The sequence below is a fragment of the Vipera ursinii genome, assembly GCF_947247035.1.
Source record: "Vipera ursinii genome assembly, chromosome: 2".
Taxonomy (NCBI): domain Eukaryota; kingdom Metazoa; phylum Chordata; class Lepidosauria; order Squamata; family Viperidae; genus Vipera; species Vipera ursinii.
In genome coordinates, this window is record NC_139513.1 from 82,992,350 (window position 1) to 83,094,870 (window position 102,521).

Below are 102,521 nucleotides of genomic sequence, written 5' to 3' on the forward strand. Positions count from 1 at the left end.
GCTTTGGCAGTGGGGAGGGAAAAACAGCAGGTCAGACACAGGACAACATGTGGTAACCATAATGGCAATCATGTCACTGCAGGACACTAAAAGTCGTAAATGTAAGTTATTTTTCCCCAGCACCATTGTAACTGAACAGTCACTGAACAAGGCAGTCAGCAGGCAAGGTCTATCTATAGCAGCATCTGTCTAGAGTGCACCCCCCAGATTTCTGAAACCTGTCACACCACTGCCCATTCTGCCCACTGCCACTTTTTCTTCTGTCTCATTTCTTCTCTCCCACATCAAGGAGGAAGCAACCAAGAGTTTAGATTACTGTACCTGTATTTTTATACTACCCCTAGTCTTGTGGCACTGTCACTATAAAATATCAAAGTCCTGAACTTTGAAGTTAGTTCTTTGCTCTTTCTGCTACCCTAATCACTTTCAGCCCTGTAGTTTAAGCCAATGGAGGAAAAACAAGAGGAGGCAAATTAGGGAAGGAAAAAGTAAGAGCACCCTGGCTGGATAACACTGCCAGAACCTAGGGCCTATAATTGGGAGAGAATAAAAAAGAGAAATAGGAGAAGAAAAGATGGAGTGAGCGAAATAGACAGTAGCAGGTTTGATAGATCTTCAAAATACAGGGCTTGCAATAACCAAAAGAATCAGTATGTGAATAGAACACGTGACTGACTTGTTCAGGTACAGCAAGAACATGGTATCCAGCTTCAGCTTTCTCTGTGCAAATCCTCCAAAGTGAACCTTCCAAAATTAATCACAACACACAATTTGAAACTCTTGAATTAAAGGCTTTATGAAGTGCGGTTGACGAGATCCCTCTCCTCCTGTCCTGTGACAGAGTTGGATATCTGATCTCAAGAAATTGGCTATTGATATTCAAATTATCTGGAATAGAATTTCTAAGATGCAAAAATAAAACCTAATGTAAGTTAATGATTTGTAGAAAAAAGTAAGTGTTTTGCAATATAACATATATTTTGGCACTTGGATCATAGAAAGAATTTGACTAAGGTTCAAATTGCATACTGCTTATATATAAATATCTCAGAACAGCTGCTTGGAAATAGTAACCATCTTGTTTGTTATACATTTTAAACTTAAAAGAGGCAGCTAAGACATTTTAAAGAAACAGGCAAAATGATTAAGCCTCATGAGTGCTTATGTGATGGTCTTGGATTATATCATTGTTAAAGAAAATGAAACAAATTTCCCTTACTAAGCTATTTAGTATATTTTGTTAATTGAAGTTGCTGTGAGGAGGTCAAATCCCAGATTAGGATGATAGTTTAAGATAATAAGCATATTTATAGCAGCAATAAATGGGTTCCTATAAGATTTAATGAAAACATTTTTCATGCTGCCCTACATAAGTAGGATTATAATCCATCAGAAGTACCAGGAAACAGCTTTGGCTAGGGTGCAGTTTTGCCCATAATGGTTCTTTCTTGGCAGTGAAAAATGATTCTCTGAAATTAGTTCAGGCAATCTGAGATTTGACTGCAGCAAAAATTTGTTTTCTCCAGCTTTGCCTATAATTGAATAAAAAGCTTTTTTAGGGGCAAAGTAAAATACTGAGAGTATGGGGCAATATTTTAAAGGACTAATGCTACATCAAGAAGCAGATGCAATGACCTAAAGACTAAGGGGTCACAGGTCATGGTTTATTTAAATAATATACAGAGGAAAAATATAAATGAAATGGAGAAATGTGTGGCATAGAAAGCAAATTGAAAGAGGATCCAATGAAAACATCTCTGATCGATGCCTCCCCAGTCAATGCATCCAGTGACAATAACAATCTCTAGCTGGATTGTTGAATTATTCAAATGGAATCTGCCACCTATTCTTTTGTGTCAAGCCCTATCGGATGATAGAGAGTAGGCACTGAATACCTTCTTTGTGACAGTATGTAAAAAATGTTAAGCACTATCATCTTCTTCAGATTTTGGAAGAATTAAGCCTTCAAAATTTATTCATTCATCCTCCATGATTTCTCGAAGTTCATGGGGGGAAAAAATCAGGAATGAAAACTCAACTTTCTTTGCAGAAGTCAACAGGATAAATGGCTGTTTGGTTTATCTGTTACATTAGCAAATTATATACTGTCAGTGCAAGAGAATAAGAGAATTTTCCAGGAAAGTGGTTGATGTGTCATTTGAACCAAGTGAACAGATCCAAGATCGGTTGTACAGTACATCCAAACTCATGTTAAGTTTAACAATTCACTTCAAATTAGAATTGAAGTATGGCACTATAAATCTTCATTTTTAATATCAAAAGGGCTAGTGATTTAACTTGCTCTGTAATGAGGATTGCACAAATGATTTTGGAGCGTATTATTTTAGTTCTATATAGACAGAATAAATAAGTAAATAAATGCATTCATCCTTTTATTCATTTTCCCCCAGATTGTGGGGTCTGATTTTTTTAGTTCTATACAGACAATATAAATTCATCCATCCATTCACTTTTCATAGATTCCTTTTTCCACTTAAAAATATAAGCCTTTAATTGCTTGTAGGAAGCATAATACTGAAGCAAAACCAAAGACTGAAATGTTTAGCTTAAGCATGAGAAAATATTCATGGTAACCTTATCACTGCAATCTAATCTGTTTGTCCTTTTTCAAAGATCTTCGATAATATAAAAGTCTTTTTATCAAAACCAGAAGAGGGCACCATCCTTTTTTTCTCAGAATAGGTCCCCAGTTCCATTCTGAAAACTTAAAGAGCTTGCATAGCAACTGAATCCTGGAAAGTCTTCAAGTCTGCCCAAATTAATTAAAGCTAATGCTGACTGGTGGCTCCTTTTCTGGCTGCCGTCCTTACTTAGATTAATAAAACCAGATCAATACCAGACAATTGGTATATAAAGCAAGATTATTTTTCTCATTCATAAGGAAGGAAATAAATTTGATCCCTCCAATTATAAACCTCTTGTCAGTTGGCAGCAAGTGGTATGCCAGGAAGCAATCTTCATAATGAGTGTTTGAAATAAATTGAAGATGATAATAGTGGGGGCTAAACTTGAGGGGAATACCTGGGGGGAGGTATTGGCAAGATTAAGAACAGGATCTATATGGTAGATTATGGCTAAACCAAGTAGGTAAGTACTCCCATTTCAACATTTGAACAAATAGATATGAATACTTAGATATATAATTGTTTTTCATTTGGTAGGGGATCTCAAGGAAAATTCACTATTAAGTATGCAAGTAAATCTAGGGAAACTATCCTGGGACTCAACTTTCCATCCAGAAAGATGCTAAACCCAGGAGATCATTAATATTAGTAAATAAAAATTGAAGAACACTTGAAGTTCCCAAAAGGAATAGCTTCAACCAGAATCTGAGATGATAAAATTTCAGATAAGCCCAGAACAGATGAAGCCCAGTTCTAGCCATATGAGAGGACTAAGAGTTGAAAAAAGGATGTGTTAACTTTTAGGAATTTTGATTGGATGGCTTCTAGAGGCATATCTGAGTACTGTACCATATCATATCACATACAGAACTTTACTTTTAAATAGTTTAATTGCTGTGACTGAGTTAATACCATATGTGCATTTAATAATAATATTGCTGTTTGAACTCTTAGATTAAACTCATTCTCTTGAGTAGTATAATAGGCAGAAGATTTAAGAAAAAAACACCTAAGTATTTAAAGTTTTTGACCTGCTTAATAAATCTCTGGGTAAATTTACAAGCAATTAAATCCTTAAAATGCTTCTTTGAGACTACCAAAATCTTCCTTAGCGCAATTTTTCTTATAGTATGATTTGAAGGCTCCTGGGTGTTCCCCAACACTCTCTCAGGGGCTCCATGAAACCAAAATTACTTGCCTGATATTGAAGATATTTTCAAAAACTTCTCTCTTTTTTGTTAGAAAGTCAGGATTTTTTCATGAAAAATATATATTTTTTAATATCTAAGGGTTTTAACTTTGTTATTTTTACATTATCAATACATATTATATGAATGCATCATGTTTAGTTTTTAACATGGTAAATATTGATAAGTGTAATTCATTTAAACGAAAGGTACCACCTTAAAGCAATATAAGACAATAGAATTTTAACGTATTTACACACATGAGACAGAGATAGGATGGCCATATTGTCAGCATAAAGAATGACAAAATGGATCAATGGACAAAAGTTGAAAGATGGAATTCTGGCTTGGCAAAAATGCTCAACAATATTGTTAATACACAAATACGGTAATCAAGGGACAAGAATATATCCTTGATTAATATATCCTTGGTTTTGGGGGTAGAATTAAGTTCATTTCTACCAGCGTTGAGATTTCCCCTAATTTATGCCCTTACTATTGTGCAATGCTGTAATCAATTTAAGGAGACAACAGTTGATTGATGTAACATCTAGCTTCTCCCAGAGTCTGTCATATGGTGGTAAGTCAAATACCACCTTTATAAAGTTATAAAGTTAACCTATTTGTAGAGAAGAAGAAAAAAAGAAGGAGCTGGTGAATAAATGTTGTAACTACCGGTAAAATGGTGTTTTGAATTGTATGACTCCTTTATATACCATTGTTGGAAAAACATTATTTTAATTATCTCTTGAAGAATAGACATGAAGCAAATATTTTGATCTAACATTAATGTTTGTTAACGTATGTTGTGGTAGACTGGATAATACCGCCTTGATGTAAGAATTTTCTTATTCACCTTGATCAATCCAAAATGGTTTCTTATGATGTGATGAGCATATTTGTTTTTTAAAGATATTTAACTGACAATATTATAAGACTTCTTTATGTCTATCACTGTCTTATAAGCTGTATTTTCCAGTGTTTCCAGGTGAATATATCCAAATGTAGTTTGAATGTTTTCTGTTTTTCCACCAGTTCTTGTATCCAGTAATACTAAATACAGCATAATTCCAGGATGATTTTACACAGAATAAAAGCAAAACATTGCTAACACATTGTCAATCACATTCCTTTTTATTTCTCTCGTTTCTGACAGTTTTTATTATTGCTTCTTTTGTAGGTGGCCATTTTTTCCACCATAATTCTCTCTCCCCTCGGAGCCTGGTCTACGAGAATGATTTCTCTTCGATCGAGCCTGTCTTGGACATCTACGATGAGAACAAGACCTGAAAGGGAATCTGCATTCTTCTTGCTTTGCTCTGTTTCCCTTTCCCTTTTCCGTTTCTCATTCCTATTGTTGTGTACTCCTTCCATGGATGTCCTTTGTCTGAAGAAGAGCTGCCTTTTTCCAGAACTTGTGCCTGGCTGCCAGGCTGCAAAGGTGAAGCTCAGCTGAGGCAATATCTGAGGATGACGTCTCTGAACAGATGAAGTATGTGCACAAGGTCGGCTGTTGGAGGTTGCCGAGTTGACAGAATTACCATTAGCAGTGCCAACGTGATGGTGTCAGTATGCTAGAGATTTTGCCCTACTCCGTTTTAATTTTGTACAACGGTCCTGTCTCTTGAGTAGGCACGTGATAGTTCTCTTATTTTCCAAACCAATAAATTACCGTGTTTGCCAGCTTACTTGCCTGATGCAGGAGCTGATAGGCTAACTGCCCAAAGTACTCCAGTTACTTTTATTTTTGTCCTTAATCTCACATGAACACTTCCATTCCAAAGGGATCTACAATATATATTAGTAGTCGACGTTGCTGTTTAACAAAACAAACTAGCACTACAGCAGCATTGCAACCTATGACATTTTCCTGGATTTGGAGGATATATTTTTTTCACATCCTATTGTTTTGGCTAAACATGGCCAAAAGTTGCTTGGTGAGAAAGGAAAAACAGACACAGAAAGAGACATTTTTACAGCCTTTTACTGACTTTCAAAGATTCCGTTGAGATTTATAAACCCAATCTACATGGTTAAGACTTCTGAAGAAGAATCCAGGAATCAAAAATATATATTATGCTTGATTTTTAAGATATGTGTTCTTTTTTCACTCAGATTTTTAAGAAGCCAATGATGTTGGTGTTATATATTAAAAAAGAAATCTGGAAGCTTCCTTCCTACATGTTTTTACTTGAGATAACTGTATTCGCAAAGCAACACTTTTCTGAAGCTAATTCTGCTCCTGAGGAGATCACTATTATGAAGCAAGTGAGGAAGACAGGCAACTGGGGCATTAAATGCTGGAGGAAATCAGTTTTGATTAGAATGGTGAGACATGGTAAAAAAAAAAGCATTCTGATGCAAAAACAGACAGTTAAAAGGACAAAAACAGTCATGTTTTTAAAGCAGCCAAAATGCTGCTTCAGCAAAAAAAAAAAAAACCCAGATCTGAACTATGTTGTGGGGCTTCTTAGTTTTTCCTGCTGAAGCAGCTCTGTAAAACAAGTGACAAATATCATTTTTCCCCATTGCAAATTTGAGCTCTATAGGTATAAAAATGATATGTTATGTGAAAGCAAGCTTGATTCTATGTGAAGCTTGATTGATGGAAAAACCAGAAACTAATAGAAAGGTAAGATACGTTATGTGGTGACTTGTCACTTTAGACAGCTTAAGCTGTAAATGAAGAGACATTATTGGGTTTTTTTCCTACAAAGGTTGGGCTTTCAAAATAATCACTTCTGCCCTGGAATGTAGTCGTGCTGAAACTTCAATGCAAAAATGTGAAATTAGTTCTGGACTCTTTGCTTAGCCAGTGTTGTTAAGAGGACCATTGTATAGAGCTGATCATTCTTGACTGGTTGATTATATATAGAGATTTAAGGATTTAGCACTGGCAGTGTGGACGTATATGTACATGTATGTGCCAGGTAAGTTTCAATATACTCCATTAGCCATAAAAAAAACTCAGAACAAAATTCTTTTTGAAGCACAGTTTTGACATATTATGAACTAAAATTAAAATTGTTGGGGTGGAGGCTAATAGTATTGATGACAGGTGTAAGACCATTGTGATATTACTTGAATAGACAGACAGAAAATTCCTGCACTTTTTTTCTTTTCAGACTGCCAGTATCCTGTAGTTATATTTATCTATCAGTAAGAGACAGTGTTACCTTATGTGAAGTGCTCTCTTTTGGAAAAATGTGTAGTGCATAGCTGCAGCTGTTCAGCACCTTTCCTATTAATTATAAATCTACAATTATTGATTACCAACCATTGGCATATCTTATGTTTTAAACATAATTTAGCTAAACTTATTTTTAACCCAATGTTGACTATGTGGAGACCTGACCTGAATTATTATAATCAGAAGATTAAAATCTTAATAGTCATTGAGACTTTAGTAAGACTGGTGGGATAATTAAAATTTCTGTTATCTGAGTAGCTCCACACAGTTGACTCAGCCCTAAAACTACATATATATCTTTGGAAACAAACATAAGGAATTTTAAGGAAAAAGGAATCCATTTTTCCCCCATTTCAATTCCATTAAACTGAACCACTGAAAAGATTTAGGTATGACTAATATATTTTTGATTGGGATAAGGCAGCATTTTTTAAGAGGGGGAGGTCATTTCACTGTATGAATTGTAAATTCAAAAAATGTGTTATTAATAGATATGGAAATTTTCTATATGCCATATAGGATATAGGATTTAACTTTTATGCTAAAATCATTCTATATGGATAATTAGGGCAATTATACTTTGGGCTATTATCTAATCTCATGTTCCCCAATTGTGTATGTGTGCAGTTTACTCCCTAAATTGAACATTTACCTGAAGTATACCTGATACAGTAATACCAAAACACAGTCTCATCTCTATTTTAATTGGCAATAGCATGCTGGGATCTTGGAGCGCAAGTGTCTTTCCCAGGCTTAGATCTTAGATCTCCTGAAACTGAAAATATTAGGGACAGAGTTTGCATGCAAAGACCTTTGCTTCATCAGAAATTCTGCCTGGCTTCTCTTGCAGATAGGTAGGATATAGAGATCACCATGTGTTTTAGCTTGTTTTCCAATCACTAATACTTTAATTGCTGCCCAAGTCATTAAAAGCATCATTATCTGGAACTGAGAGTTCTAAAAATTAAGACATGAAATCTTCAATAACTCTAGTTGCCTGGCAATTCTTCTTGGTCAAGATTTATAATACAGATGTTTTCATATCGTTAGATTTATTTATTTATTTATTTGATTGATTGATTGATTGATTGATTGATTGGCCACCCATCTTACCACAGGGTAACTGATCAGCTTACAATATTAAATTTATAAAATTATATAAATAAAATGCTACGATAACACAGAAATACAAAATACAATACATAGCCCTAGGTAAAAAATAGTGCGGGAAGGAGTAGGATAAGCGGGAGAGAGGGGGGATCTATTATATGTGGCACATAAAGTGTTGTTTCCTGAAGAAGTTTTATCACTGTAACAAAAAGGCTGTTTTATGTGCTTTGTTTTACAGGCAGTACAATACACTTGTCTAATCAAGTGAACAAGAGTCCTTAGCCCAGCTTCAAAGATTGGGAAAGCATTTTATGGATATTTGGGCATAACCATTTTTTTACTCCTGTTAGACAATATGCTATTATGGTTACTATGTTGACTCTTTCAGAAAACATTGCAGTAAATGTAGTATTTAGTTATATTAGTATAATAGTCTGAATTTCACAATGTTCTCAAACTGCACAATTGTCAAGGGCAGCCCCAAGAAGACCCATTGCCTAAGCCAGGGGTAGGCAACCTCAGCTCTTTTGTGACTCATGGACTTCAACTCCCAGAATTCCTGAGTCAGCTCAGGAATTCTGGGAGTTGAAGTCCATGAGTCATAAAAGAGCGGAGGTTGCCTACCCCTGGCCTAAGGCCTACTCCTCTGCTCTCCACCATCCATCTGTGCTTTCCCTGGCAGTGTTAACACCATTCCTTATCCTCAATAGGTGTTGCTCAGAGGGCATTCCCAGAGTGGAATGCTTATTCTGAAGGACCACGCAAGTTAGGCCCCATGATACTGCTGCTTTGAGGGCAGGTAAATGGCAGCAGATGGAAGCCTGAACAACCTCTTCTCTCAGCCTGCTGCTTCCCTAACTGGAGTGCAGGGGTGGGGAGGAGATAGGCCTAGAAATGTTGTGGCACAGCAGAAGCATGCAACCTTTTTTTGGCCAAGGACTGAACCTGACTTTTGAATGGCATACTGGAACCTACCCTGCAGCAACTAGATGGCAGTTGGAGAATTTATATTTGAGTTAATATAATTTAAATGAATGAAGGGCAGGTATGTCATCACTCACAGCAATTCATAGATTTCCCCTTCTGACACATTAAGCATACAGTTTGGCATAAACGTTTGCAAGGTCAGCATCCCGAAGTCTGAGGCCTGCAGTTGAACATTCCTGATCTGTATGGTGTAGTGTTACAAATGGTGTTTCAATCCATAATAACTATGAAAGCATACGGCACAACTGCTGCTAGAGCAAGTTGTGGGTCTCATATTGACCAAGGCACACAGATTTCCCACCTACTCAACGTATGCAAGAGCTATTTTGGGCAGAGATAAGTTCACCCAACCTGCATCTCATGATTTTCCTGGAGCCTCTCTCGGAGGCTCCTTTTCCACTTTATATGTTTGGTCAAGAGGATATTCCTCTTGGATATTCCTAGCCTTCCACATAGCTGTTTTACAGTATCAGAAGGAGACTTCTATTAAGAAAGCTCATTTCATATGTTAATTTCCAGAAGGGTGATTCAAATAATTGTAATTTAATATCCTGAAGAGAATATCATCAATATAAAATGATGACAGCTTCTGGGGAATATAAAAAAAGAATGGTAACCACCCACACCAAATATTTATATAGAATAAAAATAGGTTAGGCATGTTGGATATTTGAATCTGGGATTCCTGTGACATCTTATTTGCCCTGTTAGCTGGTGCTGATGGATGTTGGAGCTGAACCATTTGAAGGGACATTAGGCCGTCTATCTTTAGCTGGAATTCTCCATGTGTCCCTCCTAATTGTATGGTAGAAAATTGAAATAGAGTAATATTGTTACATGATTAATTCATATTGAATAAATGCAATTATAGCATATCCTCCATAAATTGCTCCTAATTACAATTCTCAGAAATTTAGAGGAATCAATTTTTCTCTATTGAGAAATAGATTGTTGACCCCAAAAGCAAAGGAAAATGTTGAGATATAACAGGTACATCAGTTGTTCCAGCCACGTGTTTTACATAGCAAAATGAAAGGTTAAAGTTTCAAGCCAAGTGGCATAGCAAACCATAGCTATATCCACACTACAGAATATCTGCTTATGTTATTTTTATTGTCATGCTTTCCCCAAAAGTATTCTGAGAAATACTGTATAGCAAATGCTAAGAATTTAATTAGCAATCTCTATTGCTTTCCTAGTCATCAGCACTTAGCTTTATATCAAAAAGAGAATGGTGGTACAATCTAACTTTAACAAAGATGAATCATTATATAAGTCAGTCGATGTTGAAGATGTACAGTCTTAGGGCGCATAATCTAGCCACCTGAACTGTTTTATTTTTAATTGAAACCTTTAATAAATTTCCATGAGCTCATTTTTGATTAGTCACTTTACAATGTGTTCTGCTTATGGATTTTTCTAATTAATCCTGCTACTTAATTTTTCCCTGTCCCTTGAAACATGTTCCAATTTATACTATTCTCCCTTACCTTGGTGCCATGTGTATTAATACTGTTCCTTACAGTTGTCATTTATCATTCAGTTTCTATCCAAAGGATACAGAATTTGTGAGAGTGGGAGAAAGTGTAGGAACTAGAGTTTCCCAGGGCTGGCATGTTGAAAATGTCAATACAGCTTCCATCTTATTCTAAGCATGAGAAGCATAAAGCAGGATTTCCATTAAGTAATAGGAAGGGTGGGAGAAAATGTGTTGAAAGGAAGCCTAAGAGGGCAAAAAGGGCTGCAACTGCACTTGTCAGAAAGCAATAAATTGGAGTAGTTATAGTCTAAGCTGTGATCAAGCTTTCATATTAACTGTATTGTAATAAGTCTCTGGGAAAGCAGTCAACACAGCATTCGTTTAAATTTCTGGAGCTAGACAAAGGCATGAAGAAGCATCGTAATGTTCCATTATTCTCAGTTATTTACAGTGATCTCTAGCAGGGAAGGACAGGTCAACGTTGCTGTGTTCCAATTATTTCCCAGTGGTTTCCCAACCAGACAACGTACAGACAGCTACATTAGAATCCCCATCATATCAAGCTAATTCAACTGGAAGTTGGGGGAGGGGGGATACTTTTAACAGCTGCTCGTTTATTCTTATATATGGTTTAATTAACAAGCAAATCAGATTTATAGCATCTCAATAGAAAGTCTGTATCTTGACAGTGCAATGCTACTCTTACTCAATTGCATTATAGCTTTGTCTTTGTTTTGCCTTATCGCTTATTAACTTTTACTCTTGCTATTTCACTACATCAATCTATAGTATCCATGGTCTTGAAGAATTTTTTTATTAAGGACTATTATGCTAAAGGAAATTGCTACAGATATTGGTACAAAGCCTTATGTTTCCAGAAGGAAACTGTGTGGCTTTGTTGTCTATTTAGAAGCTGAACATTTGCAATGAAACATTAGCAATGTATATCTACTGTCCTGCTATTTCCAGGGATGAGTGGAAAGGATTTTGTGCATTCTTTCAATTCTTTTTATACTTAATTTGTATGGTCTTAAGTGTGCATTCTAGTTGCACTGAAGCAACCTAGCTGCAGAAATTACTGCTGCAGACTTGCACATGAAGTTAAAGTGAGCAAAAAGTGTCTCAGCGAGAACTATATTCACTTATGAGGGCTATTATGTCTGGGGCTAGGCAGGAAACCAAGGTAACAGTGGGAAAGACAAGGGAGAAGATATGCATTGATCAGTAAGTTTACATATCAGCATAGTTCAGGAGGACTTGCTGCTCTGAGGTCTATCCCCACATATGTTTGCATTATCCTCACTTTTAGAAGTTTGCATGCAAGACTGCAGATTGCAACCTTAATCATGCTGTTTGGTTATTTTAGTTCAATGTATTAATTTCAGTGTAATAGGTTTATCCAGATGCAATTATTGGAGAAAGCTGTCTTTCTTCTCTTAGAAAGATATTACTAGATAGGTTTGTTTATATTTCATCTTCAACTGCAGAGGAACTCAAAGTTTATCGGCAATAAGCCAGCAGTGTGTAAGCCCAGATATGGGCAGAAAATTAGCAAAATCCTCTCATGAGCTGCTCTAGGCATATTAATGGATTTGCTGGAAGAATTCTGGTTCACTTTTCCCACTGTCCAGCAAATTAAGGAAATAAACCCTAGGGTGTGACTTAACATACCCCGGGTTGGATCTAAACAGGAACTACTTTATTCCATCAATTGTTCTAAATTTGTATTCAGTGCTTTTATTTACTCATATGTAATATGATTATAATACCTACCTCACAAGAATTGTGTGAGACTTCATTCATATTTATGAAGACTGGCAAGCTTTTTGCATGGATGGTGCTACGTAAACGCTTGTATGTGTGACCGTTTTGAAGATGTTGGCTTGTTCACTCATGTTCTGATTGCCCTTTTTTTATTATAGATGTCAGGCATTCTGAGGTGCTGAATCATATTAATGAAAGCTTTGTGAAAATATTTTTGTATATTTACAGTACTTGAATTGTCTTCCTTTCTCTTGATTCTTTGTTTGTTCACCTATGCTTGATTAGTCTGCTTGTAGCTGTCGACTTTTGTGCATCCAAGTGACACAATTGAAGGGAATATAATTTCAAGAGGATGTTCTTAATGCAGTTAATTGATGTAGTCCTAATGTTTCCAGGATGCCTACATTAGTTTTAAGAGTTGAATGATTTATCCCTTGGAATTGCTGGTGTTATCCATAATTTAATTTTAGCAATGGCTAACTAATAAAAATGTGATCTTTCAAATAAATAGATTTCTAAAACTGCATGTTCTAATTGCATTGAAAACCAGTGCTTAAATTGTAGAGGGAGAGGTCAAGGGTCTGCATGAAATCTAAAACCCCAACTTTTGATTTCACTAATTTTATGGAATCAAGAGGTCTTCTCTGCACCTCTTCCCAAAATAGCAGATGAAATACAGTCCCCACTTCCCCCACTGTAATTTGAGCACTGCTGGTGGCTCCAGGGAGAGAGTGAAAAGACCTTAAAATTCTCAGCTATCACATTTGCTAACAAGTTAGTGAGGCTGATCTGCATCAACTAAAAGCACACATACAATAGCTGTCACTTAAGCAGTTCTGTAGCTTGGTGAAACGAGTGGCCATTTTTCTAGCAGTGAAGCAAATTGCACATTGAATGGCTTTGACTGTCCTATTTCCCTTTCCAAATAAAGTTGCTGTTTTACTTACAGCAAAGGACTGAAAAAAAAACGATTTTGCTATAGTTATGATGGTGGTAGTGCTGGTTAGCATAATGTTATTTGTTCCAGGAAGAATTAACCTCAGTCTGGTATTACCCAGGCACTATATATGAAGGTTTGCCAGCTTTTGTATCCGTCGGCTTTTGTGCCTTTATTAGTTTCACCTAGGCCTTGTAGTTCAATTGGTACCCTTTGTCCTGGTATAAATATGTGGTGATAAAAGAGAGTTGCAAAAATTGAATTCTTCCCTGTTGTTAATAACTGAAACCACACTGTGATTTGCCAGGAAAATGTGGAGATAAGCAGGCAATTTCTGTGTGGTTATGGAAAAATCAGCATTTGTGGGATTTTTTTTTTCAATGCAGCCATCAGAATGAAGCATTTGTTTCACTGCACACCTATTTTCTCTACATCTGTACATTTGTCACTGAAGTGATTAAAGTTTCACACTAAGCCTTATGTCAGGAAAAAAACATCTTTCAGAAGTGCACAAAAGCTAGAAGTATCTCAGTTACTGAGCAGCTTGCAGCAAAAGAAATGGTTTATCAGGAAGATGCCCTTTCTGTGCCATTTAAGGGCTATGCATTCAAATCCTTTTAAGATTTGTGGCTTTAAATAAGAAACGGGCATTCTGTTAAAAATATACAAAGGATTGGTTCAAAGTGTCAGACCCATTTCAGTGATTGCACTGAACCATGATTCGAGCTCATGTAACATCTTAAGTCCTAGCTTTTTTCCCAAACAAGATTCAGCAGATAGCTATGTACTTAAAGGTGTTATGTTTGCTCAGGATTTCCAAATACAGGTGAACATTAACTATGCACAAAAAAGTAAAAAAGAATGTTGAGAAGGAGATAAGAGTCTGTGGATTTGATAAGTGAAAGTTATTAAAATACCAAATGCTGAGTGTGTAAAATACAATGACAGGGCTTATGTAATTGAATTATTTATTGCCATATTGGGAATTATACTGATGGGGACAGTGAATAAGTTGAATGATCCAGAAAGCTACTAGAGGCTGGCAAAGTGAAAAGGACTATTTGCCTTGTGTTTAATCTTGGCATGTGCAAGCAGTATGCCACCCTCATGACAATCGGAAATTTCAGACTTGTGTGATAAGCTGTAGCCTGGCAGCCACAAAAATTCATAGTCTGCATATTTTGATGTCAGTACACTACTGTATTGTAGCTGTGTGGTATATGCTAAACCATTAATGGTGTATACCTTTATGTTAGAGTTTGCTAATGTAATACATTTCAATAAAAAGCTGTTTAAAGACACAGTGTTGTTCAATGGAAGCTGTGTTTGGGAGAACTGTATTGCTTGCTAAATCCCAATGCATAATCTGTAGGATTATCTTTGATTTCAGGGCCCAGCATGTCTGTGAGTTGCAAGCTGGCTGGTCACGTGTTTATGTCTTTTCTCTCTTTCACTTCTCCCCCCTCATCCCACTTGGGAATTCAAAATGACACACACACACACCCCAAAGTTAAGGCATCAAAAAGGGAGAATAGTTTAGGAGGTAGGAGTGGTAATCTTATGTCCCCAGGGAACCATTTTTAGAAAATCAGAGAGCTGTGCTCTAATACTGCATTTTGTTCATACTCATATTTTGCACTGTACAATAATCTGCCCCTCATTATAATAATCTTCCAGGAAAACGTATTAGATTTCCTAAGGGAAAGGAGTTAGATGGGAGAAAAGGGGGGGGGGGACACAGTGAATGTTGCTAGAGCCCAAGATCAAGATTTATGGCTTCTATTTACATAGAACACTGAGCATAAAAATGCAAAATGGATACAAGTGATCTGCAGCCATTAATAAGTTTTAGTACAAATTAAGAAGGCGAACTACAAAGGAAGTTGTCTTTTCCAAGATCTATGGATGCAAAATCTCCTGTCCCGAGAACTGGAAGATATAAAACCCACAACAACTTGATCTTGCTACGGTTGAACAAAGCCTGTACTTCCCCATCTAGACTCACATAACTCCTATCTGTTGGGATACAATTTTGATATCATCACTTGATTGAGGACAAATATGTATACCTAATTATCATCAATGGATGATTGATGCTGCACCCCATACCAATGGAAGACTTCGTGTAGGAGTTTATTTTCTCTCTTCCACTAACACCCACTGGAACCAGCCCTGGATCAAAGAAGAGAGCCACCATAACACCATGTTTCTCCCAACATAAGACAGTCCAGATGAATACCATCTGATTTCACTGATACTTGCCTTGAAGACCTGGCAACTGATTCCTGCAGCATGCATAAGGGTGGCGTTTGAAGATGATTTGGAAATTGTGGCTAATTCAAAAAGCAGTGGCTCAATGACAAGTGGCATTTCTTAAGGTGACCTATCACTCATTGTTTAATGGAAAGCTGCTGAAAGAATAGGTGCACTTACCCTGAGCCCACCAGAGATCATCAATAAGTGCAACTAATGCTCTCACAGTACTGCGCCTCAGTCTGAAACCAGATTAAAGAGTCCATATTTATTTGAAAAAGATGCAGAAAGCAACTGGCAACCAGTATCACTGAAGTATCACTGAAATCAGATGGCTGTTCTCCAAACAAGGGTGCAACTTATTTAAACGTTCCACCCATGGTTGGGAAGTTATCTAGCATCATTGTTGACTCCAGAGCTTAACTCTTTAAATGCAATCTTTTTTTAAAAAAAACAGGTTCATCCAGCAGCTTAAAATGGTTAGGGCGGCTTTATGAACGGCAAGGACACTCTGAGCTAAGGGAAGTCCCGAAGATCTTCCCGTGCAATTTGCGACCATTGCACAGCCCTAGAACCTAAACAGCAGCAGCTTCATCAGATAACCATGGTTAGGCAATCCACAGATTAGCGCGTTACGTGAACACAGCCTGAATCATCACAGCCCACCCTCCCCTCAGCAAAAGCCGGCCTGATTTTCCTTTTAGTTCGGTTCTAGGACGCTGAGCTTGTCGATCAGAAGATCGGCAGTTTGGTGGGTTGAATCCTGAGTGCCGCGTAGCAGAGTGAGCGCCTGTTACTCGTCCCAGCTTCTGCCAACCTAGCAGTTCGAAAGCACGTAAAAAATGCAAGTAGAAAAATAGGGACCGCTACGGTGGGAAGGTAACAGCGTTCCGTGCGCCTTTGGCGTCCGGTCATGCTGGCCACATGACCACGGAGACATCCTTGGACAAGCGCTGGCTCTTCGGCTTTGAAACGGAGATGAGCACCGGCCCCTAGAGTCGGAAACGACTAGCACGCATGTGCGTGGGGGGGAAACCTTTACCTTTTTTACTGCTAAGCAATTTCAAACGTGCGGGTTGCTCTCAACAAAAAATAAACGTCTAAGACAGAGGTCTTCAAACTTGGCCCTTTTATGATTTGTGGACTTCAACTCCCAGAATTCCTCAGCCAACATGCCTGGCTGAGGAATTCTGGGAGTTGAAGTCCACAAGTCATCAAAGGGCCAAGTTTGAAGACCCCTGGTCTAAGAAATATGCACAAGAGCAAGATCTAAAAACGTGGGCCGCAGGTCATTTCGCTCCCCACGGTTCTTCGGGGTAATTTTAAACGCCCGAGATGCCGGCGGCTGTTAGCCGAAAGGAACTGACCCGAGCGAAGGGGGGGGGGGGAAGAAGAAATGCCCGGCCTCCTAGGCTGCCCTGTGCCAGCCGCGCCGCTAGAGGGCGCCGCCGACAGACGCAGCCCAGCTTTCTCGCTCCGACGGTGGCGGAGGCAGCCCCGTGATCACCTGTGACTGCCGGCCCGAGGGCCGGTTCTGAGAGGGCGGCGGGGGCGGAGGCGGGTGGCGCGGCCGGGGCAGCCGCCGGAGCAGCAGCAACAACAGCAGCAGTAACGCCATCACCATGTGGCTGAGCCCCGAGGAGGTGCTGCTGGCCAACGCGCTCTGGATCACCGAGCGGGCCAACCCTTTCTTCCTCCAACAGCGGCGTCGGGGCCACGGCAAGGGGGGCGGCCTGACGGGTGAGTGGAGCCGGTCGGGCAGGGAGGAACTGGCCCCGAAAGGTCCGCCCCGCCTCGTAGAGAGACGCGAGGCGGCGGGGTGCGGATCGGCCCGGGCCTAGGTTCAAGGAAACGCCTCGCCGGGGGCTTTTGGCACCCTTCGAGTGGGGGTTGGCCCCGGTGTGTACGGAAGCCCAAGCGAGCCGAGGGGTTTACGCCTGACATGGACCAGCCTTGACGGGCCTCTTTTCCCTGAATGCTTTGATGGCGAGATCTCCCCCACCCTCCAGTCGGCTTTCTGGAGATGCTTCTGGCCTGAAATGGTTATGACTCGTGGACTTCAACTCCCAGAATTCCTGAGCCAGCATGGCTGGCTCAGGAATTCTGGGAGTTGAAGTCCACGAGTCATAAAAGAGCCAAGGTTGCCTACCCCTAGTATAGGGTTTCCTGCCTGAGCAGGGGGTTGGACTAGATGACCTCCAAGATCCCCTCCAACTTAGTTGTTGTTGTTGTTGTTATTATTGTTGTTGTTGTTGTTATTATTATTATTATTATTATTATTATTATTAATCCCATTTATATCCCGCCCTTCTCCGAAGACTCAGGGCGGCTTACAATTTTAAGCACAAACCAATGTGCTTAGCAATAGCCTTCATTCTATGTATATGCCTGCTTCTTCTTCTTCTTCTTCTTCTTCTTCTTCTTCTTCTTCTTCTTCTTCTTCTTCTTCTTCTTCTTATTATTATTATTATTATTATTATTATTATTATTATTATTATTATTATTATTATTATTATTATTATCCCGCAAACCTGAGAAGGACGAATGCTTCTGTTTTGTCTTTGACAGGCTTGAAGGATTCATTAGGTGCCATCAGGTCTTTACCGTAATTGGCATCTCTTCAGAATGTCTGCCAGGCCTTCCTTTGAAAGGCTGATATTGTATTCTGTTGAGGGAGTGCAGTTAGGTTACGTTGTACCCGGGCATCTACCCAAACAAAATATAGGGTAGATGTTCTGTGGGTTTACCTTTCGGGCTCCAGCAGTTCATGGAAAAGGCTGTTATTACATGTCACTTAGAAATTGGAACATCTGGGGTTACTGAAGATCTTAGTTTCAGAGAGAATAAGATGATGTTCAACTTAAAAGTTACGGTTTTCTTTTTAAAATGGAAGCTCTGAATTGCAGAAGTAATATTTAGATTTCTTATATCTGCCCACTTCCAAAGATTCTATTTTCATTACTTAAAGTGCTTCCGTATTGATGATTCCTACCACTGACACTCAACAATACTTATGCAGCTTTTTTTTACTTAAGTCTTTTAACTTTTCAAATGCATTTTGTTTGAGAGTGCGTGGTTGTAGGCGAAAAAGAAGAAGCAGTAGAAAAACACATGAAATTTCTGATTAGTACATAATGTCTATAGCTAAAATGAATGCCTTGACATGAGAAGTTCACAAATGTGATATAGATAATGAAGGATGGATGGACAGAAAGACAAACTATATAATAAAACATACAAACAAAAAAACTTGGACCACTAGGTCTTTTTCTGCCACCAGTTTTCTGTTTCTGTAACAATATATAAAAGTCAAGATACAATGTAGATAACTTTAAACAAGGTATTTTTTTTCTTCAGAAATCTAGTCCTCCCTCAACATGGAAACTCTGGGTCACTTTGCTGATCACTCTTTCTCAATTCAGCCTAACTCACAGGGTTGTTGTGGGGAGAAATAGGATGTGGAAAACTACACACACCAGCTTAAGCTTGGGTAGAAGAGGTGGGATATTAATAAAACAAACATATATGTCCACATTTTAAGTACAGATTCCATCTTTAGTAAATATATTTGTTATAGGCAGCAGCCAGTTAATTAACAAGTCTGATAGAGCTTGTAATTTTGTATTTTTAATTTTAATTTCAATTGTTATGTCAGCCCCTACAGCCATATACTTGACTCATATACAGTTCTTAAGTGGTAATAAGTGTTAAAATTGTATAAGAGTTAAAACAAAATTCCAGTAGCTTATGGATCAGGTGGGTGCAAACAATTTCATAATATTCAACTGGAGGCCCTACCCCATGTCTATGAAAATAGATAAATCCTTTGAAGGCAGACAAGGTCAGGATTGTGTAGCCCTGGGCAGTGTAGAATGTTGTTCACAGACCAGGAGCAGTCTTGCAAGTTTTATTGTCTTGAATACATTTCCAAGGTAGTTTAAAAAAATAACAAACACAGAAAAGGAGAATCGGTATGTCACTTACAGGTGAAACTCGCAAAATTAGAATATCGTGCAAAAGTTCATTTATTTCAGTAATGCAACTTAAAATGGGAAACTAATATATGAGATAGACTCATTACATGCAAAGCAAGATAGTTCAAGCCATGATTTGTCATAATTGTGATGACAAATTGTGATGTACAGCTCATGAAAACCCCGAATCCACAATTTCAGAAAATTAGAATATTACATGCAATCAATAAAACAAGGAGTGTACATAGAACAATATCGGACCTTTGAAAAGTATAAGCATGCATATGTACTCAGTACTTGGTTTGGGCCCCTTTTGCAGCAATTACTGCCTCAATGCGGCATGGCATGGAAGCTATCAGCCTGTGGCACTGCTGAGATGTTATGGAAGACCAGGATGCTTCAATAGCGGCCTTCAGCTCTTCTGCATTGTTCGGTCTCATGTCTCTCATCTTTCTCTTGGCAATGCCCCATAGATTCTCTATGGGGTTCAGGTCAGGCGAGTTTGCCGGCCAATCAAGCACAGTAATCCCATGGTCATTGAACCAGGTTTTGGTGCTTTTGGCAGTGTGGGCAGATGCCAAGTCCTGCTGGAAAATGAAGTCAGCATCCCCATAAAGCTCATCTGCGGAAGGAAGCATGAAGTGCTCCAAAATCTCCTGGTAGGCGGCTGCGTTGACCCTGGACTTAATGAAGCACAGTGGACCAACACCAGCAGATGACATGGCTCCCCAAACCAACACAGACTGTGGAAACTTTACACGACTTCAAGCATCTTGCAGTGTGTGCCTCTCTATTCTTCTTCCAGACTCTGGGTCCTTGGTTTCCAAATGAGATGCAAAAGTTGCTCTCATCAGAAAAGAGGACTTTGGACCACTGAGCAACAGACCAGGTCTGTTTTTCTTTAGCCCAGGTAAGACGCTTCTGACGTTGTTTGTTGTTCAGGAGCGGCTTGACAAGAGGAATAAGACATTTGAAGCCCATGTCCAGGATCCGTCTGTGTGTGGTGGCTCTTGATGCACGGACTCCAGCCTCCGTGCACTCCTTGTGAAAGTCCCCAACACTTTTGAATGGCCTTTTCCTGACAATCCTCTCCAGGCTGCAGTCATCCCTGCTGCTTGTGCACCTTTTTCTTCCACACTTTTCTCTTCCACATAACTTTCTATTAATGTGCTTTGATACAGCACTTTGGGAACATCCAACTTCTTTTGCAATTACCTTTTGAGGCTTTCCCTCCTTATGGAGGGTGTCAATGATGGTTTTCTGCACAACTGTCAGGTCAGCAGTCTTCCCCATGATTGTGATTCCTACTGAACCAGACTGAGAGACCATTTAAAGGCTCAGGAACCCTTTGCAGGTGTTATGGCTTAATTAGCTGATTATAGTGGGACACTTTGAGCCTAGAATATTGCACCTTTTCACAATAGTCTAATTTTCTGAGATTGTGGATTTGGGGTTTTCATGAGCTGTACGCCATAATCATCACAATTATGACAAATCACGGCTTGAACTATCTTGCTTTGCATGTAACGAGTCTATCTCATATATTAGTTTCCCCTTTTAAGTTGCATTACTGAAATAAATGAACTTTTGCACGATATTCTAATTTTTCGAGTTTCACCTGTATCTAATACCAAAATGTCACCCAGTTTGAGACAGTGGTTAAAACACCAGGCTAGAAACCCAGGCATTCTAGTCCTGCCTTTGGCACAAAACCAGTTGGATGATCAGGTGACTTTCTCATCCCTAGGAAGCAGGCAGTGGCAAACCGCTTCTGGGAAACTTTGCCAAAAAACCCTGCAGTGAATTGACCAGGCAGTCACCAGGAGTCCACACTGACTCAAAGGCGCGCGCGCGCGCACACACACACACACACACACACACACACACACACAAAACCCATCCAAACCCATGCAATTAAATTGCTTTTTAAATTGCTAATATGCTTTGCTACTATGACAGCCATTTAGAGGTGTATACTGGGATATTGCCATTTGTTAAATCATCCTGGGGTGACTCAAATTTAGACGAAGAGATCTTTGACTAATCTGATTTAATATACCATTGGAAAATGTTGTGGAAATATTCTGTTCCTAGGATGTACTGTTATGCAGTGTACACAAAAAGTGTTTCTAAAACTGTGTATTAATGTATACTAAATCATATTCGTACCCATGCCAGAATTGTAGTAAAATAGTTCTTTCTATGTGTGCTTAATTGAATTCATCCACTGAATTCCACAATCCACTGAATGTTTAAATTTTCTGTTATCACGCAATAAGTATTGTGGTTACAAGTCTCTTCATATAAACTGTTTCAAAAAATAATTGTGGAAATAGAAGCCAAGGCGGCAAATACTACGTAGTTTTGTAATGATTAGCAATCCAGAGAAACTTATGTGATGATAATGTATGTTAATTTTATGGTACCATAGGATGTTATTTTCAGGATATCTTACAGATTTTAGTGATTAATTGATTAAATCTCAATGTCATTTGAAAAACTCCAGATACAGTACAGTAATTGGATAGATTAATTGTACGGCTTGTTTACATATTCTTTATTTGTTTCACAACTGCTTTGTTTGACTATTTTGTAATTAGTTTACCAGTTTATTTGTTGTTAGCTGTGAAGTCGTGTCCGACCCATCGCGACCCTATGGACAATGTTCCTCCAGGCCTTCCTGTCCTCTACTATCTTCTGGAGTCCATTTAAGCTCATGCCTATGGACAGTACCAAAAGGCAAATGAGCCTACCATTGTATAAATGTTTTCAGCAGTTACTGGAAATGTCCTCTTCTCCAGTCTAATCTCAGAGACACCAGATGCCCTTCCTGATGCCTGTTCATAGTTCACAGCAGATATATTTTCTTTGTACCCTAGGAGAAAAACATGTGCTGCTACCTAGGATTGAACTCTCAGTCTTTTGAGTGGGAGGCAAGCGTCTTCTCCTCTGGGCCACCATGCTGCCTTCTGCACTAGGCCACCTAAATAGGGACCTTCCGGAAGATGCACAGCTACAGATTTCATGTATTTAAAAAGGGAAAAAAATCCATTTTGTCTTGGGAGATTGACTGCTGAGAATCCTCTCTGAGTGGGTTCATATACTAAGCTTTGGTTTAATGTGATGAGTAAATCCATCTTTTTTGGATTAAGCATACATTCAGTTTGTCATCACAGCTGACTGTAGAAATTGTATGTGGGCAAATAGAAAAAGGAGTTTCTTTGAATTCAAATTGGAGGTGGAGCTTTATTAACATACATTTAACTTATCATTAGGTATTATCTATGCAATAATTGTCTCCTAACCTCCTTGGTTACTCTCATTTATTAGAGGAGTGATATGTGTGTGTGTGTATTTATTAGAGGAGTGACGTGTGTGTGTGTGTGTGTGTGTGTGCACACACACACACTTTCAGACACGCAAGATTCTCTTAAAGTAGTTTTACAATTAGTTTATCTTATGTTTCCTATCTGGTAAGGATGACATTACTTTATGGGAATCATTGATCTGAATTATAAACCACAACTCCAGTCAACACCTCATATGGTATAGTGAGGAAGCTGTACTGCTACATTCAAACATTGTTCCCAATTATAAGCTTTAGAAAGGTTCTGGTTGAATATTTCGTAAAAATCAAATTGCTGTAAAAAGTAGAGGAGTTTCTTCCACCAGGCTTTACCAACATGCACAAACATTACTTGCTAGAAAATTGTCTTCATAGCAGTGCAAAATTTATTGTCAGCTATGTGAACATTTTCTCAGAATTTTGAATAATTATTCTTTAAAATTCAGTGTATCCCCAATATTTTTCCTTATATCATGGAATCAAAACATTGGAAAGGCCATTTAAGCTATTGAACCCAATCTCTTGCTCAATGCATGATTCCAAAGTTAAAAAAAACTTTGGCAGATGATTGTCTAGACCAGAGTTTTCAAGCTTTTATTTTATTTTATTTATTTTAATTCCATTTATATCCCGCCCTTCTCCGAAGACTCAGGGCGGCTTACAAGCTTAGCAGTAGCCTTTGAAAAGGGCGGACTTCAATTCCCAGAATTCCTCATTCTGCCCTCCCAATCCTGAGAGTTGAAGTCCATGCATCTTATTTTTTATTTTTATTTTTTATTTTAATTCCATTTATATCCCGCCCTTCTCCAAAGACTCAGGGCGGCTTACAAGCTTAGCAGTAGCCTTCATTCTATGTATATGCCTGCTTATTAGGGCTTTCACACACACCCCAAGCGGCATTATTACAAAGTCAGCTTAATTGCCCCCAACAATCTGGGTCCTCATTTTACCTACCTCGGAAGGATGGAAGGCTGAGTCAACCTTGAACCTGGTGGGATGCGAACCTGCACTAATTGCAGGCAGCTGGTGTTACTTAAGGAGTCATTAGCCCACTGCTCCACCAAGGCTTAAAGTTCCCAGGTTTAGTTTAGTTTGAACATATCAAAGGAAGTAGATTCCACCATCTTTCTTGGTCATGCCTGACGAAAGCAAATCATTTCCTTTATTTATTTAGCATATGATGGGAACATGACAGAAGAGAAGTAAACATATACACACAACCCATGTAATTTTATACAAAACGTCTGGTGGGGTACTGCAGTGGCCTCAGAACTGGATGTTCAATTCAGCTATCCAGGCAATCGCTTTTGGCTTTGCTTCATGTCTTCTAGGGAACCAAAGAACACACATCATGGTCAATCTTGCACAATATGTTTAATAGTTTGCATATCAGCACTACAATTGCAACAAGGGGAAATCTTTCCATCCCCACTGATAGTATTTCCTTTAAAAATGAAATATGTAAATTACCAACAATAGCGGTTTCAAGCTGGGTTTTTTCCCTCCCCATTGGATCATCCATTTAGAGTTGGGTACACATGTTCAAATTTATAATTTACTGTCTTAAATTTTTATGTTCAATATAAATGGTTACATTTCATTTTCTTTCAATTAGGTAACATTCATAACATTCTTCTCTGCATTTTCATTGTTTTAGGATTGCTCGTGGGAACTTTGGATGTAGTTTTGGATTCCAGTGCTAGAGTTGCTCCTTATAGGATCTTGCATCAAACACAGGATTGTCAGATATATTGGGCAGTGGCTTGTGGTAAGTACCGGTACATAACCTGGCAACCAAGAAGTTTTTAAACACAAACAGGTGTATATTTCCTGTTTTGCTTAATTTCAGACATACATACATACATTAGGGGCATGTGGCATGGATACTCAGTCCTTTAATTTAGGACTCTTTAATTAAATGAGTGACAAAACCTCCTGATCTGAATAGAAATTTAAAAGAAAATGACTTGAGAAATGACTGTCTAATATAAACATTTTCATCCTTTTATATATGTGTCATTTTTATTATAGGAAAGCTTTGTTTACATATTCTCTGTGATTGTTCTTAATCTCTGTCTAGGCTCATCTCGTCAGGAAATTACAGGCCATTGGGAATGGCTAGAGAATAATTTGCTCCAGACTCTTGCAATCTTTGACAGTGAAGAAGATATCACTACCTTTGTCAAGGGTAAAATACATGTAAGAACTGTTCTTCTTGCCCCATTCTTTGATAAATGAAAGACAAACTGTTGACAGCTATAGATTTTGAACCTCCATGTAAAACTCAGGGGGACGGATATTCATAATATACATTAAAAGGTAAAAGTAAAGGTTCCCCTGCACATGCGTGCTAGTCATTTCCAACTCTAGGGGCCGGTGCTCATCTTCGTTTCAAAGCCGAAGAGCCAGTGCTTGTCCGAGGACGTCTCCGTGGTCATGTGGCCAGCATGACTAGACGCCAAAGGCGCACGGAACGCTGTTACCTTCCCACCGCAGTGGTCCCTATTTTTCTAATTGCATTTTTACGTGCTTTCGAACTGCTAGGTTAGCAGAAGCTGGGATGAGTAACAGGTGCTCACTCTGTTACGCGGCACTCGGGATTCGACCCGCCAAACTGCCGACCTTTTGATCGACAAGCTCATCATCCTAACCCACTGAGCCACCACGCCTTCATATATACATTAAATAGGGATTTTTCAAGGAGCAGCCATAGCTACTGTATCAGTTTGCCTGAAGCTTCTAGTTGAACTGCTTTAATATTTCACTGTGTAATTAAACTGCTATAGTGTATGTCGACCAAAGTTCCATTAGGAGGGGAAAAAAACCTTTTGAGAATTTTGTTGATTCTTCCTTCTGTGTGTATTCTTACTCATTTTCACTTCTTTTTTTCTGCTATATATTCAGAATGGAACTGTGATTAATATACATACATACATATGTGTGTGTGTGTATATGTATATGTGTGTGCATGAATGTGTATGGATATGAGAGCAGGCATCAGAATTACATTTTTTTAATGTGTGCCAGTGTGTTCACAGAAAAAAGTGACAGTAAAGATTATCTTTTCTTCTTTTGTGCTCCCTTACTTCCTGTACTGCTTTCTTTATAGATAGAGAAGCATTTCAGATGTTTCTGTAAAATCTATGGGAACACATAATAGAAATAGGTGTAATTCATATATAATTCAGGCAGGTGAGTAAGTAGTCCGAAACTATAATAATCTTAGTAACAATCATCAATATGCTAACATAGTTTTTGGAGCATTGAATATGGAGTTTTGAACATTAGCATGCACACAAAGAAGTGGAATTTCCAGAGGAAATTAAATATATTTAATGGTTAACTAATGCAACAAACGAAAAAGCACTAATTTTTATTTGTCACCTTTTCCTTCAGGGTATTATTGCTGAAGAGAATAAGACTCAGCAGCCACAAGGAGAAGAAGATCCTGGCAAATTTAAGGAAGCAGAACTGAAGATGCGCAAGCAGTTTGGAATGCCTGAAGTGGAGAAACTTGTCAATTATTACTCTTGCAGTTATTGGAAAGGGCGCGTCCCGAGACAGGGCTGGCTGTATCTCACTGTTAATCACCTTTGTTTCTATTCCTTCCTTTTGGGCAAAGAAGGTAACTATCATTGAGGTGACTCTTATTGTTTAATACTTCAAACACTTATTACATCTGATAGCATTGCCTCTTTCAACCTGCTTTTTGATTAGGGTTAAAGAGGGAACTGCAATTAACACTCACACTGCTCCAACAGCAAATTGCACAATTCCCATACCTCTCCCATAGAGTGGAGTGGATTTGAAATCTACATCTTTTAATCTTATTGCTCTGTTAGAGTTCAGCAATGAGCAGTGCGCTGTTTCACACCAATGTTGCTCAAACATCTATAAATCATTTACAAATATTTCTCAGTAATTGATGAATTGGTTTTACTTGTTTCCATAGTGACTCTGATAGTCCAGTGGCTAGATGTAACCCAGCTAGAGAAGAATGCTACTCTTCTGTTTCCTGAGTGCATCAAAGTGAGTACCAGAGACAGCGAACTCTACTTTTCTATGTTTCTCAACATCAACGAGACCTTCAAATTAATGGAACAGTTGGCTAACATTGCCATGCGTCAGTTATTTGACAATAAAAGTTTCACGGAGGACATGCTGCTTCCCAAACCCAGCAAGCCTCTCAAGAATATCTCAGCACTTAAGAGGTAAGCGTGCATAAGTACCCATGTTTCTTTTGTCTTCCAAGATTTTAGGATACCTCCAGACAAGGTGTAGGCCGCTCCCTGATTGGCTTCAGTCCAAATAGAAACAGCCTCAAATGTTTCCATAACTGAGAACAAAAACAAACTATGTTTTCCCAAAAGAAAGAAACTAGTGTTTCCTCTGTACAGAGAGAATGCCTTTCGCCAACCTGGTGAATTGTAACTCTTTTTTTATAACTAAGTAACACGTCTTTTTCTGTAGCGTGAGAATGTTAAATTTTTTCCTGGCATTCCCTTTCTTACAGAGTGTGCTTTTGGGTTAGAGTGTATATGTACACAGATGCATATGTTCATACACACATAAAAAGTGTGGGCACATTTATTAAGGAAGAAAACATATCCAGAATTGATTTCTGCTGCGGTAGTTGATGCTAACTTGATAAGACTGGGAAGCTAGGCATTATGTAGTACTTGTATATGTGTTTGTCATTTGTTTTCTGCCTGATTTTCTATGGGATATTACCGGTATCTGTTTTGTGCTTTTTAGTATGACTTGCAAAAACAATCCATTTTTCCCCCCAATTTTCATGTTTACGGATGGGAAGAAAATTAAAATGTGCAACCAGATAATAATCCAAGGGGATTCTTTCTGATCTGCCCAATCATTTTAGGGCCATTCTTGATCTGAATTGCAGGAACACGAACCTGGCTGAAATCTCAGCTACAAACTAAGCTATGAACTTTCTGCATTTTCTTCCCAATGTCTTTCATAAACACGTGCTTGATATCTGTCCTTGTACTTTTCCTAGAGCTGTCAGAAAGAGTGGAGATAAGAAACTTGCAGGTGATACTTGAATTTGCGTTTTTCTTCTTCCCATGCAGCCTAATTATACCCCCCAAATTTATTCTTTATGCAATCCAAGAATCTTTAAAACTGGATTTTGTTGTCGATATGGAATTGATTTCCAGAACATAGGATTGTTCTTTCTGTTGTTCTGACTAAGTTTTGTTATATTTCTAATTATGGAATCATGGGTGGAAATCCCCATATGGAACCTCCATAATTAAGCCACTGTTTTTTTTCCTAGTTCTCTTTATTTAGATAATATATATATATAGCTGTCCATCTTAAGCAAGTAACTGGTCGGCAAACAGATAATGCAACAAACTAATATAAAGCTAATCTAAATTAAGCAAATACAATAGAATAATCATAATACAGTAATCAAGGCAACACAAAAATAGGTCAGAATACCAAAACACATATTTCAGGCTCCATGAATAATCCTGCACTGATGCCTGAGGGAAAAGCTAGGACTTCACAACTTTTAAGACACTGAGTCTCATGCACATGCCAAAACAATTAGAGGTTTTATGGATAATTTTTCGGTTTGTTTTTCTCTTGAGTGATTAAAAATATGAGATTTTCTATGGCCAGAGAAAGATTAATCTTTCGGGTATTTAGGTTGTATTACAACTTCTTGCTGCCGACTTGCAGAACTAGTTTTCTCTGGGTTCAGTCCTGGAAAAAGTAGCTATGTCTAATCATGCTACAGCTAATACATTTACCCCAGAGAAAGACAATTCATTCTGAAAGGGAAAATTGACAGAATAGGCTATATGCTCTTGAATTTATAAAGACAAACTCCATGGAAAACAAAAATGGTTGTCCTTCCAGATGAATACTCTCCCAGAATGCAGTGACGTCTGTTATAAGGCCCACCTGTACTCTACTTTCTTGAACCGGATTTCTGAACTATACTTTTGTTTTTCTATCACGTCTATATATTTACATTACCCTAAGCAGTGTCCTTTTTCTTCCTCTGACCAAATGTTCTGTAATATTTGCCAGCTCTTTCCATTGACATATTATCTTCACAGTGCTATTATTCTTTCTTTGGAATCACAGCAGCACTGCAAAGGATATTTTTATTATAATTCTATGCTTATACTGAACAGTATATATAGCTAGTCCTACACTTACAATCACAATAATGCCTGAAATCTTAGTCATTGAGCAAAGTGGTCATTAATTGAGATGCCATATGACCATTTCTCTCAATGATTGCAATTTTGGCTCTTCCAGTTACAGTCATTAAGCAACCACATGGGTTGTTAACTAGAACACCCTGGAGAAGGCTCCCAGGCATGGTGGGGCTGGGAGAGAAGATTGCAAATGGCAATCGTATGATTACAGGGCATTTGACATCCAGTCACAAATGCAAACAGGTTGCCAAGCATCCGAAATGTCCTGGGACTGGGGGAGTGTGGCGTGACATTTTGAAATGGCCAAAAAACACCTGTTCTGAGGCCATTGTGAGTGCAAGAGGTCATTAAACAACCAGTTGTAAACTGAGGACTGTCTGGATCTGTACTAGGGATTTTTGGCTATCAAATGGTCCAATATGACAATAACTTATATTTGGTGGAAATTCTTATTTGAAACTATATTGAAATAGGATTGTGCATGATTGAAAGGAAAGTCCAACCCATCTGAAGGACATGTTAAAGAAAGACTGCTGTAATGGATTTCTCAGTAATTACCCAATCGGCATGTGTGCATATATATTTCATTTTCTTCAGGGATCTGGATGCCAGAGTCAAAAATGAATGGTACCGTGCTACTTTTCGATTGCCGAAGGATGAACGGCTTGATGGGCACACAGACTGTACTTTGTGGACCCCATTCAATAAAATCCACATTCTCGGCCAGATGTTTGTTTCCAATAACTATATCTGTTTTGCTAGCAAGGCAGAAGAGGCATGTCATCTCATAATACCCCTTAGGGAGGTGAGAAGTTGTTTTTGATAATGGATTACCTTGAGAGGCCAGTAGTTAGTTATTGGGTTAAGTTTAAAGGATTTCCTTGAAGATAGTAGGATTTTGGTTTTGAGCCTCAGCATATTACTCCATGGGTTAAATAAGTAATTCTCTGGGGTGATGGAAACAAGATGCGTATCTTTATATACTCCATTTCTCCCTCTGCCGATGCTGTAGGTTACAATTGTTGAGAAAGCGGACAGCTCCAGTATTTTGCCTAGCCCACTGTCCATTAGCACTCGAAGCAAAATGACCTTCCTCTTTGCCAACCTGAAGGACCGAGACTTCCTAGTTCAGAGAATCTCTGACTTCCTGCAGAGGACTCCTTCAAAGCAAACAAGCTGCAGTGACATGGGGCAAAAGAAGAGCATTGGTGATCATGCCTCTGAGGTACGGTGCCAGCAATGAGCCTTGAAACGATCCTCTAAATATTGATATAATTCGGGCAGTTGACTGTGATTTCTGTTGTTGACAGGGCTTTCGAACTGATTAGATTGCACTGACAGCCTCAGTTCCCAGAGCAAGAAGGAAAACCACTGAGATCTCTAATAAAGTTCTTCAGCTAAAGTAACTGGGGGAGGGAAGTAGCTCGAGATAAGAGCATATGGAGTCATTCCATTCTGACTGACATTCCATTCCATTGTTCCCTTGAGACTGTATTTAGAAATGGCCTTAATTTTATCTGTGAATTTGTGAACAAAGGATCAGGCACCGATTGGCTGTTTAGAGAAAGAATTTCCAATCCTGTTTAGATCTGTTTGTCATGATAAGAAGTCATGGGCCCCTTTGTGTCTGGATTTCTTCTGCTGGGTCAAGTGGCTCCCCGAAAGGCCTTGCAAAACTTTTTCATTCATTTGCCATTTCATTTTTCCCAGCTTGCTCCGGCCCTTCTGTTCATCCTTCTTCTGCAGCCATGTTTTTTTTATCATTAGTGAGCTTCTCAGATTGTGGTACCAATCTGAAATTATCTTTTTAACGTTGAAAAGCCAATAATTCTTAATAAATAAACTTTGAATAATGAATAAAAAAAATATCTATGAAAGTGTGGATAGGGTACTTATTTATCTGCCTGGGTAGCCACATAAACCAGAGCAGAGGGACTCTAGTGCTAGTATGTCTCATTAAAACAGTGAGGGTGCAGGTGGGAATCTGTTAACTTGAGGCCCTTCAGTGTTACCTGACAGAATAAATAATATTTGTCAGGGAATTGCGCAGCTGGTGTCCAAATAAGGTCAGAGATGCTGACACGAACTTGTTGTTTTATACAAATAAATATATTTTACATCAATATGTACAACAAACTAGATAGGCAAACAGGAGCATTATGAGGTAAATCACAAAAGCACACTGAAGAAAAAGGTGGGGGGAAAGGAAAACTCCCCCTCCCCCACCACACCCACAGCAACCAATTACAGCATGGATTGCCTCATGCGGGAGCCAGCATCAACCACAACTGTGTGTTCTGACTCACTGCACAACCTCACTGCTCCGGCTACTAAATTTAAATATCTTAACAATATTGGATTGCTTGGATGAACGCATTAGTCTATTTGCACATAATAGTCTCATATAGGATGACCTGCCTGTGGGAGGAAAATGTTACTTGTACATCCTGCTACCTAAGTTGGTGGTTGCTACTCTCAGCTCACTTTTATTTGTCCAGAACCACAGAACACACTAAGTGCCTTGGACCTGTTCAGTGGGTTGTACAAAGCATTCAAAGAAATGACCACTTTGCTTTACCATGCATGCACTTATATGTGCAGATAACTAGTAGATAGCCGTGACGAGCCTTGAGGAGGAAAGACAGCCATATTTAGTGAAGTGCCCTTATTATCCAACATGTTTTGTTTTTCTCCAATAGAAGTGTTGCTGTGTATTGATTATGAAAAGAAAGCAAAGCATCTGTCAGCACCAGGGAAATCAGGAGATCCAGGCAGTTCAAATGTGCATAAAGCTTTATTGTAAGCTTAAGTTCTTTACAAGAATCTGAACTACTAACAGTCAAGGGAAATTAGCGTGAGTAAGAATAGAAAGGAATTCAAGGTGGGCTGGACTTAGATCTCTTGTGGGCGTGAAGGGACTCATAACTGATGATGCATTTGACTCCCTCCCTCAGGGTCAGCCTGGTCATCTCCTACAGCAGCAGACTTTTGCTAGCAGTAGAAAAGCTAGCTGAAATTTTGGATTAATTTTCTACTAATAGCAGTTTCTTAAATAATTATTTCCCAGGTGAAAGACTGGACTGATAATTCATTATGATTCCACATTAGAATGACAGTGACAGGGAATTAATAAGCCTGTCAGTTATTTTTCCCCACTTGTCATTAGATATTGATTTAAACCTTGCATTTGTAAGGTATACATATAATCACAAACAAATTGAAAATGTGAGCTTTATGTTACTATATTTTGGAGGAATGCCAGGACTAACCATAGCTTCCTAATGGGTACATATATCACGAATAAAGAATTGTTGCTCTGTAATACACATGATGATCCTATTTGATAATCTATGAATATCTTAGATGATTTAAATGAGGGCAAAGGCATTAATGGCAATGCCATCAATAATGTATTGTAGCATAATGGATGTCTTCCTAGAACATTATTGATTGTGCTAGAAGTCCAAATAGCCTTCAAATTGCTGTTGAACTTGCTTGTATTTCTGCATGTGCTAAGTTATACATTTCTTTTTAGGAAATGTCTCCTACTAGTCCTGCAGACAGTCCTGCTTCTCCTCTAAACAATCAGCTGGGAAACTTTTGCACAGATGAGGTACCCACAGCATCTCAAGGACTGTTGAAATTGTTTGGGACCAATTCGGAAGAATCCTCTGGAATAAAAAGGGTATATTACTGATTTGTTTTATCAATTCAGAAAATGTAGTGCTTATACTATATTTACACTATGATTAAAACCTTGATTATAACAACTCATAAGATTAAATTCTTACGGTATTAAGTGGGGAAATGTTTCAAATATATTCATCTAAATGTGAAGAACATAAATGAGTTAATGAAACCTACTTATTTTTCTAAAAAAATATATGTGTCTTGAAAATGTCTTCCTTTTTGGGTTGTTGGCTTTGAGAAGGCGGAATGGCATGTTTCCCTGGCTCCCACTGGCTGGCATTTCTAAAAGGAGCTTGCTGGAGCTATTTGGAAGGAAGCTTGCCGGAAGGTGCTTATTGCCAATCTGTCCTCTATAGGGAGCAATCCAGCTGTTGGTTAGTCTGATGTGGGCCGTGGCAGTAAGTTTGTTTTTGATGCCAGCACTGAAGTTGCTCAATAGAGGTTTGTCACATAGCCTAGTCGCAGCTTTGTGACATTGTTTGATGGTGATGTTACGTGGCTGGATGAATTTCCCTCCCTTGGGTGAGAACTATGAAGTGAATTGGGATGTATGGAATGGGGATAACCCTCTTCCAACTTAGTGGGAGTGGTTGGTGGGAGAGACCAGTGTTGGTGGATCATGTGAGGAGGAGAATATTGAGTCCCTCATAGCACTGGTGGTGATTAATTGTGAGAGGGGGTGGTTCCTTCTCTAAGGGAGGTTGTTCTGTCCCAGCCTGTGTGAGTCCTTGTTAACTCACAAGGACAAACACCTCTTTTAACAAGTAGGCTGGAAATGCCGAAAAAACAAACCCCTTTTATTATTATTTACAGACCTGGAAATGTCCCAAAAGCAAAGGCAAACAGAACACAATTCAAACGGAGAATTGTCCAAAGGCAAACAGAACACGGCTCAAACAGAAAATTGTTCACAGGCAAGGCAAACAGAACATGATTCCATGAAACTTGAGTCCTTTGCCTTCAGCACTGCCCACACTTTCCCTTTTTATTATGCAGCCCCAAGGCATGGCTTCTCAGGAGCCGCCCCATTGCCTCCCTTTGTCATACTCTTGTTGCCTGTCGGCATTTGCGAACGTCTGTGATGTCTTCCAGCTGTGAGTCCTCAGAGTCTGACTCAGCATCCTAGCACGGCTGGGTCTCAGCCTGAGCACAAGTGGAGGGGCCAGGCTCTTTCTCAGATTGTAAGTCCTGGATCTCATCAGAGCCTTCCTCCCACTCTGATGGCTCTCCAGTCCCCCCGCATCTGATTCCCCAGAGTCAGCTGCCGGGTCCACTGGCTGGCACGGAATCACAATAGAGGTGTTGCTTGCCCCTTTCTCAAGAACCCATTGCTGCATCCCACCATACTAGACAATTTTTGTCCAGTGTCTAACCTCCCTTTTTGAGGTAAGATTGTGGAGAAGGTGGTCATACAGCAGCTTCAGTGATCTGTATATGAAGTGGATTGTCTGAACCCTTTTCAGTTAGGCTTCAGATCTATATATGACAGAAATGGCATTGGCTACTCTTTTGGATGATCTTTGGCGGTGCGGGATAAGGATAGTGCACCCATCTTGATTATACTTGACCTCTCAGTGGCTTTCAGTACCATCAGGCATGGTATCCTGCTGAATTAGCTCTGGGGATTGGGAATGGGTGGCACAGTATTGTGCTAATTTTCTTCCTTCTTCAGGGGCCAACACTCTCAGTGCTGATCCAGAGTGAGAGATCCTGAGAGCCTGTACTATATACAATACCACAAGGTTTGATACTGTCTCTGCTCCTGTCAAACATGAAACTGCTATGGGAGATCATCCATCACCAGGGACTGATATATGATCAGTATGCTGATGATATTCAATTATATCTTTCCACCCCTGGTGACTTAGACAATGCTGTGAATGTCCTATCCCAATGCTTGAAGGCTATGAGATCTGAACAACAGATTGAATGGCTTTGGGTTTAGGGCCTTTCGGATTTGAGACTTTACCATCTTTGATACTAGATTGGATGGCACTGTCCCAGATATACCCGACTTGCAAACTAGGGGTCAAGGAGCAGATAGTCATTTCTAGGAAGCCCTTTGCACAACTTTGGGTTGTGCACCATTTATATTCATTCCTGGATCGTGAGTCTCTGCTCACAGTTACTCACATCATAGTCACTTCTCTTATGGATTATTCTAATGCATTCCACATGGAGCTGCCCTAAGATTATCTGGAAGCTTCAACCAGTGTAAAATGCGGCACAGGCAGTTATGTGTGCCCTAAAGAGGTCACGTTTTATATCTCTACATTGATTGCCAGGTTGCTTTCAGATCCGATTCATGTTGCCAGTTTTGACTTTTAAAGCCCTACATGTTATAGAGTCATGTTATTTGAGGAATTGCCCCTTTGTGATCTACCGTCACATAAGGTCTGGCAGGAGAGGCCTGCTGTGGGTCCGATCTGTGAGAGAATCACATGCAATGGGACCTAGAGGACAAGCATTTTCTGCCATTGCACCTACTCTCTGGAACATCATTCCTTATGAGATGAGGTTTATTGTCTTTTGGAAAGCCCATAAAACAAGTGTGTTTTTTTCAATAGGCCTATGGATTCCTTGGTGTTAGGAAGCTTGCATGACGGTGATATTCTTCTGCTGCTGCTTTTGTTTTTTCTATGTTTCCTGTTTTAATTGGTTTTGCAGAAAGTTTTAATAGTGGGTTGTATTGTGTGCACTTTGTGTGAGATGGTGGCCATACAAATTTGACAGATAAATAAATAATGAAGAAATCAGTAAGAAGAAACAAGGCTATATATTTGAATCCTAAGTTTGAACAAGATTAAATCTATTAACATTAACTGTTCATATAAAAAAATATGGAATTTTTGTTTAAAACCAGCCCATCAAATAGTGCAAAAGCTATAGTGAACAGTTAGTTCAATGTTTATTTTTAATCTAAGATTGTTTTGTATTACAAAAGAGTCCAGATGAATTAAATTCAGTTAATTGTGCTACATTGTATGTAATAATTCATTAGACTTATAAGCTGCTTTTTTTTGTACAGCTAAAGGTGGCATTCATCGTGCTTTTTTCTCATATTTTCCCTAACCCTGTGAAGTGAGTTGGGCTGAGAGAGAGTGACTGCCCAAGATCACTCCGCCAACTTGGAGACTAGGCCTGGAGACTAAAACATATGAAGAACGGCTACAGGACTTGGGTGTAGCTAGTTTAAAGAAAAGAAGAAATAGGGGAGACATGATAGCAGTATTTCAGTATTTGAAGGGGTCACGTTATTCTCCAAAGCACCAGAGGGCAGGACAAGAAACAATGCTTGGAAACTGATCAAAGAGAGAAGCAACCTAGAATTAAGGAAAAACTTCCTGACAGTGAAGACAATTAACCAGTGGAACAACCTGCCTCCAGAAATCGTGGGCGCTCCATCACAAGAGATTTTTTAAGAAAAGGCTAGATTTTTAAGAAAAGTCACTTGTCTGAGATGGTATAGGTCGGGGGTAGGCAACCTCGGCTCTTTTATGACTCATGGACTTCAACTCCCAGAGCTGACTCAGGAATTCTGGGAGTTGAAGTCCATGAGTCATAAAAGAGCCGAGGTTGCCTACCCCTGGTATAGGTTCTCCTACTTGAGCAGGGGACTGGACCAGAAGATCTCCAAGGTCCCTTCCGCCTCTAGTCTAGTCTAGTCTAGTCTAGTCTAGTCTAGTCTAGAGCTAAGGGAAGATTAAAACTCATACTCTCCTGGTTTATAACCTAGCACCTTAACCAAACTAGCTGTTAGTAATGTGTTCATTAAGACATGTTTGCAATCATGTTTTAAACATCTAAGAAAGTTAACTTCTGAGATGGAGTAAAGTGCTAATCTGTGTTCTGACACAGTTGTAGATTGAGATCAAATTCATTTTACGGTATGCCAATCTACATAATACAGTTCAAGAACCATGCTAGTATTTCCCACTCTAATTCCTTTTTAATCAATTCAGAGGAAAACCTTTTTATATCATATTTCATGTATTTCTGTTGCAATATCTTTCTAAGTTGCTATTAGAGATCAGTGTTTATAAATTACCAATAGAGTGAAAATGCTGCACTGGAGGAGAAGGAGAAAAATACTTGGAGCTGCTGAAGTTTCCAGTGGCTTGTGGTATCTGCAGCAAATCACAATGATGTCAGAATAACAACCTGCAAATGATGGCACCATCGTGCATATGCCACCATTATGTATTTGCACTGTTACAAAATTCTGGCATCGTTGTGATTATGTATTTGTGATGCAAATATGTAAGTCACAGAATTTCATGATGATCATCACACCCAAATTATCATACCTCTCCCCAACATTCCCCTCTGTGCTTTTTTCCTCTCCAGGCAAAGGAGACAATGAAAGAAGAATCTTGGAACATTCATTTTTTTGAATATGGGAGGGGCATGTGTATGTACCGGACGGCCAAGACCCGTGAGCTGGTGCAAAAAGGAATTCCAGAGAGTCTTCGTGGAGAACTGTGGCTCCTGTTTTCAGGTGACTTTCTTGCTAAATGTGCACAATTGATTACTGACTTAAGGAGAAAATATTTTCCCCTGCTAAACAATTGTATAGTATGACTGCCATTAAAATGAAATTGCTCCCCAAACTGCAGATGGCCTGAAAAGTCAGCAATTATTGTTCCCAGAGCTAGAATTTCTTAGTTCTAAGCCAGTTGCTTCAGACAATTGTGAGGGTTTTTTTTCTCAAAGTATTTTTCTTTAGGTTTGCTAAAATGGGATGCAAAATAAGTACTATTCTTTAAAATATCCTTTCTAAATATATCATTCTTATTAACATCATGCATTTAGTTCTCAGTGTGAGACGGCTGCAAAAGGCTTGATAATCTGCAGGAAAGGGACGCGGTGGCTCAGTGGGTTAGGACTCTGAGCTTGTCGATCAGAAGATCGGCAGTTTGGCAGGTCGAATCCCGAGTGCTGCATAACAGAGTGAGTGCCTGTTACTCGTCCCAGCTTCTGCCAACCTAGCAGTTCGAAAGCACTTAAAAATGCAAATAGAAAAATAGGGACCACTACAGTGGGAAGGTAACAGTGTTCCATGTGCCTTTGGCGTCTAGTCATGCTGGCCACATGACCACAGAGACGTCCTCGGACAAGCGCTGGCTCTTCGGCTTTGAAACAGAGATGAGCACCGGCCCCTAGAGTCGGAAACAACTAGCACGCATGAAATCTTTTATTTGTAGAAGCCTCAGCCTGAATCACATCTTGAGCGCAGTAGGAAAGAAAAATAATGTTTCTGTGTCGATATAGGGGCTTGGAATGAGATGGCCACTCACCCTGGGTATTACAGTGATTTGGTGAAACAGTCTATGGGAAAATATAACCTTGCCACTGAGGAAATTGAAAGAGACCTGCATCGTTCAATGCCGGAGCACCCTGCCTTTCAGAATGAACTAGGAATTGCTGCACTTAGAAGAGTACTAACCGCATACGCTTTTCGGAATCCTACAATTGGATACTGCCAGGTAAGAGCGATATTTCTGGGTTACTTAGTAGTTTGATGGCATTCCTTCTCACCACTTGGCCACAGTTTGAATTGGAAGGCAGTCTCTCCCTTCTTTCCTGGAAGGAGTATATTGCCTTCTTTTGAGCACTATTTGGGCACAGTTGAGCAATCTGTAGATTGTGTGGTTTTCCCCAGCCTCTGTTTTGTAGACTCCTTCCACCTTCATGCACTTCTTGAGAAAGAGGGATTCTACCCTGAAAGAGTTCTGGAGGAAGAGAGAGGAGGAAGAGAGAGGATTAGTGAGATCATATAAGGGCAGATGAGAATATCTCTCTTCCTCTTTCATTTTCCCAGTGACATTTCAGGAACAGGGACCTACACTCTCTCTCTCTCTCTCTCTCTCTCTCTCTCTCTCTCTCTCTCTCTCTCTCTCTCTCTCTCTCTCTCTCTCTCTCTGTTTATACTGTTTTATTATTATAATATATTGGATAATATTTGGGTACAGTGGTATTTATATAGTCTTGACTAAAGGTTATTAACAGATTGACGGGCGGGGCATTGACAAACTGCAAAATACATTAAAATGTTTATTATAGAACAAAGGTTTCTATCTTGTGCTTAATATTTAACACAAAGGTTTCCAGATGTACCTACTTTCTCCAAGTAGTTGCATAGAGCCAAGGACATGATTCTGAGCTATACAACATCCTCTTCATTTATAATTTATATCTGAGGCTCCGACAAATTGACAAGCTAACAAATACTTGCCTTTTTAAATATGCTTCCTACCCAATATAAACGGCTATGTATATGCATGTTTGTCTTCATATTTGTCAGGCCATGAACATAGTGACATCAGTCCTGCTTCTGTACTGTAACGAAGAAGAAGCTTTCTGGCTCCTTGTAGCCCTGTGTGAGAGAATGCTGCCAGATTACTATAACACTAGAGTGGTTGGTAAGTCACTTTGAAAGCTGAGATTTGTGCCGCAAAAGAATCTGAACAGTCAGAGCAAGAGAGCTTTAGTTGCAAGATAGTTGGAGAGTCGTCTTTAGGACAAGTCGATGAATGTTCAAAAGAGCCTTGGTGGAGCAGTGGGCTAATGCCTCCTTAAGTAACACCAGCTGCCTGCAATTAGCGCAGGTTCGCATCCCACCAGGCTCAAGGTTGACTCAGCCTTCCATCCTTCCGAGGTAGGTAAAATGAGGACCCAGATTGTCGGGGGCAATTAAGCTGACTTTGTAATAATGCCGCTTGGGCCCCCCCCTGAAAGCCCTAATAAGCAGGCATATACATAGAATGAAGGCTATTGCTAAGCACATTGATTTGTGCTTAGATCAGCGTTTCCCAACCTTAGGAACTTGAAGATGCGTGGACTTCAACTCCCAGAATTCCCCAGCCAGCATAGCTGGCTGGGGAATTCTGGGAGTTGAAGTCCACGCATCTTCAAGTTCCTAAGGTTGGGAAATGCTGGCTTAGATTGTAAGCCGCCCTGAGTCTTCGGAGAAGGGCGGGATATAAATGGGATTAAAATAAAAAAAATAAAAATAAAAGATTAGCTTGCCATCAGAAGATGTGCGTACTTGATCACTGGAGGTTTTTAAGAAGAGACTGGATAGTCACTTGTCTTAAATGGTATAAGGCCTCCTGCTTGAACAGGGGGTTAGGGTTAGAAGAACTTCAAGGTCCCTTCCAGCTCTCTTCTGATCGATTGAAGCTTCACTGATTGTTATATAATTAAAATACTGTTAGAACTGCACAGTTCAAATTAATCAAGTGAGCTGTCTTTTCATTTTCAAGTTTGGGTAAAACCATGTAACTGAATAACTATATCTTATTCAAACTCCTTAAAAATGTTGCAGTGTTGAAATCCTCAAATTTTCATAGCCAATCTATTTATTGAGTTTCTGTTGTGATTCTCTCAAATTGTATTTCTGTAGGTTTATATCAACCCCATTTAATAATACTGTTTTTAATTAAAATAATAGGTAAATATCTTCTTGAAATCCAATCAGATATTCCCAAGCTTTCAGTATATTTCCACACCCTTCTTAGCTCTACATGAACTGTTCTCATCCTTATATTCTTTTGAGCTGTACCATATTATTTTTTGCAGTATATCAGCCTTCCTGATAAGATTTTAATCAACACTGAGTTGAAAAGTATTGTTTCTTTCCAAGTCTGCAAAAGATACCATCCTTTCAAAATAATTAAGGAGCTAGAATGATTATAACCTGGGGTCAGGCAATCTTAAGAATCTAGCAAGAAATTGCAGAGAATGTCAATAAAATCAGAAGTAACATTATCAGTATTCAGCGGCAAGAAGTATAGTGATAGTTTAGAAATGAAACCTAAATATAAAATCCTAATAATTTTATGAGAAAGAAGTTACTTTATTGTGGACAAATTCAGTACAGAATCTGCCAATTCAGGTTTCATCTCGCTGTCAAATACGTGGCGATAAAGAAGCTTGAAAAATGTTCTAAATCAGAAATGGTGCATCCTTCTTAAAAACAGATTAATATTTATCACCCTGTGTTTCTATTTCAAGAGATAATTTCCACTTAGGGAAAAACTGCTGCAACTCAAACTTTGCGGTAGGATTTCATAACTGATGTTAATCACTTCCTTGAGGATAAGTAGCATACAGTGAAGCCAGTTTGCCAATCAAGTACTGACTATGCATATGTGGGCTCATTACAAAGTATTTATTTATTTAATTAATTAAATTTCTATACCGCCCTATTCCCGAAGGACCCCAGATTTTATTTGAAATGTGGTTTGGACAAATCAGCTCTTTGTTTGTAATGGAACCCTGTTTCACAATAACTCTCACAATACCATAGATAACACTTCTGTCTCTGTTGCCTATTCAGGTGCACTAGTAGACCAAGGCATCTTTGAAGAACTAACAAGAGATTGCCTTCCCCAGCTGTCTGAGAAGATGCAAGATTTAGGAGTCATTTCCAGCATATCGCTATCTTGGTTCCTCACACTTTTCCTTAGCGTCATGCCTTTTGAAAGCGCAGTGGTCATTGTTGACTGTTTCTTCTACGAAGGCATAAAGGTCATCTTGCAGGTATCCCTGGCCATCCTGGATGCCAACATGGACAAGCTGTTAAATTGCTGCGACGAAGGTGAAGCCATGACTGTCTTGGGCAGGTAGTTTTGTTTTTAATTTCAGAATTAAGCCGGGGTGGGGTGGGGGGACTTTCCATCTTCAAATGATAATCCTGTTTCAGCCAATTCTGCTGCATTGTGCAAAGTACCTGCCATTCAGATATTTCTGTATCATTACATATGTAAATAAGAAACCCATATAATACATAAATTGTGTTGTGCCCAATATCTCCTACTGCTCAAACCAAAATAGCCAGTAGAAAAAAGTACCAACTGGGGAATGTGCCATGTCTGCAGCAGCCAAAAATGGCTAACAGGAGTTGGACCGATTTCAGGCTTTGCTACGTCATCACTGCAGTCACCACCAAGGTGTCACAAATCATGCACAATTCTGCTTGTGTCCAGAAAAAATGATAACAGTATTTTATGGTTAGAGCAGATAAATACAACGTTAGATAGCCTCAGCTTCAGGCTGAGAATGAGAGCAGGGCCACATCAAAAAATATGTCCTGAAAAAATATAGTTTACAAGGGAACTTTGAGTTGCAGTTATGATATATACCAGTGATGGCGAACCTTTTAGAGACCGAGTGCCCAAACTGCAACCCAAAACCCACTTATGTATCGTCGGGTGCTGGGTGGGCATGGCCCATTGGGTGGGCGTGGCTGCGGTGGTAACGGCAGACTGGGTGGGACTAAAAAGTTCAATCAATCAATTCCAACTTTGCGAGATCTTTTTTCCCCCGCGCGAGTTGAAATTGATTGATTGATTGTACCTTTTTTTTTGCATACGGCGGTAGAGGCCTAAAGCAAAAATGTTTTATAAAACCCAGCTGAAGGCCCAGGAGTGGGGTGATGGCACGCGTGCCCACAGAGAGGGCTCTGCGTGCCACCTGTGGCACACGTGCCATAGGTTCGCCATCACAGATATATACTATAGGCTTATATATGATTATTACATTTTTCCTTTATTTATCAGAGACCAAAATGCTTCAATATATACAGTATATTAATTACACAATAATATAGCATTACATTGTTATTAATATATAATTTAATTAGAATATATGAATGAATCAAGTATCTTAAATCATAAATGTCATTTTAATTATTTTAATTTTAAAATCAGTTTCAGGTTATCATGAAAGATTTCTTAGACATGTATTTTATTAAATAAATTGTATAGACCCTCCTGACCATAATCTTCAGATTATGCACTAATTCAAAATTCTGTACTGATATTTTATTTTTTGTAGGTATCTGGACAATGTGGTTAATCGGCAGAGTATTTTCCCACCTATTCCTCACCTCCATGCTTTATTGACGAGTGGGGATGATCCACCAGTGGAAATTGATATATTTGAACTTATCAGAACAGCCTACGAGGTCAAAATATAACAAATCTTACATTTTATTTTGGTATTTTAAAATGAATTATATACTGGCTTTGTAATATCTGTTAATCAAAGATATGTCTTTAAGCATTCATAAATTCAAGGTATGGAGTCACCTGTTGTTTTATGAAGAATGCAATAGATAAATCATTTAGCTGTAATTTTTCCTTTCTTAAGCCATTTTTCTTTTAAAACATATTAGTTTTGGTTTTTGGCTCCCTAAAGCAGGGCTTTTCAACCAGTGGTACAGGTACCACCTGTGGTACATTGGCACCTGGCAAGTGGTACGCGACCATCCTAGAAAAGTAGTGGGGGAGGGGAATGAGCTGAACCGGTGGCAGCACTGCGCAAGCCTGAGTGAGAGATGGCTGGAGCTGCAGGGCTGTCAGGGCTCAGCAGCAGCGTCAGGATCAGTGCCAGTCTCCAGCTGGAGCTCGGCGCTGATCCTGGCGCTTCTGCTGAGCCCAGAAGCGCCATTCAGCGGGAATGTACGGTTACAGTGTCCCAGGGTCATGTGAAGTAACCAAAACCTGCTGCAACCACCCAGCAGAGGGGGGGAAATAAAAACCAAACACCCCCCTACCCCATCCCCGCTGCCAAGCCTCAACAGAAATGCTCACAACAATGAAAACCTCAGACAGGAGGAAGAGCGCCTCCGGGCGGGCAGCCAGGCAGGTGTCTTGGTCGGCTGTGGCTTGGGGAGCACTTTTTTCAGTGCCATTGTAACTTTGAACAGTCACTAAGCAAACTGTTGTAAGTCGAGGACTAACTGTACTTCATCACTTTTCCCCTTTTTTGCGGGGCTCATCAGGTTTTTGAAACCTTGCTAGGTGACTGGTGGTACTTGGATGTTGCCGTATCCTAAAAGTGGTACAATGGGTGAAAAGATTGAAAAGCCCTGCCCTAAAGCCAATCCTATGTTTTCAGGTGGCTTTTACTGCTGCTACCATTGGCTAATATACAGTATCTTTTCTCTCTTCGCTTTCCATTAGAACTTCCAAGTCTGACTTCCAGATGAGTGCAAAGGGGGAGCAAAGAGATATCGAAAGTTCTGCCTCTTTGTTACTCTCTAGTGCAGTGTCAAACTGCCGGCCCGCGGGCCGGTTTCATCATACCGAAGCCGCACACACACCCCCATTGCCGGCAATGCAAAAAGAGACGTGATACATCATGACACGTCACGTGATGTGGCGAGTTTGACACCTGTGCTCTAGTGGCTTGGCCTATTTTTGCAGTACAAATCAATTAGCTCCATTTCCCCCATGGCTTCCAAACATGGTTACTGAGCTATCACTTCTACAAGCATTGCTTCATCATCAATGAAATAATTGCTAAGTAAAAGTATTCCATCAAATGAGTGTATGTTTTTCCCCCAAAACGTGTGGTATTTTCTGTGGATTTAGTTATAAACCCCAGTTTTTATTTTCACTGCAGAAATTCAGCCACTTGAAAGCGGCTGACATTGAACAGATGCGTTTTAAACAAAGATTAAAGGTAATCCATTCTTTAGAAGACACTGCTAAGAGAAGTGTGGTAAGTCATATCCATATTGTTAAAATCATGTATTAAGTTAACTGATTTTGTATCTCCTATTTGGAATCTTTGAGGCTAGGTTAAGCTAAATAATATAAAGAAGTAAATTAGATAAATAACTACTTGCCATGTTATTCTTTATTTTCTACAGCAAGGTGTGTAGTGTGGTAATATACAGTAATAGTATGTCGTGGTATATTGCTAATTTGAATATTGATTAGAAGTATTATCAATCTCCCTTAAGACCAGTATTAAGCTGAAGATTTTACGGCCCCAGCATTTGGCATAATTCTATAATTTTTGTTCCTTTCTCTTGCATTCTCTGTTTTTCCTGCTACCAATCCTAATTAATTGTTCCAGAAAAATAGAAAGTTTTTTTCTTCTGGCATTTTAGTCGATTCTGATATAGGTACAAATAATACAAACGACACCCAGGGATAGGGCCTTCTCAGTGGGTGCGCCTGCCCTTTGGAACCAGCTGCCAGTGGAGCTGAGGACTGCCCCCGATCTCCGTTCATTCCGCCAGGGCCTGAAGACCTGGCTCTTCGAGCTCTCTGGCCCAGGCTGAGAATTCTAATTTTAGCTTTAATCTTAATTTTAACTGGGGTTTTATTTATGCAGAGACGAATATAATTTTTTAATCTGTTTTTTACTTTTGTATCTTTGTTTTTTAATCACCCTGTAAACCGCCCTGAGTCCTTCGGGAAAGGGCGGTATATAAATGTAATAAAATAAATAAATAAAATAAATAAATCCCCTACTTAAAGAGAGGCTATTCATAAGTCCATTTTGTTCTCAAATCCAATAAGTCTAAAAACATGCTTAGTGCAATTCTTGCCTTAGATGAGGGGCAGCATAATACTAAAACCTGACAGCTTCTATAACTCCAACTTAGAATATTCTGGAAATCAGGAGAAGGATTAGTTTCAAGCACACTGCAGATGTATTTCCATGTGTCACGTATGCATTCAGCATGCTGCATATGTATTCCAATGTGCTATAAACTCACTCTTTCCTGTGTTCTCCTGTCTTATGAGTGCAGGCAGATTTATTTGAATCGGCAAAAGTTCGCAATGCAATAATTTGTTAGTAAAGTTAATAAAGCCAAATGAGGGTTGTTTTTTTCCTCATAAGGAGCATTGTGATTTCTTTTTTTAATTTTTATCCCATAACCTGTTGGCTTGAAAACATTCCAGTCTTTTTTATGAAAGCACCTTGACAGATTTACCATATAGACTCATACTAGCTAATTTTCTGTCTTTATTTTCTCCTACTGAAAATGTAAGAGGAAATAGTGACCTTTCAATTCTCTGAATTGCTCTATCTGGGAATCTCAAGGGAAGAGTGGCTTTCACATTTTCTAGCTGCTGTTTTTGTCTCTTGTTTGTGGTATCCCTTCCCTCCAGATAGCATCAGATGTCAAGCAATTGTCTCTAATGCCCTTGTAGAAGTTTGACAGTGAGCACGTTAAGGATAAAAAAGCTGAGCGGAAGAAAAAATCGACCCATTTCCTGTTCCTGCTTCCAATTATAGTGCACTGAGTGCAGGAAATACATATAATACTGTTGACCACCTTTTTTGTGCTTATTGACTCAGTTCAAGAGAATAGAATTGTTCTTTTTATTTGTTATTCAGTTTTTAGTTTTTAGAATCTTCTGATCTTACAGATCACTACCTCACAAATACAGGCAACGTTCTGTTCAAAATCATCAGGTTTTGTTGTTTTTTTTACAAAAGTTACTTTGCCGTGCTTTTTAAAAATATAGATTCCTCCTTTAATTAAATCTATTTTTCCAAAGTCCCAGCTGACAGAACTAAGATATATTTGCTGCTGTGATTTCTGCAGGTCCGAGCTGTATCTGGAGACATTGGCTTTTCTATGCAAGAATTAGAAGATCTTTATGTAGTATTTAAGGTGGGAGACCCTGACAAAGCATTATCCTCTTTATTATTGCTGCAAGTAGAGATAAAGTATGCTTATGAAAACTTTAAATTACAGCAATGCCAGCGTCCAAGCTGGTGGTGTATTAAAAAGACTTTTATGTTCAGACAGTTTGGGTTTATTTTTGTAGTTGAGAAAACAGAGAAATTCAACAAAATTAAAAGGGATCTTATTTTGTTAGGCTGATTCAGCTTTTTGTTTAGTTTAGTTTGATTTTGTTTCATTACATCACATCCTGTGATGCTAAAAAATACGTAAGATTTATTTAGTTTTTCTTTGGGGAAAAGAGCAGTATTTCAACCAATCTCCAATCATAGATGCAACTTCTGAGGAGCTGGGGACAAAATACTTTGCCTTGACTTCTCTCTGCGTTTTGTTTAGAATTAGCAATGTCACATAATAGTCTTTCTTACTTAACAAACATGAATTCCTAATTTTCCAAATGCAGAGGTCGAAGACTGTTGTGCTTTCAGCCAAGGCCTTTCAAATTATTACGGTTAAAGAAAAGCAGTAGAGTAAAGCAGTAGAGTGTTCATTACGGTGTTAAAACAAACATTTCAAAGGCTGTAAAACTTCCAGAAAACCCTATTTTATTTCCAAACTGTCCTCCTCCATTATTGAACATTTTCTGCTTGGTTCTGTGTGCGAATTGATTGGATTCTTTATAATTATCATTTTCATTGTCTTGCATGTTTCAGAACTGATTAAAGGCCATATCTAAACCTTTAAGTTATATATTCAAGGCTTACAGATTAAAAGAAAAGTACCACTCACTCACTCTCAGCCCGACCTCGCTCACAGTGTTGTTTTGGGGAAAGAGGAAGAGGAAGCTTCTGTATGTTACTTTGAATTGTACATGATAAAGGCGGAATGCAGATCTAGTAAATAAATCATTCGTTTTGTTTGTAGGCAAAACACTTAATGAGCTGTTACTGGGGAAATCATGCTTCAGCTACTCAACAAGACCAAAGCCTACCCTACTTAGAGCAGTACCGCATCAACCTTGAACAGTTCAAAGACTTGTTTGCTTCCCTTACACCTTGGTCTTGTGGACTCCACACACCAGTGCTTGCAGAAAGAATGTTTCGACTTCTGGATGAAAACAAAGATTCTCTTATCAACTTTAAAGAGTTTGCAACAGGCATGAGTAAGTAGCTTTTCTGAAATAGTATCTAGTCTTATATGTTAAATCATTGTTGAAAAGTAACACAACACTAGAGTTGTGCAGCTGTTTGGATTTCAAGTGGAGGGGTCTTTGAGCTGGGATTGAGACTGAGGCTGTCCTTATCAGTGGCTGCAGTCTCTACAAATACAGAAAATTCTCGTTCTGTATTGCCACCCAGTGGTCATCTGGTTCAGGTATAGCAGCCCCAAACAAAACTGCAAAATTCAATGACAATTTCTTCCTCGCAGGGTAGATAAAAATAATAGTTTTTCTGACCATTTTGTCTTCTACTCAGAAATCAACCAAAGCTACGTACAGTTTTAAGCTATTTGTATAATACCTGTATTTGACTGATAGAAGCATGAATAGGTATGGTCTGACTCAAATTATTCAAATTATTCCATGATTCAATATAAGTTCAATGACTTTAGACAAGCTGGTGTCTCTCTGCCAAATTCCTTTATCTTTATAGTTAGAATACTTACTTATTGATTGCCTGTGATTGCTATCTATCAACAAATCTATTAAACATTATTTTTTCGATCTTGATATAAGCAAAAAGTCCGTAAACCAAAAAATGGTTTATTTTACCCCTGATCAAATAAAATAAGTTTATATCCCTTTCTTTTGTTTCTAGGAGTCTTAATATTTAATTCAATCAATATTGTCACAGAATTTGATTTCTTTTTAATTCTTCTTGATCCCATCACAGATTTCTTCAAGGCTTCAACAAGTCTGGTTTTTTTTAAATCCAATAAGAAAACATTTTCCAGACCATTCTCTTGGTTTATCCTTTGTATTTCCCTTTAAATTTTTTAAGCTTCATCCAGTTTTATTTATAAATCTGTCATTTTCAAAATCATTTTCTTGGCCTGCGATTTGTAGTTCCACTTTGCATAGTTTTTCTTTCTTGCCAGATAAAATTTATTACATATCTGTCATCCCTTCATTAACATCTTTTGGACATAGTTTATCCACAGAAGCAGACATCATTACCAACAGTGTTGATATTGTAGTTACTAATTTCTGGCTCCATTCTTCAACAATCTCCTTTAATGTTTCCAATATTATAATCTTTTGTATCATTTTGTGAGTCCTGATGTTATCTGAAATCAAGAATAGGGTTGTATTTTTTTCCTTCTTCTTAGAATTTTTAGTCCCTTGTCGTCTATTTTCTAAAATCATGAAGTAACTTATCTTTCTTATGGCTTAAGAAATAGCCAAGATAGCCAAAATAAGTCTATTTTCCATGAGAAACCATTTCTTTTTTATAGTTAATTCTAAAATCTTATATGTATGCGGGGAAGGGAGGGGAAATCATTTGGCAAATGGTAGCAGCTTGCAACCTTTCTATCTACTTCCCCACTGACTTTCTGGGGAACTAGCAGAGAAGATTACAGATTGCAGTCACATGTTCAGAGGTTGCTTGGTAACGGGATGTAAGTGTGAACAGACTTCTGAGCACCCATGTCACAGTCATATGACTGTGGGGTGGGGGGCAATGTTTTACAATGGCTGGAAGTGCTTGACGGACCAGAAAGCACCTCTTCTGAGCCATGGTAACTTCAAATAGTTGTTAAATGAGTAGCTGAAAGTTGAGGATTACCTGTAAACCCATCTATAGCTTGGGTCTTTATTATGGAAACATTTTCTCCAAGTAGAATTTGCCTGCTCCAAATGGCCTATAGCCACAGAGAGAATGGTCTGGCTATCAATCTAAAAGAACCTAGGCAGGTTGGAATCCATAGAATGCCATTCCCACTATTGCCCCCCCCTCTCTCTCTCTTTCTCTCCCTCCCTCCCTCTTTCTCTTAGAGCAGCATGCCCCCTGCGATCAGATGTGCCTCTGTATCCAATGGTTTTTATTAATACTACTTACAATGTTCTGTTTACTGTGAGATTTGTTAATGGTGATAATGGTGATTTTATGGATGTTTTAATTTCATAGACTACAAGCCATCTAGAATTGCTAGAAGAGGTGGCATAAGTATATTGATATAAATAAATAAATGAAAATCACGTTGAGAGAAAAAGCATAAAAACAAGTTTTAATCTCAGAGATAATCGTAGGAATAGGAAAACCTTTTCTAGCTAAACTTGTACATCATAGTTATTAAGCATAAGAATCTGAAAAAAGCTATCTAGGAATACTTCTAAAATCTTAAGTATTTCTTTTGATCCCAACAGGTGGAATGTATCATGGTGATCTGACTGAGAAGCTGAAACTCCTTTACAAACTCCATTTGCCTCCAGGTGATCCACTGCTTTCACGCTTCTGGGAATTTAAGATTACAAATTTCTTAAGGCTTTTCTACTAAATTTACTAGACTGATGGTACATATAAGTGGTTGCAATATTCTACCCATAAGAACATAAATAATACTCCCTATTTTAGTATAGGTATGCAGAGATTTCGTGTACATAGGTAGAGAGGCTTTCATTTCTCCATCCACACTCAAATTAATGAAAAAGCCCATTGGCAGAAAAGGCTGTGTTTTCTTTATATGCTTTGTTAAGAGATGGGCCTAGGTGAGTTTAACCGTTGTTTCTTCACACAATAGTTAGGATTGGCCCATTACCATAAAAAGGAAGACAGAATTATTCTATGTACAGAATTTAACAAATGACATGTAGCCCCAAGACAGCTTTTAATTATTATATATATTTGCCTTGTAAATCCTAATTGGCTTAATTTGTATGAATTGATGATGTGGCTATTAGTGAACGTACTCATTAATATATTCATAAGGCACAGGGCTTTCTAGTTTCAATTTTCTGTGAGCTTTTTCATCCCTGCCTAATTTTAATAGTTTTGCAGAATGATTTGTACGTATTGGCTGAGTGCGTGGGTTGTTGGGTTTGTTTCCACTTATGTCATATCTTTTTGTATAGAAAGGAAGATTGTCTACTGTAATGTAGACAATGCCTCTCTTTGGGTGTGTAGACCTATTAAAATTGTGGAAATATTCCGAAGACTGTAATGTAGTGCTAGTGTTGGAAGCCCTGATCACCATGTGAAATACAGCAGTAAAACAGGCAATTGACGTGAGCACTTCCTAACATGCTCCTCTCGTCACAGACTCCATTTAGCTCCTGAGTATATATCTGAGCTGAGGGAAGAAAAGTAAACTGGGATATTATCAACATTTAAGTAGAAGAAATTTTGTTTTAAATTCAGCTAAAGTATTAGTAGTCATTGCTTACTAACTGCCTCAAAGGTGCTTTTCCAAAAGGCAACCAGACTTTGTTTTTCTTTGAAAATGTTTTGTTTCTCATCCAAGAAGCTTCTTCAGTTCTGACTGTGTAATAGCTGAACTAGCCCATTTTCTAGAACAGGGGTCGGCAACCTCGGCTCTTTTATGACTCGTGGACTTCAACTCCCAGAATTCCTGAGCCAGCTGCTGGCTCAGGAATTCTGGGAGTTGAAGTCCACGAGTCATAAAAGAGCCGAGGTTGCCGACCCCTGTTCTAGAACAATTCATGATTAATGCTTAGCTTTGACATAGTAACTGCCTGTAGAATTATTTTCATTGGAAGAAGGACCCTGTTAATACTTCTTGTTCTTCCAGCAGCTCGTGGCCAATATAGTCTTCAAGAAAGATTGTCCTTATTAGGTGTGCAATAAATTTGCACTAAATATTTGTGATAAATATTCTAACTGAGTTATGCTGTGTTGTGGCTCTGAAATATTTCAGCCAGTCTGAGCATTGCAGCCAAGTTAAGACATGTAAAGCCTAACATCAATTCTACATTGCCCTGAAATTACATTCCCTGGAGAATTATCAAGGTTAATTAGGGCTGCTTTGTTTTTGTTTGTTTACATAGTTAGAAATTGCCTTAAATAAATGTAAGAGGTTACTACCTGAACAAATAAAAGCAGCCTTCACATTCTGAAAAGGCAGCTTTTGTTCCTACAGAGTTCCTCTTTCTCCTACTACCCACTTGTCTCTCCAGTGCTGTTTCAGAACTCCCAAATCCTCCAGAACAGATTTGAAGGGTGGACAGAAAAGTTGTGGAAGCAAAAGGAGAATCATTTAAAAATCCCTCCTCCCTTTTTTGTTTGTGGAAGTTTCCGCTGGGTCAGAGAGCCTTTTCTGAGTGGAAAGATTCCACTGGATATAAGCAATTGACTGAAGTCCAGTACTGTAATCAGAGATAGATATATAGAGCTACCCTAAGTAATTCCTAAGGAAACAAGAGTATATACATCCAATAATGGTTTTCTCTTTGTATAGCTTTCAGTTCAGAGGAAGCAGAGTCTGCTCAGGAAGCCACAAACTACTTCACAGATAATAATGCTACTGAAGGTAAAAATGAGAGATTTTATCTACTAGGGAAAGTGGGCATGAAAACACATTGAAGCCAAGCAGAATTTTCTTATTCCCTCTTCCATCAGAATATTGTCCCACAACTGCTCTAGCTTCTGTCATGGCTTATGGTAATGATTACTTGTATATGAAACCTAGATCAGACTAATCACTTTTTTTCCAGCCCAAGGTACTCAAATCTTGCTCAACTCTTGTATAACTTGTTTCTTTCTTGGCTTCTCTCTGTTGTTCTATATTTTGACTTGCACTCATTCCTGAATTTCTCCCTGTCCTCTAAAGCCCTTCTTCTTTATTTCTCTCTTCCCTTTGCTCTCCAGTATCTCCTTTTGTCTCAGAACTGGATCTCTTCCTACGTTGTGATTTGCAAGGTTAGTCTGAACAACTAAGATAGGCTGCTGTTGATGTGCTAAAGTGACCTGCTTAATATAAAATGAAATTGCTTCAGAATTTCTTCAAGCCACAGATGTTACAACTAAACCATCTGCCATAGTATTTCATTTCCTTAGTCATCTCATCCCCGTTTCTAACCCATTGTGCACAAACCACTTTGAAAATTAATCTGACAGTAGTGTACAACCCAGCAGCAGGGAAGCTGCAAATCATTGGCCAATGTTCCAAAGCTAAACAAAAAGCTTTTAAAAATGTTTTCAGTATAAAATATCATATACTTGTGTTCATTCACAAAGACAATTCTGCATCTCTTTTTTGATGTGTGTCCCGACAACAGAGATTCCATCTCATCTGAAGTCCACTGCTGAGGCAAGTGAATCCAAGTTAGTTGACCAGTAAAGTGCCCTTTCCCTGCTATCATGATAGAAGACTCCCTTTCAGACAGTTCACAGTGCATGGAAGAGGTGTTTTGACTTCAGCAGTCTGCTGAGCTCCAGTTGGCCTGGTAGATTTACAACGCAACCATGCCCTTCCATCCATCCACTGGGCTCTACACTCTGTGGCCATTTGTGTTATGACGGTCAGAAAAACCTGTCTTGGGTTTAGAGATCAGAATATTGATCTTATCCAAGACCAAATGCAGGCTACAAGGACATTAGCAAGAAGTGAAATTTGCAAAGAAAATCAGCTTAATGTCTAATGTTCAAGTTGTTGCAATCTTGGCTGGGACATCATGAATCAACTGTGACATCCCTTGAAAGAAAAGTTAAGGTATCTCGTTTGAAAATACAGAAATCTCTGTCTGATCATCTGAAGTGAACTCTCTTCTTTGCTTGATCACGGAATGTCAGTGATGATGAGTCTAACCCTGTTAACTTCCACCTTCTTTCCATTGGAGGTTTTTTAAACACATACACACCCCGATGAAAATCACTCTTTAGTTTGTTCCACGTATTTGGATTTACTTTTAAAAAAAACCTCAAGTGCTTGTTAATCTCCGACTTGGGCTCCATTTGTTGTAATGAACGAGTTGCAGGGCATGATTCCCCTTTTTTCACCACAAAGCTCAAGATCCTGTTATGGAGGAGATTCTTTTATGCTGACATGGAGCAATGCAGGGAAGGGGACCTTCTCTTACCCCCTGCATGGATGATCTTTTATTGCATTTTATTGGGAGCAGTGTTTCCAAATGCTTCCAGGTGAAAGCATTGAGATTTTTTCCCCCAGAAGGAAATGCTTTTATTTCAAACTAGGTTTTGTGATTTACTCCATTTTTTTCCTGCTGATCATTGTACACTTATGATATTGCAGTCTTTTTTTTTCTTTCCTTGCCATGTCAAATATGTGGCTGAAGTAGTTTCTTCTTTCAGAAGACCTTCGTACTGTTTTCTTCATATAAACATATGAACATATATTTTATGGATCATCTGGTACAACCTTTTATTTTCAAAAATTAAGAATCAGGCTTTCTGGGATACCCATACCATATATCGTGTTTTGTGCTTTGTGTTCAGAGTCTGATAATCAAATATCTTATATCTCTAAAGATTGTTTTTATTGTATTTAGGGGTGCTTTGTAAGAAAGGACTTCCCTGATCCCATTTAAAGCATATCATTAAAAAAGGGCACCTGTTTGTGACATTACATTTCATATTAATTGAACTTTTTTTTATTAAACCCTTTATTTGTATCTAAAATCTGTCCTACCATTACACTGTTGCTGTATTCTGAATTTTAAAATATCTGGTTACTGCTTATTTTCTGGGTTTTTTTCTCCCATTTAATTTCTTTTCATAGTGCATTTTAAAAATTAAATGATAAAAACAATAACCCTGAACAAAAAATATAAGTAACCCTTTTTTAAAAAAAATTCTAAGTCGAAAGTTTTTTGCTTACAAATATTCAGTTAAATTAATTTCCCCTTTGTAGTTTAAAAAAGCAGAACCAGCTTTTAAAAGGAAAAGCCGTATTCAGGGCAAAGGAAATTGAGTTAGCGACCTCACCTATTTTTAGTCTGTTGTAGTTTTTTTCTACAGTAACCACGGTAGTCTTTCCTTAACTTTGATCCGGAATCTTCATTACATGTACTTCAGTCTAGATGCAATATTAGGGTAAACATTTATTTGTTCTGTCATACCCTGCTTCTAATAAAAATAGCTTTTATTCTTAATGTGCTTGATTTTATAGAAACAGATGTTCAGGAAGATAAATCAGGAAGAGATGGGGAATCCAAAGATCAAGGTAAGAAGTGTTCTTATTGATGGTAGTTTCCTTACAGATGTCCTGCTCTAAAAGAAATCCCTGGGCAATGCTGACATTACCAGAGTTCATAATATGCATTATTTATATTGAATTAATCTTCCTTGCAGAGAGGGGCACAAGTCCTCATGATTACAGATACCACCTGCGAATGTGGGCCAAGGAGAAAGATGCCAGAAAAGAAACAATCAAAGATCTCCCTAAGATGAGTCAGGTAGAAAGTTGCTGGAGAATCTATGGATTTAAAATGGTTTCTTTGAAGGAGAGATTTTTGGAACGTTAGACCAAGCTAGAACGTTTGAATACTCTAGTGTAACTTTTTATTGAGTTATCTATGTCTGTCTGTCTGTGAAGTATTGTTCACTTTAAGGAAAATTGTCATGTTATCAGAACTAAGGAAGAAACTGAAGTGATTTGACCTGTGCCATGTTTGAATAATATTACTTTTGAAAGATAATTTGTTATAGGATAATTTATTATAATAGAGGTGGGAGTTTGAAGCTAGAATTTATTTTCTTTTTTGCTCACTCGTGCTCTCTCCCTCCCTATAAAATGGATTGATAAAGCATGCCCTTACAAGGATTTGGACTCAACATTTGCATTCTGTAAAATTCTGGAATGACCAAAGCAATCAAAAAGTAGGTTCTTTATTTAGAGATTATTTTAACTCTTACATCAGGATCACCGAAACCAGGATAGAAGAGTTATATTGAAACAATGCCAGATACTAGGACTGTGGTAATAGGAAAAATGAATTAACATCTTGGTTTAGTTTTTTAGCATTACAAATAAAAGATTCCAAGCAAAGTAGAGTCTATACATGATTATATAAGAAAACAAGGTGCACAACTTGTGATTATGAAAAATAGCTTTAAACTCATCCCAATCAAAAATGGAAGTACATTTCAAAGTTAAAAGTCACCAATCTACTCTGAAGTACCTCCATTCTAATTGTCTAAACCAGAGGACTTTCTTACAAAGTGAAAATATTGTTTATTTTATCATTGGTTGATGAATTTGACCAACAAATATTAGAGTTAAATGCCCACTCATGTGGCAGTACATATAAATACGTTGCCACTATTAGTAGGTATTTCTGTTCTGGATCATTAATATGTAACAATTGTCTACATTTTTACAGTGTGAATATCTCAAATGGAAATTTAATATGCTATTGCTGGGATGTATGTTAACTTGAGAGGATTATGAGAGCATCTACTAGAATTGGACATTAGCTTTGCATTATCCATTTGAAGATTTTTCACCTTATTAATTGCTATCATATGTTTCTTTCTTTCTTTTAAGGAACAATTTATAGAATTGTGCAAGACCCTATATAACATGTTCAGTGAAGATTCTTTGGAGCAAGAACTGTACCATGCCATTGCCACGGTTGCCAGCCTTCTTCTACAAATTGGGGAGGTTGGCAAAAAGTTCTCTAATCAGCCTGCTAAAAAGGACCCTGCAAGTAAAGAGTCTCCGGCTTCTGATCAGAGTCAGAGTTCCATCCTAGAGCAATATTCTCAGACTACTCCAGAAGGCAAAGCTTCTGGGGATATTCAAACTGAGAAAAACCAACAGGAAAATCAGATTTTTGTAGATGGAGGAGGCGAAGGTCCAGGATCCCCCCTACAGTTGTTTTCAGATGATGAAACTAAAGATGATATGTCCATGTCTTCGTATTCTATGGTCAGCACAGGCTCCTTACAGTGCGAAGACATTGCGGACGATACAGTTCTAGTTGGTTGTGAGGCAGGCAGCTCAGCTGCACGATGTGGCAGCACCATTGATACAGACTGGTCCATCTCCTTTGAACAGATCTTAGCCTCGATCCTTACAGAGTCAGTCTTAGTAAACTACTTTGAGAAGAAAATTGATGTTACAGAGAAAATCAAGGAGCAAAGGAAAATTGAAAGGCAATTCAGTTCATCCAGTGATTATGAAATCTCCTCTGTATCAGGTTGAACTTGGGGAATAAGTTGAAAGTTGGGCAAGAGGCAGGAGGTCTAGGAACCTAATGGATGGACAGGTTTTTTTTTAACCAACATCAGTAACTATGCATTAATTAAAGAAACTGAGTAAGGGGTTTGTCATAGTGATTCTTTGATATGTGCACTTCCCTGGAGGATAACCTGCTTGCCAAAATAACGTTAAATTCCTAAAAGCATGAAAGGATAGAACTGAATAGCTTCTCAGCTTAAAATTACTACAGTAAATTATGCATGTGTGCCTCTGCTTGTCTTTCTTCAATGCAGCTTAATTTCAGGCACACCTATGCTGAACCTCCCTTTGCTTTGGGTATCTTCCTAATTGTTTAGAAGTGTACCCTTGCTTTCAATCTTTTCCCTGCTTCTGTGTGTCCCGACGCCAGCAATTCAAAATGCTGTAGATATTTCTACCCTGCCTAAATATACCTTGCTAGGAACTGATAATGCAATGGAGTAACTTGTTAAATGTAAATATGTTGTATTCTCTTACTCTTGGCATCTTGCAATTCAAAATGCCCCAGTGTCTTGGGACAGCTGGTTTCTATCCCAAGTGATTCATTAATATTAATCAGTACAGTACATAACTTTCAAAATTCCAAAGACAGATATTTACTAATATCTTTTAGCCCTTTTTAAACTCTTCAGTGTCATGTTCAGTTTTAATTTCTCTGAAAGGAGTGTAATAGCCATTGAGAATGGAGCAGAGTAAGTAGAATTTCACAGTCCTGAGGACCAGAAGACGCAAAAGACTTAACTGTCTGACTTTAGACTGTTTTATTGTTTCTTCATAATTTGAGATAGTACATAGCCTGAGCTCATAACTTACAGTCTGTTACCTTTGATTGTTGGCATAATTAGAAAGCTTGTGTAAGTCATGTTTTTCTCTGTGATTTGAAGTAAGTCTAAATAATTTTCTTTTGTTTGTAAATACATGCATAGGAAATGCAAATGTAAATATATAACTTGCTATGTGGTGACTCAAATGTTGTACATCATTTGAATTGCAGTACAGTGGAAAGATTGCAATTGTATATGTAATGTATATTAACAGGTGAAGTTTAGATCACCTTGTGTTCTGATGACGTAGTATAAAATATTCAGATACAGGACCCATCCTCTACAAAATGATGTGTGGATTGGAAGAAAATTGGAGCTCCATTTTGGATTGATAGCTTCCCTATGGGAAGGCATTCACTCTCAAGAAGCATTGTTTGTTTATATTTGTATACATGCTCTGTACACGAGTTGCATGAGTTAAATTTAAATTGTATAAATGCCATGTATGGTAATTGCTGAGCCAGCCATTAGTGTTGTCACATTGGCTGTTCAGAAGGAGAAAAGTCTAAAGATCTTGAATATATGTATCCATGGAATATACCAGTAGGTGCAATACCCAGTGTTATTCTGATTGTGGCATATTCTGTATATTTCTCAAATTTCATATTCATATATCTGAAAGCAGAAAATAATGACATTAGCTTTTACTAATTCAATAATTTATTACCTTTTAATTATATATACGTACACACACAACATACATGTAATTTTACATTGTTTTGTCTGATCAATCATGTATATATTCAATAAATGAATCAGTCATAGATTTGTTTTCATTTTAGTTTATCATCAGATAATCTATTTAAGATAACTTGTGTTCCACATTTCATTTTTCAAATACATTGCAAAAGCTCTGAAAGTACTTAAAATAAGAACACTTAAATCGTGACTTAATTAGACTAAAGCTCAGCTCAGCACTTTCTTTTTAAGGTCATGAGTCAGCTTTGAGATTTGCGAAAGAAGTCTTTCAGAATGGGAAGAGACCCATTAACTTTTTCATTGTCTCATTATATCTTAAGATAATAATTGTAATACCACATGATCTGTTGTTACCTGGCTGCCCAAGCCATTCTCTCAAAAGCCATAACTACCTATTCGTACAGTATAACACGCAGTAAGTATCCTGACGTAAGTTTCTTACCCTTCCCAATATGGGCACATCTTTTACTCATTCTTTGGGAAATAATCACATTCTACAAATTATTACATTCTTCAGTATAGAAATGTTTGCAGAACAGTTGTTAAAACATTTTGATATTAGCAATCACACATTTGAGGGGAGCTGGGTTATTTTCTTGCAGAGGTTTCATTACCTAAACTAGGTAACATCTGATGTTACTACTTCATAATGTTTATAATAATAATGTATGATAGTAAGTGTTGATGATGTTACCTAGTTTGGGTAATGAAACACCTGCAAGAAAACAAGCTCAGTGAGCACCCCCTCAAATGCATGTTGTCAATGTCAAGATCTTTAACAACTGTTCTGCAAGCATTTTTTTATACTGAAGAATGTAATAAATTGTAAGCTCTGATTATTCCCCAAAGAATGAGTTAAAAGATGTGCCCATATTGGGAAGGGTAAGTAAGAAACTGACCCAAGCACCCCTCATTTCAACCCTAAGCTAGAAATATTCTATTGTAGCAGTCACGCATTTTTCTAAATAAATAGATCTGACTTCGAGAAAGCTTCACTTTTACTGAGGACGCGCGCGGGCAGGGCTCCATTTCGCCACTAAGGTCGAAAAGCAGAAATCAGACCTGCCCTCTGCAGACACAGCAGCGCTTGCGTTTGATCGATGCTTTGAAGCCCCGCCCCCCGTTGCTCTCGGCCAATGGGCTCACGTCAAAACAGTCGCTCTGAGCGTTTAAACCAATAACAAAGGGCCGGCGTGTCCAAGGCGGAAGAGCCTGCTGGTGGTGCGTCGCGCGTTTTCCCGCCTAAAGCCTTCACGAAGTGAAGTGGGCCCGGGGGGAGTAAGCGGAGAGACTGGCTTACGACACAGTGTTGGTGGACTGGTGTGTGGTCTCTGAAGAGGGGGAGTTTCCTTTGTTTTGTTTTCGCTCGAAAGCCCCAAATAACCCTCTTTTTTGATGGCTCAGCAGTTTCAGGTGCTGAGATGCTGTTCCTGTAATATCTTCCAAGTGCAGCAGGTGAGAAACCAGGAGACACCCGCTGTAGCGCGGGATACTTTTTTTTTTTTTTTTAAATGGTAGGCAGAAAAGGAAATTTTCACTCAACCAAGGAAATTAAATTCTGCCAGGTTATCAGAATAGCCGGGATATTTTATTTCTTTAAAGAGGAAATAGAGCTCTGGGTTGCGGGGAGGGGGGTATAGGAATTGTGAGGGAAAAGGGCATCAATTTTCAGGATTTTGATGTTCTCTTGAGCAAGGGCGGGCAACTATGGCCCCTTTACGACCAGTGGACTTCAACTCCCAGAATTCCTGAGCCAGCCATGTCCACAGGTCATAAAGGGGCCATAATTGCCCATCCTTGCTGTTCTTGAACAAGCGGCAGATCTTCACAATGAGAAGCACTTGGAATTAGAGAAATTTCCGCTTGGCAGTAGCCTGATGCATAAAATCAAATAGGAGCTTTTCCAATATGCGGTCCCTCAGTTTCCATGAATATCTATTCCCATCATCCACAACCAACAACATGAATCAGGGATGGCTGAGGACTTACCTAGTGATTGTCTATCAGACAGCAAGTTAATTATGATGTAATTAATATGTGTCTGATTGACTCTCAACCTCAGTTTTTTGCTTCTCCGATATAGGGTGCTTTGGTTGAATCTCATGGAGATACTAATTGGAAAATGACTTTTCTGTTCTTACATGTGTTATAAGCATATTTTCCAGATTACACATACAGCACCCTATAAAAAGTTGAAATTTCACAGACAGGACCATGCAATTTTCTTAACAATATGTAAATAGTCTGTCATTGCCATCTGAGATTTCCTGGCGGTCTCTTATTCAAATGCTAACCAAATCTGATCATTCCAAGAAGGTCAACCAGATGCAGCTGCCTGCTGAGTTATTATGCTGGGTAGTGACAATAAGAATGTTGATCTCATTTCATTATAAATTTACAACAGATTTAAATTATAGAAAAGATCTCTGTACTATGTAATTCCAATGAACACATATACTCAGAACTACAAAGAAAATTAAAAATTTCTAACATATTCACTGTTAAAAAGGATCTCAAAGTTTGGAAAAACAAATTAATAGTATGTTAAAAGAAATGTTTAAAGTAATAAATGTACATGTAATTCCTTCTAAAACCACACATATTTTAAACCATAAAATATTTTAAAATTCTATGATAAGAAAAGGGAACAAAAGTCCGACATTGATACAGTTTCAGCCAAAAGTCAGGGTGAAAAGTTACATTTTAAACTGTTGCCAAATCATAAATTTTAGCATCAACAATACTGTTGCACGTGACATTATTTTAGCTTTAGCATAAATTATATGAGATAAATATACATTTAAATTAATTTGCATAATTTAGATGGATTATAGTGCATAGAATTATATCTTACAGGTCCAGGGTTTAGTCACTAGACTGTAAATTTAGAGCTATTTGAGGAAAGACCAATTTTTGTGTCCATATATCTACGTTCAATAAAAGTTTGTCTTTGGAAATTTTGAAGACAATCTGAACAGTGACTGACTGAACTATTTATACTAATATAGTAATTATACTTAAAATTCTTTCTTAGGTTAAAAAGAGCAAAAAATGGAACTGCAAAATATGTGATGAAAAGCAGTCAATTCTAAGGGTATGTAACCCATGTTTCTTTATTAAAGTTAATACTATTTTCCCCATCATTCTAATAGGGAACTATTTAAGGTGCTTATTTTAATTTTTGAAACACTAAATTTAAAATCAAACTAGCTGAGGGACCTTATGTCCTATTATGTTAGAATCTGGCAAAGACCCTTTTTGAAGATGCCCCTGCTGCCACGTTTTTTTTTAAAAAATCCCATTTATATCCCGCCCTTCTCCGAAGACTCAGGGCGGCTTACAATTTAAACACAAACCAATGTGCTTAGCAATAGCCTTCATTCTATGTATATGCCTGCTTATTAGGGCTTTCCCCCCCCAAGCGGCATTATTACAAAGTCAGCTTATTGCCCCCAACAATCTGGGTCCTCATTTTACCTACCTCAGAAGGATGGAAGGCTGAGTCAACCTTGAGCCTGGTGGGATGTGAACCTGCACTAATTGCAGGCAGCTGGTGTTACTTAAGGAGGCATTAGCCCACTGCTCACCAAGGCTCCTTTTTAATGCAGGGGTATCAAACGCAATTTCATTGAGGGCCGCATCAGCATTGCGGTTGCCCTCAAGGGGCCAGGGTGGGCGTGGCCTACTGGGTGGGCGTGGCTAGAGTGCGTATGGCCAATTGGGTGGGCATGGCCAGCTCTACATCGTTCGCATCAAGGGTGCCTATGGGGGCCTGGGCAGGAGTGGAACAGATGTGAGGGTCTCTGGCAGAAGGAGGGTCTCTGGGCCAGGGCCAAGGCAGTGGGGGCCATTCCCTCACTGTTTCCAGGATGGCTTCGCGGGCCACATGAAACCACTTCGTGGGCCACATCCGGCCCCCGGGCCTTGTGTTTGACATGTCTGTTTTAATGTTCTGCCATATGATAAGGAATCATCCATTATCCTGTGGAAATTATCGTTAGCCCCACATTCTTGATAAATTAGAATACATGAATCTATTTTAAATTTCTCTTTTGCTTCAGACTCAATTAGAACTTCAAACTTTTTGAACATTTTGTAATTTCATTATTGTTAATTACCAGGTTACTTGCTCAAGGAGAAAGGCAATATATATATTCAATTATATATAGTATAGTGCAGTACAGTACAGTGCAGTACAGTATAGCATAGCATAGTATTAATGTTACATGGTGAATATGGCAAAAAATGGCTAGCTACTATATTTTACCCAGCTATGAAATGGTAAACTGAACTTTGTAATATATGCTTTCTAATGTCATCATTTCAGAGATACTTTCTTATCTAAACAGAAACAGAATGATGTTGGATAGGCAAAATATATCAGTGTGAGCAGGAGTGACTGCCTAGTGGCTTTCCCACTGGGTTTTCTTGTGGAAAGCTAGTAGTGCTGGAAATCTTCCTTCCATTCTTCCTCCCTCCCTCCCTTCTGAGCAGGCAGGTAAGTAGCTACTGTTGGGTGGCAGAAGAGTGCAGTGCGAGTACACATGCACTGGCCTTCCCATGAATTTACAGGAAGCTGTCAGGGAATGTTGAAAATGTGACATGACCACAACTGACCATGACTGCACAGCAACAGTATTGAAGAAGCCGCACTCAGCAGCACTAAAGTTTAATTCCCTCGGGACTCATAGGTCCCCGTGTTCTCTAAGTTAGCCACATTAGAGGTGCCTTGGTTGAAAAGGTTTTGCCCTATGATGCACTGCTTGACCCAATTAAAGGTTCCAAACGCAATATATATATATGCATATATTAAAATATAATACAAGATTTGTTTTCCTCCCTCACGTGTTTGGAACAGTTGTACTCGAGTAGAATTATATTCTTTAATTTTCAGTTTAGCATTCAAGAATTGAAGGGAAATAGTATTTTACTGGAATTTCAACCTATTCAGGTTTTTGGTCAGGGCTCTGGGGCTGATTGCAGACACCACGTACAGAAGCTAAATTTGCTGCAAGGAGAACAGGATCAGACACCTGGAGGCAAACTTAGGTATGGTTTTAACATTTTGATTGCTCTTTTCCCTATATTTATGCTCAAAGGTGTTCTAGGGGATGGGGTACATATATAACACATAATAATCATGCAAATGTTATCTCTATTTGTATACATGTTATTCTGCGTGCGGTAAGTTTGGTGTCATTGTAATTTGGTGCTGATTTGCACACAGGCTTTTTTTTTTTTTTTGGTCTGGTAGCATTTATGCCCATCACCGAATGTGAAACTTTTTAGCATGAGGATTGATTTCTTTTATTCCCTTACTAAAACAAGGTTGTAGTATTTTGCGTGTACATATACACATTTTCCCTCTTTATACACTTAAACATCAGTTATTCCTGATTTAACAGCTTGCTTTTACTTTTCCATATGTATATAAAGATACAGTTATATACAGTAGTTAAATGTGATCTACCTCCAGGCGTAAAGAAGAATCAGGACAAATAAGTGATGAGAATATGGCTGCTAACATCAAAGAAAAAACAGGCTGGCAGGTAAGAGTTTTTGATTTGGAAATAGCATGATTACAAAGAAGGCTAAATTCTGTGAATAGCAAAGAAACGTTAATTGCATCTATTCCTGAATGGAAGGCCCAATCACAGTCCCTTATGCCCTCATGAAAATTTGACTACTGCAACGTGACCTATCTGGGTCAGGTCCTGAAGAGCATTTGGAAACTTCAGCTAATGCAGAATGTGGCAGCATGGGCAACTAATGGTGCCAGTTTTTCAGCACATGACACCACAGCTTCACAAGCTGCATTGATTACCACTTTATTTCAGTATGCAATTCAAGGTGCTGGTAGTTACTTTGAAAGCCCTTCATAATTAAGGGCTGGGTTTATTTACAAGACCATCTCTTCCCTGTTGTTTCTGTCTCTGGTCCATCAGGAAAGGCATGTTGCGGGTTCTGTCAGTGAAGGAATGTTGGTTGGTGGGGCCCCAAAGAAAGACCTCTTCTGCCACAGTGCCTGCCCTTTAAATTATCACCCCTCCTGAGATTAGGTTGGCCCCTATCCTGTTGGCTTTTTGTAAGGTTCTGTGTGGGACCGAGCCTGTTCCTTGGCTATGTGGAGAGGTTTGTTAACTGTTCTTGGGTGCTGTGTGTGTTGTGTGTTTTAATATTTGTGTATTAAACACAACATTGTTTTAATGTTATGAACCTTCCAGAGTACAGTACTTGAGATATTTAGTCTAAAGAAGAGAAAGCTAAGGGGAGAGATGATAGTAGCCTTCCAAAGATGAAGGGAAATCACCATGGAAAAGTGGATTTATTTTCCAAAACACTCGTTGTAAGACAAGAACCAACGGATAATAGCTTTACGGTGAGCGATCCAAAAGCAGTAGAACATTCTGCTTCCTGAAGTTGCAGGACCTCCATCAGAGGAACTTTTCCAAAAAAAGATTTGTTCAGGATGATATGAGGATTCTTGCACTGAGGAGCATGTTGGATTGGAAGACCTCCAAGGACCTTCCATCCCTCTGATTCTATAATTTTTTTTTTTGCCACGCCTCCTGGAAGATGGCCGCTCGCAGCTGATCGCGGAGATCAAAGGATGCGAGTTTGGCATGGAGCCCTGCAGGGGGCTGCTGTTCCCTAGCCCGGATGGGTGACAGGACCCTCCGAGGCTTCGGTGGAGCCCGTAATGAGCGCCAGCAATAACAACGGGGCAGTATTGGAAAGGACGGCGAAGCGGCAAGGAGGCAAGGCTCCCGGACTCGAAAGGGCCAAGCGGAACGGCTCGATCAGGCTGATGGTCGAATTACAACGGCCGACAGCAACCGGCGGCACCCCACGGCAGCCTGTAAATGGCCGATGATGGTCGGGCTGCAACGTGCAGTTTGCAGCCTTTTCTGGCTCGCTCAGACCGGCAGAGAGCATATACTAGCCGGCAGCTGCCGATGGGATCTTGCGGCGGCCTCCAAATCAGCTGTTAAGCGGCCTGCTTGGATGCGAGTAACCGGCGGCACCCCGCGGCAGCCTGTAAAGCGGCCGATGATGGGCGGGCTGCAACGCGCAGTTTGCAGCCTTTTCTGGCTCGTTCAGACCGGCAGAGAGCATATACTAGCCGGCAGCTGCCGGTGGGATCTTGCGGCGGCCTCCAAATCAGCTGTTAAGCGGCCTGCTTGGATGCGCGGCATGTGGAAGCCTGCAACGGACCTACAATGACCTGATCGATCTCCCTTCGACAGACAAACGGTCCGGTCCTGCAGCCACCTGCGGAGGAGCTGTAACGACCTGGGGCTGACTAGAAAGGTAGCCCGGACGGCGAGACTCCAGAATTGGTGGCTGCTGCCCCCCATCTGCCCATCTATAAGATCGAGCTTCCCCCCCCCTCCCGACGGAGGTCTGTGGGATGATGGCCACCGTCTGTAGGCTAGAGCGCCATTTAAAACCCTCCTGTATCTGGTCTGGAGGGCGGAATTCACCAGGGACCACCTGAAGCTTTATTTGGAGGTGGGATGTGCCGAAAGGCCCCCGAGATAGCAGTTATCCTCTCGGGATCATACTTTAAATCCAGATAATCCCTCCTTCATTTTTTCACCGGAGACTGACTACAGCCCCTCGGTCGCGATGACATCTTAGGCATGGAGATAGATGAACTACCATCGCTCATCACCGGAGCTACGAAGTTATCCACCAACAGACTATGCTAGCATTCACCGGACTCTCTCTCCTCCTGCGACCTACCCAGAGCTGGATGGTGACCCCCTGAGATCCTGATCACTGTGAGAGGGTGACCATGTTCTCAGAAGCCACTACTTCAGCTCTGTGGTCTTGATATGCAGTTGTTCCAACCAGCTCGTCCTTTACTCCTATTTCCACCTCTGATGGCTTACACCAGAAGTGAGCTACTTGCCCTGAGAGCTTCCCCCCTCTCTCAGAGATGGCCATCAGACCTACGCCGCCGTTTCCTTAATGACGGGTCCTGGGACCCTGATAGGTGGCATGGCGCCAAGAAGAGGCTCTTGGGTTTTCTTTTAAAAATTTTTGAAGGGTTAGGGAGGGGGGAGGGTCAAGCCCAGCAGAATGAGGGGAAGATCCCACCGGACCTGTCTCAGCCTAGGTTGGCCAATGGTCGCGGCAATATGAGGGCCGAGGAGAGTCTTGTAAACCAGGGGGATGGGACAGGGATACCGATCCCCACAGTAATTGGGAATGGCAGCAGATGGAGGAGCAGAGGGCCATATCGTATTCTGAGATCACGCCCACGCTATCTTCTTGCTGTGGCGCGCTCTGACCCTCTGGCTCTCGCCTGCTGCCCTGGGGAAGAGGGAGGACTGACTCCTGAGCTCAGGCTGATCTATTTTAATGCCAGGTCTGTTGTGAATAAAGCTCCCCTCATCCATGACTTGATCGAGGAGGAAGACGCAGACCTGGCATGCATCACGGAAACCTGGCTGGGCCCAGAGGGAGGGGTCCCTCTGACTGATTTATCCCCTCCAGGTTTCCGTGTGCTACATCAACCTCGAGCTCAGGGTAGGGGAGGTGGCGTGGCGGTCGTTATCAGAGAGACCCTCCATCCGCGGGAGGCCACTGCCCCTCAGATAGACGGATGTGAATCCCTCCTCTTAAGATGGGGTCCTGGTGGTCAGTTGGGCCTACTTCTGGTATACCTCTCTCCAAGCTGCACAGCAACGGTTCTACCCAAGCTACCTGACGCCATCTCAGGATTGGCGGTCGAATTTCCAAAACCTATGGTACTGGGAGACTTTAATCTACCTTCCCTGGGCAGTGCATCAGAAGTGGCCCAAGAGTTCATGGCCTCCATGACGGCCATGGACCTGACTCAAATTACTCAGGACCCAACTCACGAGGGAGGAAACATGCCGGATCTTATTTTTGTCTCTGGGCAGTGGCTAAATGGACTGGGTGGGGTTACTCCAACATCACAACCCCTTTCATGGACAGACCACTACCTCCTGCGGTTGGGCCTCCGTCACGTCACCCCCCGATGTCAGGAGATGGAACCGACCAGGTGGTTCCGCCCCAGGCGCCTGATGGACCCAGATAAATTCCAGATGGCGCTTGGACCGATTCCCACCTCCCTCTCCCACAACCCGGTCGAGTCCTTAGTTAATGCCTGGCAACAGGCTGCTTCGGAGGCGCTCGACTGCGTTGTCCCTTTGCGGCCTCTGACCTGGCGCAAGTCCCGACTCACTCCTTGGTTCTCCAAGGACCTGCGGGAGATGAAGCGCCAGATAAGGGGCCTAGAGAGCATTTGGAGAGCCAGTCGGTCTGAGTCTGACCGAACACAGTTAAGATCCTTTTCTAGATCCTATCTTGTGGCAATGAGGGTGGCAAAGCGCGCCTACTTCACCACCCTCATTGCGTCCGCAGATAATCGCCCGGCCGCCCTATTTAGAGTGGTCCGCTCCCTTTTAAGTCAAGAGACGGGAGAGGACCCCCTACATAGACGGGCTGAGGAATTTAGTAAATATCTGGTGGACAAAATTGCTCAGATTCGGGCTGGTCTGGACTCTGACTGGGCAGTATCTAACGAGAGGAAAACGATGAAGTTGGCCGAGTACATTTGGGAAGAGTTCGATCCTGTGACTCCGGATGAAGTGGACAAGATCATGGGGAAACTAAGTGCCGCCACATGTTTGTTGGACCTGTGTCCCTCCTGGCTAGTCTATGCATCTCGGGAGGTTACACGAGGCTGGCTCCTAGCAGTTATCAATGCCTCACTGAGTGAAGGGTACTTCCCTGCTGCCTTGAAAGAGGCGGTGGTAAGGCCCCTCCTCAAGAAACCAGCACTGGACCCAGCTGTTTTAAACAACTTCCGTCCTGTCTCCAACCTTCGCTTCCTTGCGAAGGTCGTTGAGAGCGTGGTGGCACGACAGCTCCCTTTGAACCTGGAGGAAGCTGAATATCTAGATCCTTACCAATCGGGTTTCAGACCAGGGCACAGCACGGAGACGGCATTGGTCGCGCTGGTGAATGATCTCTGGCGGGCCCGAGATAGAGGTTATTCCTCTGTCCTGGTCCTATTAGATCTATCAGCGGCTTTTGATACCATCGACCATGGTATCTTACTGCGTCATCTTGAGGGGCTGGGAGTGGGAGGCACCGTTCTGCGGTGGTTCTCCTCCTACCTCTTGGACCGTTCGCAGACGGTGTTGGCAGGAGGGCAGAGGTCAAGCCCTAGGCCTCTTAATTGTGGAGTGCCTCAGGGTTCGGTGCTCTCGCCCCTCCTGTTCAACATCTATATGAAGCCTCTGGGAGAGATCATCCGTAGCTTCGGGGTGAAATATCATCAATATGCTGATGATACCCAGCTATTCATCTCCACCCCGAACCAACCCAGTGATGCCCTTGATGTGATGTCCCATTGTCTGGAAGCGGTACAGATTTGGATGGGAGAAAACAGGCTTCGACTCAACCCGGCCAAGACTGAGTGGCTGTACATACCGTCATCTCGTTTAGTCCAAGAGGTTCCATCTCTGACTATAGGAGGAGAGATGTTACCTCCCATTGATAGAGCACGCAATCTGGGCATCCTCCTAGATTCACGACTCAGTTTTGAAGATCACATTGGAGCCGTGGCTAGGGGGGCATTTGCACAGATTCGTCTTATATACCAATTGCGCCCCTTTTTGGACCAAGATGCCCTACGTACAGTCACCCACGCACTCGTTACCTCCCATATTGATTACTGTAATGCTCTCTACATGGGGCTGCCCTTGAAGACCACCCAGAGGCTTCAGCTGGTGCAGAATGCGGCTGCACGGGTTGTGATGGGAGCTCCCCGATACTCCCATATTACACCCCTCCTGCGTGAGCTGCATTGGCTACCAGTTGCCCTCCGGGTGAGATTTAAGGTGCTGGTACTTACCTTTAAAGCCCTACATGGCTTAGGTCCGGGATACTTGCAGGACCATCTGCTGCCGGGAACAAATTCCCATCGTCCAGTACGCTCACACAGAGAAGGCCTCCTCAGGGTACTGTCAGCTAGGCAATGTCAGCTGGCGACCCCCAGGGGGAGGGCCTTCTCTGTGGGAGCGCCAACCCTATGGAATCAGCTCCCCCCTGAGCTTCGGATGGCCCAAAAGCTCCAATCCTTTCGCCGCGGCCTCAAAACACACCTGTTCCACCAGGCTGACCTAGACTGACAGGCATTTTAATTAATTTATATTTAGTATTTTTAATTCATTTTTTAAATTCTCTAATTTTTTATTGCACTGATGTTCTCAATTTCATTTTATCTTGATTTCTGTACTTATTATATGTTTTGTTGTTAGCCGCCCTGAGTCCTTCGGGAGATAGGGCGGGATATAAATCCCATCAATAAATAAATAAATAAATCCCTCCTTCCTTTGTTGAAAAGGTAGATGGAAAAAATCCAAGCTTAGGGTTTTGAATTGCCATTATGTAGTGTTAATATCTGAAAGCAACTAGAATCCCTCTATATAAATTATAACCTTGTGCCTTGAATGCTCATTTATAGAAATGAAATCAAGATAGACTTGTGCCTTGAAAGCTCATTTATTTTGAGAAGTCTGACAGAAACATACCTAGCACTAAACATAATTATAGAAAAGTGTATTTTGCCAAAATCGCCACTTATAAACCAAGTGACAGCTGAGGGTCAAACTGTAGCTCCAACATTTTAAACAGTATCATCCAAAACAATCTGGATTCATTTTCAACTTGTTCTCCTTCATCCAAACCTGGGCAATATTCATTTTGTATCTCTTGAATTGCACGTAAGCAATTATAGAGCTGGGTGTGATCAGTGTATTCCAAAGCCAAAGATGAACTAATATGAGCCTCCATGGTTTCATGTGAATGTTGAACAATTTGAGGAAATAGATTGGAACCTTGGACATCCATGAACTAGATGAACAGTAGTAATCAACATCTTCTGGACATGGCCAATATAAAGGAGAACCACTATATTCCAATCCAATCAAGTGGTCATGTGAAGCAGCTGATCACAATCACGTGACTGAAGAGTTGCTGGACAGCTAGGACTCCCAAGGACTGGTTGTAACCACAATGGCTGCTGAACAAATGATCATACATCAAGAACTACCTATATAGAGAAATTACCCTTTTTACATAGTAGCAATAGTTCCTTTCTCAATGAATGTATAGAATACTTCATGTCCATGGTAATTATGAGTAAGAGTATCTCATGCTTGTGAATTAGGCAAATATAGGATATTTACTGTGGCAGCTATCTCAGTGTTCCTGTTGGCAAAGAATGGCTGAAATTTTGAACTATTATTTTATCTAGGTTGCTTTGTATTCCTGCCTTTATAACTGTGACGGAGAGTGCCAAGTTTAGTCTGCTCTCAGCTATGGAAATTTGCTGGGTAACATTGGCATTAACCACTCAATAAGGAATAGTGGATTTAAGTTACAGAATGCCAGATTCTAGTTGAGTATTAGGAAGGATTCCCTAGTAGAATAGTTTGGAGGATAGCGCTCCACTGCTAACAACATGGTTTCTTTTTAATTAGCATGTATGGATCTATTTCTTCAGTATCCTTTGAAATATAGATCTCCCACTGTTGGAAAATTTTTGTGCTCACCTGCCACTTCCGTGGCCTGGTTTTCAACAGCCCATGGTCAGTGGTGGGCTGCAACCCAGGGGTTGGGGACCACTGCTCTACTGTGTAACCTTTTCCATTTGGCAATTAATGTTGAGCTTTCCAAGTTGAAATGTTAATTTTTGGGAGAACTGTGTTTTTGACCAATCAATGACCGACAGGCCTGACAATTCTAGAGGCTAACGATTAACACAATCCTTACAGTTCAAACTGCAATCACCATCAGAAGTGAAATGTCTATAGAATAAGAAAGCTCTGGGAACTATAAAGATAACAACTATCAATTGAAAGCTTCTTCCTTTAGCATTTAAGAATTGACATTGTTGCAATTTTTTTTATTTTAGGATAAGAGACACTTAGCCATGGTTAATGTAAAAAGCTATCGAGATGATTTATGTGACAATGTAATTCCTGTGACTGAAGACTATGTGCTACAAAGAAATAATCAACAGCCAGAATCAAAACTAACTGGACTTTCAAAATGGAATAAATTCCTTTTATCTGACAAGTGTTATAATATTGACACAACAGGTAGAAGGCAAAGGACATCAGACAAAACACCTGCTGCAGGCACAAGTGATGAAAGAGCCACCACTTCTAGTGGTGGGTGTGGTAGCTGGCATCTCAAACCTCAACAGAATGTATTAACCTGCTTTGACAGAGCAGAAGAGGTTTCCATCTCTGATCACCTTGGGAAAATCAGCAAACACTCTGCAGGTTTGGCTACTTGTCAAGATAAGGCACAGCCTGCAGAACTTACCACTTCTTCAGGGTCCTGTGCTCCTGTTAAATCAAACAACTTTTATGGGAGTCTTTTTTCCACAGAAGACGATTTTGATGATGATATTTAAGGCTCTACAGTGAGATTTGCTGATTTTTCCAGTGAGATGGTTTAAAATAGCAATGTGGCCTGCATTTAAAATTACTCAAATGTTGAATAATGAAGTGGATTATATTCCGGTCATATAATTTTAGGCATGGCTTTAATGATCTATGCAACTATGTTCTATGCCAAAATTGTCAAAAGTACTGTATTGTTAATGGGACTGCTATTATTGATACAAGAGACATGGAAAACATTTCAAATAAAATATTGGGACAGGTGATAACAATATTATTGGTATCTATTTTCTTTAATCAATTGATACACCTGTAATTAAAACAAATTTGTTATAACTTCAATACAGAAGCACTAAAATAAAAGTGTCTAATAATCACATGGCTGCATAGTGATTAAAGATAGAAGATTCACCAACGTGAAAGCAAAATATCCTTGTCCTGATCGTGACATTGCCACAACTTGAAAGTAAAAGACCACCTGTGATAACTTTAGTTTTCTTCCTTATGTAATTATTAACCTTTACCCAGTGCATGAGGTAAAGAAACTAAATTTGGAAAGTTAGTATGATTATAATGTTATCTGTGAATATGGAATTACAATCAGATCATTACAGAAAGGAGAGATATAAAAAGAGGCTTTAACAATGTTTTAGGAACTACGAGTTACACAAGAGCTATTCAGAATTGGACGGTTGCTTGGCATACTGGATAGCATCCAGGGCTGCCCCAATGTCGTAGTTCTTGGAATGCAGCAGGTGAGTTAACCAGCCTCCTGTATCAGAGAATCCCATCGAGAGCATCTGGGACAAGGATTCAATCAGACGAGGATCTGCTTCTGTAAATAGGTTGAATTTCAGCATGTTACATTCATTGGTCCATAAAAATTGCAATCACATACCTGAAATTTGCAATTCCACACCTGAATTTAATTAAATTCAACAAATTACTAATATGAAGTCATTTTTAAAAAGTCACTTTATAGAACAACCCTTAATCTCACTCAAATCTAATAATAGGGATTGATTTTCACAAAATGCAAAGCTTAAAACAAATCAAGATTATAATCAGCCTTATAAATTAAAATTCAGATTGAAGGTAGGTCTTTCAAATATTCCTAATTTGATTTTCTAGCTAAATGATATCTATATTACCATTCCATAATAACTTAGGCAATAAAAGTGTCAGGTGACCTATAAAGCTGCTACTTGTAAAAGTACATTGTTTTAGAACTTTCTTTAAATCGGACTACCATTTGGGCAGAGGATTTCGTCCCTTGATTCACTGTATACTGTAGGACCTTGCTCTCATTAAGAATGGTGTGGAAAAAGTGTTTCGACTCTTGTACAAGCAAGCAAAGCATATCAGCTCTTCACTAAAGCAGCTTAGCTATTTTTGAACTTCTGTGCAAGCCTAAAAATATGATGCTGCTGTAATTCTGCCAATGCTTTAATAATATTTTTGTAGAAATATTTATGACTTAATTTGTATCCCAATGTATTAGAACATGATAATTCCTATAAAATAGTTTTGGAGCCTGCCTAGTTCTTATTACCAGGTGGAAGATGAGGGTACATTGCAGCTTCTCGCAAGCCTGTTGGTCCACCATTAGTGGGAGCTTCAACTGGATTTAGAGATCTTGGACTGTCTTCCTCTATCATTTGTAAGGACTGTAATTCACCAGTTGAAGGATCTACTTCCTTTGAAGATAAATGGGTCCAGTCCTCATCTGCTGCTGAACTACCACTGGATTCACTTCGTTCCTGGAATATACAAATACATAAAATGTTAGCAAGCCTACTTTTACTAACTATATTTACAACTCCATCTAGAAATGGTAGTTTGCTTTACTAATTCAAAACAAGCAGACTTCCTCTATATTATATGTCTATATTGCAACAGACAGTAAATCCTACAACATGCACAGAAATATCACTCCTCCCAGAATCTAAGGACATGAAAAAGTTTTCAATTTGGGTAGGAAGTGTTCCAGAGAACTTGGATATTCAGTTCCGCTTCACTCCATGCCCGTCTGAGGGGAGGTCAGCCATTTCATACAAGGGTCTAGTATGAACAAGCTTAAGATTAAATATTAACAACAAAGCACACTTTATTTTATTCTAAGTATTAACAAGTTACTTCTCTCTTGCAGGTTACAAAGTTTATCATATCCCAAAAGCTTCAGGGTTCTTGGAGCACCAATTAACATATCTTTATGCATGCAAAACTGACATTTCTTGTACCTGTGACAAAATATTCTCTTCTTCCATCGGTGCAGGAGGAGAATATACTATCATCTCCTGCATTTGGTTTGAAAGAGCATCACTCATGTCTGGATTATTTTCAGAATTTGCTTCTGGTTTGGTCTGCTCAGTAGGACTGCTAGGTTTGGAGCAGCTCTTCTCAGAACCAGGCTGTGCAGGTGATACTTTGCTTCTTTGACCCTCATGTTCTACATCAATATCCACTTCAATGCCTAAAACAAGCAGTTGACGTGGGTTGTATTAATGAGATACTGCAGTATATTCATGGGCATCACTAAATTTCTGTCTCTGTTTATAACTCTAGTTCTATCATATTTTGTCTCAAAACTAGACATTCTTCTGTCGTCCACCCCCTGCTTCAAAGGCAACATATTTCCAAATAAATCATCATTGGGGAGAACATAAAAATGAGTAACTAGATTACATCTATTGGGTGTCACATCAGTTAATTCTCTAGTATTTGACACATGAGTGTCAGCTCATTCTTATATTACACATTAATACACGAGAGCTTCAAATGTTTAGATACTACTTATGCATCACACTGTCAACAGTATGCTTAATCACTGTTAATTTATCAATGATATTAAAGGATGATTATAGTTGATAATATATAAATGAAACCCTACTTTCAAGATATCTTACATAATTTACACATAATATTCTATATTTTTCATTGAAATTTGGGTGAGCCAAATCAATAAAAAGCTTGGTTTCTGGGAAGTTCACAAGAGGGACAAGAAAACCAATATTTAGTATTGTGAGCCTCCCAGAGTTACCTTGTGGTAAGATGGGCGGTTAATAAATTTTACAAATAAATATATTTTATAAATAAAATATACAGTGAAAGGAATTGCTTACCAAGTGGACTCAGGAATGCAGCAACACTTTCTCCGACATTCTTCAGGAAACTGACATTGTGATCTTGAGCTTCATTGCTAGTGGTTTCTTTTATAAAGCAAAAAATATAAATGATACTTATATAACCATTATTCAAGACAAGAAATTTACGAGTTTATCAATCCTGATTGGGGGTGGGGTGTGCATGTGTGCATATGTATAAAATTAGATATATAATTTTAAGATGATACTTTTTAAGGAGTAGAACTTTTATATAAACAGCATTTGCAAGGAAATAATTTTAGACGGACATCAGATTTTTGCTAATTGATTTTGCACTTAAAGACTCCTGTTATTGCAACTTTGATTTCTTACCGCGCACTGGAGCATCACTTTGAGAAGAAGTACTAGCTTCTGCCTGGCCGGGATTGTGGTGATGATGGGCATGATGTGGGTGTCCCCTATCGCGCAACCAGGGAAAGGAGCAATGATCGTGTCTCATTTTACGAAGCCAGCGACCTTGAAGAAGCCACTAAAGGGTAAACAAATGTTTTTAAGCTACAGCAGCTTTAAAATACACCACAAAGTGACCTTATAATTTTTACAATTATCTTTGAATATCTGCCTTTCTTCGTAATACTAACCTCAAGCTGGTGGAATGGACTTGGAAACATGATCATGTTATGATCTTTGTGGACACCTTTTCCCTCACAAGTGCTACACAGGTCATAGTCTGGACAAACGGCACATTTGAATCTGGAACCCACAACTGGGCCCTCACAACCATCACAGACTACATTAGGATGCACGAGGTTTAGAGGATGCTCCTTGTTGCAGGAATGGCGGTTCACATGCTTAAGCTCCTTTTTTTCTGAAAGACACAAATATATGCTATTGTTCAACTATAACCGTGCTGATCAAACTATAACAGGTAGTCCTCGGCGTACAACATTTAGTGACTGTTCAAAATTTCCAACAGCACTGGGAAAAAGTGACATAACCATTTTTCATATTTAATGACCGCTAGAGCTATCCCCATGGTCACTTAGTGACAGACGTTCCAGTCCCAATTGGTGTAAGTCAAGGACTATTTGTATTTTAATTTCATATCCACCATCGTCTTTAATTTTCTCTGATTTCTACTTAGCTTGAAATAATATTTCCAATAAGAGTTTCTTGTATAAGGATTATGAATTGAAAATAATCTATGTAGTGCAGGTTCTTTATTTTGAACCAACTGCATAGCCCAGGATGTATAAGAGTACAACTGACCCACACAAATCAATGTTACCTTTAACATAAATCTGGAAAACTCCAGCTTTCACAGAGGGTGGAACCAACTTCAATTCCTCATCACTGGAAAAAGCGATCATATCACCATCTTCATCTGAAAAGAAATAATAATCCATTTACTATTTGATAGAAAAGATATACAATCATAGTTTGGACAATTCTTATATTACATGCCACCTGTGTGGCTCCCAAGTCCCAGAATTCCCCAGCTAGCATGCTGGCTAGGGAATTCCAGGACTTAAGTCCACACATCATAAAACTGGCAAGGCTCAAAAACACTGCTCTACCCAAAAGCAAACAACCTACAGACTGCATATCTCCTACCTAATTCACTTCAATTAATTTTCTACTGACTGCTGTATGCAAAATATGCAAAGTATTATGCCGGTCTCTATTTCAAGGCTAAAATCAATTGACAATAACAAGAACTCCAATGAGAGTTTGTTTTGACTACTGATTAAGACACCTGTAACCAAGAGACTGTGAGTTCTAGTCCTGTTTTAGGCATGAAAGCAGGCTGGGTGATGTGGGAGCAGTCATTTTCTCCCAGCCCACAATATTATGCACGGGTGACAAACTGGTTGGTCAATTCCAGCTGCAACCAATGGATCAACACTCAATCTGACAAAAAGCAGACCCTGCATTTGGGAGAAAAACTTAGGATGGGGAAAAAAATTATAGACACCAACAAGTTTTAAAGAGGCCTAGAAAAGGAGTAAAATTCAAAGTACCATTTTATATGGATCTAGGTAGTAAACAGTTATCTTTATTCTCAATCTGGAAAAGCAGGTATTAGGTTCTTTTTGTAACTCTTGGATGGCAAACACAAACAGTCATACCATATCGTTGCAAATGATAGAAGAAATACTGTGTTTAAAAAACTGTAGAGAAGCAAGTAGTAAGATTTCTACTGGATTGCAAAACAGAATAAAGAAAATGTATTTCTTCTCTGAATCAATCAGTAATTATTATCTCAAATTAATGCAGTGGTTTCTATGGTGGAGGGGAAAAATGATGAAAACATCATTTAGAAAAAAAGATCTAATGTAAGCTCCACCCATTTTCTATAAGTGTAATCCTTCCAGCACCTTTCCAGAGTTACACTACCCAATCATCTAACACAATCCTTTCATTCACAAGAAAACAATTTACCCCACTACAGGTCAATATTACATGATTTTCGCTTTTGTCCAGATTTTGCCAGAAGTGAGTTTAAAGCCATTCTCTAACACACCTCTTTGTACATATCTGTAATAAGATCTCACTATAGCTTGAGAAGAGTACCAAAATATCTGAAGTTACTTTCCCCCAAAACTAATTAATTTAAGATTTGTTAGTTAAAAACTAAGAATTTAAGCCAGAGTTTCTGGAATTTGTACATAACATACTGCACAATAGCAAGAAATAAAATTTCTCAAGCCTTTTTGCAAAACTTGAGGCTTGTGTCTGTTCTGTTCACATGAAATAAAATAGGACTACTTTTAGGGCAGCAAAGTTTAGAAAGAATGGTCACAACACCAAGGACATTGGACCTTTAACTACTGCATAACAGTTTCCTTTGCCTATATGAAGTCATATTTTGTTTATTCTTGTCCTACTGTGGATCACCTATTAAAGTTTGGGATTTGGACCAGGATATTATATCAACAAACTTTTTTCTGAACTGCTATAAGTAGTCCTTGACTTACAACCACAATGGAGCCCAAACTTTCTACTGCTAAGCAAGACAACTAACTGTTAAGTGAGTTTTGCCCCCTTTAACAATCTTTCTTGCCACAGTTTAAGTGAATACTTGAAGTTAAGTTAGTAATATGGTTAAGTGAATTTCACTTTCCTATTGACTTCGGTTGTCAGAAGGTCACAAAAGGGGATCACATTACCCTGGGACACCACAACCATCATAAATACATGCTAGTTTCCAAGCGGTGGCGGCTGCTGCAGCTGCAACAGTCTTGTGAAATAGGGTCATAAGTCACTTTTTTCAGTGCTATTCTAACTTTGAATGTTCGCTAAACCAATGGTTGTAAGTAGACGACTACCTGTATTGATTCTTAGTTTATAAGCTGAACTTTAGCATATGAATTCAGTCAATAGAAGGAAGATACAGAGGTTGAACTGCTGGCCTAGAAATTGGGAGACTTGTGAGTTCTAGTCCTGCTTTAGTTGTGAAAGCTAGCTGGATGGCCTTGGGCCCCGACTCTCAGATCAGCCCATGTCAGTGTTGTTGCCTTTAGGAAAACAGGAGGAGAAAGGAATATTACGTATGCTAGCTTCCTTGAGTTACTCATCAAGTAATAAAGATGGGATAAAAATCTAATGGTTTCCTGCTGCACAACCATGACCAAGAATATCTCCAGCCTGATGAACACAAAAAGGATATCCCAGATCTTAGGGTAAGGGGTTGAAAATCCTTGGATTTCCATTCATTTATTTAAATAGACACCCGTATTTAGGGGTTCTTATCTCCTGGCAGTGTAATAAGCTCCAGCCTAGCAGACTTTGGGTGCCGCTCTCAAAAGAGTCAAGGCTGCTATTCAAGGAAGGCTCCATGCTAGGGGGAGGGCGGAGGGGGACGAAGCGATGCAGCCGCGCCAACCAAGAGCCCTGGCCGGCCTCTCCGGCCCTTTGATTCCCTCCATCGCTCACCCTTATAGTACATCTGAAAGGCTCCCGTGGCGGCGGCAGAATTGCGGAGCAGCCCCTGGAAAAGCTCGGCGACCTTATCCCGTATCGGCTGGTAGCGGGCGGGGAGGTCGACGGCGAAGCGCCGGATCTCGCGGGTGGTCTCCTCTTTGCCCAGCAGGTAGGCCTTGATCGTCAGCTGTGCCATCGCGGCGACGGCAGCGGCGCTGGATTTCTGTGGCGCAGCAACAATTGGCGCTCGGGAGGCCGGCTGAGGAACAGCAGCAGCAGCAGCGAGCGATTCAACACCACGCAAAGCAACGTCCTTGCATCGGCTGCCTGCCGATGACGACCTGCCCCGGCTATTTATCGGCGCCGCAAACCCACGGAAAAGGGGCGGGGTTCAGGTGGGAAAGTCCCCGCGCTGGCGAGGCGAAAACAATAACAATAGGTACCAAGGGGGGGGGGAAGACAACCCCCCTCCCACTTTCCCCTTACCCTCCGAAGGGAATCTTCTCGATTTTGTGAGGAAAAAAAGGAAGGGCAAGACAACCGCACGAGGACGTTGCAACGCCGCAATTGGCCTCGGGCTTCCTTCCCCCCCCTCCCCCGCCTTCAGCGAAATGGCGGTGGCCAATGAAAATTTCGGCCTGCAGGGCTGGGCTCGGCCTAGCTAGCCAAACCTTCCAAAGCCACGAGTGAGCGTTACTCAGCGTTTCCTCGGCTTCCAACGTGAGCACGGGGAACGAGAGCAGGCCCGGCGCCTCTCTGGCCTCGCGACGGGAGGGAACAAGAGTCGCTTCCACGAATCGGGACGCTCGACTTCCGTTTCCCGATTTGCTGACTCACGTCGTGACAAAACAAAAAAAAAACCGCCAAGGCTTTACAGGCCTTGCCCATCCCCCAGGTTGGTGGCGGAGAGTTTTCTCAGGCTACCTGCAACAGGTGGTGGTGGAGACCCCAGCAGCCACTTCCATTACCGGAGCGGGGATTATTTTGCTTTTCACTAGGCAAAATATGTAGAGCCGAATGCAGCTTGCTTTGGGGTAAACACCACGTATAGAAGGAATTTGGTGATGCTGATCACTTGGAGCGGGTCTCGATTAATGTAGGCTTACTTCTGAGCCTTTTGGTACTGTCCATAGGGTTTTCATGGCAAAGATACTGGAGTGGTTTGCCATTTCCTTCTCCAGTGGATCACGTTTTGTCAGAACTCTGCTATGACCTTTCCGTCTTGGGTGGCCCTGCACTGCATAGCTCATAGCTTCATTGAATTACGCAAGCCCCTTCGCCACGACAAGGCAGTAATCCATGAAGGAAGGCCTGGAGGAACATTGTCCATAGGGTCGCGATGGATCGGACACGACTTCGCAACTAACAACAACAACTTCTGAGCCATAGATGTATCAGCCTTGCTGGCTCCTGGATTGTGCTGTTGTTTACTGGTAGCTCACAGTAAGCAGGCCAATCAAGGATAAAAAATGACAGCAAACTCTACTCCCTACTAGCACTGAAGGTGTTTTACCTAGTTCGGGTAATAGAAAGTCTCATGAAAACCACCAAGCTCAAAGAACACCAAGTGCTCTACAGTTCAATCCTGAGCTACAGATATTCTCCTCTATTGGTACCATGAGTTCTAAAATATTTTTAGGCAATGCCAACTAAGTGACATGGGCCAGCCAACCCTAGGAAGGAGGCAAGGCAGACTACTACTGAAATCATGCCATTGCCAGGATTTGTCGAAGCAAACGACGGGAATCAACATAGATTCAAAGGCACCCAAAAATGAAGATTGCACCCCTTCCCCCCCACTTTTATATATGACCAGGTGAAACCCAGATGCTCTCTTTGCTTTATCCCATCAAACCAAAATTGACTCACCCTGTCCCAGATAAAACTCTGCAATCCCATTTAGACCACAAAGCGCTAAAGCCTCTACTTACAGCACCTGCCAACCTTACAAAGGAATTGCAACCGCGTCAATTTCCTTAACTTCCTCAGGTCTGCTGCCCTCCTGAAAAAAACATTTTGTGTAACAATAGCACACACCCCAGGTACACTGACCAGGACCTGCCAAGCTTCTCCAGACTGGCCAATAAATCAGTTCCCTAGGATTTCCTGCCTTGTAGCCTTCAATTTCTATAAAATTCTCTGCTTTTCCATTGTTAAGAGTCTTGAAAAGCAGGCATCCAATAAACATTGCAATAATAATGGTTTTTCTCAATATTGGGTGGGAAGGCAGCTCCACAGAGAAGGTAATATTAAAAGGGAAGAAAAATATATTTCTTAAAAAGATATTGAAGAACCAGGAAAGCATGCCCAGTTTTCTTAATAGTCCAAGGTCTCCTTCCCCCAAGCAGAAACCAGTTCTGTAGAAATACAGATGTAAACCATTAGGAAGGTTGGAGCTACAAGCTTAGGAAGACAAAGACACCTAAAATCTACATACCCTAGCCCCAGGAAAGCAGGATATGACCTTGGGACATAATAGGATTGACCCACCACCATCAAGAATACCAGAAAGGCACACCCATACTCAAGTCAGAATACATGACACAGGAAATACAAAGCCTGAAACGAAATAACTCCAAACAAAAGGCTTCAAAGGGTATTGACTACATGTGGTCAATCCTTTTTCTGCTAGAACCATCTTTCTGTCTGGCTCTCCTCTGCAATAAACTGTAACCTCCTTCCTAAAGCAGTCACCCTATTCTTTATCCCCGGCTTGGACTGAACCATGATGAAGACTTTTCCTTCAGCAATTGTGCTTTGGCAAAATTCCACAAGAGTATATTTGCACCAAGCAAGAGTTAAAGAATAGCTTAACCCAAATTCCAGTTTATATAACATACAGCCCCTCTGCTTCATGAGTTGCCATAGTTGGGTGTGATTCAAGGTGCTGGTCACTACATATAAAGCCTTACATGACTTACAGCCTGGTTACTTGAGGGACTGCCTATCTCCCAAAGTGTCTGCCTAGCCAGTTTGATCTGGCAAGGCTGGGATGCTCTGGGTTCCTTTGATTAAATAATCTAATTTATTAGGACACTGAAAGCACATCCACTCGGTTGGAGCACCTACCTGCCCTTTGAAATGAGTGTCCCCCCCCCATTCAAACATTTCCCTCCCAACTGCTATTTTAAATGGCCCTGAAGACTTAGCTCTTCAACCTGGGTCTTTGACAAGGATGGATGCTACTTTTTCCCTTATTACCATTTGGGTTTGTTTTCTCTGCCTTTTTTCCTTTGGTTATATTTTTGTGCGTGTTGTTTTTAAATACTTTCAAGAGTTTGCAAACTACTCAGTCACTGGGAATTCAGGTGGCATATTATTTTCTACAAGTGAGAGAGAAAAGCTCAGTTAGGAAAAGCTCTTCCTTGATCTCCTGCCCATGTTACTCTTTACTACATCATTTGTCTTCCAGAAGATTCAAAAGAAAGTGAATAGGGCTCCTATGACCAAAAGGAAATTAGCTCAGCTGATAATGACTCATTCAGAGTCCCATGACTGCTTTAAGTCCACCTCTTTCTTACTGCCCTAGCTAGAAAAAATAGTACCTGCATAATCACTACCCCACCGCTTATGTAGGCATGGCTGTATTTACATAATACATTAACCCAGGTTCTCAGGTATTTGTATAATAAACTGAATTATAAAATAGCTATGGGGCTGGTACAATATGAGAGCCTACAATTCTTGAGAAAGAACAAAAACTGACAGGTTTTCAATAGTGAAAACATTAAATATAATAAACAAGAGCTGTACTTTGCCCACAATATTTGTGTTCTTAACTAGAATGACTAGATCAGATTTATTTTATTGAGACATTCAGGAAAATAAAGGGAAATTTTTAAAAAACACACATACAAGTGGTCTCAGCTATTACTGAGAGAATGGAGCATTCCATACCATTGGGGCTGGTATTCCTCTTCCCTACCCATCTTTTTTGTTGTAAAAATTTGGCCCTGTTCTTATTTTTTTAAGTAAAAATCAATGCATGGATTAAAAAATGCAGCCTCCATTCCTTAACCTAGCTTGGTTCTCATAAAAATAGAGCTTTCTGGCTTGGAAATAAATTGCACCTCTCATTAAATTGTCTTTTTAACTACTATTAAAGAGGTCATAAAATGCTAAACAAAAACCACATGAAACTCACTTTGTATGTCACATCGCTCTTATAGATGAAGGACCAATCGAAAAACTGTAATTAATTAGATACTTAAATGCTGAAGATTGGTCATTAATGACTGAATGACATTTGTCATTTTTTAATAGGGACATGTTAGTTCACAAGACTTTTCCTCCTATACCCAACCTCTAAAGTGTTTTATGTTTAAACATTTGGATTTCCTGACAGAAAATCTATGTGATGGAAATGTTTAGTCACAAAGAATCCCCCTGTGATGGAATGTAGTGAGGAGGTGGATTTCCAGGAGAGAGGAGTGCATTCCAGAGAAGTAAGAGGCAACACAGTCGATATCTTATGTGTGTGTGTAAAGACAGCCCCTTCCTAATAGTTCACAGAGTATATAGTACAGGGGTGTCATACTGCCGGCCCACAGGCCAGATGCGTCATGCGGAAGCCGCGCCTACCCCATTGCTGGCAATGGCAAAACTGTCCCGATGTGTTGCGCAACATCACATGACGTGCAACACATGAGTTTGACATGTCTGATATAGTAGATGCAGTTAGTAGAGTGTTCAGTTTGGCAGGATTTGGGCTATAGCTATGAAACAATAAAAGAACTCTGCTTGATAGAATCTCCGTGAGTCAGTTTTGGTTTGGGGCTTGACACCACCAGAATCAACTACTAGTCTGTTCTGCACTGCCTGTTCTAATGTAAATGTTGCAAGGATGACTCAACTGAGTCCTATGATCAATTTCTATTCTCCACAAATCCTACAGAGGGAGCTCTAGGCTGGGATTAGATCCTGCCAACATCCAGGTGTCTGCCACCTTAGATTCAAGCAGTGTATGGCAGTCAAGGACAATATTCCAGAATTTACTGGAATGTTCTCACCTTATACCAAGTTATTAATATTTAATAACATGTTATTAAATAGCATGTTATCTGGACTGAGTTCGATCCTGTTTCCCCTGATGATGTGGACAGGATCATGGGGAGGCTGAGCACCACCACCTGTTTGTTGGATCCGTGCCCCTCCTGGCTAGTTTATGCGGCCCGGGAGGAGACACGAGGCTGGTTCCAGGCAGTAATAACTACTTCCTTGAAAGAGGGTGTCTTCCCTGCCACCTTGAAGGAGGCGGTGGTGAGACCCCTCCTCAAAAAGCCTGCCCTGGACCTGGCTGTTTTAAATAACTATCGTCCAGTCTCCAACCTTCGCTTTTTGGCGAAGGTTGTTGAGAGTGTGGTGGCGCATCAGCTTCCTCTGTTCCTGGAGGAAACTGATTATCTGGACCCGTACCAATCGGGTTTCAGGCCCGGATACAGCACGGAGACGGCATTGGTCGCGCTGGTGAATGATCTCTGGAGGGCTCAGGACAGGGGTTGTTCCTCTGTCCTGGTCCTATTAGATCTCTCAGCAGCTTTTGATACCATCAACCATGGTATCCTACTGCGGCGTCTCAGGGGGTTGGGAGTGGGAGGCACCGTTTTACGGTGGTTCTCCTCCTATCTCCTGGGCCATTCGCAGTCGGTGTTGACGGGAGGGCAGAGATCCGCCCCGAGGCCTCTCATTTGTGGAGTTCCTCATGGGTCGGTTCTCTCGCCCCTCCTGTTCAACATCTGAAGCCACTGGGTGAGATCATTCATAGTTTCGGGGTGGGGTATCATCAGTACGCTGATGATACCCAACTTTTTCTTTCCACCCCAAACCAACCCAGCGATGCCCTCGCCGTGATGTCCTGTTGCCTGGAGGCGGTCCAGGTCTGGATGGGGAGAAACAGGCTTTGTCTCAATCCCGCCAAGATTGAGTGGCTGTGCATATCAGCATCTCGGGTCAACCAGACTATTCCATCTCTAACAATGGGGGATGAGGTGTTACCCCCCGTTGATAGGGCTCGCAACTTGGGCGTCCTCCTGGATTCACAACTCAATTTTGAAGACCATATAGGAGTCGTGACCAGGGGGGCTTTTGCCCAGGTTCGCCTGGTGCGCCAGTTGCGACCCTATCTGGACCGAGATGCCCTACGCACAGTCACTCATGCGCTCGTGACCTCACGTTTAGACTACTGCAACACTCTCTACATGGGGCTGCCCTCGAGGACCACTCGGAGGCTTCAGCTGGTGCAGAATGCGGCTGCGCGAGTTGTGATGGGGATTTCCCGATACTCCCATGTAACACCTCTACTCCGCGATCTGCATTGGCTCCCGGTTGCCCTCCGGGTGAGATTCAAGGTGCTGGTGATGACCTATAAAGCCCTAAATGGCTTGGGTCCGGGATATCTGAGGGAACACCTGCTGCCCGCATCAAGCTCCCTTCGTCCAGTGCGCTCCCACAGGGAGGGTCTTCTCAGGGTGCCACCGGTAAGAGATTGCCGGCAGACACCCAGGGATAGGGCCTTCTCAGTGGGTGCGCCTGCCCTTTGGAACCAGCTGCCAGTGGAGCTGAGGACTGCCCCCAACCTCCGTTCATTCCGCCGGGACCTGAAGACCTGGCTCTTCGAGCTCTCTGGCCCAGGCTGAGAATTTTAATTTTAGTTTTAATCTTAATTTTAACTGGGGTTTTACTTATGCAGGGATGAATATATTTTTTTAATCTGTTTTTAACTTTTGTATCTCTGTTTTTTAATCACCCTGTAAACCGCCCTGAGTCCTTCGGGAAAGGGCGGTATATAAATGTAATAAAATAAAATAAATAAAAATAAATAAATAAAATTTAAGAGACTTAAGTTGTTTCTTTTGAAAGAATTCTAAGGATCGTACATATGGAATAGAGTTTGATAGATAAGCAATGTGACAGGTGTCCCAGCTCTGAGTGCTACAGGTATAAGACTAGCCTGATTTGCTTAATTTAGTAATTTGGATGTTAGTTTTGCACTGTTAGTGTGACTGCTATTGCAGAGGCAAAACTGTTTAAAAAAGAGATAGAAATATCACCATAATTTTCATATAGAGCAATATGTAAAAGGAATAAAAAAATGGCACATTTCTTTTTTCCCAAAAATCTTAATTAGTTATAATAAGATCATAGTAACATTATTTTTTTCTCCCAGAATAGCAAGCTAACTTTCTTTAAAAAGGCATATAATACAGGACAGCATACAAGACATAGATTTCTAAAGACTAAATAAACATTCATTATAATCATTGAAAGATTATGAAAATATGATTAGGAAAGGCAGTTCCAGCTCTATTAAAGGATCAAAGGGGAATTCTTTGTACCAGAAAAACTGGTTTAATAGCCCTGCAAGTATGGCTGAGTCCAGCTCAGTAATTTCCTTGAGGGAAAGAACAGATCTATAGAAACCTGAACAATTATTCACTAGTTCTATATGTGCTGTCATCTATAATATCGCAAAACATAAAAGAAATGCTCATTTGTGTAACTAATTTTTTGTTTTGTTGAAAGAAAAATCATCAGATCCAGTCCAAGCCGGGAGTAAACAAAATGGAGGCTAAGATGCTGGAAATAAAATGGAGGCTGTTTGGAAAGAAGGTTTGTTTATTGAAGAGTAGAACAGCAACCACCTGCAGTTCTGGGATAGCTGACAAAGTGGAGTTGGGAGTGAGTGGGTTTTTATGCCTTCTTTGGGCTTTTTGCTTATGAGTAGGTGGCTCCAAATCTGCATTTCTAAAAGCTGGCCTCTGCTTGGGGGAAGGAGACTGGGATTTGGTTTCTGCCTAAGATTTTTCTCCATTATTCCTTTGGGAAAATATAATATTCTGCCTTTTTTAATATCCCCCCAAAATATTTCCTTCTCTAGGAGGGTGGGTAGGTGCTGACTTCTAACAGTTTATAGTATAGGTAATCAATCTGTCTTGAGTTATAAGGAACTATAATCAGCTTTATGTATATTTTTTAAAAAGCATCCTGAGGAGAATAAACAATTCTAGGATATCCTGAATGCCACAGTTCATATTTTAAGATTAGCATGTAAACAATAGATCTGCTTCTCAAAAGCATCTACTGGAGATTCAAAAATAGGAGTGTGAACGTCTTTAAAAATAAAGTGAATGCAAGAAATTCGGTTCTGATAAATAAAAAATAAAGGCAAAAATCATAGGACAGCTATTGTGCTTTAAAACATCTTCTATTTTTCATCATTTTTAAAAGTCATTTTTATTTACTTGCTTTAAAAATAGGGCCAGGTTATTCACCCTCTGCATGGTGTACAAAATTGACAGAAAATAAAACAATATACTGTATGTATTCAAAGCATTTTGAAATGAACCTTTTACTTAAGTGCATAAAGTGCTTTTTCATGTTCCATGTTCATTTCATGAAAAAGAAAGCTAGCATCCTTACTGAATGTGATGGGAGAAAAGCATTTTTGATTAAATGTGAATCATCTTAATTCATAATTGGCAGCATAAAGTCTGTCCTTTAGTTCAAGCAACACTACTTTAGGAGTAATTGAGGCTTAAACCCACACAAGTACAGCCCAGAAATATACTCATACATCTTTACTAAGGCCCAATATAGGTTTTTCTGATTTCAGTTGCATTTCTTCTTGGTAAGTAGACATAAGATTGAAAGTTTGACCTTTAATATGATTAGAATTTTCTAGCTAGTCCCAAATAAATGATCTTCAAATGTTACAAAGTATGTTGTATTCTCTGTGAGCAGCCCCAATAAGCACTGCCTCAGTGATGTCATGCATGCGATAATAGTTCAGAATAGATGCCCATTTTGTCGAGCATCGGTAAAGAAACATTTATGCATATAGTTTATGAAAGATAAGTATATACTGCTGCGAGAACTCCTGGCAGTTAACATATCTATTAATAACAAAACTGCATTTTTAAAAGGCCATAGCATTACAGAATCTATCCATTTCAATATCCTGATAAGTTATTCAGTGCAGAACAACGCCATCCATCCTCTTCAAGGCATCCAGATGGACACTACTTGAATTTCTAGCACAGACTTTTCCAGAGAAGCAGAAATTGAGAGATCTGTTCTCTTCCCTCTCTCATCAAAAACCCAAAGTTCAGGGCGACCCTCTACATCCCAAATCAGGAAGAGTGAATCACACAGATTAGTTCTAACTGAAAGAGATAGCCATCAAAATATTGGTGCCAAGCCATAGAAGATTATAGAAGATTAAGCCACTGTGAGCCATGGTGGCCCAGTGGTTAGAATGCAGTATTTTAGGTTAACTCTGCCCACAGCCAGCAGTTTGATCCTGACCAGCTCAAGGTTGATTCAGCCTTCCATCCTTCTGAGGTTGGTAGAGGATGGGAAGGCCTGGAGGAACATTGTCCATGGGGTCGCGATGGGTTGGACACGACCTCGCAGCTAACAACAACAACAACATTCACTTGATGTTCAACTTCAGCTTATTCCTATACATCTAGTTCCAGTCAAAGAAATTTGACTGGAACTAGAAATTTGACTGGAACTAGAAAGACATTTACTATATTTTCAGTCTGGTCTGAGGTGGAAATCTATAGCTGTGTATAATTAGTATACCGATGACACCTTATCCCAAATCAGTGGATTACCTCTCCCAGGACTTCATAGAGCCATCAAATAACAGTTGTAAAAGAGCCAAACTCTGTAGATTCCCAAAAGAGAGAAACCACCAGCTGACCTCTGCTCATTGCCACCAACTGGAATTGCATCTCAGAAAGGAATGGAATCATTACAAAACAGTGCCCCTAAAACATGATAGTGCAGGTCACAGAACTGGAAAAGTAGCATATTTGCAAAATACCGGTAATTTTTTTCTTCCTACCTACCACAAATCTCACATTTATCATCCGGGTGCTTTTTGTTTTCTGATATTAAATCCATTTTTTGAGTCATTGTGTTGGGATCTACAGCTGGATTTTTCTTCCAGAGAAATAGTGGGGAGAGAACCTAGTGTAAAACAAGTATTCCAATATTCTAAATACATTGAGGTTTCAGTGATCTGTAACACGAAGACAGACAGGAAAATAAAATATTTGTAGAGCACTGTACGTTGCTTAATTAAACTGCATTATGATTGTTCCGTGTAACTAACAATTATCCTCTTTCCTCTTGTCTTGATTTGAATTGCACACAAACTGCTCTCTAGATAAACATCTGGAGTCAAACGAGACAGGAACTCTAGAATCCTCTTTCTCTAACCCAGAGGCTTTCTTCAACCTTATTAGGTGGATGTAGGGCATGATTCACTGTCATTATATTTCTGGTCTTCCTATCCAGGGCTTTTAGTTCTGCTTGATTCCACTCCACTGTTTCAGTTGTATATCTAATGACTGGAATTGCTCAAATTGCTACATGGCATGGGTCCGGAGTACCTCGGGGACCACCTGCTGCCGGCGTCAACTTCCCTCCACCCTGTGCGTTCCCACAGAGAGGGCCTCCTCAGGGTGCCTCCGGTCAGAGAATGTCGGCTGGTGGCCCCCAGGGGGAGGGCCTTCTCTGTGGGCGCTCCGGCTTTATGGAATCAGCTGCCGGTCGAGCTCCGGATGGCACCTGACCTTCGCTCCTTCCGATGCGGTCTGAAGACCCATCTATTTGAACAAGCCGGCCTGGCCTGATGGGGGATATGTTGGGGTTTTAATGGGGATTTTTATATTGTTATCGATTGTTTTAGCTGGGCTACTATTTAATTCTTTTTAATTTTTGTATCCTGTATTTTTTATATGTGCCCTGTTCACCGCTCTGAGTCCTTCGGGAGAAGGGTGGTATACAAATATAATAAATCAAATCAAATCAAATCAAATGTTAATTGCCTTGCCTATTTCCTCCACCAAGTTTGGACTTTAAGATCTTCATTCTCATGATCTATTTACTTTTAATCTTCTTCTTGACTTAGGTTTGCTTGATATTGTCCACCTGATGTTATTTCCGTAGAGCATCTTCATTCCTTCAGTTTTCACTATTTTCCCCCTGTTGATAGTAAGTATGGCATATTTATCCAGTCTAAACTCCATTGCAATATCTTTGCTGCATATAGAGACAGTGTTGACAGCATTCTATTTCAGATAGTATTTTCCCATACAGCTTCAGATCACTTATTTAATCCTATGCATAGTTAGGATTCTACAACCAACAACAGCCTATGAATGACTCGTATAGGAAATGTATGAATTATTTCAACATCTATTTATCAAGTTGCAAGGACATTGTTTATTTATCAATGTGTTGGACACCTGTGGCTTTCTTTTTCCTCTCACCTTACAGTTAAATAAAATTTAACTAGATTTTTCAAATTATTTTCTGAAGATATCCAATAGCTTTCCACAAAGGCTTCTAGTATAACAATCCTAGAAAGGATTTATGTGATAATAGCAACTTCTCCAGTCTTACTCAGTAGCAGTCTAGTAGTCGTGATTTAATACGTGCATCTTTTTATGTGCATCCCAGCCACTGCATTCTACATGACAAACCCCAAGATCAGACCCCACACTAAAGGCATTACAGAAATCCAGTCTTCAGGATACCAATGCATGAGCCTCTCCCTATGGCCAATTGTCATATGATTTTGTAGCATTGTGCTGAAACAATAACTCACCTTAAAATAGTAATGTGTGTTATCAGGAGAGATTCATATTATCAATTAATAATCCCTCCTCCCTCTCTGATTGCAGACCCCAGTTAAGAAATAGTGCTATTTTTCCTGTCTTTTTCTTGCTCTGATTACTTGGTCCTCCCTTTGCCCCCTGCTGCAATAACAAGATTTTAATTTTGTCTCTCTATTTACATAATGGAGTTATAAATATTGCTGCTATATTGCTTGGTGCAAATAATTAAAGATCTATAAGACAATGTGAAATATATCATTTTACTGCTAAGCTTGTAAGCCGCCCTGAGTCTTCGGAGAAGGGCGGGATAGAAATGGAATTTAAATAAATAAATAAATAAAATTTTCCCTATTGCAAAATCTATAAGAAGAACAGTAGATGGTGCTACTGATTTAACTGAGGCTTACACAGGATCTCAAAATAAAAGACTATTCTCTCTTCTGTTCTCTGCTACTTTCATCAGAGTGCAAACAAGAAAAGACAGAGAACAGTTTTTCTGCTTCATTTACTTTAGTATAACTATGTAACCTGAATTTTCTTTGCTTTTTTTAATAGCTATGTAGCAACATGAAGCCAGAGGTAAAGTGATACAGTGCTGTCTACTGCTGTAGCATTACCATTAATTGATTGATTTTCAAGCTCTAGGGAGACAAGTGGGCTTCTGTGTTTCATTACCTCGTGATGCAAATACTATACAGATAGTCCTTAGTTAACAACAGTAATTGGGACTGGAATTTTTATCACTAAACAATGCAGTCATAAAGTGCAACGTCGTGTGCCTGCATCACTTAATGACATCAATCCTGGTAATCCCTATTGCTGTCTTTAAGCAAGTGCTGCAGATCATTAAGTGATTCCCATGTGGCTTGCAGGCAGGCAAGGCATGGCACAATGTAGTAGCTGGATTGCAGGGTGGGGAGGCTGTGCAGGTAGTCAGGGCTGGCTGCTGCTGGGCAGGAGAAGGTGTGTAGTTTTAACAAACTGCCTCACTGTCTGGTTTGGTGGCAGCAGTGCCTCAGATAGAAGGTCCATACAGAGAGTGGTAAGGTCAGCTGAGAAGATTATAGGAAGCTTGCTTCCCTTTATTCAGGACACTGCTTATAAGCACTGTGTGCTTAGAGCTCAAAGCATTGTTAGAGACCCCAATACCCACTTCACGGTCTGTTTCCCCTCTGGGAGGAGGTTTCGAAGTATTTCTAACAGGACCACCAGATTCTGTAACAGCTTTATTCTCTATGCCATCCATCTGGTAAACTTGCAAGATTAGTTTTTCTTGCCATGTACATCCAAACTAGACTGTGTTGTTTCTCTGTGTCATAGAATATATGTGGGTATATGGGTATATGCAGAAATAAATTTTTTTGGTCATATTTATGTGGTGTATATTGGAGGCGTTGACCCTTTGAGAGCTGTATGCAACGAAATTTCATTTTAATGTATACCGATTAGTGTACATTTAAAGTGACAATAAGTTATTCTATGTCTGTGTCTTAAGTGGCCCACTACATGTACCATGAATGAACTGAGCAGGGGTGGCTCCTGCCAGGAAGGAGAGTGCAAACAACGTAACTGGAGTGACTTGCAACCTTTCCTGCTGGCTTCCCCATTGACTTTGCTTGTGGGAAGCCAGCAGGAAATGTTGCAAAAGGTGATCACATGACCACAAGATGCTGCAACTGGTAAATTGAGCTGGTTGCCAAGTGCCAAGATTGTGATCACATGACCACAGGGATGCTGAAAGGTTGGAACTCTGAGGTTCAGTTGTAAGTACCATTTGTTCAGCACCCTCAGAACTTCTAACAGTTTGTGAACAAGTGGATATTAAAAGAGGATTACTTGTACTATGTATCATCTGTATCATTATATGACTGGCACAAATTATTTGGTTCAGGTTATTTTCATGATGGTATTGTGAAGCACATTTCATCGTCATGACTTTTATTAGATGTGTATGAGACTTTGTATACTTGGTCAGATTTTAGGAAAAACATATACTGTATGTTGCATTGCTTATCTCCTGCTCACTCTGTTAGAAACTGACTAACTGACTGATCTGGAAAACTAAACTGGGTCAGACCTGATTAATACCTGGATGGAAGACCATCATGAAATACCAGAACTATAGGTTAGACCAGAAAGAGGGAGGGGGAGAGAGTATCTGCCATATTGTGGTAAAAAAAATGGCATAGATGTGTTTGTGGAGGCACCAGGAAACATCATGTTCAAATTATTGTAGCATATTTGTGCCCTTGTCAGCTAAACCATTTTGGAAAAAAAGAAAAGAGTGGCATCCTGAGTCTATCACAAGTAGTTATTACAGTTTCTTCTCTCAATGAAATACAGTCAGGGAATATAGACATGATTGACGGACAGCAGTGGGGAAAAAGTTAGACAATCGAAAGAAAGGCAGTCAAGCACATACAACTAATTTGGAAACCTAATGAAATTTGGAGTTATTAATCCTGGTTAGCACTTGCGAAAAGTGTATTAAATTAAAGTTAGCACTACTACATTCATGGCTATGTATCATATACTGTATACAGTATTTGATTAATCTATTGTATTGGCATTGTAAAGTTTAGTCTGCAAGGTAGAATACTTCCACCCTGTATGAAAACCTCATCTGTAAAGAGAGAAATTGGTCTCCAGCCTTGACTGCATACAGACATCCAGCAAATTTTAGTCCAACAGGAAGGTGCTTCCCCTCCTCCTTCCTTCTCCACCAAACTCCCCTGCAACTAAATAAGGTTGATATTATCATCACAATTCCTCCTTAACAGTTTCTGAACTTTACTAGTCTATATCTGTAGGGCTGCTGTGGGATGTTGCATGCAATTATCCAAAGCTTGTTTTTTTTCTGTGCTCTCTCGCCTCACTTGGTTCACATTTACCATAGTAACAGGTCCCTTGTGTTAGCAGGCTATTTCTAGTAGCCTTCTCTTTTGCAAAACAAACTTGAAAAAAAGTATCTAGACGTGCTGTGTGACTGTGCATGCAAATAACTTTTAGCAATATCAGTGTGTTCCAGATATCTCTGACAATTTGACAGTTGCGCTAACATCAAGGGTGTGATGGGAAGGAGGGCTGCATGTTCAGTGCAGATTTGAAATAACAAAACAAGCTAATGTTAGCATCTAAAACATTAACATTTATTACAATTCTTTTAAAGGAAATGGTGACTTTCTATTGACCCTCTTCTTTTTCAGTTGAGACCAAGAAAAAAATAATCCTCTTCATGATACAAAACTGTGAGAACATACATTGCATAAAACACATAGGCTGTGTTTGAGAACAGATACTGAACCACAGATCTGCTAACTATACTTTAGCCCAATGATCTGCCCAAACCAGCCAAAATAGTATATGGTTCCACAGCTGCATATACACCACAATTAGACCATTGAAAGACAAACAATTATGTTCACATAATATATTAAGCTTGGTAAATGCCACTTATTATGGCTTTGCACACTGCATTGTGAGAATTCAGAGTGTTCAGTTGATTTAAGACTCAGTATTCTATGAAGACAGAAAATAGTTTAATGCAGTAACTAGGTTAAATATGCATATTCAAGCAATTGGATTGATTAAACCATGGCTATGAATACTGCAGAAGAAAACAGGAGCAAACCACTTCCAAGTTGTTGTCAAGAAAACGCCATAGACATGAACATGAAATCACCAGGTGCTAATTCAACTTAAGAGAGTTTTTACTTGTTACTCTTTCCAAGCCAGCGGAATATTGGAAAAAAGAAAGTACGACAAGGGAACAAGACTCCAAAAACTGATCAGAAAGGAAGCAGATTTGGTGTGTGTAATGAGGAGAAGCTGGTAAAATAAACATTCAGTATGAAAATAAGCTACATCTGCTTTGGGATTGTGAAGCAAAACATTCTACAAAAAAATCCCCCACTGTATCCTCTTGGGAAAGGCAATTGGATAGCAGATCAGCATGCTATTGACATTTCAAACTTCCTTCTTTTTCCTGGTCATGTGACCAAGAGCAGAGCTATTTTTATTGGTTTGGAAAGAATTCCAGGATCCATGTTTGCTTTGCCTGCCGTGTTTTAATTATAATGCTATGAGATTGTGAAGCTACTTTGCAAACTCTGTTGTTTTCTGGAGAAAAACTGAAGGGGACCATTTCACAAGAAGATAAATGCTGTATCCAACTGAAGGCCCACCAACATTGGCATTCTGCTATCCCTAGGAACTAGAACATAGCTCAATCTGAATCATAGAATATATGAGCTGGAAGGAACCCACAGCTCATTTAATTCAGTCACCTAACTCGATGCAGGTATTTACTGGACAGTTCCCAACAGGTATCATTAGGTCTTTTGAAAGCCCCCAATGACGAAGACTTTACCACTAATGTGTACAAGAATGGCATCAAAACAAGATGAAGCCTTATACGTCATACTTTCTAATCAAAAAACATGATATGAAAAACTATGGAATACTTGTGTCTGACCATTGCACTTGAAATAAATTGTCACATGTGAAATTCATCTTGTTATTTTTCTCAGTACAGGATATGTATTAGGAAATCATAGCCAAATTAGGGGAGCTATTCATAATGTCTGAAAAACACATACACTTAAGAGTAAAAGTCTCATTCTTCTGTCTATACTTTTGATTTATTTATTTATTTATTTATTTTATTTCTATACCGCCCTTCTCCCGAATGTATGAAGGATATATGAAGCATGCTATAGACATACCTTGCTGGGGAGGGCATTCCAAAATTGGGAGATTACCAGTGTAAAAGCCTGTTCCTAGATTACTTCTCTCTACATTCAACATGGAGACCACCCAGAATAAGCCCTCCAAATATGATTTTAAGATAATACAGGAAGAGACATTCCTTCAAAAACTGTAGACCCAAGCCATGAAGAAATTTTATAGAATAAAACCAGCATGAATTGGGACTGGAAATGTCCATATAATCCAGTTTCAGGATAGCTCCGTGTATAACATTAATCTAACCAAGATGTTACCAAAACATGGATATTTATAGTGAGACTAAGCTAGTGCCACACACTAATCGGTATTCTAGTGCCACACACTAATCGGTATTCACACTAATACTTAGGTTAAAATACAACTGGCTAGGGATGGTCCAGACTCCAGTGTATTGTGCAAATACAGCCAAGAACTAAATTAAGAGACAGACAGACATAGATCATCTGGGACTCAAAGCAAAGCATAGCAAAACAAAACAGCCCTACCAATGATGAGATAATGCAGGTGCAGGACTAAGTCCTCTTTGCCAAGCACACCTAATTGGGATAGGCAGGAGTGAGAGAGAGACAAGGGGAATTACAGACTTGCTTCTTCCTGACCACAACCATAGTAGTTGGCCTGAGTCACATGAAGAGCTCAGGAAAAGAAATTAGTCTTGGGAAAGCTAATAAACATGTAGTTCATTACACTGTGGTTGGAAAAAAAGAGGCACAAGCAGTAGAACTCTGATTTTACTAAAATAAATCTTACATTTGATTCATAGCAAATTATATAACAGAATAACAGAGTTGGAAGAGAATTTGGAGTCTTCTAGTCCAACCTCCTGCTCAGACAGGAAACCCTATACTATTTCAAACAAATGGTTGTTCAATCTCTTCTTTAAAAAACCCCAGTGTTGAAGCACTCACAACTTCTGGAGACAAGTTGTTTCGCTGATTAATTGTTCTCACTGTCAGGAAAATTCTCCTTAGTTCTAGGTTGCTTCTCTCCTTGATTAGTTTCCATCCATTGCTTCTTGTCCTACCTTCAGGTGCTTTGGAGAACAGTATCTTATTTAATTTTCCACAGTATATCTGCTTATCACAGTAGACATGTCCTTAGAAATTTATTCTTATCCTGTCTTTTACTTGTCCGCTGAGAAAAGTATGTATATATACCAGCTGTTATTTAAAAATTCCATGGTATTTAATATAAATATTTAGGTTTAACCAAATGTTATGGCCACACCATAAATGGTAACTAAACCACTCCAGTGAAAAGCTACCACTTATAAATATAAAGTAAAGGTAAAGGTTCCCCCGCACATGCGTGCTAGTCGTTTCCGACTCTAGGGGCCGGTGCTCATCTCCGTTTCAAAGCCGAAGAGCCAGCGCTTGTCCGAGGACGTCTCCGTGGTCATGTGGCCGGCATGACTAGATGCCAAAGGCACACGGAACGCTGTTACCTTCCCACCGGAGTGGTCCCTATTTTTCTACTTGCATTTTTACGTGCTTTCGAACTGCTAGGTTGGCAGAAGCTGGGACGAGTAACAGGCGCTCACTCTGTCACGCGGCACTCGGGATTCGACCCGCCAAACTGCCGACCTTCAGATCGACAAGCTCAGCGTCCTAACCCACTGAGCCACTGCGTCCCTTACTTATAAATATAGTTAGTTTTAATTCCATGGGAGTCTCATCTTCAGAAACCAGCCAGTTCATTCCGATTCATATGAATTAATGATTAAATTAATAGCCTAGCTGCTCAGCTGAGGATATACCTTCAGTAGCTTCAGGCAAATACAGTGACAGCCTAAGTAGCTCTGGGGTTAGCTTCCACTCCATGTTCTCTCATAGGAGTTCATCAGGTGAAGCTGGGTTCCTGTCTGTGGAGCAATTCTATCCTGCTCCTATCCCTTTCCGCCTCAGCTTAAGAGTGTTGCAAATTACAATCAGAACCAATTACTAAGTAACTTAGGAACACTCTGGCTTATCATGAATGAAGACAAATATATGTGTCCCAGGATGATGATGTAGGACCAAATCTGGGTTGGTCCCCGGGACCAGAAGTTTAGTCTTCTGAGCTTTTGGACTTGTGCTGCAGCCCATCCTCACAGAATGTCTCTCTAACAGAATGTGTGCTTTGGGCTATTCTACGCTATTCTATTCTAAATACTACACACACAATAGCCCAAAGCACACATTCTGTTTGAGAGAAGTTCCCTGAGGATGGGCTCCAGCACCAGTCCAAAAGCTTAGAAGGCTAAATCTCTGGTCCCGGTGACCAATCCAGATTGGATCCTATGTCAGAGTCAATAACAGGGGAACAGGTTTCTCCTTATCCATCATTATTTAGCAGAAAAAGAATGGCAGGGAAGAAGTGAACTTTCATAGAATCACACTATTAAAGAGTTAAAGAAGATATTTAGACCACTGAATCCAGCCTTTTGCTCTGTGTAGGAATCCAAATAAAAGTACCCTCATAGATGGCTGCCTAGCCTCTACTTGAACACGTAAATGAGGGGCATCTCACCTCTCTGGATAATTGGTTAAATTGTCCATACTGTTCAGAAGTGCTTTTTTTGTTAAAAAAAAAAGGTGCCGGAACTCACACCCATCCTGCAACCCGCCTTGCCTACCCTACAAGGTTCCATCCAAAAAAAGGTGCCGGAACTCCGTTCTGAGCATTCTATGAGAAAAAAAGCCCTGCTGTTCAGGCTTTTTCTGTAGCAATCCAAAAAAATCTAGTTTCCAGTCATTTAAGAGTAAGTTCAGCACTTAGGATAAGAGAAGAAATCTTACCTTCTGTATCTCATCTTTTCAGGTGTTTTATATTATTCAAGTACCTGAATAGTACTTCCTTCAGTCTTTCTTTCTCACGGCTAATAATTCTAAGTTTTTAAAACCGTTTTTCATGTGACTTAGCTTCTACTCCCCTAGTCATCCTTGCCCTTTTCCATACCTAGCCCACTTTGACTGAAACTTTCTTACAATGTAGTATCTAGAAATGGACACAAACCCCACAAACCCCTACTTAATAATACAATACAAAATAAATTTAAACACTTGCTTCCTGTGGTTTGAAATCTTTACTTCTGTTAACAGTGCATCAACATTTTTCTAGTCATATTTTGTAGCTATACTGCTGATTCATATTCCATTTATAATATTCCAAGATCTTTTTCACAAGCGCTATGCCAAATCAGACCTACCCCATTCCATCCCTATGCTTTTGATTTCTATTAAGAACATTGCATTTGTCTCTGCACTGATTCAACTGTTAATTTCATCCAATTTTTCTAATTTATCAAGGTCATATAAAATTTTATCTTTTTTGATATCTCACCAGTTTTATGTCATCTGAAAATTGAATAAGCTGGTCCTCTTCTTTTAACTCATTAATAAAAAATCCCAGCTAAACTTTGTGGCATTTCTCTTCATACCTCTCTTCAATTTGATGAGGAAGTACTGACGAACACTGAATGTGATTTTTGAGTTATTTTATATCCTTTTATCCATTTCATTGTCATGCTATCCAACCTGATAATACTTAATGAGCTTGCTAATCAGAATTCATTAGGTACTTTGTCAAATACTTTGTTGAAATCGAAGTATTTTTTTCTGTACATTCCCACATTTTATATTGGATATTACCCAATAAAAGTGAAATAAATGTCTGACAAGATCCATTCTTTTTTTACAATATTTTATGAATTTTCCAATTTTACATTTAAGTATTTAAGAAGCAACATGGTGGCTGGGTTAATCAATAGTTCAATAACAAAATCTTTAGTACAAATCTCAAGTTACAACATCAAATATTTCCTCTTTTTCCCTTAACATTTACTGTCTCGTATTTAAGCTAATACAGTTCTTATTATATCAACTCAGTAAAAACATCATTATTACATTTATCAATAAATATTTAGCTTATACGTATCTTAATTATTTTTTACATTCAATCTTCATAAACAATCCATATCCTGTTATTAATTTTTCCCCAATTTTTAGTTTCCCATCAATATTCCAATTTAATCTTTGATATTTATAATTTTTAGGTTTTAAGTAACCAAGATTTCCCTTATCTCAATTCATAACAGAATCTAATATCCAAAGTACAAATTTTATCTATTTGAATATAATCTTGTACTATTTCCAAAAAGTTATCTATTTCCCACCATATTAAATCATCTACTTAATAATACAATATTCCCTTTAATAAATCAAAACCACTGTATATATTACCTGGGTTAATCAATAAATCAAACATATTCATAGTAATTTTTTTCTTTGAGGTCTAATTTTTAAATATTGACCAGATAAAATCCTTATTTTCAACTAATTTCCAAATATTTTACATCTAATGACTGGAATTCCCCTTATCTTAACTTCTACTTTAACCCTCTAATTAATAATATGAAATCCCCTCTAATAAATCAAAGCCCCAATTTTCTTCAGCCTTATTCTGGCTTTCTTCCTTTGCCAACTAGGCTTCCATATCAGTGCTTTTAGATCATCAAATAGATCTCCCTCTATTATTATATATGTTATTTGAAATAAAGGGTACCATTTAATTGCCATTTTTTGGAAGGACTAGCCCATTTGTAATCATAAAGTTGTCTCCCTGTTATTCTAATTCCCTATAATTGCCCTGATATATTTATCTTCCATTCAATCTGTTCTTCTTTCACAGATTTCTTCTGATTTATATAGAAAGTCTTTTCCATTTTCAATGTTGTCATTCCCTTTTCTGGATTTTCCATTAACTGTATTTGTTGGTCAATTGAGCCCTCTGTCTTGATATTTGATTGTTCCACTTCTTCTGTTATCATCTGCATTATTAGTTCTTTGGTTGTAATCAAAGTTTGGGTTTGTGTATCTAAGCTGGTGTCTTAATCTTTTATGTTAGGTCTTATTTTATCACAAGCTGAAAGAATGGTTTCATGTATCGCTTTCAACATGGAAAGGATCTTTTCCTGGTCTTCATCCATCTCTTTCACGTGTTTATAAATAGTCTTTATAGTAGAAGTTGTTTGTCAAGCAAGATTTTATAGTCCAAGATATTTCATCATCTCATATAGTAACCAATATTTCTCAAAGAGATAAGAAGGCAATTTCCTACATATAACTCTGAAAGTCAGTAAGGGTTTACATTCACAGTTCAAGTAGGCCAGTTATGCCTCCCAGCCGTTCTCTTACAGCTGAGTTTCTCACAGGTGGTGCCAAGGTCAGAAGAGTCTTCTCTAATGTCTGGGCTTCAAGCCAAGTCTCTGTTAGGAAATAACAAGTTATTATACCAAACTTCACCACAAGATGTCACTGATGCTGTTTAAGGTTTTTTAAGTCCAAATTTTTTATAATCCTTTTTCCATTTTTTTGTAAATAAAAGCAAAAGTCTCCAATAAAAATAGGAAAAATTTTGGTCCCCAAGTTTCAGCAATATATAAATCCAATTAAATTAAAGTTGTTCTTTTAATGCTTTAATTCCCCTGGGTAGTCAGTTGCCGCTATTCTTAGAGGGTGGGATAGAAATTCCCTTCCCTCTCTCCTCACAGGGGTAAAGATACTTCAGGCAGCTTTTACAGGAAAAGAAAGTACTTAGGGTAAAGAAAAGATAGGATCTCACCCAGCTTCATCCGCATTGCTTTTGAAGTGCTTGGTGGTAAGTTTGACTTTGGCTTTCTGCAGCCTAGTGACAGGACATATTACTATGGCCGGTCTTTGCTAGTTTGGAGGGCTGCCCCAGATCAAGCAGAAGGGCTGCCACCCTCCCACGGTCAAGCAGGGGTCCCCTTCTTGCTCGTTGCCCCAACAGGGTGACTTTCGACCCTTTCCAGGGTCCCCCATCAGAGCGAAATCTAACACAGAAGACTGAGCTTGCCTTCTAGCATCTACGACAGCCGCGATGGCAAACCGGAAGTCTGACAAGATCTGCTCTTGATAAATTCAAGCTGACATTTAATAATCACTGTCTTAAAATCTGCTCAAATATTTCTTGCCACCTGGACTTGTCATTTATAGATCAGCCACCTTATAATAGATTTCTCCCTCCCACTCTTTGTTGTTTACGTCTAAATATTCTTTCCTAGCCTCTTCACAAATTGTGAAATAACTTCAAAAGGATACTGTTGTGTAGCCGGTTCTTTGCAGGCATTGAGCGAGACAGAAGGTTCAAAACAGCAACAGGCTTTATTGAAGGTCAGAACATAACAGAAGCAACATAGGAGCTGCTGTGCAGCTACTTATACAGTTGGCCAATAGGCGGCAACCAATAGGTTTAAAGCAGTGGTTTCCCGCCCAAAGACCTACTTAGCCAGATGGAGACCACCAGTCTAGGCCGGCCCCAGCAACCATTATAACATACGCGTGAACTAAGCACTTAGCAATTGAACTAAGCAATTAGCAAGCAGTACAACATAAGCAAACACTTACAGCATATAAAAGGCCAGTACATTATACCCCTTTCCCCTGGATGGTACACACATTCATTTGGTTACAAAATCTTGTAGGTACTTGACTTTCGGTGGCTCCGCGGCGACGGAGGGAGCCTTCCCGGGCTGCCCGCGGCTCAGCTGGTGTTTTTTCGCCCGAAACAGCGCCGATCAGCTGTTCGGGCGAATCTGAAGCCCCCTCCTCGGGAGAAGAGGAGGGGGTGAGCCCCCAGGTGGGGGTTGAGTTCGCCGGGGCCGCCTGAGCTTGGAGCTTGGGCGGCCGAAGGATTGAACTCCCCCGTAGCCTGGGCTGCTCCCAGCTGACCAGCGTCTCTGCTCCGGACTTTATGGAGCAGAGCCAGGCGTCTGCGACCATCCCTGCTTGAAGGAGAGACTATGAAAGGGAAAGAGCAGGCAGAGCAGTACAAGAGGGAAAGATGAAGAGATGAAGAAGATTTTATTTTACTCTCAAGCTTGATGGACTTTGCTTAAAACTTAAAGTGAAAGTGCGTCACAATTGTAAGTAAAAGATGGCGGCGAAACCTCCCCCTAGAACTTTTCGGAGTGCTGGAAATTCTCCGGTGCAACAACAATCATTGCTGCAGGCGTTGCATTCTCCTGATGTATTGACATCGAAGGATCTTGAAAAACATACCCAGTTAATTTTGGAGTCAATGGGTGTTAAATTTCTACAGATGGAGGAGAAATTGGAGAAATTGGAGCAGAGAATGGAAGAAAGGATGGAACAGAAACTTAGAGAAATGAAGGTAGACATTTTGTCCTCAGTGCAAAAAGTTGCTAAATGTGTGGAGGTGCTGGATGATCAAGTGCAAGACTTGATTCAAAAGAATGCTTTATTAGAAGCAAAAGTATTGGAAATTGAAGATTTAAAAGACAAAATTGACAGTGAACAGAGCTTGGCCCAATTTTACCAGATGCAGTTTGCTGTGAGAATTAGAGGCCTAAAAGAGAATATTAAGGAAGATTTAAAGCAGCTGGTTTCTGAGGCTTTTGAGGGAGTATTGAACCATCCAGCATCTGAATTAAAACAAGGTATGGACAAAGTGTTCCGTGTGAATTCGTGGATTGCTAAACAGAGAAAGTTGCCTAGAGATGTGGTGGTTTATTTTGTAAAAAGGGAAATTAGAGATGAAGTTATACAAGCTGCCTATGATACCAAAGTTGTGATTGCTGGTCAACAAGTTTTGGTTTTAAAAGAAATTCCTCCAAAGATTTTAAAGAGAAGGAAGGATTTTATATTTCTTGTGCAAGAGCTCAAGCAAAGAGATATAAGGTTCAGATGGGAGATCCCAGTTGGGTTGAGCTTCATGTATGATGGCAAAAGATACTGTTTGAGTAATGTGAAGCAAGCGCATGATTT

The 102,521-nt window shown here is 39.8% G+C and overlaps 3 protein-coding genes across 3 annotated transcripts; 2 read left to right on the forward strand and 1 right to left on the reverse strand.

Annotated features, from left to right (window-relative positions):
• The first annotated feature begins 17,123 nt into the window (after positions 1 to 17,123).
• Positions 17,124 to 57,941, forward strand: TBC1D9B (TBC1 domain family member 9B). The gene is made up of 22 exons (XM_083352290.1): positions 17,124 to 17,293; positions 24,531 to 24,641; positions 24,954 to 25,072; positions 26,270 to 26,498; positions 26,826 to 27,084; positions 29,665 to 29,872; positions 30,080 to 30,292; positions 32,603 to 32,752; positions 37,105 to 37,255; positions 38,029 to 38,243; positions 39,062 to 39,179; positions 41,099 to 41,384; positions 42,598 to 42,727; positions 44,170 to 44,268; positions 46,115 to 46,183; positions 47,120 to 47,357; positions 49,563 to 49,628; positions 51,611 to 51,682; positions 52,021 to 52,071; positions 54,281 to 54,334; positions 54,463 to 54,566; positions 55,658 to 57,941. The coding sequence occupies exons 1-22, from the start codon at positions 17,176 to 17,178 to the stop codon at positions 56,315 to 56,317; spliced, it is 3,720 nt and encodes a 1,239-aa protein (XP_083208416.1). The 5' UTR covers positions 17,124 to 17,175; the 3' UTR covers positions 56,318 to 57,941.
• Positions 57,942 to 59,072: 1,131 nt separating this feature from the next.
• MRNIP (MRN complex interacting protein) lies at positions 59,073 to 71,341 on the forward strand (the record flags this gene model as incomplete). Its single annotated transcript, XM_083352301.1, has 5 exons — positions 59,073 to 59,331; positions 60,911 to 60,970; positions 62,828 to 62,925; positions 63,353 to 63,425; positions 70,835 to 71,341. Exons 1-5 carry the CDS (start codon positions 59,272 to 59,274, stop codon positions 71,339 to 71,341), a joined length of 798 nt encoding a protein of 265 aa, XP_083208427.1. The 5' UTR covers positions 59,073 to 59,271.
• A 12-nt stretch (positions 71,342 to 71,353) lies between these two features.
• SQSTM1 (sequestosome 1) lies at positions 71,354 to 78,910 on the reverse strand. The gene is made up of 8 exons (XM_083352295.1): positions 78,371 to 78,910; positions 75,723 to 75,818; positions 75,076 to 75,302; positions 74,807 to 74,963; positions 74,453 to 74,539; positions 73,571 to 73,803; positions 72,883 to 73,090; positions 71,354 to 72,165 (listed from the first exon to the last, which is right to left on the reverse strand). The coding sequence occupies exons 1-8, from the start codon at positions 78,552 to 78,554 to the stop codon at positions 72,005 to 72,007; spliced, it is 1,353 nt and encodes a 450-aa protein (XP_083208421.1). The 5' UTR covers positions 78,555 to 78,910; the 3' UTR covers positions 71,354 to 72,004.
• Between the last annotated feature and the right edge of the window lie 23,611 nt (positions 78,911 to 102,521).

Bases quoted from the DNA above. Each gene is read 5' to 3' on its own strand.
- TBC1D9B (XM_083352290.1), top strand. From the start codon at position 17,176: ATGTGGCTGAGCCCCGAGGAGGTGCTGCTGGCCAACGCGCTCTGGATC. The intron at 25,073-26,269 runs GTAAGAACTGTT...CTTTTCCTTCAG, and splicing joins TTGTCAAGGGTAAAATACAT to GGTATTATTGCTGAAGAGAA. The intron at 51,683-52,020 runs GTAAAAATGAGA...TTTGCTCTCCAG, and splicing joins AGATAATAATGCTACTGAAG to TATCTCCTTTTGTCTCAGAA.
- SQSTM1 (XM_083352295.1), bottom strand. From the start codon at position 78,554: ATGGCACAGCTGACGATCAAGGCCTACCTGCTGGGCAAAGAGGAGACC. The intron at 75,819-78,370 runs GTGAGCGATGGA...ATTTCTTTTCAG, and splicing joins CTTTCAGATGTACTATAAGG to ATGAAGATGGTGATATGATC. The intron at 73,804-74,452 runs GTAAGCAATTCC...TGCTTGTTTTAG, and splicing joins TGCATTCCTGAGTCCACTTG to GCATTGAAGTGGATATTGAT.